We start from the raw sequence: 121896 nt of genomic DNA, 5'->3' as shown, positions 1-121896 counted from the left end.
CTCTGTAACATTTTAGTATCACCAGTACGCATTATTTATTTTGAAATCAACTTAGAAAGCATATTTATGGTTATTTTTACCTTGGTAACACTTTTAGACAGTAACTAGAAATAATAAATCAAATTTTACATGCTTTAAGTTCCGTGAAACTTTTCAACAAATAACAGCTGTTTGAAAATTCAACAGGAACCATTTTGGGTCGTTCCCTTAATTGCTGAAATTTTTTGTTGAATTTTCAGCAATTCAACAGTTTAGGGAATCCCCCTAACAATATTCATCGCCGAAATGCTATTTTAAGGCGTAATGCCGTTATCGTGGCGGCTATAGCCTTCAATGTGGTACAGGAGGAGTCAACTAGATCTTAGCGACGTAAGCATTGGGTTAATCCGTATTTGCGTTAAAGAGCAGAACGCGGAAGGTTTGCCAGAGATGTAAGTATCTTAAATGGTTCGTGTTAATTGTCCATTGATTCCTGTCATACTTAATAGTTTGAAAATATGGTACATATGGTATATGGTATACGCGGTCAGACGCAATACCACCAAAAGCTAAATTGGCTATTGTTCTTGAGTTAAATGTATTTTAACATAATTTAAAAGAGGTATAGCCAATTATTGCTTTATTAGATATCTTGCATCTGGGGATATTCAACGACATGTGGGATCAGTTTATCGGGTTAGCAAGTAGCGAATAGGTGTAATTATAGATAACGTGTGTTCTGCTCTTTGTGTGATGTTAAAAAACGAGGTCCCAAGATGGAGTAAGGACAATATGCAGAGCTATGCGGATAAATAGTTCGAAAAGTGGAATTTTCCAAATTGTGTTGGGGCCATTGATGGAAAGCATGTGGCAATAAAAGCACCTCACAACTGTGGTAGTGCTTTTTACAACTACAAAGTATGTGAAGTATTTAAAAGTGAAATGTTATTAATTTTTAATTTGTCCCTTTTAAATTTAGGGTTTTCATTCATTAGTTATAATGGCGGTTTGTTACGCAGACTATAAATGCATTTGGAATACTCAGTGCTAAATGGATGGCAGTTCAACGAACACTTCTTTGTCATCCGGAAAGAGCTCAAAAAATTGTTACGGCATGTTGCTTGCTTCAAAATTATATGCTTCGCGAGGATCCCAAGGAGTACTCTAACAGAATAGATGCGTACACATAAATATCTATAACATTTTTCCAATTTATTTATATATATATTTTTTTTAAAGTCCTCGGAAGCCATTTTTTGCAACAAATCGGTCATAGCAAATTTCGCAGCTTGCCTCTAAGGACTTGGTGTTCAAAATACTGTCCCAGTACTGAAATGCCCATTGTGGATTAATGTTGGCTACTCAATTAGTGTTAGCTGCGTCTTTAAAAATTCGTCAATGCTGTTGCTTAATTTTTCTGCTCCTTGGACTTGCCGTGGTTCTTTGGTAGTTTCTTCTTCTAAAATTGTAAGCTACATTCACTCTGGATTCCCTAAATATTTGACTTTCTTCTTTCTTTCTTCTTACAGAATCTTGAGCTGTAACCTGACCACTAGTTGATGGAAAATCGTCCACAAAAGAGTCATCACATTGTAATGGCGATAGGCTTTCTGAATTTGAGCACGGATGCTCATAAGGATTTTCTGCGAAATCCAAATCGCGATCTCCAACTTTAAATGAAGTTTTAAAAGTTCTTAGGTGCAAATATATATAAGAGTTATTAATATGGAAAAGAAATAAAAGTGTCTTACTTTCTTTGGGTTGAAAGGTCTGGCAAAAAGGACATGTCTTTCGCAAATTCCCAGCTTATTTCTGAGAAATCATTAAAGGAGGGACTTGGAATTGGTACACCTTCATCGCTTCCGCTCTTGAAATGCTTTGAAGAAGCTGTTTTCTTTTGATATCGGAAGCTATCGCGAAGAGAGGCCCAAGCCGTCTTGCAAGTAATCACTGCGTTATAGTAACCATTTCATAATGGTAATTTTATTATCAATAATTTAACGATAAGCTTACGTGGTTTATCCAAGCTGGTAGCAATAGAATTCCACGCATTCTTCACAGCATTCACATCTAAATGCTTCTTGTGCGAACCTGGCTGATTAGGCATATCTTTTCTTCGCGAGAAAAAGACTCCAGGCGCCTCTTTCTTTGAGGACCTTTATTTTGATTCATTTTTCAAAGTTTCGTTTCACAACTTCGCAGTCAAAATAAATGAATTTGTTTATTTCATCTTTCAAAAACATTCCTTCCACACGTTCCTCATATTTATACAAAGTGAAAAAAAGAGTAGTCTATGAAACATTCGATCTATCTTAAGAAGTGCTAGCCAATGAGAATAGTAATTAAAAATAGTCTAATAATTTATAAAATCGGATGTAAAATAGTTTCCGAAACTATACAATACCAAAAAAAATTTTATTATATAATTTAAACTAGAGAAAAAAAACAAGATCCACACGTTCCACAAATATTGACAGAAGGAAAAATTTCACACACTCCGTTGTAAAAATATTTGTGTCGTGAAATTTTTCAGCTGTCAATTTTGTATGGTAATTTTCGTTTCGTTGCCTTTTTGATTGAGGTGAGTACTAGGCTTTACGGCTTATAGATGCTTCGAAAAATGTTATTCGAACCCCTCAATCAATTCGATTTTGCAGGCCGTTAAAGCTAGAATTTGTAAAAGAGAGCAAGGAGTGCATCATAAAGGAAAACGAGTATGTTATAAATCACATATCCAATTTAATGCCTTGCAAAATTATCTTGGAAAGTGGGAAGTCCGTATACATCAACTTTAACTTATTTTTAACAGTTATAGATGGCAAAGTAGAGAGCCACACAATCCAATTTTCTGAATAACAGACATTTCAAGTGTGCCAAATTCCTTTTCATCGTCAGCCATTAAAAATTCGGATTGAGCCCTCTTCATGCCTGGATTCAAGTATTTGAACTCATTTTGCACGCAGGGTATAAAAGTTGTGTGAAGAAATGGAGAATATATGAGGCAAAAGACAAGGAAGAGGTACTTAAGAGAAAGAAGGAAATCCAAGGCAAATTTTGGGAACACCATTATTTGAAAGTCGATCAACCGAAAGTGGGAGGATTTGGAAGTACAAACAATGGAAACACTGCTCGGCGAGCATTCTGGCATCGACGAGCAGCTCATTTATATTTTTCACACAGTTTTGATATGCCTTTCATGCAAGCTGCCAATTGCGGTGCAAAAATTCCAAGCTTTTTCTTTTAGAACTGCCGAAATAATAGTAGAAGAATTCAGCGACAGAAAAGAATGTGTCTTCCATTAGAGGTTTTGGACCTATTAGATAACAGCACGGCGGGTGGGGATGAGGAGATTAATGCCTTGGACTTAAAATTTGGATACAATCTTGAGTTGGCAAACAAAGAGCAGGACTTTTTCTAAGAGGTTTGTAGGAAAAATATATGCCTAACTATACATTATTAACTTCCTTTCGTTATAGGGCCACCAAATGCTTTGGATGGGTTTTATATCACTTTCCGCCTTAATACCTTGTTAAAGGCGTGCCACGATTGACCAATAATTTAACCAGATTCCGAAAACAGAAGTCGAATATCATGATCCGTTCTTGAGTTATTAATTTTGGCCAAAAATGAGTGGTCAAATTCCCGATACTGGGATGGACGCTATGGGAAGAGGGTATAACTAGGAAATTTTCGGTATGGATGGTGGATGGATCTCAGTGGGAAGACCCTATAAGCTGTTTGGATTCCAAAGTTTCAAGTTCTTTGATGAAAGCCAGAGGGCGCTCTCAATTGGGAGTGTTTTTGATGGTTTAAAACAGCGGTCGGCAGCGTTCTATTAAGTGAGCATAGGGAATTGCTCTGTCCATCCGCTGCCTCTCATGTACACTGTAGAACAGCGGTCTACACACACACATTGATGAGCTGCCCAGTGCAAATTACTCACACAAATATAGAACAAAATGTCATCGTATGTGTGTGCCGACCGCTGGTTTAAGGCATTTTTCCACTATGCGGTTTTTTCGGTATTTTTGTGTATTTTCGATTGGCAACGCGATAGGCGGACGTGAGGTGTTTCCATTGGCAAACGCGTCTGACAGCTGTTGTGCTATTGTCATTTGCGAGCTGAAGTAAACAATGGATTTAAATAATTTGTTATTGATAATTGTAATCGCAGAACAGCATTTGAACAGCGTGGAAACATTGCTGCAATGATGAAAGCAACAACATCCCACGTTACGCTGCTTGAGCATTTATTACGGCAGAAAGCAAAAGGATCTGCTGCAGAAGGCGTTCATATATATAGATCTGAACAGTCATTTAATTAATTCTTTGACACGACCCGCGACAGCAGTAGCTTCTGCGGCGGCACGTCACTGAACAGAATCTGATACGGGGCAGAAATGCCTACAAGAACATTGTGCCCATTTCCAGCAGTCGCCTGTCAACGTGTGTCAATTGAATATAGAATGGCCATCTACGGTCTAACCAGGAGGTCGCCTTAATGGACGAATGGCGCACGCGAAGCAAACGTCAAGATCATGAAGACAGGGAAGCCCATGTGGCTGCGCTGCAACGACCAATATTTCGCTTCCGATCCTTTCTAGCCGAGCCATTCCATTGGATAAACGAACTGCTACTGCTCTTTATGCGCTTGGATCATCCTCGGAATTCTGAACTATTGCCAGATCATTTGGCATATATCATATATCAAATACCAATCTATACGAAATAAAGTTCATGTAAATATCAACAATAAATGGTTTTAATATTTCCCGCTTCTTATCAGCCTCTTATCAGTTTCGGGTCCAGAAAATTTCAATTCCCAGCCCTGTAACGCGACAAATTTTCACCCTCCCCTCCTCACCCCTCGCCTACAAGTTTTGTATGGGATTTGGGCGCGTTAAACGGTAAATGGATGCAAACGCGACGCGTCCATAATGAGCAGAGGGCATAAAAAGCTCAGTTCAGGGGTATTTTTACAGGCAGTCCGCGCGGTCACACTGCAATACGACATTTTATGGAAAACGTAAAATGGGTCACTCATTTGAACATCGCGAGCTAATCCACTACATCGTCAGCCTGGGAACTGTTCTCCTCTGTCTCCGATGGCCTAAGAGGCAGAGACAGTATCTCTTGGAGGGGAACAGCCTCCTGCTCTTCTGCAATTTGATCCACACTCATCGGAGCAGGAGCAGGGGATGATGTTGTTTTCCCTGTCCCAGAACTGGCTATGGCTTCCCGGAGCCACACTATGTCGTCAGTGGGGCAGCTTTGGTGGCGTTTTATACAGAAATTTAGGTGCGCCCCAATTGCCGACATAGAGTTGCTCAGGAAGCCACAGTAGCAGCCGAGCGAATATTGCTCTTTGTTGCACCCGGCTGCTAAGTGCTTGACTAGGCCATCCCTGGGGGTGGCCCGGCACTCCTCGCACTGGTTATATTTTTTGGGTCTCGTTACGAGGGTACCCCTCATCCGGAGATCTGCGAACGTCGCGAAACACGCTACTTGCTCCATAGCTCAACAATAAAACCTTATTAATTCGCGTGCTAACTAAATGAGGACTCTCCACAAAACTAAGGACCGGATTTAATTTATTAAAAACAAAATCGAGGAAGAAAATCTTTCGATTTTTTCGACAAAAATATGGTTTTCGGTAAACACCTAGCCCCCCCCCCAAAAACAAACAAATATTCAGACTCGGAAGAAGACTTTATTGTTTGAACTTTTCCGCGCATGATGGGAAGATACTTCCCGTACTTGCATCCAGCAACAGTCACTTAGCATGCCTTCATCCCAGAAACCTCCGTAACGCCTTTCAAACCATGCCATATCCTGATGAAATCGTTCACCCTGTTCATCACTTTCTGCTCCCAAGATCAATGGAAATAAGTAGATATGACTGTTAAGGAAGTGCATTTTAAGAGACATACGCGAACCTGTAATGAGGGCATAACAATGACTAAATAAAATATAATATTTTTTAAATGCTTATACCACTCATTAATGGTGTAAAAGGTTTTCATCATGGTCTGAATTAATTCATGGGAATTGTCTTTTCTTTTGTTTCCTAAAAATCCGTGAACTACTTCCTGAAACGCCTTCCAAGCTGCTTTTTCTGAAGGTCCTAATGATTTTGTGAAATTAGAACAAATATACCGGCTGTGATTGTTTCTGCGGAGAGCTTTCACAAAATTTTTCATAAGACCCAGTTTTATGTGCAGCGGGGGAAGAATTACGTTTTCTTTTAGTACTAGGTTTCTTTAGGGACATTTTCTTCGCCAATGACATGATCCTTACGAGGTGGCCAATCATGCTGGGAAAAATGTAAGTCATCTGCCCCACTATTCCAAAGGCACAAAATGCAGCTAAACTTTGTGTAACCACCTTGGAGACCAGTGAGTATTGCAACAACCTTTAGATCACAACAGATTTTCCAATTGTACACTCATAAAAATTAATTTCTAAATTTTGGAAATCTCGCCATTGAATCGGCCTACCTTTGAAAATAGAAAAAAAATTTCTTGTTATTAGAAAATTGGCCTTTGAATACAGAAAACCTTTCTTGATGGAAAAAATTCAAGAAAGAATTTTTCTTAAAAATAGAAAAATGAAAATCTCATATGTCTGTTTTGCCGTCGCAGCCAAAACATTTTTGTACGTATTTTAGGACAAAATCACCTTTGAATATATGAATGAAATGACCCTAGAATATAGGAAAGTAGCCATTGACTTCCTTCGGCTGCCGAATGTTAACGACAAGAAAAACGAAGTGGGACGAAGGGCCTACCCGGCTACCGACTTCTCTGATCACCCGAGCGTCAGTTGTGAAAAAAATTCGTGAGTGATGGACGTGATTTTCAAGCGGATAAGAGGTGAAGCCTTTTTCCGAATATTCAAAGGTATGTAAATATGTATATAATTTTTTGTATAGCGGGCGTACAATTGTATGTATGTAATTAAAGGATACATTTCAAATCTCTTTAACAAGCGTATACCAATTTAGGTGAATTGTTTTTTAGCTAAGAGCTACGTACATACATACATTTGTACATAAATTTGTGGGTGTACAGTTCTATAATAACTTTATCTTATTACTCGCATTTTATTTATTTTTCAGAGTGAAAATACCTGCAGTTGCAACAGCCAAATAATTTGTTTGTCGAAGCTGTAATTTTGTTTTAAAACCATCTAAGGTAAGAAAAATATGTTGTATTTGTTTGACATACTTATGTATGCATGTAAATATCTATGCATGTACGCGGCTCACCCGATCTGAAACCCGATTTTCAACCCTTTCATATTCTGCTCCTCTCTCTCGCTCGCTTGACCTACGCGTCGCGACGTTTCTCTCTACTCCTTCTTAAAATTGTCATGATCTGACCTGCTTACATTCGGTCTCCCTTCGCGCAAAGGACTGTATGTAAATATATATGTATGTATGTGGCTCTTTCTGAAATTAGATTTTCAACCCTTCCTTCTTCATTTTCTACCTGTCTTGCTCCTCTCTCGGTCGTCTGACCAACGTGTTTGTATTTTGGCTATTATTAACATTACATTATTATCTATTATCTAAAAACATCTATCTATTCTTATCTAAAAACAAATCATTGATATCCCAATAACTCTTTTTTTCCAGATGAGGAAAGCCGAAGAAAATAATTTTTTATGCCTGCAACTACATATTTGGTTATAATAATGTTTTCTTAAGTCAAAAATGTGTTATTTAAAATTGTTTAAATGTTCAGTGTTAAATGTTTTAAATTTAAATAAATAAAATATGCAAAAGAAAAAACCAAGTTACATTTTATTTTTAGGGTTTCAGTGTTAATATAAAACTTCCCTTCAAGAAATATTATTTCTTAAATCAAGAAATAAAATTTCTTGAAAGGAAATTTAAACAAGAAAGAATTTTTCTTGTTCAAAAGGTGCCTTTCTAAAAAACCCTTTCTTGTTTTAAGAAATTTAATTTCTTGAAACAAGAAACAAACCACCTTTGAAACAAGAATCGCCTTTCTTGTTTTAAGAAATATTTTTTCTTGTTTTTATGGTGGCTTTCTAAAAAACCCTTTCTTGTTTTAAGAAATTTAATTTCTTAAAACAAGAAATATTTTTTCTGGTTTTAATGGTGCCTTTCAAAAAAACCATTTCTTGAAACAAAGGTGAGGTCGCCTTTGGCAAAAATTCAAGAAAGAATTTTCTAGATTTTAAGGAAATTCTTCGATTTTTTTTTATGAGTGTATGATTTGTAATCTATTAGTTCCAGAAGCAGTTTCATGGTCTCATATGTTTCCTTCACGTTAGAGGAATGACCAATAGGCATGGGTGGTTTTTTGTTTCCCTTATGCAGTAAAACAGCATTCACGATATACTTGCTTCCGTCAATAAATAGACGCCAGTCAGCAGGATTGTGATGTTCTCCAAGTGCTGCAAATAACGCTGTGACGTTATTGCAAAAACAAAAATCTTTAGTTTTTGAGAATTTTTTTTTTTAATTTTTGCTTTGGTTTCTATAAAATGAAATTCGAGTTTCCGTTTTCAAAAAACCATGTCCTCTAAGGGGTTATATACAGTTGTGATAGATGAATAAATCGATTTTTTTATTGCATATTCTTTAAGTATATACTGTAGAGAGTACTCTAACAAAAATTCAAAACGATCGGAGCTTTAGAACCGAAGTTGTAGCTATTTATAGCGCACTACCTGCACATCGGCCGTTACAAACTTGAAACTTTAAACGCGATTATCTCAGAATCTCGTTTTTTCGAAATTACCTTTGCGGTGGACACGATTACTAAAAAACTATTAATCCGATCGACACCAAATTTTGACCACTTATTTATTATAACAATAACTAGTCCTTGAACGAAGGATTTTCAATTTTTTTTGAAAAATTCTTTTTTTAGAGCATAAAATCCAAAATTGTATACCTTGAAAAAGTACATTTTTTGTTAAAACCGTCGCCATTTTTTTTTTAATCAAAATTTTTACAAATCTTTCGTTCAGGGACTAGGCAATACAATATACTAACGAAATTTTTTTGAATTGGGGATTTGAGGTGAACCGTTTTTGGGATATGATGTTTACCGCAAGTCACCTTAACCCCTTAATCTGGAAGCAAGAATTTCTGACTTTTCTTTTGACTTTAAGTCTCGGCACAAGTCATTGAGATCTTTTTGACTCGTTAGCTTTATGAGGGAATTTTCAGATTCACTACACCGAGAAAAAAAACCGTTCTCAACGTTCTTGATTTCAGTATTTCCGTGCTCAAAAGTGAGCCAAGAACGGTTTTACTAAAATCAAGAACGAGTGTTCTTGATTTGAGACTACTTTTTTGAAAATAAGTATTCTTGATTTCAGTATGAGTCTTCTTGGATTCAAGAAGAAAAATTCTTGGATTCAAGAATAGGCGTTCTTGGTTCCAAGAGTAAATCGTTCTCGGGTTTAATAACTTCACTCTTACCAAGAAGAACGTATTCTTGGTTTCGAGAAGAAAAATTCTTGGATTCAAGCATAGGCGTTCTTGATTTCAAGAATAGGCGTTCTCGATTTCAAGAATGTTCCACTCTTGATGCAAAAAGGAATTTTTCAGAAAAATTAAAAATTTCATATATTCACTTTTTTTTATTTTATTAATTTTCTATTTATTATTTTAGATATAACATAGTTACAAATTACTTATAACTAAACATATTTAAGTCTAACAGCAATCTTATCATTATTAAGTAAGTACGAATAAATTTAAGTAACATACATAAAACGGACAATAAATATAAAGTTTTATAATTTTAAAATGTACCTTGCCAAGCGTGCTACCTCCTCTAGGTGGATCGATACCAATGAGCGATGTTTGTTTCTCGCTCTTTTCCTGATTACGTCCCACAAACTGCAAAATTAATATATAGTTTAAATAACAATAAATAATATTATATTATATAAATATTATTTATATATAAGACTAACAGGTTACTGTATCCTGTATATCTGCTAAAAAGGGACGTAAAGAAGTCGATTAGCGGAAAGTGGGAGCTGATACTTACATATGGGTATTTTTTCATTTAGTAAATGAGTACCAAAGCCGTACCGGTACCAGCAATTTTTATTTTGGTCTCGGTACCGCTTCTCTATTAGGAATCGCTTTATTTCGTTTATCGATTCTGGTTTTTTTCCCTGATAAAAATAATTATTTTTACTCAAAAAATATCGGGATAATGTGATATATTTTTCACATCCCGATCACCCATTTGAACATCGAGATAAACGTTTTTCTCCAAACACATTTAATGGCGGTTAAGTTAGCAAGGGTGCTTTGATGTGAATTTAAATGTTGAGACAAAATTCTCCAAAATGTAAGAAAACATTGTATCTTGACATTTCTGTTAAGTTGAGACAGAAACCGCATATTTTAATATCATGCGCCATCTATCGGCGTTAGCGGCGGGGCACTTTTATGTTAATTGAAATGTTAAGACAAAATCCTCCACAATGTAAGAATACGTATCTTAATATTTCTGTTCAATTGAACATAAACGTTTGAGAGCGCCATTGCGGCAGAAAAGGGAACCAGTGAGTACAGATAATATGACGATATAAATATTTATTTTTATTCAAACAAGAAAGGAAGCTACCTTCGGCCAGCCGAAGCTTATATACCCTTGCAGATAAAGTAAATACCTATAGTTTAATGCTCACTCGGTGCAGTTCCAGGAATTCCAGATTCAGCGGTTCTATTTAAATTTTGTTTTTAAGTTGCCAAGAATCAAAACGCCTACTTCCTCCAAAGTTACAATGAATTTTCTTATATTTGTTTGAATATTCCTATGGGAGCCTTAAGATAAAGTTGTCCGATCCGGCTCGCTCCGACATATGTACTACCTGCAATAGAAAGAAGACTTTCGGGAAAGTTTCATCGCGATAGCTTAAAAACTAAGAGACTAGTTCGCATAGAAACGGACAGACAGACAGACGGACAGACAGACAGACTGACAGACGGACATGGCTAGATAGACTCGGCTATTGGTGCTGATCAAGAATATATATACTTTATGTGGTCGGAAACGTCTTCTTCACTGCGTTGCAAACCTCTGACTGAAATTATAATACCCTCTGCAAGGGTATACAAATATCGATCTTTGTTGGAGGATTTAAAAAGAATGTTATGTCTATTCTTGTAGGTCGGTTCAATTGGATTTTCGAGAGAGAGTTTTCCGAAATTTAAACCTATCTGTAGCCTACTATTCTACCAGTTCCGCCATGAACCAGCACGACTCCGGAACCAGTTCTCCATCCCCAGGCCATCTCTAGTATCGGCATCTGCTGCTCCTCTCTAACCCAGGTACGCGGTCATCTGGGATGTTTTGAATTTATAAATGTTTATTTTCCTTATTTCGGCAGACCATAACAAGATAATGAAAAGAGTACGGCTCTAATATTTTCGCTGGATTCTTTAGGGGAAAAGGCAAAATCTTGATCTGGTAAATGACACTTACGTTATTACGCGATACGTATCGCAGAGTGACCATTTGTGAGTGTTTTTAGGGATTTTTAGGGAAATACCGACTGTTGATATTTTTTAGGGAACGCAACATTTTCACCTGGCAACACTAACAGTTTTCCTCCACACAAAAAAAAACTGTTCGCGGGTCCACACCAACCACCACCACAGCAAGCTGAAATCCGAAAAAGAAACATGTCGAGGGCGCGCGTCTCCGATCGCTGAGACTCCGATAAAAACAAAATCGCAACAAGTGCGGAGTTCGCTAGTGCCGAGTTCTTTGCGATCGCAGCCTGTGAAAAGGCGCTTTGTGATTCTTAATTTCGCCAACTTCGGGATTTCTCCGCAACATAATATTCGCATTCCCCTGCGCACTTGGCTCTCTTCGCGACGCGAAATGTGCAACAACAAGTTAGAGAGCAACTACATGCCAACACAACGACAAAGTTAACCAATATTTAATTGCCGTCTTAATTTAATTAGCGGCCCACAGTGCAGTGCAAAATACGTGAATACGACTCTGCTAGCCACCTGGATAACAAAGCTGGATAAATCGGATTACACCGGGCGACAAAGAACGAGGTATAGAAAACGAAGCCCCCAGATCTGATATTTATGAATTTCGCCACCCCCTCTGAATTACAAAAGCAACAATTGTCATGTCCGGCTTAGCAACAACAAAAATAACAACGGCATTCCAACGGCGTCTGCTTTGTTTTCCCGCACTCACACACACACTCAGTGGAACGAACGCCACCCGCTCCTCTTTAAGCTGCCTTTTTCCATCGGGCATCGGGGGAAGAGACGCTTCCAGCGGGATGTGGTTTTGCGCTTCTTCTCCATTCTCTTGTTCTCTGCAAGAAAAAGAAAAGGGTGCGTCGACGTCGACTCGACATTTCTATTGTTGTTGTTTTCCGTGACGGTATTTTTTATTTTGTTGCTCACCTTCGTACGTTATCAGAGTGTTCATTTTGATCGTTTGTTTCGCTGGCGAGAAGTCTCCACTGGAGTTTCGTGCTCCCTCACGCCAAACAGTTATACCTGTTTCCACAAGAGAGAGGGAGAGGAGACCTGCGGATAAAGCCGAGCAGCAGCAAAATCTCCACCGGAGAGAGCCACTGGAAGATCGGAATTTTTAGTGCTCAGCTCCGACTAACAGGTTTTAGTAGTAGTAGCTTACATGCTTATTTTCTACTACGTTTTTTTTTCGTTGCGGCTTACAATTCTGTTTTTCCACTCCCTCTCTCTCATTTTTTGCATGGCAAACTTTCGGTCATTGGACTGTTGTTGTCTTGCCCACCGCCAGAGAACAACAACAATTGGAGAAACACTGATAGCGAAGTACAGTGGAGCAGGCCAAGATAGAACCTAGAACGTTTCATTATTGGGCAATGGAACTGGACGAAAATCAGACCATATATAATAATTAAACATTTTAATGCATTTATTAGTCTCCACAATAAATAAATAAAGACCCAATTTTGGTAAATCTCTGAATGGAGTTAGTTCACTTCCAAGAGTTCACCGTAGCTCCATAAGCCCGTTTCTCTGTTTCTCATTCTCGCCCAGCTCCATTTTCGCCTCTTTCGCACACCTCACCTCACTGCATGCGACTGCAAATTTGTGCAGCCGAACTTTGTACTTCTCTTGTTTTCGCATGACTCATGAGTTTGCTTTATTTAGGATTGCTTTTTCGTTTCGGAGTTTCAATGAGTAAGATTTGGCGGGGTAAACAGAGTTACCTGCATTGTTATCAATGGGCTCGTTCCACATTCCAATTACCTTATCTGGGACTCTGTTGCCCCAAAAAGCACCGAAAGGAGATAAACCAAAATTACATTGCCCCACAAACAATGACACAATGCAATTGCATTGACATCCCTTGATAAGAAAGGCAAAGAAAGACACGAAAGAATATTACCACTTCCCAGAAAGTGCACTAAACCAATACGAAAAGCTGAATAAATAAGGTAAATAAATAATCGAAAACAAGTGCGGGGTGAAATCAAATGTAGGACGGCGATCCACAAACGCCCATGCTGCTTGAAAAAGAAAGAGAAACTGGCCCACGAGCACAGGTGGAAGATAATCTAATTACGCCACGGCACATTGGGTCTCAGTCCAAACAACGGACTGAGGCAAATCAAATATTGATAAAAGTATCTCTGAAATTGACGTAGATCAGGAGTCAAGACCAGCCGAATGCCCTATAAACCATGGTCGTTCATTTCTGTTCTCCGTTGCATTTTGAAATTAAGTAAGAAACCACCTGGAAAGAGCGAAATTGGTTGAATTAGGAGTTCAAGTAAAAGTAAATTATATTTGCGGTTCGATTCTTAGCGAATCTTCCATAGGTTTAACTTAAATTAAAAAGGTGTTATGTTTTTTTAAGAAAGAAAAGTGGTATAAAAACTTTGTTTTTTGGGGTTTTGAAGTACACAAGTTCAACTTTTTGTTTAATGACCCAAAAAAATCGGTGTTTTTGGCAAACTACCGGATTTCTATCGATTTGAAGTGTGTTAGGCAAAATGGATTATCGGAAACCAAAAATTTTAAAATAGTTTTTAACTGTCTTGTTGCTGAAAATAATTGCAGTAATTGCAGCTGTTTGAACAAAAAAAAAGAGAGTAAAAAATAGCACATTTGTCACTTAAATTAAACTATCTTAAAAAGTTCTTGAAAGGGCAAAGTAATACATTTTTTATAAGGAGCATAAATAACTAATAGTAGTTTTTATGCCTTAAATGCTTTTAGAACATTTGAGTTCAACATTTAGTTTAACTTTTATACAAAATAGGGACATTATTTCAGCCATTAAATCATCACACACATAATATACATTAATATTGAGAACAAACTTGATAAAGTGTATCAGTTATTAGTAAGGCACATAAAGTTGACCCATTAAAAGAAAAAAAGACGTTATCAGAATTACGGAATAGTTAAAAGCCAGAAGAGTAGATAAGCTTTCCGGCGATACGTTGGTGAACTAGTTGCCAATACGAATTATTTAGCCTTTAACTATTGCAACTTCAAACATTATCTTTTTCCTTTCGTTTATTAGGTTTGGACTACACAACTATCCAAATATTTAAGTTAGAACATCACAAATCTTTCATACATATTTTAGGTATGGTTAAGAGAAAACTATTAGTAAAAAAGGTTTTGAAAAGTTAGTGTGTGTGCACTGAGTAGTAAATTATTAATTATAATTAACAGCTTAAAAATCTTATTCGCTTTCAATCACCAGTTAAAATACACCACGCCAGAAAACAAAAGTACCTCAAAAGTGAACTTTTTTTTTGACAACTTTGAACATATTTTACCGGCGAACATACTTTATTTACAATAAAATGTTTGAACTAAATTTTAATGGTTAAGAGAAAACTATTAGTAAAAAAGGTTTTGAAAAGTTAGTGTGTGTGCACTGAGTAGTAAATTATTAATTATAATTAACAGCTTAAAAATCTTATTCGCTTTCAATCACCAGTTAAAATACACCACGCCAGAAAACAAAAGTACCTCAAAAGTGAACTTTTTTTTTGACAACTTTGAACATATTTTACCGGCGAACATACTTTATTTACAATAAAATGTTTGAACTAAATTTTGAAGTTTAAGATTTTTTTTCTGTGTGGTACGTGGGCAATCTATGCCCGTATTAGCCAGGTTGCTGTCATGGCTAATCTGCATTCTCAGTTTTCTGGCTCAACTGCAATTTAACGCCGCAACAGCTCCAAGATCCCCACAATACTCTTACTCATACTCCTCCAATCTTTTATTTGCGCCTATTTGGCAATTCCTCATTCGCAGCCTGGCGCGTAATTGGACTCTTTTGCGTTTCTTGGTTCTCAAATGCAAAATGTTTATTTTTGGCTTTGGCTTTTTGTTTGCACGATCCCCGCCCTCTTCTCCGCCTTTTTGTTTACTTTTGCTTTCAGCGCTCCAGCGATACTTTTGTGGTTCTGCCCGCCGGATTCGTTTTGCGCAAAGTTGTAGTCTCCTATATGATATATGTATGTCTGTTTTTTTGGGGGAGTTTTAGCTGGAAATCCGAGCTTTTCTCGGTGCAGCTGTTTCCGAGATATTTTCATTATTCGTTTTATAGTCGGATGGTATGCGTAAACAAAGCGCGTGTGGATTTGCTAATAATAATTCATAGGAAACCATAAATATTGGCCTTATAAACTGAAATGGCTAAAAGTTTGCGGTGTCAATAGGTTTTTTGCAGTGAAATATTATTAGTTTAGGAAACAATGAACTATGATAGTCATAATTATATTATTACCAACCAAATTATTATCTTTTTTTATATAATTAAGGCCTAAAACTCACTTTTATCGAAAAAGTGCACAAAACACAACATTCATGAAGATTTCGTTTACCTTTAACTCGTTAATGCTGAAAACTCTTCTCTTAAAATCTTAAAAATCTTAAAAAAGTCAGGACTAATTCAAATAAAACTGGGATTAGAAGGGGTTTCCCGCGGATCGGCTGAGTGCCACGCCCATTGGTTGAGCTGTGGGTCGATTTCCGCCCCTTTGAGCTTCAACGTGCGCAAACCCGTTTCGCAAATCGAATACTGCGCCAGTCACTCACTATCGCTATATAGTGGGCTATAGCTTACCCGCTCGATCGGCCAAGAAACTCGTTTTCTTCTGCTGCCTGACCGTGATTTTATTTTTGTTTTGTGTGCTTTTTGCTGCCGTTTCTGTAGTATGCTCTTTTTTCTGTTTGGTTTTTGTGTGTGTTTTTTGCGAGTGAGTTATTGTCGTAAGGCGATCAAACTTGACTGCTAATGTGTGTGTGTGCCAACGTGAATATTGTTCCACTTTGTTTGCATTTCATGTGCGCGTTTCATGTGAGAAAGTTTGTAGATCAGTTGGGAGTTTGCATATCCCGCTGACCAACGCCCCGGACAATTGCATGTAGAAATTTCCCATCAGTAGCTGCGGGTCTTGTTCCCGCACATTTTACACGCGGTTCAAATTACACAAGACAATCAAGTCTACTTAACCAACAAGAAAAAAACACTGCTGAAAGTTTACTGCACTTCTGGAGATGTGGGGAACAATATCTCTCCCATTCAGTCTGAAATATAATGGGACTATGCATACATCTTAGGACTAAACATTTTCCATTTCCAGGGGAAATGTATTAAATAGATTTATATACAGTGGCTGTAATTGTACGAATGTTAAAATAGAACATATCATCAAAATTTGATATCATTTTAAGATTTAAACCTCGCCGTGGGATTTTAAATTTCATAATAAAAGCCGTTCTAAGCAAGGGCTGAATGTATCGGGACATTCCGATGTCAATCACGATCTCCTAAATATTTCAATCATCCGGCGTTTCCCCATGGAGGAATCTTCACCTCAGACATCCCCTATTACATGTCAACTGACAGTTGGTCTAATGGAAACGTCTACGCCATGATAATCTGCATTTTCTGGACCGATCGCTAGAACTTGGGATCTCTGGGCGAAGTCAACCCAACAAACCGACAATTTAAGCATTCCGATCGCATAATAGCGCGACATGGGAACATGGGTGGAAAACAAAGGAGAAACATTTTGCCTACATCCCAAGACTCGTTGACTTTTCCTCTCCAGCCCAAGGAGTTTTATTCTCCTGCAGTTTTTTCTTCTCGCCGCTGATTGACAAGCGACCCTTGCAATTGATGGAATTGAAGTGCGACAAACAGAAGTAGGTACATAAAGGTGTAACAAAGGGACAGTCCTCCACGAGATGACTGTACTTTTTCCACCATTCCCTTGCGGCTTGAATGAACCTCGACCCTGGAGTTTGCCCTGGAATTGTCAATTGGGACAACTCGTAAGGGAAAAACTGTTTTTCCAACCACGTTCTGCGCCAGTGCACAACTCTCTCCCCTGGTGCATACACAGAGAAAAACAAAAAAGAATAAACTAATATAGTCAAAAAATCACAAATAAAAAACAACCCCATATTATAATACAAATTCATTTGATCAGTCGTTGGTTTTCCAAAAAATGTGCTTATACCATAATTTAAGACGGCTATATTGACGATCATCTTTTGTTAATATATTTTATCGAACTAAAATATTTAATTGGTTATAGAAATTTTTTACTGTGTACCATCCCGATCCTTTTTTATATACTTTATTTTGAGGCTTAATAATTCCAAACGTGTGCGTGTGTTGCCTTTAGCTAGCTACCTGCTTTGCATGATCTTGATTTTGTTACCTGGTCTGGACTGTTGGCCCCTTTGTCTCTATGGGAATGCTCTCAAAACCGCCGTGTGATGTATGTATGTGGAATGTTGATGCAATACGATTCCACCCCTGACGTAAACACACGAAGAAATACCATCAGAATGCGCTTGGCAACAAGTTTGGAAGAGACTGGGTTTCTTTAGGGGTATAAATGTTTGAGCGGATTAATCGGGAATAGATTTAAAAAGGTTTTCTACAACTTACTTCAAAAGAAGTTAAAAATAAATCTATACCTTTTAAGAAAATAAGTATTATTTAATAATGATATACAGATAATGATGAAAATAAAAGAAATTCGAACATTTTCTTTAAATTTTCCACAGTTTTATCACAGAAAATGTTTCTTCTGTGGTATTCTGAAGTCGAGACACACTCTATTAGTTGATTTTTTTTGTAGTCCGGAGATTATGCGGAATTCGGTAATGTTTCAGTTTTGTCAGCGCCTTTTGTTTGGTGGATTGTCGAATTCCTTTCAGCATTCGAGAAGGATAGACTTCTCAGGCACTCAGACTTCTCCGACTGTCTCATTGCGCACACAAATGAATGCATAATGGAGTCTTAATGTATCTCCGTCTGTCTGTCTATATGTCTTCCTGAATATTTTGGAGTTTGCCTGAAAATGCTTCATCTATCTTATTTTTTTTCAAGTACTGCCTCATTGAAGCTAATTATTTTGTCAGTCCTCGAGTCTCTGAGCCGCGACAGCTGATTGCCAGCTATTTGTTTTGGTTTTCACCTAGCGGCAGTCTGTTGGCCTTGTCTTTGCCCTGTTTTAACAGCTGCAAATTTAACGCCTTACTACCTTTGCTTCTGCCTTTTCAGTTGTATTTGCCCGTAATTACAAATATGTTAGATCTTGTCGAGGGATTTTATGGCACGTCATTAGCAGATGTTCAATTTATGCAGGTCGAGTTGAGAAATTGACTAGACTTGCATCACTTTGTGTAATAGTCGAAAGTTTACATGTATTTTGATGCTTTTTTGGGGCATTCCAGTGGAACATCGCAGTACTTAAATATCTCTATCTCAATCATGATCACTCCAATCATTATTATTTTTACGAAAAGCAAAAAAAAATATAAATAGAACAAATAATACAAATAATTTGACCAAAGTTTGTCCTAAATTTGAGTAAAAAAGAAGTTTTCATTATGATCGCTTATAAAAAGTGTGTTAGAAAAGCATGCCAAAATTGATTGGTCAAAAATGTTGACAAATAAAAATTAAGTTAAATTAATTAACTATACCTATTGTTTTGTGCAACTAATATTCTCTTCTGTTCGATCCCATAAAATAACACAAAAAAGGCGAAAGTTGATCATATATTTAAAATGAAAGTGAATGGTTACCATTTGTAACTTGCAAATGTAAATTGAATGTTAATTGTTGAGCAAGATAATTTCCATTTAACAAATCGAAGGTCAAAGTTGTCCGAAATTGGTAAATAAAAGTTAGAAAGGGGAGTGCCTGGAGAGAGAGAGAGAAACTCAAAGTGGCCAGTTGGTTTATTGCCCAAACTGAGATAAGTGAATTGCAATCGCTGGCAGTTGACAGCTGCGCCTGCGCAATGGACAAATGGACAACGCAGCACGATTAATGAATAAACATGCCAATCGAGCGAATCCATTCGCATTCCATTCGTCTAACCGGTTGTGATTAGGAATATCTTCCGCGTACCCCTTATTTCCCGATTTTCTTCCACAATATATCTGCATTTATGAGTGACATGACGCCGTGCGTCTACTGGTGATTTGCCAAGCGAATGGCAAACAAATTGTTTATGGCATTTAATTAAGATTCCCAAGCAACTCTGCTTGCAATTGTCGGATGGTTGGGAAATTCGGTATGTGGCTGCATTTAAACATTCATAACTGAAACTGCATCGATGGGAATTGTTTATGGGTGAAATAGGATACAGGAAAGGATTCACGATTGGAATTTATTGATAAATGCCAACTTTGATAAGTGTTAAGCATCAATTTTTTTAAATGTAATTAATTCGCTTTTTATAACTCAGCTTATAAAAAACCTCAGCTACAAATTTCTTTGTTTGTGTTTGCTGAAATCGGTGTTTTATTGTGCATAGCAAGAACATAGACTCATTGATTAATGAACATAGCACAGCATACAAGAAAGTTGGCGAAACATTGTAAAATAATTTCACATTCCCATTTATACGTTTTATTTCCCGATCACGACACTTGACGTTTTCCACGATAATTGGAATCATATTGCCAATTGTCAATTGTCGCCGTTGTCTGCGTCTTTATCGCCCCTTTTAATGGCTCGTCTTTCGTAGTTTGTGATTGTCTCCCCCGTATTGTGTTTATCTTTTATGGGCGTTGTTCGGCCGAGAGAAAGTTTCAAATTTCCAAGAAGTACGCCCTGAGAAATGTCTGTAAATTGTTAGAAACAGTTTTTGCCATTAGAAGAAAGTACAGGGCCATTTAGTAGCCGCAATTTCTGCTACTTAAGTTGCTTCTCAGATGCTGGCAATCAACAACTTCAAAGCGAGCAACCAGTTCCGCCCCAGCATAATTTTCCCACATTAAATATGCACCCAAAGCTGATTTATTTTATGTCAGAGAATGGGCCTGAACAGTGCGTTTCAAAATTTTCGAACTGAGCCATTTTTGGCGATATGTGCTATTAAGAGGAAAGATTTCAAAGTGTATTTTACAAAACAACAAAAAATTAAATAAAAATAGTTTTGTTTTTGCCTTTTTAATACTTTCTTGATGTAAAGCACCTGACCTACACTTTTGGAGCGCACTGTAAGTGCATCAGATGCAGTAAACAAAGCGCAGGCAGTCGCGTCTATTAACCGGTTAATTGCTTCCTGGCCTAATTAGGCACCGGCAGTCACAACAAACTCAGCAGCATGCAAAATGGCAACATCAGATATAGCAACACTCGAGGCAAGTTAACAGCCGAGTGCGTCATCTTAACTGTTTATGCTGGCTGTTGCAATTATATTTGGTTTTCTTATGGCCATTACATGAGCGGTTGCTAGCGGGCCAAACCGGATGGTTTCGGACCACACCTGACCAACGGGGCGGAAAACTTTTCTCCCATTCGGCAACATTTCACACTTTTTAATTACGCAGAGAGGAGATGATTTCTCTTTTGTTTTTGTTTTCACTTCACCAAACCTTTTTGAGTAATCATAAAATCTATATTACTTTAAGTTGCGTAAGCATTTTCCATTCGACTGATACAAAGCAGAGTAAATTTCTTTTTTTATTCAATGTTTTTGAGGCCTTCCTGTTCTACTTTGGATGCCAAATAATTACGAAGTGCAAATATAACCTTCGTACAAGGTAACTTCTCTGAAACTGCACTCCCTGCATAACCCATATCATAATTATGTATGCCAGATCATCTATAGCCTACCTGTGGTGCCGCACCCCACACGATGATCCATGCATACTTAATTAGTTAATTTCCCATAAATTTCTGTACAGGAGGGAGTGTCTGATTCGTCTGTGAAAATATGCAAGAGGCCACAAATGGGTACTCTGATCTATAGACTCGACTAGATGTTACCTAAAAAGAAAACAGTGTCCACTAGGGATGACAATTCCTTCTTGTAAAATTATAATTAATATTTTAGGTTTTGACGACTTTATTTATATTTTTATTATTACAAAATATTAATCCGCGATTTATATGGGACTTAAACAAGCGAAGTCTTAAAAAAAAGCAAAAAATTTTTGTTCATATCCATGACCTACATTTTGCCAAGCACAAAATACTTTCGTTACCCATGGGATGCATAAGTGCATATATAAACACAAATATTCATAAATATTAAACAATGAATAACTTAATTAAGCGCACATGCAAAAATGCGCAAATACGGAGGAGAACCGCCTTCCCCCTTCCTATTAATAAAATTGATATTTGCATGCATTACTCATTCGTTTTTCAAGTCTGAGTTGCGTGCTCGTTGTGCTAATTACGAGAAATAAATATTTGCAATATGTGTAAAGACAGAAAATGTGAGATGAAAAAATCACTAAAAATGGTGGAAAAGAAAACGCTTCACCATTAACGGAAACTATTAATCAACTTTCACTTGTTGTGGTTTATTTGTCGCTTCTTTTTCTTCACTATTAGGTTTGATAATGATGTCGCCGTTTTTTATCTTTTTCTTATAGCGTTTATTTGAGGCCTCCGCTCTGTTTGTGTGTTAATTAATGAAGTTTGCCCATATTGGGCCAAATATTTGTTTTGCTTTGACCCACGTTTTTCTTCTCTTTTTTGACTTCGTTTATCAGGCAACAGGTTATTGACTGATTAAATATATTGGCTTTATCTTGATCTGCCCTATCTGTGTGTTTATCTTGATTGGTACGGCCTTTCATTGAAGCTATTGTGATCAAAGGAGATCTTTTTAAATATTTATTTTTTGAGAATTTCAAAGCATGTGAAAACATCGCAAAAAATAATTTTAATAAATAATTTTAAATAAAAATCCCAAGGAGCCGCAATCAAGTTGATTGAGAGTTTCATGATATTAACAGTAATAATTATTTGTTAGTGGGTCAAAAAAATTCGTGTAGAAAAATAAATACATTTCGGTAAAATTGCATCGCTCTTAAACTGTTGTATTTGAGTTAATTTCGCAACTCACAAGAATTAGTCATGTCGTACAAAATTTCATTAGAAATTCTTCTTTGAATTTGATTTTAAGATTTATTTATTTACCTTCTGTTACACCTACGCTGACTCAGCCAGTCGATTTATCTCTTTTCGTGTAGCAACAATTCAGAGCTCATTAAAAATTGCGTTCAACCCAATTTTATCAACCAATTAAGCGTGGCCCAGCAGCGGAGAAAATTCAGCTACAACAATAACAAACCAACTTGACTCATATAGTTTCTATGGGTTTGCGTTTTTATGTACCTCACATATGTTTCAACTTCTTTGGGCTCATCACTCGCTTCCTGCTCAGTTCGGCGGTCAACAAGCCCAAAGCCCCGAACGCAAAAAAGCGTTAAGCAAATAATAACAATAACAGAAACAGCAACAAAAAGAAAAAAAGAGTCAATAACCACGTTGGTATGCCTTTTGAAGCCGTTTGCCGGTTTATTGTTTTCCTCTTCGCTCTTGGGGAAAATTGTTTTCATATTTATTTTTGGGCCACAGAGGAGGCAAGGTAAAGTCTTTGGCGAAAAATAAAAAATAAAGTGCCAGTAACAGTAGATGCGTTAATATGTAAGGAGCAATTTTATTTATTGAATTCCAAAGCGCTTTTCATAAGAAGCTTAATAGTAGCCAATGAACAATGAACTTTTAATTAACTTTCAATTAACGATTAAATTATAATTTACTACAATATTTTAGATTTTAAGTTTAAGTTCTACATATGTTAAAATGCTCGCCAATACCCTGAAATATATATATTTTTATATTTTGCGGACTTGTGTCTGGCAAATGTGTCGCAGTCTTAAAAGGCCAAACTAAGTCATAAACAGAAAAGAAGGAAGCCACACAAGTGCAGATCAAAGTGACCGGCGAAAAAGGGATAGTAAAAAGCAATCGAGCGAAAGAAAAACAAGACGAGAAAGACAAATATACAGTCGGACTTCCGACTTATAAAGTGACTCAAGTATTTATACCCCTTACACGTAGATTTAAGGGGTGTATTAAGTTCGTTGAAAAGTATGTATCAGGATCTTGAGTTGAGTATCAGGATCAGGAACTCGATCTAGACATTTCCGTTTATCCGTTCGTCTGTCTGACCACTTTTTGAGTTTTTCTCACATCCACTCTGATGTATAGCAAAAGTCCTATAGAAGTTCTTTACAAGGGTTTACAAGGGCCTTTGAACCTTTCTTTCCTGTTTTTTATGTTATTTGATTGGTTTTGTATTTATTTTTTTATTTTGGTGTCTAAAATCACATCTGCCAATTTATTTGAGTTATTGATTTTATTGTCGCTGTGGTACTTGACTTATTGACTGAGCTATTGACTTTAAATTAGACAGCGTTTCAGCACTGAAAAAAATGCTTAAGACAAGGTTTAACAGGTGGAATAGTTTTAAAAATTTAAGAGATATGAATCTTTAATGATTGATAGATCGTCTGAAAATAAAGTATTCAAAACTATTTTCATACTGTTTCACAAATTAACTTATTTTATTTATTCTATTTGCATGATAAATATCAATTCTGCGGTTGATTTTTTTTTTCTGTGCAGATTCCGGTTCAGGTGTTTCCTTTAGGGGAACTGCAGATTAGCAATTTCCCCTCCTCGTATGTATTTAAAATTTTTCCAGCCTCTTGCCGTTTCCGTTTGTTTTACAAACCCACTGACCCCGAAATTAATTGAAATAAAAAACACAGCCACACACATACGCCGAACAAAAACTGCAACCGGCAACAAGTTTTGCAAACATGAACTCTAGATGCAGAAAAGGGGCTGTCGAAGGGGAGGCGCAAGTCATGTGAGGTGGGTCTATTGCCGCGCTGCAGGTGCCAAAGCGACAGCTGCATAAAAAACGAAAAACAGCAAGAGAGGAAAAAAAACTTTTAGTTATGCCTAGGCCAGCAACAATTTTACATGTCCCAGACCCACTTCGTGAGGTTTGAAGCTTCTCAGAAACTTTGCATCTGTGTCCAAAAACTCACAGATGCGCCTGAACTAATGGCACCATCAAATAAGTTCTAAACCAATAAGCTAAAAACCCCTATAGGATAAATTTAAATGTCTTTTTAAATGAATTACCAATTTAATTTTAGCTCATAGTTTATCTGGGAATTTTCTACTAATGTAGTTCGCAAGAAAAACAAAATATAATTTTTTTTTTTTTTAGAAATAATGCTAGTATTTTCACTTCAACTGTTTCTGCGTCTGTAAATGTAAATGTATCTGGCTGTTGTCTTCGTAGTACGAAGTTCGTACATTCACCTCGTCTTCAGTCGTTGGGCTTTGTTTTGTTTTTTCGCCTTGTATTGTTGCGGTACTTCTCTTTTAGTCTTCTCTATGTTTGTCTCCCTTTTAGTCATCTAGCGACATTTTTATTTTTCTGCGGTTTTCCGACTCGATTTTAATTCGTTATATTATCTGTCCTCTCGTGATCTTTTTGGAGGTATTTTTCTTCCGAAATCAGAAGAAACCAGCTACATCAAATGTCACCTTTATGGCTTTTTAATAATGTTGTTCAGCAATTACAGAGTTGGTCTCTTTTTCCGTATCTCACAAATTTTTGTTGCATTAATTTAAATATTTTTGTTTGCTTCTCAGTTGTATTGTTCGTTCCTTACGTCCATCATTTCGTATAACTTGTTAAGAACTTTGACATGGGAAAGAAATTCCTGTGACAAGATAATACATTTATTATTTAAATTGTTCAACGATAAGGAATTCAGATAAGGTTTTTCATGTGGGAGCACATACAAAATATTAAAGCTTAAATTGTGTATATATAAGTTAATATTATTAGAGATATCAATAAAATTCCCTTGAATATCTAAGTATTTCCACAAACAGTTCCAAAGAATTTTCAATACATCCCATGACTTAAAATTCCTTTGTCAATGCATCCCCTCCCCTTATTGCCTGATCAACCCTAAACAAAAAATACGCCTTGGCAACCATTGAAATGCTATTTTGGAAACGGAAAACGAAAAATATCCAAGCACTTTAACCCTTTTGCTGGTCATGGCTGAATGCAGCGAGGACTTTTCTACTTCCACACCTTCGATGAAAATTCTAGAGGCTAGGAACATTTCGAAATGCAATTTCGACAGACGACGCACGCCCTCGCGGAAATTGTGGAAATAGCTATACTTAAACGGCCATACCATTCCATATCCCCTCCACCAAAAAACCTTCCTTATAGAGAGAGTGGTCTGTAAATCGACAAGTTTCAGTGCACAAACGACGCGTTCCCCCAAGCGGAACCTCTGACGGTTATTAAACTGCCTATATAAGACGAAACAAAAACATAGAACAAGCAACAGAACTCGAGGGAAAATAATGCCAGCAGAAAGCAGCGAAAAAGTTTAAAGAACTGAATGAGGAAAGGAGGGTTGCAATAGTTCAGTTCAGGCATAGTTCCGCTCTTTGACATCACATCTCTTCGAAATAACTTTGCTGAACTCTAAAGGTTTCCTTCTACCGGTAACAAACCAACTAAAAACAAGAGAGAACGCTATAGTCGGGTGCCCCGACTATCAGATACCCGTTACTCAGCTAAAGGAAGTGCGAAGGAGGGGATAAAAACTTTGATCCGCCGTAACTTTTTAACGAATGGCCCGATTTAAAAAATTTCTTCTACATTTCGATAGGTATTGATAAACACCACAAAACTGCATTTTTACTTTTCCGAAATATTGAAATTTTTAAAATCGTATATTAGCGATTGTGGGCGTTAGAGGGGGCGTGGCACCCTTTTGAAACAAACTTGCGCTGCGTAGGAACTCCTAGAATCTGCATGCAAAATGTCAATCTTCTAGCTTTTATAGTTTTCGAGATCTCAGCGTTCATACAGACAGACAGACGGACAGACAGACGGACAGACGGACAGACGGACATGGCTAGATCGACTCGGCTAGTGATCCTGATCAAGAATATATATAGTTTATAGGGTCGGAAACGCTTCCTTCTACCTGTTACATACTTTTGCACGAATCTAGTATACCCTTTTACTCTACGAGTAACGGGTATAAACACGCCCTAAATAACGTCTTGAGGTTATTTGTACAAATGCCCTGAAATTTTCTGCTTTGATGAAGTTATTTGTTTAGGGTCGCTGGGCGCAGAAAGTTGGTGTGGGAAATTCTGGTTAGATATGATCATGTAATGGAACTTTTAATTGGCTTGTAGAGAAACCGGGTGATTGTCATATACTTATGTGGTAGATGACATGTGCCAGGGAACTCTTCTCTCCCCACTCTCCGGAAATGTTAACCCAACCGATCATAAATCAAAACGGTCTCTTTCATTCATTACCTCTGAAAGTTGGTTCAAGGAATGAGATAGCAAAGGTGTATTTATTATGAGAGCTTCTTAAATATTTGCATATTTATTTTACAGCAAGTATAAAATTGTCTTTCACATCTTGTATCTGTTATATTATGTTGCAAACAAATTTTTTTACAGTTTTTTTTTATGTTCATGATTAATATTTTCCTGGCTGGAATTGATTAAAATTAGTTTATATATTTATAAAATTGAAAAATTTAAATTAGCCCCACTTGAATATAATTTTAGCGTCTGACATATTTTCTTACTCTACGAGTAACGGGTATACAAATATTTTGTAAGAACTGAGATGGAATATTTTTCATTCATTCACGACGTGTTTTATTTCTATTTCCTCATCACATTTGTAGGTGAACAAACGTATTTATATTTACATTTTCACCCCGTTGTTTCTCTGCTTCCCTTGATAAAATTTAATGTTTGCAACATCTGCGCAAAGTTTTTACTTTTCGCTTCTGATTCCGCCTTCGTTTACGATGCTTTTCATGGAAGTTGTAAACCCAGAATCTAATTTTATCAAAAATGTATGCTTTATTGTTTACAGATAGTCGAAGCCCAACAAAACGAAACATAAACTACGTCACACTGGAGTCACAACACGATCAAGTTTCCCAGAACTGAGACGAGACTTTCCCCCACCCCGAATACAACCTGTACAGTATGTCACATGATAAGAAGATGTTGGATCGCGAGGCAGTTCGTTCAGTGATACAGCAATGGAATGCCAATCGATTGGATCTGTTTGCGCTCTCCGAGCCAGACGAGGTGAGTGTGCTCCTCAATAAATGCAAAATTCATAAAATTATAATTATTTTGACCGCAGAACCTGCTCTTCCATGGCGTTATGCGCTTCTACTTCCAAGATGCTGGTCAGAAAGTGGCCACCAAATGCATTCGCGTAGCTTCTGATGCCACCGTCACAGATGTCATAGGTAAGAACATGATTCAGATTAAAGTAGCTTTATTACGTTATTATTAGGCATATTTATCGTTTTATTAAAGATTATAAAAATAAATTAAATTTCAATTTTTATTGATTTCCATTTTTTTAAAAGCTTGTTTGCAAAACATAATATCATATCATATGCTATTTTAAAATACGAAGTGTGGCTGTACAGAAAACTAATTGCATTTTCCAATTCTCCCTTAGACACACTGATTGAGAAATTCCGTCCCGATATGCGGATGCTATCCGTGCCCAACTACGCCCTGTACGAAGTGCACGCAAATGGCGAGGAGCGTAGGCTGAATGCCGACGAGAAGCCACTCCTTGTGCAGCTCAATTGGCACATCGACGATCGCGAGGGTCGCTTCCTGCTCAAGAACATAGACCAGAAGACCACTGTGAGTACTTACATATTCATTACACTCTCGTCTATTCAATACTAACTCTATGACTTCTGTGCCTAGCCCATCGAGCAGACGGATCTAAACTTCAAGAGAAAACTCTCGAAGCGTGAGAAAAAGGAACAAAAGAAAAAGGACAAGATGGCGAAGCTGAGCTCCGATCCGCCCACCTCCAATGGCAGTCATTTGGGCCTGGGCAATGGGATTGGCGGATCCTCGGGATCAGCCCATATGAATGGCAACGCCGGAGGAGGCGGAGGCGATGGCAGCGATGCCGTAGCTGGAAAACTGTACACGGAACTGCCAGAAACCTCGTTCACACGATCGATCTCAAACCCGGAGGCCGTGATGCGGCGACGGCGACAGCAGAAGCTCGAGAAGAAGCTGCAGCAGTTCCGCTCCAGGGATGGTGGTCCGGATACCGGTGGCACCTTAAAGATATATGGCGAGAGCCTGTGCCAGGACGTGCCCTACAAGACACTGCTGCTTTCCATACGGGACTGTGCGCAGGCCGTCGTTCGGGAAATGCTCACAAAATACGGACTGGAGAAGGCAGATCCACTGCACTATTGCCTGGTTCAGGTGGGACAAGTGTAATCAGTTAAAGGGAATAAAATGGAGCAATAGCATAAATAATTTACGTTTTTTAAAAGAAAACTTCGCTTACTTTCTTTGTTAAAAGATTCAATTAAATACTTTTATTTAATGAACATTATTATCGTTTAACGTTATGATGCCACAATATCCAAAATTTCAATAAGTAAGATGATAAAACGTAATTGATAAAGTTTTTACGAGTGCATCTAAACGGCTCCACATAATTATCCTGCATTGAGGCATTGTATGAATGCATTATAATATTTGTCTTTATTAAATGCAGGTCAACAGCGATGGAACAGAATATATACTCGATGATGACGAATGCCCGCTATCGATACTCATGAACCATCCAACGTCGCGAGGTAAGTGCTTTTTTTCCCCTTATTGCCTGATTTTCAACCATTTAAAATCAATTTTCTTTTGTGGGGGGATTGCCACTTCATTCATAAATATTCACGCAATGCTCTTGGCATAGTATAGCCCTTGTTTTATCAATAACTATGCTCCCCCACTTACTCATATAACAGACTGGTTGACAGCAACAAGAAAAACAACAAAAGCAATAAATAGTTGACTGTTGCTATTTAGTTATTTCATATTTTCGCTTCAATGTGGCTCAGTGTCGATTGGCATTTCTTATCGTCGCGACGGAATTTCTTTGGCTTGCGGAATTTTTCGAATATGAAATACATTTTTTTTTAATTACTAAAATCTACCAAAAATTCACTATTAGTAGCTAATTTTTTTAAACTGAATACTTTTGAAACTAAAGTAAATTTGTACATTTGCGGAAATAAAAGTTGGTCTGAAGTGAAAACAAAAAACAAGTTAAAATGAAAGACGATTTGTGTGAAAAGCTACGTAAGTTAAAATTTTCAAAAAAATGGTTTTTTTATGTTATTCATTGAGTGAATTAAGGGTTTACAAATATACAAATCCCTGAATTTGTTGATGCTTTTGACCGAATCCTTGCAGTCTTAGACCTGAACCCTTAGCGTATTCATCAACCATATTAGCGAGGACATTGATCTGATGACAAGGGAGTGGATTGTGTTCCTAACAACATTTTTACCTTTGATAATAGCTTTTAAGTAGGTTCCACAAAGAAGACAAATCATTAATTTTGTATAGGTTTCTTTTGATTTTGTACACAGATCGACATATTTTAGTGTGTACTTCTAGGATTAAAATGGATCGAGATGGTCCATTATCCTAGCGACGTCAGTCTACTGTCGCAGTAGCAGGTTTCACAGTTTTGTAACTACATTTCAAAAACACTTGTATAGTAATTAATTAACAAGTTAACTGACAAAATCATAATAATTTCCTAAGAAGGTAAATCGCAACATCAATAATAAACTTAAGCGAAGATCAGGAAGGGCTTAGCGCAAAAGAAAAGTGCACATACAAATTTGAATGTGTGTTTGGGCAAATGTAAATACAACTTGGTGCGGAAATGTGGCCGCAATCATCCAACATGACACACCACACACAGGTTGTCAAAAGGGAAGCGTCGTTGAGTTGGAAATTCTACACAGAGGAAAAAATAGTAGTTTCCTATTCATATTTCCAAACCTTATGTAATCTAACAATGATGTGTTTTGAGAGCGAATGCTTAAATTGCAAAACCATTATCACGTAAATCAGAAATAGTAATAAATTTACCAAAATTAAATTTCAAAATTTATAAAGTTAATGTTGGTTTACTTTTTTTGTCAGCGTATCTCGGACCCACCATATTTACCGACCCCTAACCGCTCATAATAATGACATTGGCAGGGGTCCTCTTTGGGAGTCCCTGTTGTTTGGCATTAGTTTTTGGATGCGAAACTCACGAGCACTTGGCTGCCATATGCACCTCTCGCTCTATCTACTCGTTCACTCTCTGACTGCTGTTTATCTCCCTATCTCTCTTCAACCATCCCTGGGCCATTCGAAAGGTGTAAAATGTAAATTGCGACCGCACTTCACTCACATTGTTGTCGGCTGACGACGCCGCTGGCTTTGCTAATTGTTGGTCGTTTTTCCTTGTTGCCTACTTTTGTGTGACAGTGTTACTAACCGAGGGCTGAGTTAAAACAAGAAAGGAAGCTACCTTCGGCCAGCCGAAGCTTATATACCCTTGTAGATAAAAGAATACTCACTCGGTGCAGTTCCAGGGATTCCAGGTTCAGCGTTTCGATTTATTTCAATTTTGGTTTTAAGTAGTCAAGAATCAAAACGCCTACTTCCTACAAAGTTACAATGAATTTTCTTATATTTGTTTGGGAGCCTTAAGATATAGTGGTCCGATCCGGCTGGCTCCGACATATGTACTACCTGCAATAGAAAGAAGACCTTCGGGAAAGTTTCATCGCGAAAGCTTTAAAACTGAGAGACTAGTTCGCATAGAAACGGACAGACGGACAGACGGACAGACGGACAGACGGACATGGCTAGATAGACTCGGCTATTGGTGCTGATCAAGAATATATATACTTTATGTGGTCGGAAACGTCTCCTTCACTGCGTTGCAAACATCTGACTGAAATTATAATACCCTCTACAAGGGTATAAAAACAGGTGAATTGTTCACCGTTGTTTTATTAGGACGTTTTCAGGACTATCCATTTGGGTCAACATATTCAGCGGGTAAAAAGCCAAATGGGGCAAAATCTAACATTTTTTTTATTTCTTTCCCTTTACCTTTTTTTGATTCCTAATGCACTTTTTTGGTTATACGTTGTATTTTTAGATAAACAAAACATGAACTACTGATTGCTAAATATTTCGTTCCTGGTCATGCATATTTTGACTTATATTATCAGCTACCTTGAAACGTGTTCGGTGATGTGATGCTGGCTAAATTTACGCTCCTCCTCGAGCTATGCTTTTCTCTTAAGTTATTTGCAATAATTATTGCCAAGAGAGCAGTTTTAGGTCTTTCTCTTTTCCCTCTCGCATCCTTTGTGCTTCGGCTTTGTCGGTTTGGGTTTCGCTTTCGATTTAATTTCCTTTTTGTTTGTCTGGATCTATTGCACAGTGGGTGATAAATATCATTCCAGAAAAAAATTGATTTTATTACTGGGCACTAAATATTTTCTTTTTTAAATAGATATGTTTTATATGTATTTGTAGAAAACTGTTAGTGCGTGAAATCATGATACATTTTTATTAATTATCATTTAAAAAGACTAATCATTTAACTTTATACTTACTCGAACAAACAAAGTTTTCAGTATATAAGGAACTGCTAATATTGAAAACTTTACTTTTTTTCATTTTTGAATCACCCTAATATATTATTTTTATTTATTTAATAATTAATCAACCAGAGGCTTAAACATTTTTGCGAGTGCTCTATCTCATAAAGGGATAGTTGTTTTTATCAAATTTTATTGCTCACTTTGAGGTTGTAGGATATAAACTTCAAACTGTTTCGTTGCGTGTCTGATGGGAGTTCCCCGCAGAGTGACTTAACCCATTCCACCCATTTCGATTTGTTTTGGTGTCTCTGGCGTGCGTCAATTTCTCTTCCGTGCGTTCGTCCTGTCAAGGATAATGGGCATACCTTTGCGGCCGCATCGTCGGCACTTCCAGCAACCACCAGGTGGGTCAGCAACAGGAATAACGACCCGTCCACCTCGTATCCCACACTCTTGGTCGCTTGGACGTTTACCAATAAGAAGAGCGAATGTTCTTTCTTTATACATTTTATGTACAGTAAAACATCGATAATCGTAATTTTCAAATTATTTTTAATATTCCCTAAAACATATTTTCTGTTTAATGCCTGGCTTTTCTAAAACAACTCCGTATTACTGCAGTTCAGTTGTCCAAAAAAAAAAAATTAAAAAAAAAACAAGAACTATTAAATAAAATCAAAATTTGTATTTAAATATTATGTTAAAAATCAGAACAACAATTTTAATTGACAAATTTGAAGATAAATTCTTATTACTTAACTTTAAAGGTAAATATTTTTGAAACTGCGAGTGATCAAATAAAAAGCCAGAAATCAAATAGTTTATATGCAGATTAGTTTTACTGTTGACGGTTGCGGTTCGCTTCGGTTGTTGATTCATGTTATTGTTGTTTCTCCGAGCTTTGTCAGCGTCCTTAGCAATGTCGATGTACCGCCGGCTCAAGAGATAAAGGTGGTGAGTCAGGGGAGGAAGGTGGGGCGTAATGGGGATTCCCCACCAACACATATCACATTGTCCATTATCTACGCCGTGCACTTCACAGTCACACTTCTCCCTAGAACTCACACACATGCACATACACTGAACAAAATGCAAGAAAAAAATAGCAAAAAAGGATTTTCTAAAATTCAATTCAAGTTGCTTTAGATTAACCATTTGAGTGACAAGAGCCTTGTTTCTTGAGTGGAATATAATAATAATTTAATAATCATTTTGCATTTTGGATTATATTTTGCTATGATACTGATAAAAAAGATTAGGTTTATAGGTTTCAAGTATTTTTCTCTCTGGACACACTCAAACTGTGTTGCCGATGCCGATGGCCGACAGAGTTTTCCGACGAGGAGCCGAATTCTGTATTTTCCGCATTGTGTTTGGGGCAACGGCGGAGGCATTAGGTTCACATTCAGTGTCAGGTTCAGTCATGAAGTAATGCTGTCCGGGAAAGCACGACGCGGCGCTTTCGGGAAACCCGCGACACATCGCAGTTGTATTTGAGGCGAGAAAAGTTCACCGGCAAACAGCGACGGCGGCAACAGTTTTTCCTGAAGATAAAACGATGGAAGGATGATGGCTGGGCGCCCATCGTGGGGTGCTGTCGTGCCTCCCTCTCCACCGCCCTCCATGCATACAGAAAATTGTCAAAATTAGATGCCGTTCAATTGAATGTGCTGTGTACTAGCAAAGTGATTTCGCCCCAATAACTTTCGACTATAGTGGAGGTGCGGAGGAGTCTATGTGGTCCAATTAATAGTATAATCGTCTGCTAAGAGAACGCCGTGGGAACTCTGCAAAATGATGGATTGGGGCATAAGACGTAAGTTACTTTACCAGGGGGATAAACCTATTTATTTATGTTTTTACCCCACCGTTAATGAGCGGTAAGCCAGTCAAGTAGCCCAGAGTGCCCTGAAAAGTATGCTACGGAATCCGTCACCGAAAGTTTCTCCTTCAACTTTTTTTGGCAGCATTTTCCAAATACTTTTGTCACAACTTTTTCGATTTTCGTGTTTGGTCATTGTGAGTTATTAAGCGGTTGCGGTCTCTGGATTTTTTTGTGTAAATTGAGCTGGCAATTTTCCGGCTCTCAGGAAGCATTCAACTTGATTGTCAGATTGATTGTGTTTCGCATTAAAAGCTTGAGAGCGACAACATTGATGTTTTTAATGGAGTGAGTGTCAATTGAAGTGTTTTATGAACCCTTAAAGAGAAAGGCGATGAACAGCTTGTATGGCTTAGATTTTAGAGTACTTTTAATGTTTTTGTGCTGAAATTAGGCAATTAAACTCTGTCAGTTTATAAATAAATGTTACGTAATATCCTCAAATCAAACATAGTACGATCTTATCATAAATTTAATAAATTCTTTGTGGAATAGGAAAATCATCACTACATTTATGTAATTACTGATATTTACTTAGTAAACTAAATCCACAAACAGATATCAGATATTTTACCTTGATATTTGGTCTAATTTCTACACACGACTTTAATTGGATTTAATCACACCGCAAATAAAATAATTTGACCCCCAAGCTAAAAAAGAATACGTTCACCATCTAAAAAACTCCCTAGACCCTAGAAGCAAATATTTAACTGTGATTACGATTCCAGAAAACTATTTCGATACAAAATCACTCTTTTGTTTTATGAGTACCTATGATATAAATAAAAAATGCTTTATAAATAAAGTGAAGAAATTCACAATTTTGTAGCAAATTCAAGAGTTTTTCTTAAATAAAAGTTTTGTCCTAGTTATGCTCACATAAATAAATTTATAGTTAACAAATTGTTATCTATAGCATAGAAAAAGGCAAGAAAAGTCGTAGAATATATTTTATAATTTGGCAGAGTTTTACATGGATGTTAAATAACCACAAATGTTATATGGTCGAAATCATAAACGGAAACTACCAGGCTAAGTGCGTTCTCTTAATGACATGTTCGAGATACCCTCCAACCGATTATTAATTTTGGGAATATCTAATGGCCCGATTACAGGCAAATGGGTCGAAATTTTCGTGCGAATACATTTATTATTCATGGAAACAGAGCAGGACATTGACCATACCCTGATGATTGCCTTGATGACATTTCCTTTTCATGCGGCACAAAATTAACGCTACATTTGTTTTTCCAATAAAAAAAGAGGAGGAAAATGTCGACAGCAACAATAATCATTTGGGAAAGGACGCAGTAAAGCAATCTCGGTTAGAAAAGGTCAAACCTAATGAAGCTCAAAAGGCTTCTTCGTAGACTTTGGTCCATGGCTGCTCATAAATAATTGTGCCCCGCCTGCTGACGCGACCACCCACTATATTTCCCTCCTCTATTTCCCATCCCTCTCTGAAGCTGCCTCATAAAGTTTGCAAAATGCAGAGCATAATTTGCTGCCTGAATCTTTCTAGGAACTTGGGAACTGTCGACTTTATTTCACGCCACGCTCTCTACGGTTTCGACCGAAGCCCGAGAAGTGCAGTTTATTTTTGAGGCAAACGGCGCCGCCAGAAACTGGAAGCCTGAAGGTCATCCCTGGTCCTGGTTGTTGTCCTTTCCCTCCCACATGAGTGGGTGGACTGAAATGCGCTTAGACATTGGGGAAACGTCACTCGAAATTGGGTTAACAATTTGTTCACTTTTTGTTTTATTGCTGTCCCTTTCCTGAGCATTTTAAAGTGGAAACTCAATTTCATTAGGTAATTCGATTATGGCTGAATCGGCGAAATACTTTAACAGGCCTTTAAGTGTATTAAATTTAATTTAAACTTCCGAAGACATGTGATCTTAGAACACATAAGTCGCTCATAAACGACTAGAGCCCATACCTTTGGTTATATACCATTGAATTTCTCACCAAAGAGAGACCTTAATCAGATTTTAGAACTGCATGAATGTGTTTAAGCCAGTGTAGAAAAAGTATTCTATGCTAAGCAAATGTGCAATTCAAATTTTGTCCCGAATAATAAAATCTTTATAGGCTTTTGTCCCTTCCATCAGAAATAATCTCATATTTCTGTTGACATTTTCCATTTAGCTCATAGTTCGAGCACAGCCGAACAGAATCAATCACCAACAGGCATCCACAGCCCGGAGAAGTAATCATCATCATTTACATGATGCCGCCTCTCAATTGCCTCGCCAGACTTTTCACTTTCCTCCTGCCATTTTCCTCACAAGTTGGCAGTCAGTCAGCCAGTCAGTTCCAAAGATGACTAAACGAAATTGTCACAATGCAGACCGAAAATACTAGTGAGCTCTCGGGGCTCTCAAATAGCAGAGACAAAGGCAGCAGTCAGGACCAGAGACACATGTCACAGCACTTAAACAGAGGAACGCTGGCTCCTTGCCAGGATAAATATGTATTCCGTATTCCCTTCTCCAATTGAATTATTCAGTCTCGTGATTTTACTTTAGCCCCCCTCTCCAGCGGCCCTGAGGTTTCTCACTAAAGGGAAATTGCCTATTTATTTATGAGTCGAAGCGGATTAGGGTCCCAGAACGATGCCAGAACGGAAATTAATGATATTAATTTGAGTGTGCCTGGCTACGGTGCTTAATAGTCGCCAGCCAAGCGTCATAGCTGAATGAGAAGCATGTGAATTCCTTAACTAATCGCTGTCATAAATCTGCCAGAGATAAGGGTTGCACATCATTTTAATATCTGCGAAAAACAGGAAAGCTCAGGAAACCCGTTATTGGGCGGTACAACCCTTGCAACTCGTTTTCGCGATCGTTAGATCATGGCAATGCTGATTTTGCGCACTTGGTGCGCCTATAATTCCCAACTAGTACTAGCCATTTTTGTATGAGGGGTGCTTACATTCCGTCACTCGGCCTTCCTTGTCTTGGGGAGCAGAAATGTTCAATGAACGTATAGTGAGGACATTGCTGCTGACACCAATGATATTACCCCCGCTCGCCGATCGCTCGCGATTGGAGTTCGGAATTTTTGGACCAGGCTCCCTTACTTTATAGGGAGCCGCCTCTTAAATGAATGTAAAAACGAGATGTTTCAAGATGAAGATGACATGGAAACTTGGGAAAGTTCGGTAAATGTTATAGTAAAGTTTGGTGATAAAATACTGGTAATTTTAAAAACGTTATGCTAGTAAATCTCAGACATTCGAAAAAGCGAAGTTTGATGGATACACGTAAACTCTGAAGAATTTTGGAAATATTGCAGGCTTAAAGTTGCGTTTCGGTTTTACGGCTCCACAGTTGGAGTACTTCCCGACCAAGCATCCATTTAAAACCAAACCTACCCCAGAGAATCTCAAGCCAGGGAAAATGGAGGCAAAGAAATCGCAAGTTGGGCAACAATAAAGACGTTGACTGTGCGATGCTCGTTAGCCGAAAAGTAGCTTCAAGTATATCTCATGTTTTTATGTGCTCACAGGCACACATATATCCTTTGTCTTATACTTGTGTTTTTTCTCGTTCCCGGTGTGAGTCGGTTGGGCATATTGATTGCCTCAATAAGAGAAAAGCGGAGAGAGAGAGATGATGTCTGGGGCCCGATTGATGGAGTGGATTTGTGTGGTAATGCGTATGGAAATAAAAGTGGAAATGGGAGGGAAATGATTGACAGGCGTTTGTGGTTTACTCGCTAAAAGCCCATTATTTCTGTTTTGCTTTCGTAATTCGATAGGTATTTTGTAAAACGTAACTCCGTTGACTAGTTGGGGATTTCAATATGGTTTTATTAAGAGGTTATATCTTAAAAAGTTATATGTTAAAATATAGCTGCTACAAATTGTTTTTCCGGTTTAAAAAACAAAATTCCATACAGTAGCCATGCGCGATGCCTGTGGTTAGCTGAGTCCTTTTAAATTGTAATTAAATTTAAATACATTTTCGATGACTCAGTGCATCCGCACAAAGCTCTTGAGCTTCGCCATTCAAATCAGCTTATCGCACCCAACTGAATCGGACCGCGAACCACGACCTTGTCCGGTTTTTCAGAGCATCCATTTGGTTGGGCTGGCCGCATCTCGCTGCTGGATGGGAATCCAAAGGATGTGTGTGCCAGTTCAGTTCCTTCCTCATTCTGTATCCTGTATGCCAAAGTTGCTACTGCCACTACGGGCACTGCTGGCGCTTTGGTGTTGGTATGTCATGCAAAGGACCAAAGAGCAAACGCACTTAGAGACACCAACACCAGCACCAGCAGCCAGCTCAAACACTCGCACACCCATTCACAAGTGCACACACACAGCACACACCCGTTGAAAACATTGTAAACTAAATGTTGTTTTATACACCACTCACTCACCCACACAGCCATAATTTACTCTGCTTGCTTTATGGGCGCTTTAGGGTGTGTGTTTGTAGTTATACCTCACAGGAAAAGGATATATTAGACTCAAAAGAACTACCATATAGTTTTGAAAAATGTTGAGCATAAAAAAAAAACCTCTGATCTCATCAAATTGGTCTCCACTAAAGCACTTTAGGTTTAATATTTAATATTTTGTTTCTTTTAAATTAAAAAATCAAATATTATAGCACGATATCATATATTACGCGATCCAATATAAATTTTAATAAAGTCCAGGGTATCTTATAGTCCAAAAACTTAAGCTCAGCGTTCTTACTGAATTTTTTCGTGTCTTATTCATTCATTCACGCACCCAGTCCGACAGTGAGCTAGTCAGCGAAGGACTTGCCTTTGCGGCATTGCTCATACGCTCAGTGTGCTCTCAGTTATCCTTGCGCGCTGTCAACGCATTGTTGTGGGCGCCCGGCGCCTGGCAGCTGCCGCCCAATCCTTACTACCGCCGTGCCCATACGGTTAGTTTGTTAAAAAAATATTATTGGGAAAAATTAATTTAATCTGTGCCTTTTTTTCGGACGATTTTCCATCGCGCGACTCGTTTGCGGTTAATCCGAAGTGTCGTGTTGTGTGTGCGAGTGTGTGAGCTCTGTCCTTTCAATTTGATGGCAATTCATTTAATTTCGTTTTTTACGCAGTCTGCCGCACTTTGATTTCAATTTATACTTTGTTGCCGCATTACCAAGCGCGCAAATTGAATTTTCACACGTAGCTGGCTTTTCCGTTTATTTTTTGCCCTTTTTTAAGGGCTGAGAAGGATTCAGCCAGGCCATTAATTCACCAGCCATGAAAAATGTAATTTTTTAGAAAACCTTCACATCAGTACCAAATGTATGCATTTCTAAAGGAAAAATGTCGGGCTCGCTGGTGGTTGCTCAGTTCCCGAGGACCCGGCCAAAACAAACAGACAAAAATCAATAAATTTCAGGAGTTATTTACAAAAGCTAAACGCTCTTTCCCCGTGGCCCGATGTGTGTGTGTGTTGGTAAGGGTGTGTGTTGTCCATTGTGGGCCTTAATTTCAATGGTCAGGACAAGGACGCGGCTGCACGGCACAAAAGGACACAATGTCCTGGCTTGTCTGTCGTCATCAATGGCTGCACACGACATTCAATATATCGAAACGTATAAATCCGAAGAATCAGTTAAAGCCAAAAGAACGAAGTTCAAGTCGATTTTTACCCTTGAGTAAAATCAATGGTTTTTGAATGGGTGGTCATAAAGAAACACATAGCAATTTTTTTTTTACTCTTAAGGCGATCTCAATCAAACAGTTCCTAAAATATTCAACATCTAAATATTTTACATTTCTGAAATTATTATGTAACCCTCTAGAACACTTTTTAGGATAAAAATTATAAATTTTAATAAATAAAAAATAATAAAATTTAAACCTTCTAAAATATTTGACAAACGGTCAACAGTTGTGCGTCCTTTTCAATGAATACCATTTACAATACGTAAAGGGACAACTCACTCGCAGTCACGGACAGTCTGCAAAATCCAATCAAGCTATCAACTCCTCTCACTTTCCACCTCCATTTCCATCTCCCAACTTTTCACAGACCCCACTCCCCCGCCCACTGACCGATGAGATTTCATTCTCTTACTTCTCCCCCTCGCATTTTATTCTCTCGCTTAGAGTCTGGTAAAAGGAAAGACCCCGCGCTTCAGCTTGAGTGTGGCAATTATATTTTTATTGTTTCTGTTGCCAAATTGTCTAGCAAAAATGTTGGTAACCGCCGTTCTGGGCAACACTTGACTTGAATAGAGGCTGCCGTCCGACGCCAAAGGCGATTGGCTGATGGGAATGGGTGGTTAAATGTGAGGGGGGAGAAGCCACTGGATGATTTGATTTTGTGCATCGATTACGATTACTTCTTCTCTTGGATGCTTGAAAAATAAATAACTTGTTTGGATTACTGACTGGGTTTCAAAACGTGGGGAAACCTCTGTCAAAGACCTAGTGGTATATTGAGAATAAATGCTCAAAATGCCCATGTTTGTTCCAGTCTTAACTCTTTCAATAAATTTTTTTTTCTTTCCATTTCAAAAATTTTTAATTTGGCAAGCTTTTAAATATATATTAATTTCAAATATTTAATCAATTTCCACCACAATAAAAGCCATTAACGTAAATCAACATCCTTTATTAGCCGTTGCTAATATTAATCGCAAAATGGCCGTTAGCTGAGGGAAGTTTATATGATGTTTGTTGGGGCTTACAAGAGGATTAAACTATGCTGTCGTGTCGCCTGCCCAGTGGAGGTGTCCGACTTTGGTCAAAGGAGGAAAAACTTCCTGCATGAGGGGAAAACTTGGCTCATTAAATTTTCATTGTTTTAATTTGCACAACGTGAAAAGCTTCCACCCCTTACCCCTTCGTGGGAAGGGGAAGGGGAGAGGGTGTGGTTGGGTGTGTGGTTCGGTGGCTGGAGTTTTCTATGAGGACGTGCCTGGGCGGGGACGTGGCTCCTTTGGTTTCTTCGGTTTGCAGAGTCAAAGCCGCCACGTTTTACGACTAATTTGGCTAATTTGAGAGCTCAGGCTGCTGCTGCTGGTAAAATCAATCTCAGTCAATTAGGCCAAGCAAAGGGCGCTTTTCTCCCTCGGCATCTCTCCTCTGCATGTTCAGAAAAGCATTGAAAAGTTTATTTTTCTAAAATATATATTTTTTCCCCATATTACACTTTTAATTAAATTCTTTGGGGGTGTTCTGCTCGCTTTCTGGCATCCTCTGCTGCCAAGTTTGAAGCGAAAGTTTCATTTTCTGCCGTTTGTTCGACTAATTAAAAACAGCACAATGAAATGGTCGGGCTGCACATTGAATACTCTACAAAAGAAACCACGGGGCTTAAAACTTCATCAAACTCTAAACTTTCCCATAAAGATCTATATTTTTGTCCAATCTATTTTACCTTTTTTTTATTCTTTAAAACATTTTATTTGGTTTAATCTGTTAAACACTTTGAGTAGGTTAATCTACATTTTTTGTCCAATCTATTTTACCTTTTTTTTTTATTCTTTAAAACATTTTATTTGGTTTAATCTGTTAAACATTTTGAGTAGGTTGTCCCCAATTTTAGGGTATAATTCAAGACCAGTGGGGACCTTCCTTCTGATTTATGCCTGCAAAATTCCTTTCTAACCAACTCGAATGGGGCACTCGCGCAGCCCACTTTCCTCTTTTCTAATCGCTTTGGCCATTAGAGCACAAGCTGCGCTAATAAAAATTAATGCGCCCAACGCTTGGTGGCCCCAGTTTCCGCTTTTCCTGGCACACAGGGAATCCACAGTTTTGTGGATTACCTTACGGGCAGGCGATGGGTGGTGATACCTATCCTGGTGCGGACTCTGCCCCAGTCACTCAACTCGTTATGCAATTTCCCTGCATTGTTTTTCGCTCTGTAAAATGCGCTCCCCTCACTTTCTGTCCTTTGTGCTCTGTTGCCAATTTATTCGCACTTATGCACGTGCATACAGCCTCACACACAAGGACAGTTGGAGGCTTCACACATGATCCTGGCACGTTGTTGGCCGAATCAATTTCATGGCTCGTTCGTCTACGCCCGAGCCCCCTAACCACCCATTCACCCATCCACCCACCGACCAGTCCCTCGCCCCCTCACTTTGATGGCTTTTGCAATTTGCTCGTTTTCTTGTGTCAACAATGGTGGCTCGGTGAGTGGTGAGTGGCGAGTGGCGAGTGGGTGCTACTACCTTTGCTCCGGCCAAGCTGTTGACCAAGTAGGAACAATTAAAATGATTTTTCTGGCATCCGTTTGGCACTGCACTTTATCAATGTGCCCCTCGTTTCTGCTTTCCAAATGTCAACTGCCAAGGACGAAATGTTGTTTGCCTTCGTTCGCTTGCTGGAAGTGCACTTACAAAAATTGTTGTATGTAAAGTATCCTCAAAAAATATTTGTAATATGTTTTTTAAATTTCTTTATTGATAATGATATGATTATGATATAATAAATATGCAATTATTAAAATGTAACAGTCTATATGTTTTAAGTTTTGAAATAAATTCAATGTATGAGCCTTGACCTTTTTGTATGTGTAGTGAAAGGAGCTGAAGTCCTGTTTCTATATGCATGCCAAATGAGGGGCACTACTTCAATTGCCAGTCGAGCAACCTGTCTAACTTGTCCATTTACTGATTGATTTACAATTGTACATATGCCGTGCATGGTTTGGTCATAAATTACCTGGTCTGGTGAACACTATTATTGGGAGCTGTCAATGGCAGTTAGCAAAAGAAAGTTGTTACAGAGATTGGGGTTAAAGAAATCGAAAATTTCTTTAAATAAAAAAGAAGAAATTTGTAGCTTAAATATTAAATATTTTAATAATTTTAAAAGAAATTTATCTTCAAAAAATAAATATAACTTTATCTATTTATAACTTTCATAACAAAATTTGGCTTAAAGGCCAATTTATAAGACGAAATTCCAGCTACAGTTTATAGTAGTCAACCCCTTCATAATCTCCGATCAACTTCATCGCCTGAGTTGCTTTCAACTATCCTTCGGCTCAACTCTAAACAAGTTGCAATCCAAACAAGGAGATTATTCAGTCATCCCATTCAAGGCTCTCTCGACATCAAGTATATGAAGCGTGTTCATGTTTCTGGCTTCGTTTCCTTAAGCTTTGGCTGCCTTTTTGTTTGCTTTCTGTTTGGTGGCACCCCACATTTTTGAGTTGATTATTTTGTGAGCGCCCAGAAAGTTGTCGGAAAAGTTTTACTCAACGGCACCAAAACAAGGCGAAACCCAAGTCCGGACCTTTAAGCCATGTGAGAGCCGAGCCATATATTAATAATAATTCTGTCCCAGCAACGCCGACAAATACACAGAAACACAGATGTGGTTCTTTTGGTTTCGCAAAGAAGGTATTATACAATAGAAATATTTAGAAATTCATTTGGTTTTACGTTGTTCTTTTGCCAATTGTCGTTCTTGTAACCGTTTCTGTTTTTGCTGTTTTTGCTGTTGCTTATTGTTAAAGTTTTCAATTTGAAAGCATGGCTAGATTTCCCTGGAGTTTCCGCCCTATTGCCATATTCCCTGCGCCGCTCCCTTCTTGCCTAATAAGTTGCACATGCCACGCCCATGTCATGCCTTATTTAGCCTGCATTGCCCAAATGCCGTTGGCACATGCCACGTCTGGTCTTGCATCTTGCCATCATCTGCTGCAATTTGCCCCAAAACCGTGGGGGCATCAGTGGGGGAGGTGGCAATCGAGGAAGGATGGTGCTGCTGTAACTGCCATCACATTTTGCATGCTTCGTTAAGCATTCTGTACAATAAACAGCAGCTGAAACAGCAAAGATGGGTATGCTGGGGGACCTGGAATGTATATGCAGAATGCCAATCGATTTAAGGCAGGCCTCGATTCCAAAATTATATTATATTTAAATCAATTATTGCCACCATTATGGCTAACATAATTTCCAAAAATAAATTACCATTTAAATGATCAGATACTACAGATAAACAGGTGACAGAATAGCATTAGTCAATTATGGTTTTTTTTAATGAAAAGTTTGATTTTCCGCTTTTGTTATTTTCCTGGGTAACTCAATAGACGAACTCAAGCTCACAAAAATATTGGCCTACATGCTTGTGCTATATTATATTCTGAAATCCAAATTTGATGTGTGTGAATCTACGTCGCCGATTTGTTGTTGCAGTTGTCGTCTGTGAAAAGCTACGGAATGTTGTATATAAATTTCCATATCAAAGAACCAGCCAGCGAAAACTTGCCACTGAACTGTCTGCCAGTCAGTCGCTCAGTTATTCAGTTAGCCAGTCAGTCAGTCAGTTGGTTCAGTCTGGCCTCTGGCAAAGTCTCTGGAGTCTTGATTGTTTTTCGCTGGCTCGCAAAATGAACATCTAATATCGAGACTGAAATTGATGATGCAGCCCGAATTGGATTTCGTTTTCGGAATTTCTATTTTGCCTTTGTTACATCCGACGTGAACTGATGCGATGAGATTGCAGAGAGTGTTCGGCGGGTTTAACACTAATGGGTACTATATTGGGATGCCATGGGATAGTTAGAAACTTTACCATTATATAGAACCCTACTCTTTGAAGTAAACAAAAAAATAACCCTTTTTATTAACATTTGCATATAATCCAATTAAATTATATTTTTAATTTTTAAGAAGAAGAAAAACATGTTAAATGTTAATAAAACATTTTTGGACATTTAAGTTTAAAATTATTTTTTAATCACTTGAAAGTATCTCAATATATATTGCCACGACTGTCATGCCAATCATCATGCATTTGAGTGGCAGAGATTTAAAATTTTGCAGCACTCAGCCCAAACTGCACTTCCCGACGAGACACTAAAGACAAAAGGCAGCTAAAAAAGCTGCTGATGCATATTGTTTTGTATTTTATAGTCGCGCAAATATTTAATTTAAATTTTTAACATGAACATAGCAAGTAATTTTACCTATGACTAAATTATTACCGTCACTGATGTATGGATTTCTTTTTTTTACAGGCTCCATCATGTTCCATGTGCGGAGACGTCCAGCGGACTCCCAGCCCCGGAGACGAAAGAAAAAACCCCTGGGAGCGGCCAACGGGGCTAACCACATATCCGGCGATCGTGAGGGTCCTGTATTAGTGGAAGTGACGCACAGCGGCGATGGCGGTCGACGGATCAAGTTGGGCAGCGATCCCGTGGAGGTGGGATCGGCGAACACAAATTGCCTGCAGCTCTTCGGGCCTTCGATCCAGCCAAGGCACTGCCTCATTTCGTTGCTGGAGGGAGTTTGTACGGTGACCCCGCTGCACACCGATGCCCTGACCTTCGTCAACGGGCATCACATCAGTCAGCCGACTATTCTCCATGTAAGTTCAGTTTCAATTATCAAAGAAAGTCGAACCAATAAATTTAAATTTATTTGGTACAAATATTCCCTTGTTTAAGTTAAATCTTAGCCATTGTATCATTAAAAATGCGATATAAATGGCATTTAGTTTAGTTGGGCATTCATCGTAATTTTTTGTTGTAGAAATAAAATATTTTACATTATTTCAAGGTTTATAACTTTAAAAATTAAATTTTGAAAATGCATTAGAGCCTAATCCACGACAGTACATTCGTAACTTATGTGCGGTTAGGGGTGACCTTTTGTCTATCCCTCCATTAACTAATTGCGAATAATTCGTTTTAATTAGTTAAATTTTCGTGCTCGTCACCCGAGGCGTATGCTTAATTTGACAGCAGCAGGCAATGCTGCGAGGAAAAGTTTCGCCATCGACCTTGACCCGGTTGAAGTTTAAAGGCTTTAAAAGCTGCCAAGTTCCATTCGGCTGTTATTTGCCTTCTTACATTTGTGGGACTCTCGTGGATCCGACTGTCTGAGAAGGTCCAAGCCAATAATCGTCCTGGCTTAGTCAAGCGTTTATGGGGACAACTTTCGAATGGAATCAACTGGAAGATAAATGAGCATTGGAATTGATTTACGCTTTAAAGTTAAACTAAGTCGCAAGTAATTGAAAGCAAAAAGGGTAGAAGTCTTAAACAGTTTAATTTATTAGTTAAAGTTTCAAATAGTCGTAAACTCGAGCTCTGATTAAATGGAAAATATTATAGTAAAGTTAAGGGACTCATTTTTAAAGTTCTATTTAAAAAATAAACTATATAAATCCATTGAAATATTTAAAAAAATTTAGGAAAATTAATTAGATTCGATTGTTATGTCTTAGAAGAATTTACATTTTCTGAGTTTAAATTTAGTAACATGACTGTCACAACTCAGAAGCACACATTGCCAAACTGAAGCCGCATTGAGTTGGACCTTTCAATTCCCATTCATTTGCACTTCAAGTTCATTATCAGCTTTGAGTTTGAGTTTGGAAGGCAATAAAACCGCAGATAGCAATGTGCCAGGAGGAAACACATCCCACAAGCTTTGAGTCGCCGCTGATTTATCTTTTGTTTTGACAACTTTTCGACATACAACGGAAACACAAACAAAACGTCAGTGACAACTACAACAACTGGGGAAATTAATCAAATTGGCTTTCGGCGTTCTCACGCATTAGCGGAAAAGTCAAAGGGAATGCCTAAAAAACCAGCAAACTTGGCCGCGCAGTGTATTCTTTTTTCTGTTGTTTTTGCCTTTCCGCTTGATAAATTTGAAACCGAATAAACAGAGAAAAGTTCTGCCTTTCCCCTATCTTCTGTAAAAGACTGAAGCAGAGATAAGCTCCCAGCTCGGCGATAACCTCAAACTGTCTTTGGGGAATTATCCTGAAAAACACAGAGAGGAGCAAGTATTTTTTTTAACTTAACGAAAAACATTTTTCTTTTTTATTTTCTGTCATTGGCTTTGTTAGCTCCTTTTTGTTATGGTATGGAATTAATTTTTTTTCCAATTGGCAAATTGGGGTTGGCTGCGGTTCGATGAACCTGAACAAAAAATAATGCAAATCGAATTCTCTCTTTGGGTTGTGTGTGTCAAAGATTTGTTCACCAAGCTAATCAGCATTAGAGGGAAACACAAACAAACGGAAAAAGAGATAGCCAGCAACAAAAACGTAAAAAATTAACACAAGTCTCCATTCGAATTTCCCCCCAGAGAGGGGCGTCTCTGTTTGCCAGTTTTGATTTCAAAACGCCCCGAAAATTTTCCAATCGCAGACTCAGTGCCCCAGAATCTGTCAGCCAGTGTGCTTCACTCTTCCTTCGCAGTGTAAATATTTGAGCAATAGCCGCACTTAATTACAATTATTAAATCACTTAAATGGGTTTTAACACATTAACCCTCGTCACACCGGTCTGCAAATATAATTAATTCATATGTGCTTCGCATCTGCCATCCACAGAACGGATCGGTCGTAATGTTCGGACGGGTGGCCTCGTACCGCTTCCTGGATTCTCCCACGGACGGGCGCTATAATCTGGCTCTATCGCAATCCCAACTGGACTCGGCATGTCTCTACGAAAGGTGAGTAATCCGGTAGATTAAAGTATGTCCTGAATTTAGTGAGAGTATTTATGTTACGCTTGCGCTTAATTTGCCAAATGCTTTGTCAGCAACTGTTTTGTGATTGTTTTATTTTGTATTTCTTTCCAATCAATACGGATTAGGGTTTACAAATCAGAGTGCATTAATTTAATTGGATTGAACAGGATTCTTTGCTGAGAAATTAGTTTGTTCTCATATGTTAAGCATTTTAAATCCAAAGCTATGCTATACAAATTCATAAAAAAAACTAAAAATGAACAAATTTTTTCATGAATATTTTGGACAAATTAAATAATATTTTAATAACATCGCTTCTGACTTGTTTTAAAAAGAAGCTGTATTAGACTCAGCATAAATTAGGCCAATTAAGAAGTCATCTTTCCGGGAATATTCCAAAAATTACCTTCTTTCCATTTGGCATTCCGAATAACTCACGCATTCTTTTTATGAATATCCTATTCTATATGCGACTTTAGAATTTTCCCACTCAGCTGCCAGAATGTGCAAATTTAAAACAATTTAATTCACTTTTAGGTGAGACATTTAAAAATGTTAGAAATTTATTCGAGGGAGGTTTCTTTTCGTATGCTGCGCATTTATTTATATTCATGTATTTTTGTTTTATTTACACGCCTTATTGTACTGTTCGTTTATGTTTCGTTACGTGTTGTTTGTTTTTATTGTTTGTGTAAAACATTAATCTCATGCACTCACCAAACCGAAAAAATTACCCAACAAATATGCAAAACAATTTGCACACACCCACACACTCACCTGAAAAACCACCAACCATCTACCCAACGATGCGAATACCTCATGGACAATGGCAGCCGGTCCCCCACGTCCCCCGGATCCTGGAATGACGAGGATGGAGCGTTGAGTTCGGTGGGTATTTTCTTGTAATTTTCCCTAAAATTTTTAAAAAATTTTAAAATCACCCCTTAGACTCACAAAAGCGACTACGAACACCACCAGCAATCGAATCAATCCAGTGCCTATCACAATAATAACAACAACTCCAGTGATCATCCTCTCAGCAGCACGCTAAGGGATGTGGTGGACAGCAAGGTTGGGCAGGATCAGGTGACCAACTCTGCGAACTACGATGGTCAAAGCCTTGAGGGGAATCTGGAAAACGAGACCAAGTCAATTTCCAGCATGAAGTCAGGTGGTTCCAACAGCCAAGATCGGTAAGATTCGAGTTCGATCCGGGTACTTACTCTAAAATTATTCAAAATTCTATCTTCCGAATAAGCAGGAAAGCCAACACAAGTTCCATACACATAAACATAAAGCAATAATTGTATTCATTCACTGTCTGATTAATTTATAATTTTGTTCAATATTTTGTGTGCGCTTTAACCTTACGCAAATGTATACTTTCCCGTTTGCAATGTCTCTACTGCTTTTCATATTATTCAATTTATTTCTGTATTTCTGTTGTACTGTGTACTAATCGATTAACCCTCTTCGATATGTAGGTCACCCAAAATGGCCGGCTCTGGTATGTTGACCGGAGGTGGCAGTGGTTCCGGCGATGCCCAGGGACAGGAACCCATTCTGCCGGCTGTCCTCGAGTTCCCCGAAACTCATCAGGAACTCTTTCTGCGTCACATTATCAGTGAGCTGGACGTGAACGTTCCGCACTTTAAGCTGGCACCCGTCTACTCGCTTTACCTGTGTGCCAGGTGGGTAATTCATTAAGGGGGACCATTGTAATGGGGAAGAGCATGATGAAAGCTGTGACTGCGCTTGTTCGGCTTTAATTGTTGTTTTGAATGTATCGGTGTACTTATTTAATTGAAATAATACAATTTGGAAAGCTTTCAGAATTTAATAGGTGGTGTAGTAAAAGAAAGAAAGTCAATCATAATATCCCAATTTCAATGATAAGCTGAAAGAAAATGTTTACTATTTCTTTCAAAGTATTTTCAGGGATAAGAATAACAGGAAAATCGCTAAAAACAATTAGTGTAATTGAATTAATTTATCTTGTTACCTATCTCTCAAGTTGAGTGACTACTTCAATTTATGTTCATATACTTAATCATCTGCCAATCGAGAGATAGATGTGGCAGATAACCTGACTTACTCGACCCCGCTTCCCATAGGTTTACTGTCCTTCGATGAATCCATTTATATTTCAATTCCAAAATCAGAGCTTCATTTAACAAGACCCCATAGACATGGACAAATTACAGATGGACCGAGACCAGCTAATACCAGCTGACAAATGTCCACACATAAAGTGGATCTACATGTTCCAGAGGGCAGTTGTTCAACAACCCCCCTCGAACAGAAGCAGCAGCCAGTATCAACAATTCATTATCAATTATGATGATTTATCTTGGCTGCTGACCCAATTTGTGAGCTATTAATATTAATGTGTTCTGACAGCAGGATGCGTTGGGAAAGGGAAATGGCCGGGCTGAAACAGCAGGAGCAGGAAACCATCCAGCCATTTGGGGGAACAGGGAACTTTGACATTTGACGGGCGTGAAAATCAATAGATACGAGTTTAATGCAGACTGATTAAAAGAAAATTAACTTTTCCGCAGGTATCGAGCCTCCACACACTATCGCCCGGAGCTGCAGCCCACGGAGCGTGCCCACAAGCTGACCATGTTCCTGCACCATGTGGCCAATCTGGTCTACAGCGTTGTCCAGGAGCAGTACACGGATCCCCGAATCCTGGCCTTTTGGATGGCCAACAGCTCGGAGTTCCTGCACTTCCTTAAGTCGGATCGTCACATCAGCGCCTTCAGCGTTCAGGCTCAGGAGGTTTTGGCCGAGGCCGTACAGACCGCTTTCCGCAACCTGGTCAACTGCTTCCGACTGGAGCTCTCCCAGACCCTCAACCAGTTTCTCTCCGAGAACATCGATCACGATTCCGCGGCGGGTCTCGTGCTGACAGTCCTGGGATCGGCGATGGCTCTTCTTCGGCGGTGTCGCGTAAATGCAGCCTTGACCATTCAGCTGTTCTCGCAGTTATTCCACTACATCAATGTCATATGTTTCAATACGGTGAGCGGCCTACAAATGGCCAGGTTTTCTACTCCCAGTGATGTCAAAAGGGATCTAAAAATTCTCAAAGTCTAGTAGTTGGCATCACTGGTTCTCCAACTTCTCTTCCACAACCACTAATTTGTTTTTCCCCTCCTTTCCCAGATTGTGGCAAACTCTCACATGTGCACAGCGGATTGGGGAAAAGTGATGACAGAGCGACTACAGTTGCTGGAACTGTGGGCAGAACGGCAGGGACTGGAACTGGCGGCGGACTGTCATCTGGCCAAGATTAACCAGTGCGCGCAGTTCTTGCAAGCACCCAAATCCTCCGTAGAGGAGATCCAACAGTTGGCCTGTTCCTGCTTCCGCTTGAATTCCCTGCAGATGGCTGCGTTGCTGCAGCAGGAGAAGCTGCCCAGGAACCTGGTGGACACGGCCATTCGGATGGCGGAGTCCGTGGCTGACGAGCTGACCCGTGCCGATGGACGAGAGGTGCGGTTGGAGGAGTCCCCTGAGCTGCACTTGGCGCTACTGCTTCCCGACGACGGATTCAGCTGCGATGTTGTGCGCGGCATTCCCACAGGCCTCGTCGACTTCCTCAATCCGCTCCAGCAGCAGGGCATGTGTCGCCTGGCGGCCCAGCCCACCTCGATAGGCCTTTGGACGGTCTACATGCACCAATTTAACGTGAGTCTTGTGGGTCCTTGGTGTTTATACCCGTTACTCGTAGAGTAAAAGGGTATATTATATTCGTGCAAAAGTATGTAACAGCTAGAAGGAAGCGCTTCCGACCCCATAAAGTATATATATTCTTGATCAGGGGCACTAGCCGAGTCGATCTAGCCATGTCCGTCTCTCCGTCTGTTCGTCTGTCTGTCTGTATGAACGCTGAGATCTCAGAAACTACAAAAGCTAGAAGGTTGAGATGTACAGTGTTCGCACTCCCTTTAGCTGAGTGAAGGGTATTAGATAGTCGGGACACCAACCCGACTATAGCGATCTCTTTTGTTTTAATCCTCGTTAACGCTCATTTTTATCCATTGCAGGCCCGCAGCTCGAGCGCCATGTCGAACAAGCTGCCCCAGCCGGAGCTGCAGCTGATCAAGCTGCACAAGAACAGCAACGGCATGGGCCTGTCCATCGTGGCAGCCAAGGGAGCTGGCCAGGAGAAGCTGGGCATCTACATAAAGAGCGTGGTTCCTGGCGGAGCGGCGGACGCGGATGGGCGCCTGCAAGCTGGCGATCAGCTGCTGCGCGTAGATGGTCAGAGCCTGATTGGGATCACCCAAGAGAGGTACGGATATTAATTCTATTTCCTTGAAGATCTCTGGTTATTTCCGAGCTTCTCTTTCTAGGGCTGCGGACTACCTGGTGCGGACGGGCCCGGTGGTCAGCTTGGAGGTGGCCAAGCAGGGAGCAATCTACCACGGACTGGCTACCCTGCTGCAGCAGCCCAGCCCGGTCATCCAGCGTGGTGAGTAGCTCCCAACGGAGTGCACATACATATCAGTACAAAACACACACATTAGAGCGACTCCAGGTGCTGGGTAGGACGCTAAGAACACTCAACTCACTCAATCATCCAAGATACTACTCACCCACTACTCTACTCTACCGTACTCACGTTGTGTAAGCTAACCAAGTAACCAAGTAACCCATTCCCCATGCTGCTCCACTCGAATCGCTAGAAGCTTCTCCCAGCAACTTTCTCCAGCATCCGAATCCCGGCCAGCAGCGTCGTCACTCCTCGTTTCAGCAGCAAGCTCGTTACTACAGCAACTCCATCTCGGACGACAGTCTCAATAGGAGTCGTCGCGAATCCTTTGCCTGCATGCGGGCCTCCTCGCCGCCAGTGAGACGCCTGAGTGCCTCGTGTCTGCAGGAGGAGCTGTGTGCGCTGGGCCACCAGTTGCACATCGATCCGAGGTACCGGGACACGAGACCCATTGCGCGATCTGCCAGCAGTTTGTACTTGGGCAACGACCAGGGTGGCTACTATCACCCACCGCCGATGGCTCCCTCTGTTACCCACTTTAGTCCCATGCGACCGCTGAGGAGAACTCCCCCGCCTTCCATCTACATCGAGGAGTATCAGGATGAGCCGGCCAAGGACTCGCAGGAATCGTTCGGGAACTTTGCCGCCTACAGTGACGCCCATCAGCCGCTGAATGAAGAGGGTATTGCATCCATGGCTCATTCAGATGAGATTCCTTTTATAGACGACGAAGAGGAGGAGAAGCAGCAGCAGAATCGACCCTGCATGTCTGGTTGCTCGTCCACTGTCAAAAGAAATCCTTCGGCTGGATATCGAAAGACAGTTAGCTTTGATCTGGAGCAAACGGAAGAAGCTACTGAGCCCGGAGCCACGGGCATCGACAGAAAGTACCATACCCACGATGCCATCAGCCACTTTGCAGCCAGTGCCTCCTCCACGGAGTCGCTGATGGCAGAGCAATCGGAAAGGATTCCCTTGATACAAAAGATACGCAGGGAGTTAAATAGCAAGAGAGCAACGAATTGCTCCGCGGATGGTTTTAGTTCCGGGTCCAATAGCCAGCGCTCGTCTAGCGAATCCATCGAGCGCATGCCGCTGCTCCGGCAGAACCAGTCACCCTGCCAACGGCAACTTAACACCCAGCGCTCGCACAAAAGGTCAGGAGTCGCTCCGGCTGCCCCAATTGTCAGCATCCAAGTTCCTAGTGTGTGTGAAATCGAAAGTTCCTCCACCTGTTCTCCTACTGTAAATACAAGCAATCGATATTGTGCCAGCACCACCTTAAAGTCCAACACCAAAACCATTCCCAGCACCACCATGCAGGCAAACAGCCGAAGGGCCAGTAGCCAGGTGAACCTCAGTCCCCGCTTTTTGTTGCCCCTGGGTCAGGGAAAAGTCCGCGAGATGGCAGACTACTTCGAAGCCCACAAGAACTTCCCGCCCAGCATTAACAAGTCCCGATCCACGTCGGCACTGGACGATCCCGGCAGCAAACCGTGTGCCAAACTTTCTCAGGCCGAGCAGGGCCACATCCTCAAGCAGCTGAAGGAGTGGAGTCTGCATGGCAGTGCGGGCAAGGATTACGACGATGCGGCGGAAAAGTCAGGAGTAAGCTGTGATTGCCCCTGCTGCAGTCATTGTCGTGGCAAGACCCCCGAGCAAGAAGAGCAACACCAAGGCAAACAGGTAGTTGCCACCTTCAAATGCTACGACAGTTGCCAGGACGATGAGGCGGAGAAGCCGGAATTATCCCGATATGACAGCTGCCGGCGAAGTGTCATGTGCAGCAATCGCCAGGCCCACAGTGTGCGGCAACTGAAGCGCAACAAACAGCAGAAGCATGTGCAACACAAGGCTAAGCCAAGCACACATCCTCGCCATCGCCATCATCATCACCATCACTGTCACAAGCAGACACGCCCACGGGCGCCCGCCTCCCCGCCCTCCACGGCCAAATTGCTGCTGTCTCTGGCCACTAGTAGCAGCAACACCCAGCGAGGCAGCAGCAGCAGCAGCAATGTGCGGAATTCAAAGAGCTGTCCGAATTGCGGAGATGCCACTGATGATTGCTACTCCTGCAGCTGCAGCGAAGTCGAGTCCTGCTCCTCGGCTGGTGAATCCTCCTCCAGCTGTTGTGCTGCTCACTGCGAAGTGCTCGAAATTCGTGGCCGCTCCTTTGGGGGCGATAATGATGACGATGAGGGTGCACAGGGGCACTGTGTCAAAATGCCATTGCCCAGCTCAACGAGAACACCTTCAACAACAACAGTGTGTCCGACACACAGATGACAACCCAACCAAGCTGCACCGAGGTTCTTGTTGTTCCCCTAGTTGTTCTACTTATTAGCCCTTGGTTTTGCCTGCTATTATAAACAGATTTGTTGTGCTTATTTCTTTGAATTTTATGTTGAGCTGTAGGTTGATCTTGTATTATTTCTTGGCATTAGGATCGATTTTAGAGATTTTCCGGTATTTGTTAGATAGTTTTCACTTTATCAAACGCATATTATTGTGAAATGTCAAAGCAAAAGAAAAGCTTTTGTTACATTTCAACACCTATTTTTAATCAACTTTAAAAGATTATCGTATAGTGTTGTATTTTCATTTTCAGGTGTTTCTGCATCCACTTATGTGCTTCATATTTAATTTGTTTGCAGCGGCGTTGACCTTTTTAATTGATGAACTTTTCGCTTTTCCTTTTTGAATTAAATATTTATATGTAAAATAGGCGACTGCTGATGAATATTTTTTATTGACTTTTGCTTTTATTAATGTGTGTAAATACATTTTCATAGTTTGCTGTAGTTGTGTAATTCGATTTTGTATGCATATATTAATATTATACTAAACACATTCTGCATTGCCACACTGAAAGGAAATTACTAAAATGTCAAACTGTCTATCGTCTATTTTTCTCCCCCTCCATGCGCACCAATCTACCTTAATTCCACCACCAACTCTTGAATCCCAAACCATGCACTCAAATCGCTGACGTTGATGATGATGATGACGATGTTGCTGGGAACGTGAAAACCGCAGGTAATCGACGTATGTCCGAACGCGATCTGACGCGGATGGGCGGCGCCGAGTCGACCAAATCCCTGGGTCCACTGATAGCCAACAGTCATCCGAATCATAGTCTCAGTCTTAGCCAAAATCTGAACAACAGCCACAACAACACCATAGGCAATAGCAACAGTAGTAGCATCATCAATCCCTTAGCTGCACACCTGCCCAACAGCAAATCGGTGCCGGCTCTGCATCACCACTCGGGATCGGGTACCATATGTAAGTGAACTGCACACCCTTAGCCCTTCCTCCAATCCCCGTAATCGGAGCACAATCCAATCGACTTGTAAGCCAGAGACTAATTCATTTTTCTCTTCCCCCCATGCATCTCGTTTTCAACATAGCCCTGGCCAATTCCAAGTCACGCAGCACGCACAGTTTGCATAACAATTCATCGGGCATGGGCGGAGGAGTCGGAGGGGCCGGAATGCTGGGTCAGCCAAATGGCAGCCACAACAATGCAAATGGAAATGGAAATGGCAACGGCAACGAGCAGGGATTCTATCAAAATCTCAGCGTGTATCGGGCACAAAATCAAAGCCAACCGATTCTGAACGAGAGGTAATATTTGGGTCTCGGGAATTTTTAGTTTTAAGCAAGCATAAAAATGGGGAATGAATCAAGCAAGTTTTTAGCATAATTTAGAAATGTTAAAACTAAAGATAATTAACTTAAATTTTGTGCAAAACTTTTGAATAGTTGTATGCTAGTGTCTTTACCGCTGCTGTTATTTATTTTGCACATATATCCACTTAAAAATTTCATTTGAAATTCAGTAGTGTTCAGCTGACCACTAAAATCGTTCTCGCTGGAATTGTTTGGTTTGCTTTGGTTATGGGTGTGTTTTTGATGGGTTTGTTCTGCACACAATAGAGCCGGAAAATCTGTGATTACATAAAACGCAATATAAAACAACCGAAATTAGAAAAGATTTTAGGTGAAAAGATGGAAAATGTACTTACAAATAACAGTCAAATTAGTAGAAATTACGGTAGTTTTTGAAGCAGACTTCATTAAAATTGACTGCTATTTCTTAATAATGATTCGGATCATATCCATGTTTCCCTTGTTATTACTGATAACTTAAAGATAAGCACAAACGACTTAACGCTCAAGTTCATACAGTTTGCCCTCGAAAATCCTGACCATCAGGTATTCACACTTCAGAAATGAAACCAAACCAGAGAATTGAATTAATAATTTACAACGAATCCAAAGGTGTTTTTGGGTGTGTTGCTCGAGGCCAGGTGAAGTGTGTGGGTGTGACCGCTGAAACGTGTGTGTTAGCTTACATTTTTACTAACTCTCGTGTGTGTAATTCTAGGGTGACATTGCGTTTAAAGAAATTACTTTATGGCTTTATACCCATTAAGAAAGAATATGAACTTGTAGAAATGTCCCAAGTACGTGAGTAATTAGCTGCTGTCGTTCCTTTTAAAATGTTGCTGCTGTACAGAGGCACGCACCTTTGCAATAAACACACGCCACTTGTTCAGAGGGAGAAGGGAGGGTAAACAAATGTTTTCGAAGCACTCGACACGTTTTAGTTAATTGGTGTAAATGATTAAGTTCTTGTCACACACCCAAAGCAACCAACGAAACACCCTTGATTCCTTGGCTCCTATTAATATTAATTGCTTTTATTTTAGACCGCCGATGGCCGCACATGCCGCCATGAGCGCCTACAATGGCAATTCCCCGCTTGCGCCGCAGCAACAACCACAGCAGCAACAGCAACAACCATCTCCCTACCAGCAGCAGCAGCAACACCTGCAGGCCAATGCTAATCTGCCGCCCACTCGACCCGTCTCCGCGTACTACCACAGCCAACAGTCGGCGCAGCAGCAACTCCAGCAGCAGCAGCAGCAACAACAGCAACAGCACTCCTTGCAGCAACAACAGTTTGCCCTCAGCAGCAGCAATCTCAATGGCCAGCAGCAGCAGCAGCACCAACTCACCTTGAACAATCGCACCAAGAGCCAGCAGAATTTCCAGCACACTCTGCGCATGCAGCAGATGATGGCTCCATCAATGCCCAACATCAGCAACATGTACCAACACCAGCAGCAACAACAACAGCATCAGCTGCCCCTGCAACAGCAGCAGCAACAGCAGCAACCTCTCATGAGCAGCAGTCAGAGCATGCAGAATGTCAACGATTTCACGGGTGGCTTCCAGAATGGCAGTCTGGAGTACAGGCGTCAGCTCCATGACCCAGCCACGCTCTACGAACTCCAGCAGCAGCAGCAGCTGCAACAGCAACAACAACAACAGCAGCAGCAGCAACCGTCGCCCAACTTTATAGCCCTGCCACCGAAACCGTTGGGCAGCTTACAGTCTCCCAACAAACCAAATGCTCCGCCGAGTACAGCACCCAAGCCGCAGCAGCAACATCAGCGATATCTTCTGGCGGAGGACAAGCCTCCACTGCCGCCCACCGCTACACATCCGTTATTCAAGGCCACGCAGCAGATCGCTCCGGGGATGAATTACGTAGCCAGCACTTTGGATCCACCAAAGGGCAGCTATGTGGCGTCAAACCAGGCGAGCAACCGCACTCTTCACAGCGGAAGCAATCCCTGGGAAAGGGAGGAGCGTGAAAAGGACTTGGAAATGCGACGCGAACACATTCGCCAATGGCGGGAGCAACAGATCTCGGAGCTCTCCCAGATCATCTCCCGATCGCCCATGCAAGAGGAGCAACTGAAGACCTTGATTCTGGAGCGGGACTTCGAGCGAAGAGCGCAGGAGCTGCAGGAGCAAGAGGAACAGGACCAGGAGCAGCAGTACGACAAGGAGAACGTGCAGGAGCTGTTCCGACTGGCAGGCGGCAGTCAGGTCAGTGCCATACAAACACCCATCACGAGCTACCGACAGACGGAGATCAAGCTGGCGGAGATTACGGACAGCAGCAGTCCGGTGGACTCGGTGCCAGCACCACAGCCACCAGCGCCGACTGCCCCCCAAACCCTGAGCAGCAATACGCAGCAGCCGAAGAGCATACTCAAGCACAATCGGTACTCCGAGGGAGGAGTGGGTCCCAGTGGAGCACCCTCGTCGCCCTCGAAATCACAGAAATCCGCCAGTTTCGCGGATGAGCGGCATCTGCACACGGAGCATCCCATATCGAACTTGGCAAAGGAGCTCAATCAGCTCACGATGCTCGATAAGGATAATAACAACGAGACCTTGGATGCCGTGGTGCCGCCACCTCCACCACCGGAGAGGAACAGTTCTTACCTGATCATGTCACAGCAAAAACTGCGGGGCAGCACCGGAAACACCACCTCTTCCATGGGCCTACTCAAAACGGCGACTAGTAATCAGGCAGCAGCTGCCGTGGAGATTAAAAAGGCTTCTCTGCTGAACACCACGACCAATAATAACAACAATCTAAGTGGCAGCTTAAACAACAACACGATGCAAGGATCTCCGCTCAGCGCCATGGAACTAAATGCAGCCTACGTTTCGGCCACGGGCAGTGGAATGGTTGGAGGATTGGGCACACCGCCTCCCCCGCCGCCATTGATGCAGAGGGATAACAAGCGGGTGAGCTTCCATGATGAGGAGAATAACTTTGTAGGCGGAAATAGCCAGCAGCAACAGCTTCAACAGCAGTATATCATGGACAACTACGGTGTGGAGCATCAGGATTTGGACACCATCAGAGAGGATACGAGTGTAAGTTTCCTTTATTTTTTAACTGGCCGTGAGAGAAGTTAAATTCTATTAACCAAATATATATATCTTTCAACGCCTTAAAATTGGCTAGTAAGATTAGTAGTAATTAATTCTGTCTTGTTAATTCTTTAGTATCTGCAACACAATCTGGATGCCTCCATGCTGCCATCGATGCCAGCCACTCCCGATGCTGCCCTCTGGAATACCTCAGTGCAATCCACTCCAGGCGTTATTGGAGCGCAAGAGGTCTACAGGTATGATGACCCAGACACCTGGCATATTGCAAATGTCTTACTTATTTAATCCGTGTACACAGAGATCCTCGCACACGTCGTTTGGCGGAGAAGCAGCAGCAGCAACAGCAACAACGCGCTGGAGATGCGGTGCCCGAAAAGCTGTCATTCAAGGAGAAGATGAAAATGTTTGCCCTGGAGTCGGGGGAGGATAACACGCCCAAGGACAAGCTGAAGATATCGCGAGCCCAGCGAGATATAGATGCGGTGCACTAGGAAGGAGAGATCTTTGCTTAACGCTATGTACATACACACCCGAACCCACAAAGCTTACACTTCAATATATTGGGGCCAAGTTGTTACGTTAGCTCTATAGATCACGTTACATTTACCAGATTGCGATAGAAACAAACAAACCTAACGAATTTGCTAAGCAAGGCAATAACAATCCATAGTTATCGCGTTTCAGAGTTAATTACACAAAGTGGTAACTGAATTCAATTAGTGAGAATTGTCAGTGTATATCATTATAGTCTATATATACTTTTGTTCATATATACAAAACTATAACGAGCCTAGGACAGGGCAACGAAAGCAAGGCGAGCCACATTTGTAAAGCGTTTTAAAGATTTAAAATTTAACTTAACCCTACGTTTAACAATTTGTTACATCAGATTACAACATACAATTTATGGTTAAACAACAGTGTAAATGAGAAGAGTAGTTTAGATATACAGACATATATTTACCTGGGAACCGTGCGGAACAAGAAACGTTTATAAATATACTATATCCATTAGAGAACTCTAAGCCACAACAACGTTAAAACAAATGGTCCAATTATTCAATTATTAAAGATATATTTACAAACCACGAACGAACGAGTAATGAAATATTTATAGCTTCACATATATATTTTTAATTAATGCAACCTTTTTAAACACATTTTGAATGCAACAAAGGCGAAACCAAGAGCATATAAAATTTGTTATTCGAATATGTATTCAGAAAGTACCAATTTAAATCAAATAGGATTTCAATACACGAAAAACTAACGGCTTTAAAATAAAAACAAAAATGAAAGGAAAGTTCGGCAAGCCGAAGTTAATATATCCTTGCAGTTAACACCGTGTCGGAACTATTAAAATGGTCCGATTCTGCGAAATTTAATTACTGAAACCGTGTAATCCTTGTACAAGTCCTGCTTGTAGACTTCCAATATAAATTATAATACCGTCTGCAAGGGTATAACAAACATGCACAGCCATTTACTGGATGTCATGTATAGAAACTCCTTATTATACATAGCATACAATTTATTCGAAAAACCGACCACATAGGTGACAAATTATTTTTGTGCATTCCAAGTATTTAAAATCGAGCCTAAATTCTAATTTATAAGACGCGATTTATTTTTAATAAGCGAAAATATTTTTTAAATAAATATTGAAAAATAAAATATGCAATCGATGTACGAATAACTTCTGTAAAAAGAGATGCGAAAATTGTCGTTTAGTTTCAGTTTAAGCGCGTATAGGTTTACATATTAAAATTATATATATTATATCAAAATGCAAACAAATTCAGCAACGCAATTGTGCATATTTATGAAAAATAAAAAGTTAATTATATGAAAATCCTAAATGAAAATTATATTTCTTTGACGAATTGCTTCCTAATGGTTGTATCTCATATTTGGGTAAAAAAAGTTTCCTCATTCTCATCTTTTTTGGCGAGCACAAGGTTGTATTTATAAATATAATTTTTAAAAGCTTGCAACAAACCAGATTTCCGTTGGAAACAGCTTTAAATTTCGCGCCCAGGGAAATTTGAAATGACAGGGAACAGTCTTGCGCACGAGTACCTTGCTCAGAAACTGTTCCCGGGAATCAACAGGTTCGGGAATTGACCTACCTAAATACATCTTTCATGAGGCTGGCAAAAGGCAAGTCAAGCGTCTGACAAGTTATTGGCCGCTGCCATTGCCAGGGCGGGCGGCTTAAAAATTTAAATCAAAGTTTGCGAAGTACAAATAATTGCGGAAAAAGTTGAAGAATGCCTTTGGTAATTTATGCTCACACTGAAACAAATCGAGTAGGTTTGGGCCAGCCTCGAGCAAAACTTTTGCTTTGATTGCTTAAATATTTGGGCCAATTATATGCCAATTTAGTCAGCACCCCGGGAGAAATTGTTACACTACCTCCATTGTTGCTTTGACAAGAATAACCCAACAATTGTCAAGTCTGCCACATGATCCGCAACTCCTTAAAACTGCGCTGACTCTGCACTTACAAAAAAGCAGCCCAAAATATGTGAACGATTTGAATAAAAAAAGGGATTTGAAAAATGTAAAATATTTATGTAACTTTTTTTGCGTACGGCGTTTTAAAATAAAAGTATTAATCCGAACATTGTTTTTCCTAAATATTTGAAAAAATACGATCAAATTAATCAAAACTATTCTTTTTTAATCGATAGCTCCAGTTAAGTAATGAAAATAACACAAATTTGCTTTGAAATCCAAATTTCTTTTAAGATTGAAAAAAAGTAAAAAAAGAAAAAAAAGAAAAAAAAAGTAAAATATTATGAATAAAAAATATAATATATTAATTAACAAAATAAAACTTCTTAAAAAAAAAAAATTAATTAATTTAAACCTCGTTTTTTTTCGTTTGGGGCTAACGGATATAGAACTTCCTTGATTTGTGTGCACATATTTGATATCGATTTGTTAGGTTTGAAATCAATACCTTTTAATCTGCTCTTGAAGTTTTAATGCATGACAAAACTCTAGCCAATATTAAAATAATTCCATAATAAGCTTTTTTGGGATTTATTTAACCTTGAAATATAATTTAGTTGATATTAAAAATAATTTAGCGGTTCTTAAAATGTAATATAATTTGCATAGCTCCCAATTTAAATGGGTTTACGTAAGAACTTCGTTTGAACTCGGACATTACCGATTTTTGAGTCCTCGCCGATAAATTGCTACACACAAAAAGATCGATTGGTAAATCTAACCAATATAATAGTAAAACTGTCCCAATGCACAGAATTTTACCAATTAAAAAGTTACCCTCACAAAAACAGAATGAACACAAATAGCGATTACACCACCCAAAGCAAAAACAAACTACACGTAATTATTTTTATATCCTTGCAGAGGGTATTATAATTTCAGTAAAAAGTTTGCAACGCATTGAAGGAGACGTTTCCGTCCGCATAAAGAATATATATTCTTGATCAGCACCAATAGAAGAGTCCATCTAGCCATGTCCGTCTGTCAGTCTCTCAATTTTGACGCTATCCCGATGAAACTTTCCCAAAAGTCTTCTTTCTATTGCAGGTGGTACATATGTCGCAACGAGACGGATCAGGCCACTAAATCTTATGGCTCCCATTGGAGTAATCAACATTGTAACTTTCTAGGAAGCATTCGTTTTGATCTTTGACATTTAAAAAAAAAACAACATTTTAAGTACCTGCAGGGTTATATAAACTTCGGCTGGCCGAAGTTAACTTCCTTTCTTGTTAATAGTAAGTAGTAGAAGGTAAATTTTACCCATAACATTTTTTGGTGTTTAGTCTGCGTCATCATTGGTTAGAAGCAGTTTTTCCAGTGATGGACCAAGTTTTTGGGCCTAAGACCACACCCGCATTTTGCGCATTTTCCTTAGGGTTGTCGAGGCCGGCGGGTTGCAGGCCAAGTTTTCGTGCCTCCCCCAACTGCGGCCGCCCACAATATAATTTAAAAGTCAAACGGCAAACTTTAACCACTTGCTGCAAACAGGAATCACCGAAGCCTGGACCAAAATCAGGAGCCTTAGGCTGCCGGCAAGGTGAACTGCCGATATAAAGGCGTGGGTGTTCTTAAAGCGCCTCCGAGGGAAATGTCTTTCGGCGTCGCGTGCGCGGTCGAAATTTATTTTTCAACAGTTTGCCATGTGAATTATTAAAATGCGCCAATCTCTTTGATAAAGCTACAACTGCCGGGGGATTGGGCCATAATCAGTTGGCTGAGCGGAATGAACTTTAAGAAATTGTTGACAGTTGCCTGCGAGGCATTCGGATTGCCGGCCGCGGAATTTTTCAATATTCGCGAAAGCTAATCCCCCCAGATTCCCGATCTGCTGCTGTCAATATCCTCCAGCTGGCGGTCGCCACACCGCAAAAGCAACAGGGAAAACTGCAGGAAAACTGCGGGACAGCCGCAGAGCGAAAAGAAAAATATGAACTGTGGGCAAAAGTTTCCGGATGCGGCGGCTATGGCGTATAAATCAAAAAGTGATTAGCCCAGTCTCCGCAGCCCTTCCTTTTCCCAGCCCCTCAGGTCCCTCCTTTCTCACGCCATCTGTCCAGTTGTAAATTGTCTGTTGAGTGGCCGATGGAGCAGGGCAAGGATCTCGAGACCAAGCCGAAGGTGTGCGAAGATGGAAATGTGGGCCAACTTTCGGCGGGGGAAACTCAAACTTGGCCATAAAACTTTCGCCACATCTTGGCCACGGTTGCTAAGGCGCTCTTCTCTGGTCAGTGGCGGTTTGATAAATGAGCAGCGTAAAGTGCGCGGGCAATCAGAAAAATCGCACAAAATTATAGTTGGCCAGGCCATAAAACAATGGCCACGGCGAAACAATGGCCAAGACAATGGTAGTTTTTCTCGATTCCTCTTTTTTCTTTGGTTTTTTATTTGCGAGCCGGCTTAGTGGCTGCTTTTCTCCTCCCCCACCTTTTCATGAGTTATGACAGGTTCTTGTATTTGCATTTTAAAATATACAGATAATTTTCCGGCAAGAAATTAAGAGAGGGGTAGCTTTGTGAGGGGTGAATCCCATTTAAATAAGTGAGGATTGGGGTTAAGATGCTAAGCTTGGACTACGGAAGGGGTAAGAGCATTAGGAAGGAACTTAAAGGCGCTACTTATAATTCCGTATCTGGACATTAGCAGGGCCATATAAAATGTAAATCAAAGTGCAACGCCGGGCAATAAATGATAATGGTGTTGTTAATGATGATGGAAAGGTGAACCACTTAAATAGCAGTACGGATTCAATCTTATCTTTAAACAAAATACGAATTCAATAGTATTAGAGAATTTAAAGAAAAAACGTAAAAAATAATGTAACAGGTAAAAAGAACTTTGTTAAGTATGTTAATTCTTGATCATGATCACTGTCCGTTTGTCAGTCTGTCCGTATAATAGAACATTGGGATTATAGAAAAGCAATTTAACAATAAAAACTCACCATAATTATTTTAAAATACACTCACATATATAAACAATCAGTTTAGTCATATCTTACATAAGACGCCTCAGGCTTTATTTACTCAAATAACAAATAAATGTTCGTTACTCGGAATTAGATGCTTAGTGTAATTCTTAGTGAACTAGACCTAAATACTAGAGTAAAGGAAAACATTGTTAGTCTAGAACTTGTATAAAAATGTGGTTTATATTCGGAAAGTTGAGCTTAGACTTTAAGAAGTGTCAGCAGAATAAACCATATCATCGTTTGAGTGTAAGTGCAATTTACCTAGAAATTAAACTAATGTCTTAGACGAACCACACCGATCGGTTAATAATTCCAGCGCTCTCCATGGTAGGATTGCCTTCAGAACCACTCATGTTTTGTTCAGGGCCACCAGAAGAAAAATCAGCCACTGGTGGAGACTGCTGTATCCGTGACCCAGTCTATGGAGGCCGGCAGCTGTAGACTTTATGGCAGAGGCGGAGTATTCCCCTGAAATAAAAAATTCGTCAATAACTATATGTTGAAATAATTAATATTTTCTCAATCTAACAAAGTTTTAAATGTTGTTTGGTTGTTCCAAATAATACTATTCATATTTTATTAGAAGAATAATTTTTCCCAGATTCTTTATAAACCCAAGGGAAAATATAAGATGTAACAGATTTGCGTCACCTACCGCTCAGGACGTGCAATTGCATGGATACTGCCGCACTGTTTTCCGGCTCGCATGTGTAGTTGCCGGAGTGAATCTTGCGCACTAGCGGGATGACCAGTGAACCAATCTGTAAAATCGATATTCGTGAGAAATCCTCTTAAGAATTCTAGTGTTGCCCAAATCCGCTCACCGTGTTCCGATTATGCTCGGTGCTGCCGAAGATATTCCTGTCGATTTGCGTGTACCATCCACTCTGGGCACCGCTGGCCTCGTTGTCGGCAGTTACTTGTTGGTCGCCACGGTACCAGAATATATATTTGGGGGCCTCCAGGGTGCCACGTACGATGCAGTGCAGCTCCACCTTGCTGCCGGCCTTCACAAAGCGCTGCCGATCACCGATAAGCTCGGTTCGGGGTGCTGTTGGTGTGGATAAAGGGTTAGTACTCAACGGTTGTGAAATCATGTCCCTTTAAAACGTTGTTTGGTGGTGTTTCAGGAATCTCTGCTTGACACACCGCATATTTGGACTCTTTAAGAAGCTCTATTTCATGGAAAAAGAACTTGACACTTGATTAAAGTGCTTTGTAACTGTACTAAATGGACCACAATAAGCATTATCATAATTAACATTTAAATTATTGATCAATAATATTTAAAAGAATCAAAATAATTCAATACTGTTATGGGATGAGAATTTAGCCATTTATGACTCTTCGCCCTAGCTTTTGTAAACTATATTATTATATTAACACAATACGAAGTATTGTTGGAAAAATAATAAATTGAATATAATTCACCCATAACACTTTCTTTCGGTGTGGGCCAATTTGTCTGCTAGCAGTCGTTTCACTTACTTATCACAAACAGCTGCACCTTGGCGCTCATTTTGGGCTCCGTTGCCAGCTGGCATTCGTACCAGCCGGCGTCCTCCAGCTTCACATATTTGATTTGCAGCGTCCAGCTGAGGCTGCTGCCGTTGTTGCCCCTCTCCTGACCACCCGCTCCCCCATTGGCAGACCCGTTTCCCGGGGCAACCGAGGGCGTCACCGAGGATGAAAGCGCTGCCCCTGATACAATTGTCGTCGAGGTGGACGACTGGAGCAGCGAGGCGAACCGGGCATCGTTGATGAAGGTTGTGTGATCCACCGCAATGATATGTTCATCCCGTAAACGAACCCAGGAGAGTGGTTTACCGGAGTGCTGGTTGAGCTACAGGAGGAAAAAGTATGGGTAGCCTTTAGTGCTCTATCTTAAAATAAAAAGTAAGGTACATTTTTAATATCATGTATTTTTTGAACGGTAATTTTTCTGGGTGAACTAGTCCCACACATTATAATATTAAAATAATTATAAAATAAATTGTTGATTTATTTAGATTAGATCTAGTTTTTGTCCTTATTTGCAAACCAATAAAATCAGTATTTTGTGCAGTACAACGAGAAATATAGAATGTCATACCACGTTGGCATTGAAACCTAAGAACTTTAATTTTGAACCATTAAATAAAAATGGTAAAAAAACAAAATCTACATAAAAAATATTTTTTTAAATATACCCGTGATGCATCTTTAGATTAGACAAAACAAATATTTCTATTTTGTAGCAATGTTCTCGGAATACGAAGGACTGCTTCTCAATGTGGCCTGCTCACTCGCCGCTTTCAATTACGCCACTCAACTGGATGGCTCCCCATTGTCCCCATTTGGCCTATCATCCTATCAACCCATCAGACCCCTTAGTTACTCACCTTGCAGGGCAGATAGGCGTGCTGGCCAGCTTGGACGGTGGCATTCAGCGGGGGCAGGCTGAGCTGACGACGTGGCAGGAGCTCCCGCTCCTTGGCCAGCTCCTTTTCGCGCCGCAGCTGCTGGGCCTTTTGTTCGCTGTCGTATGCGTGCAGACGGGATTGCTCGTTAGGTGGCATCGCACTGCCGGATGGCCTGTTGTCTGCAGGAGGCGCAGCTCGAGAGGAGCCATTCCGCTGCAGGTGCGGCAAATCGGCGGGGATGAAGTCCGGAAAGGGCGGCAAATACGTGGGAATCGAGAAGCCCTTTGTCAGCGTAGCAGTGTCGGGCCTGTCGCTCCAAGAATCCACCACCGTGGTGTCCTCCTCCTCGTGCTGGCCATCGCCTAGCATCAGGACAGGAGATCCCGTCGAGCCCGGTCCCGCGTCCACTGCCATTGTGTTTGTCCCCGTCGCCGGCGAAGCAATTAGGGATGCGTTCTCCATCGGGGTGGCCGTGGCTGCCAGCGCTGCAAAATAGGTCAAGAATGATGAGCAGCACATCAGTTGGCGGACCTTATCGAAGTTTTACTGCACAAATAATTATTTCAGGCTTCGGCCAAACTGACAAACAAACGAGGCGCAGCTGTCAGTTGATGGTTGGGGAAAGTTTTTGACAAAATGCGGCGAATGAAATACCCTATTTGCTACGCATTTAAAAGAATTACTTGCCTACTGAAGTTATTTGGTTTTATATTATACATTTACAAATAAAAAATTTATTTCAAATCTATTACAATTAGAATAAGTTATAAAAATTTTAGTTATTTTACTTTAAGATAATGTGCTATTTTGTGCTATTCAGAAAACAAGTGAAAACACTTTTTAAAATTATTTATCTACGAAAAACCAAAAGTTAAATAATGAAAAAATCCTAATCTGAAACAGAGCATGCCAAAAATTGTCATAGGGTATCATATTTATACCCTTGTAGAGGGTATTATAATTTCAGTCAGATGTTTGCAACGCAGTGAAGGAGACGTTTCCGACCACATAAAGTATATATATTCTTGATCAGCACCAATAGCCGAGTCTATCTAGCCATGTCCGTCTGTCCGTCTGTCCGTCTGTCCGTTTCTATGCGAACTAGTCTCTCAGTTTTAAAGCTATCGCGATGAAACTTTCCCGAAGGTCTTCTTTCTATTGCAGGTAGTACATATGTCGGAGCCAGCCGGATCGGACCACTATATCTTAAGGCTCCCAAACAAATATAAGAAAATTCATTGTAACTTTGTAGGAAGTAGGCGTTTTGATTCTTGACTACTTAAAAACAAAATTGAAATAAATCGAAACGCTGAATCTGGAATCCCTGGAACTGCACCGAGTGAGTATTCTTTTATCTACAAGGGTATATAAGCTTCGGCTGGCCGAAGGTAGCTTCCTTTCTTGTTTTCATATAAGCTATCGAAAAAACTGTTTGTTTATCTCCTACCATAAAATTAAGAGCATTAGTTAAAGCTTTTTGCGTTATAATTGACAAATTGCAAAATATTTTAGAAAATATATGCATTTGCAGCAGCATATTGCAATTCATCATGGAAAATGCAAATTTATTTGCTTAGGGCATTTGGTTCGATTGCGTTTCAGGTCAAGTGTTTAAGGGGTTTTTGGACGTTGTATTGTTTTTTCCGTGCGCATAATCTCCCAATTGATGTGGGGTAATTTTGTGTGAATTTATATTTTGTCACACCAGCTGCAGTTCTTTGTGCACTGGGGAATGGTGCTCAAGCGGTAATTATGAAAGGGAAACTTACAAAAAACTGAATTCAATTTATAAAATAATTTGTTGATGGTATTTGAAGAATATATGGATAGATGATGAACAAAATGAATTATTAGATTAACTTGACTCGATATTTTCGATTCGTACATGTGAGATAAACATCTAATACTTATTTTTAAACAGTGGCGGATCAAGGATTTTGTTGTGGGGGTGATATCAGAACAATTTTTTTGTTGCATACTTTTTTAATTCCTTTCATTTTTCACCTAAGTGGAGGGTGATATATATCCCATATCCCCCCGTGGATCCGCGCGTGTTTCAAAATGTTTACCTATAGGTATTTATAATTTCATAGACTAAATTAACAACAGCTCTACTTTTATAAGCTGATTTTCATGGAACCCTAGACAATATTGTGCAATCCTGAGTTTCTTGCATGGGCAATCAGAAGTTGTTGTTATTTCATATTAAATTTTTTATTAAGATAAAACAATTTATTTTTCACTTTAAAAAAGTCTTAGAAATAATGTCAATAATAATTTTTATAAAAATGACAAAATATTTATGTATGTTAAAAAGGGAAGTATACATAATATGAAATTCCCAAGACGGCAGCTGTGCCCGGAAGAGGACGCCCCGTAACAGAGCAATCTTTTCAAGATGTGCCACAGACTACAGACAGACCGTAACGATTACTCAGCCTGGCATTGGCCGTTTGTTATCACTGCCACGACTGTCAGCCTGGGACGCCGAGAGAAATCACTTTGCTTGTAAGTGGAGTTTGCGGCTTGGAGCAGGAATCTCAGGACATGCTGGTGACCCAGACGGAGACCCGCTGGATGCGTAGGGCGGAGGATCTGGGGGAGGAGGTCACCCGGCGTTGCCGTCCCGTTTTGCCCTCGGTGGCCCGCATCTGCCTGGTTGCCACCTTCTTCGAGGACGGACTGCGCATGTGGTTCCAGTGGGTAGAGCAACTGGCTTTCCTCCAAGACCGCCACCAGTGCTCCGCAGCAATAGCAGTGGCGATAATCCTGCTGAATTTAGTGGGCCAGCTGGTGGGTTCTGCTTTGGTCATCCTGCATCTGTTTACTAATTTTGCGGTCACCCTGCTGACCGGCCTAGTGTTGCTCCAGGTAAAGGTCCTTCGCTTCCCCAAAAATGTAGAATTTTTTAAGCTTTAATAAACTTTGCCTATTTCACATTTAAGATTCAGAAAAATTACAGAAGTTTGCACATAATCCATTTCAAACCATTTCTTCAAGAGACATTTTCTATTAAAGCTACTTTTACTTTGCCCAAGGTTCACATATATGAAGTACCCCTTCAACTGAAGCTGCTGCTCCGGAATTTCTCGCTACTTGGGGGCTTACTGCTTCTGCATGTGGAAAACAAGGAGGAGGTGGCCAGTCGGATCTACGGAGCCGGAGCTGGACTACCTTTTGTTGTGAGCCGCCGATCCCAGCACCTGATGCAGCTCACCGGAAGGATCCTGCTGGCCCTTATGTATCTGACCCTATTCCAGCAGTACTTCACCATTGCCGCCATGGTCCTGAACTGTTTTGGCCTGATCCTGATGACGTTCATCGTTATGGGCTATCGAACCCGACTGGCTGCCTTGTGTCTTTCGCTAGTTCTGACCGCTTGGAATGTGACCACAAACGCCTGGTGGGTCGCCGATGGAGATTCAAGGGATTTGCTCAAGTACAATTGCTTCCACACCTTATCGGTGGTTGGAGGTCTACTCATGGTTGTCGTTCTGGGCCCTGGAGAAGTATCCCTCGAGCAGTATAAAAAACAATGGTAGTTTAGGTCGACCCTTATTTTTTACAGCAATCGAATGAAGATGTTAGTCAAAATTTTACCTAAGCGATTAAAAAATTAAAAACACTTTTTGCGATATCTTGCTTAAATATATCCACAAAATATAATGCATTTGGTAATAGTTCAAGCGATAAACAGCAGCTATATTTCCTTTTGGTAATGTTATTTCCGTTGGTCTTGAGTGAGTTCTAGTATTTACTGTACTTGGCCTTTAGCTGGCGTACTGGTCACTGTTTCAGTCCTTATTTTGATCCAATCAAGCTTTAAGCTCGCGGCCACATTGCAATTTTATTAGAGCATAAAATCCCGCAGATGGGCCTGGAATTACCGAGTCATGCCGCCCACATTATACATTCAGTGCCCCACAGCACCACCCCCATTCAGAACACCCCCGCCCAGCCAACATCGCTGGATTGCCTAGTTTCGGGCGTCGCCTTCCCGTTCCGCTGTCTCGCCTCGGGCGGCAAATTTACGCGCAGCACAACAAATAACAACTAAGTATTTATTATGTAAATAATATTATGCCAAATGCTCACACAGAGCGAACATAAAGTGAGCTAGTCTGTGAGGCGGAGGACTACAGTGGAGTTTCCGCTCAAGTTTACATTTTTATTAAATGCTCCGCTCCGGAACAATTCGCAGAAATAGTTTTCCACTTTCCACTCTCGAGTTGCACAGCTGCAGGCAGTTGCTTCGCCTAAGTAGCCGATGTTGTCGGCTTTAAAAAACTTAATTTTTCTGCAAAGTTTCCAACCATGGACCACTGCATAAATAAGATTCGACGTAAGTTTCAACTCGATTATGGGAAGTTAGAGTAAGGCTTACAATACTAGTAACTAATATTCGGTAAACTTAACCTTTGGTACTTATTATATAAAAATTTAAAAATTCCACCCAGATTCTTCACATCCCAGATTCTACGAAGTTACAAATTTAGTAAAACACATGTGAGACTCACACGCAGAAAGTAAACCACATTAGATGGCTTGCCAAATGCTGACCGCAATACATTTTGGCACTATGTTCTGACTGAGCTAATTGCACTTAACTACACTTCTTGACTCCAATTGTTCACCTATTAACAGCAGATTTAAATGGTCTGAAAGCAAGAGCGTCACAGCACTGCAACTGATTTAAACCTGAATTTCCAAAAAGTTGCGTTAACAAAATGATGGATATATGGGACCAAATATTTACTTTTTATATTAAGTCAAAAATAATACTTATTATGTCAAGAAATAATTTATTCTATTTGTATTTTATTACAAAAGGATGGCCATTTTAAGTCCCAAAGATATTTGTTAATAGGTTTTTGTTTGGAATTGTAACATACATCTAACGACATGGTTAAGACTTATGATTTACAAAATCCGAAGTAATACCTCACTCGGTATCAGGAGTTCCACAACTGACTTAGTAATGGGAATCCAACAGCTTTAAACTTTATTCCCTCGTTAGATTTTCAATTGTTTTTCTTGCTGCCAGCATATCTACGTAATTAAAAACTATTTGCCCGCAAAAGTTTATAAAAACAGAATCCGACAACAACTGAAAGTACAACAAGTGCAAGAACAACACCGATAAATGAGAGCTACAACAGTTTTGTTGTGCGGTAATTAGTGTAACTGTTCAGTAAACCACATAAACTGATTTCGGTTTTTGGGTTTTTGCCATGGCATTGCCGGCCCATCCTTTCCGGCGCTCGTCACACATTTTGGGCAAATAATTGAAATCATTTAAAGGGACTTGAATTATTACTTTGTTAATGTTATTGTTTGCTGTCGCATTGTTAGAGCAATAAATTTAAAATTTCTACTCAAATGGTTGAGCAATGATTGGTGCAAACTTTTCGGGTTCGGGCTCGGGACACAGAACACGGAATACAGAACGCCCCCAACCCAGAGCAGCAGCCATAACATAATAATTCAAGTGGGGGACCTTCGGCGTGGGGCTACTGGTGGAAACTTTATCTTTGTCGTGGGTTCTGTCAGGGAATTTCGCGTGAATTTCGTATTCATTCGAGTGCAAAGTTGAAAAAGGCCAAACCCAGTCAGAGGGGCTCGTGTCTAATCGGACTGCCGCCATGAGATGATGCATGGATTATATCGTTTGGAAACTGAACAACCATTGCGACACTGCAGGAATTAAAACCAAATGTTGCGGAGCTTAACATTTCAGGGATTAAGACAGACGCTTAACACGATTTCGCCAAACTTTGTTTTAAATTCAGCCAACAATCAGCTAAATGTAGAGCTCTTTTCAAATTTGAACTATAAATATCAAATTTGTTGTGCATGTTTATTAATCATTTAAATTTTCAATAATATTTATATAATAATACTATGATATATGTATCATGTTTTATTGTTTAATTAATCTTTGTCTTTCTTTTAGAGTGTTTAAATTTTTAAAGTTTAACTAATAACGAAGCTTAAAAAACCTAAAATAATTAGAGAGCACAAAAACATTTGAGACATTGCACAATGGGATGAATAGCTTTAAAGATCAAAATTTTGTTGTCAAATTTTCAGATTTTTTTTAAAAGCCGTTAAAGAAGTCAACTGTTTTAAAAGTATTTTTGTAACCTTTCCTGACTCTTTGGCAGCCCTCTAAAGACTGAAGTTCGAGCTACGTTGTGTGTGCCTTAATTTTTCTGGAAAGCATATCAAAAGTTTAACTGACTATTCTATAGCAAATATCGCGCATTACTTTCGGTTAAATTAAGTAACAAAATTATTCGTCAAGGTATGTATAATGTTGCCTAGAAGTTACTATACGAATAATGGGTATACAAATTTGAAAACAGTATTTTTAAAATTAAAGTGTATGCATAAAAAAAGGCGACTCATCCCAGTGTGCAGTGTACTATAGTATTACACTATTTAGGCTAACCAAATTTCAGGAAATGATTGGCTAACTTAAGAGTATAAAGTATACCCTTACAAGGACTGAGCGAGATTCGACCCACCGACCGAGCTCTGTTAATACCATTTACGATCTTTGCTTTGTGCCATCACCTGACCTCCTGCCAACCTGTCCAGTCCCCCTCACTTCGCCCAGGTAACACCAAATTACAACTGGTTAACATTGCTTCTGGGATTGGTTAACCCGATTAGCTGGTGCACTGCTGCTCGGACGCCATTAAGTTGGCTCAAACATAAAGTTCGGGAAAATGGGCGGGTAGAGGGTTTGGGGTATGTGTGCACGGGGAGGTTGGTCTAATTAAGCGCCGTTCTGGACAGGCTAACAAGCAAGTTAAACACACACAGAACCATTTAATTCGTTTGCGCGATTTCTTTTATTATTAATTACATGCGGTACACATAAATTTCACTTTACTCCTTGTTTTTGGCAACTTTTTCGTTATTTATGTGCTCTCTGATAAACAAAACTCAGCCAACTGGAAAAATGGCGATCCTAAAGCAAATATGGGGCTCACATGGCGAAAGCCTTTCGAGGTTAGATTTGATATGGTTTATATGGTGGGTGCCACTTGAAGTGAATGGGTGCATCTGTCGACTGGAGGTATTTTACGTGGGATTTGTATTCATTAAATTGTGGGAGTGTGCAAATGCGTTTTTGAAGCGTTGGGGGTCTTTAAGTGCTTTCCGCAAGAATTCAAATTAAATTTTAAAATTCCATCATGAAAAATGAAGCGTACGTACGTTTATCCCCTTCTTGATTTAAATTATTATTTTACATTTAATTGGGTTACTAAAAGTTTATTTGTATTATCTCACAAAATCGAATGTCTTCTTAGAAATTATTTTCCGTTTTTGTGCATAAATTTTTGTAAAGTGCAATAAGAATTTTGATTACTAATCTCGACACGACACTTTTTATAAGTATAATTTTGTTTGAATTTAGTTAGGTGTCACTAAACTGACGTCGTGTATAACTTGTACAGATGTTAATCGCCTTTGATTTATTATAAAATTTAAAGGTTTCTCTTCGTGCCCCGAAGCCAGTGTGCGTTAAAGATAAAATGTCACGATTTCTTTCATAAAATTAAATCTCAAAAAAATAATGGAACCTCTGGCTTTTTACGCTCGCCTGACCTAATGTCATTTTAATTTCCATGTATGTATTCACGCCCGAGGCGCCACCAGATAACCCCTTTTGCATCGTCTTCAAGCGGGGGAGTAAAGTGTCACTGGCTTTGCGGTAGTCTGACAGTTGAAAAATGGAACGCCGGACCGGCCATGATGTGGCCACAAAAACTGGCTCCACATGAGCCCCTCCCTCCTTGGCGATGGCGCCTCCTCCTCCGCCGGGGTGTGGACCATTGGTATTTATGTGCCGAAATTAAGCCGAAAGCAGAGGGGTTGGCGGGCCTGGTCAAGACCCTGAAGAGACGCCCATTAGACCAGGCGAAATCATTCGGCCAGAAGCCGCACACGCTTGTCGCATGCTGAAGCGCATTAATTAGAGGGCATAACTTGTCATTTATTGGTTCGCAGCATTCAGCAAATATTAGCAACTTCCTACCCCGAGTCCCCTCTTGCCGCCCCAAGCTCAAAACATGCATAATCGAACTGTTCGAATATTTGTCACAAACACTCAGGGAAAAGGTACACAGCGAATAAATAGGTACAGTTAGTTATAGAGATACAAAAAGGTGTAGAAATTTTTTAATATTATTTTTTGGGCAAAATATTAAACATACTTTAAAAGTCACTATTTTTATATTTTTGGATTTTTTTTTTAGTTTACACCTTTTTATTTCATAATTTTCTTTTTAATTTATTTTTGTTAAAAAATTATTCAATTCACATTGATTTACTTTTTCAAAGTATTATGTATTTAAAATCAAGGCTTTAGTCCTTGTTATGTTTAATTTTTAAGTACTTACTTTACTTTAGCCAAGCCTAACAATAAATTCTGTATTATTAATTATTCATAAAAACATACTGAAACATAATTATTCTTATATACTGAAAGGCGACCACCTGATTTTGATCCATGTAGGGACTTTTAGCATGGGCGTTGGCAGTGGGATACCAGGGGGTTAGGCCAATGACGCCGGCCAGGGGTTCCGTGCACGGTGAGGCATTTCAAATTGTTGCGAGAGAAATTCACAAGCCACAACCATTTGCATCCCTCACACAGCTCTCCCCGCTCGCATTCCCCAAAGAAAATCTTCACATGGCCGGAGGCTGTTTGCGAGAACGAGCAGAGAAGTAAAAATGGAATCATAAATTCCAGCTCCTGCATTCCCCATACCATCTCCCATCTTCAATTCCATCTCCATCCCAGTGCCCCCCGTCCGGATCCGACCTACATCAGCAGCCGTCGCACATTTTATCAATGGTTGCACGTTTTGTTGTGGTTACCCTTTAACTCCGACTGGTCACATGGACTCCGCTGAGATCTTGGCCAGGAACTTCCGATAACAGCCGATTTCTGACGAGGGTAAGGGCGTATGATGGATTGATGACCGCGTTCTGATTGGGTAAGTGTTTCAGCCTCATCGGTACTCCTAATGTTCTTATGGTCTTATTTTAAACGGCAAACATATAAAATTAATTTACAAAGAAATCGAAATTTATTTTCTATAATTTTTTTATGGTATATAATAATATAATGACCATGATATAATGACAATATTAAGGAAATTCCTAATTTTGCCTTTTCCAGCTACAATATTTTTTGGCTCGACGAACGTTTATTTTAATTAAATTATTTGTCACTTTTTCGTTTAATTTATTTAAAGGCTTTAAACTGCTATTTTAGCCAAATAAAGGGACTTTTTTGTTTGGTTCATTAAACTAAATTAAAATACTTCACATAAATAAACAGCTGTTAAATGAAACTTAATCCCTTATTTTGTAAACACTCAATGAATTCACTCCTCAGGGAATTTAATTGTCGCATATCGATCTATTTGTTTGAAATACCACAGGCGCACTTCTTGCTTTTTTGTTTAAGCCAAATGGCGACGCGTCGTATCGCTCACTTTGACGACAGAGGGCCGACTTCGACTTTTTGCGGTATTCTGCTCTCACACACAGCAATTACACAGCTTAAGTGCAAGAGCGTGGGGGAGTGGCTGATGGGCGGTGGGCGGTGGGCGTGGCAGGGGGACACGCCCATTTAGCACTCGACTGGCTTCGATTGCTTTAAAGCGCTTCCTCTGCCCCGGTTTTTCACAGCCTTTTGCTTTCGTGTCTCCTAATTGACGACTGTTGTCTTTCGCATTGATGTGACTGCCGTTGTTATTGCTCATAATTTGCACACATGAATAAACAAATACATAACAACATTCACCGCGGGGCGGTTATGTTAGGCTTAATATTGATGTCGGGAGCTCATTACGGACCTGATGCGAAAACGTGGCCCAAATATCCTCGTGTGTGTCCATTAAGGGACAAATATATATAGTAGTTGGTTACACCACTTGTCCAAAGCCCAATTTATTGTCTCAGTAAATATGCGAGTTAAGTGGGGAGTGTGAAAAGGTATTATACTATCAAAACGAGCAGGAAAAGATCTTATTAGACTATTGTAATAGAGTAATGATTCAAGAAATAATTATATTACAACTTGACCTTGTTAGAAGAATATAACTAGCTGCTTTTAAGACTTAAAGATTTCTTAGGAATATTAGTAATGCATATTAAACTTTATATAAAGAATAGTATATCATTCAAAATGAGTTAAAATCTTTCTTTCTTCTTACAAAAATAAATTAAATTAATGGTTTCGAAATAAAAAGTCATTACTTTAAAGACAAAAGTTTTAACTTTCCTATTGTGTTTCACATACTGTTAGATTATTTATAACCCATGTTAAGTAAGCAGTATATGTCAGCAAGGGAAACTTTTACGCAAAAACATATTGCTTGCATATGAAAACTTAGACAGAAAGACAATCCTGAGTTAATTAATTATCGCCGCCAGCTATTTATTAGTCTGAAGTATCGTCTTGCCTCCCAATTGAGTAAGCTGGAATTTATTCCAGGGAGTACAGACTTCGGGAATTATTTTGTGATTCCTGAGTTGGTGCCTGAAATTTATGGGCTCTCAACGAATTCGGCTAATGGCTGTATTAGCGACGCCAACTCTTTGGCTCCACTTAGCGCAGTTATTTAATTAAAGCTCGGTCCTTCTGCCCTCGGGCCACGCCCATCGTCGGGGTCCCTATTCTTTTCCCTGCCCCACTCCAACGGTTATGTGTTTTGGCCATAAATAAATTAAACGTGACATTTGACCGCCATTTGTCTTGGGAGCCTTTCTATGGTAAATACTTGTATCTCTTATATAAAACATAGTTGAATTCGCCCGGCTGCTGTTTTGTATGCGGTCCATGGTCGTGGCATAATTAACAGAGATGGACATGGGCGTGGCGCTGCTTCTGACCTTGGCTAGTGCGCTGATTGATGGCTTAAGTGTTATTTGAGTGTCTACTTATTCCTGTTCTCGCTTTGTCCCATTGTTTTTCTGTCTGTAATCTGTGGTCTGTGGTCCTGCGCGTTTTTGCTGCTGCCCAATTTAATTATATCACATATGAGTGCGGAAACGGAAACGGAAAAGGAGACGGGGACGGGGTCATGTGTTGTTAATGATATTGCCTTGGCACTGCCAGCAGTTCAGCTGAGATTGATTAGATATGGCAGCAGCAGGGAGATAAGCGCAAAAACAAGATGATAAATATTATTTGGCAATTATTCAGCCGCAAGAACTTTGAGCGCCTTTAAAAGAAGCCCCAGGCCAAAGTTGTGTCGGCAAATATTTGGCCAAAATACTGTCGGCACAGTGCGTAAATAAATAAGCGTGCCCAGAACATTAAAGGCTTACCACAGAAGTGAAATCAATTTAAGGCAAGAGTTCACTCATGTTGAAACGAAAGCTCTCATAATTTATTCAAACCCAACTCTCAGAAAATTGCACAGAAATTAGGGGAAAAACCTGCAATTATACCGAACTATGAATTAGACAATTTGATGAAAGCAATATGCACTGACAGCTCGGACCGGTGGTAATTTCACAGGGGGAGGACAATCACATCACGCATCCGACCTGTTGAACAGACATCCCACCCACCCGAACTCACACACCCTCTGCACGCACAAAATTTAATCAACTCGAGATTCAGAAACAGAGACGGCTAACAGGGCCTGTTCCAATTAGGCTGGGCTAGAAAATATGCCAGGCATTTTCATAAACTACTCGAAAAACGAAGGCAAATATCAAGCCGGTGCGGAGTCAAAATCTTCACACGCTGCGTATGCGTAATGAGTTTCTGGCACCGAAAAGGGAGATTTCCTTTCGGGTGACAGGTGTCTGACAATCATACGAGCGCGTGTGTGCGCTCGACTAAATGAAAATTTGCACTGCACGATTAAATTAACTCGACAAGCTTATAAAAATCGTGCCAACGAGTTGCCAACGACAATGCAGCCAAGCAAATCTCATCATGTAAATTAAATTTGGCAAACGCTTCACTCGACACTTGCACAAAAATGTGCGAAATTGAATTAACTATGCATGCAAAAACAAAAGCTTAGCACCAAACAGAACAGCAGGGCACATGAAACATGGAACTCAACTCAACAGAACAAAACAGTACGGCAAGGAGCGGAGCACGTAGCCAAAAGTTGGACAGGGGTGCAGGGATTCGGTACTGGGGATATGGGACAGACTCGCATGGTAAACACAGGGTCTCTGGGGCGTTCCTGGAAGCGATTTTCCTGGACTCGTATGCCAAGGGGATCAAGAGATTGCTGGCAGTTGGTTACGCGATTCGGCGGCTTACGGTGGGTAGTCAGAGTTCAAACATCGATTCGGATTGTTGGAGTGTTAAGGGGGCTCATAAAGTTCAGATCGATTTGAAAATTTCAAATGGGATATATTGTACTTTTACATATGTATAAACTAAAATTACATAAAATTATTTAAAAAAAAAAATGTTTAATTACCTTAAGCCTTAATCTAATTTTGAAATTTGAAGAACAATTTACCTTTAATCAAAGTTTGCTCGGAATCGTATACGCTTATGGATATAATCCGATGTCTTATTATAATTATAAATATTATTAGAATTAGAACATGAAGTTAGCTGAATTTATAAGTTAACTAAATAATTCAAATTTATATTTAATGCAGTATTGGACTTTTTGAAGAATTCCTTATTATAATAGGCTTTATACCCAAGATGATCTATCGGGTATAAAAAATATATTGACGTAAGAGTGAATTACTAACTAATTATTTTAAAATCAATTTCGCCCACTAAACTGGCGAAAAGGCGGTGAAATCCGTGCGCAGAAGTGTTCGCCGGATTCTCGTATCACCCAAGTAAAAGAAGTTTACACTTACGCGCTCGCATGCCACGAAAGCTGACAGCTGCCAGAAACGCCAACAGTATGCTGGCAGTTCCCGGATTTCGCCCGGCCAGGATGGTGGCCCCTCGTCCTGCGCAGCACTCCTTTTCCCGCCAGGACATTTTATTGGGCGAGGGCATCTGTCGGTTGTCGCACCTGGGCGGAACTTGGATTGGTTTGGGATTTGCTCTCGGATTTCGTATTTCGTATTTATTTCCTCGCAGCTAGTTAATCCAAGTTTCGCCAGCTCAAGTAGCATGTCATTCTGCTCCTGGTTCGTGCTGTTTGCTCCCGCAATGTTATTTAATTATTTGCACTGCTTTTATGAAGTCTTCTCGGCTGAATTTGCATACCGCATTTCCCCCACCGGAGGGGTTGTAGTAGTACGGACGTGACTGTCTTTTTCCGCCTCTGGCCCAGGGTTTTTGTTTTTATTTCACCGAGTCAGACCGCAGAGAACGTATGTTTTAACTTATTTCTTGCTTTATTTGGCAAAGCCAACCGCAGCAGCCAGGCTAGAAAGGCGAAAATATAAGTTCGGTCCGAGGAAAACGGAAAACAGAAAACCACCAAGGATTCACTGCTGTTAGCATTCTATTTATGTGATAAATGGATATTTATCCGGCTCTGCCTCTGGGCATAAGTTTTGGCCTGGCTTGATTATAAGTCAATAAATTAATGAATTGCATGGCCCCCATTTCTCCTCCTCGTCCTCCTCTTCCACTCTCCATTAGTTCTACTTCCTCCACTTCTGCTGAGTTTGGCAAATTTTTAATGGCTTGCTCGTTATTTTTTGTTGGCCAAATAGTCGTTTTGCCCCGAAACTGTGTCGGCTCCTCCAAATGAATGCCAGAACCCCATTTATCCGGCTCAGGGCTCCCAGAGCCGGCAAATCGAAGTCCCCAAATAGCAAAAAATGGGAAGTCCTAATGCATTATTGCACTCCATAATATGAGGCGATTAGAAAGATGTCTGTCGATGCGGACCAACGTGTAATTAGGGTAGCTAAGCAACAAATTGATATTTATTTTCCGGGCGAGGAATCCGGTCCATTAGCTTCCGAGATTATCCTAATTCACTCATAGACAGTCGGAGTTTGCTGTGAAAGGCGAGTAACAAGTGCCCAAATAGAAATTATCTCCCCTTGAACCTTTTTTAACCGAATTATTGCTGTATATTCTGCATATAAAGTTCATATTTCTAATTTGCGTTGTTTATTTAATAAATATTATGCTACAAGTTTGTCTTATACTGCGACACCATTCTCGAAAGGTAACATTTTGTTTTTCTACCTGTTCAATGGTAATAGGGTCGCTTGAAAATAAAATCATAAAACATAAAGAATGATTTTTAGCGCATAATCTCTTGTAAGAATCAGGCGATTTAAGGGTTTGCTAATAATTGTCAAAAATGAATAAAAAGTAATAGGACGTAAAATTATGCAGTTATGCAGTTTTTAGTCACGTGACTAGCACATTAATATATAAGTTTAACTTGTAGTGCTAGGAATTTAAATTAAAATAAATAAAAAAAAAAAAATATTCATATTTAAAAATAATATGTTTACCTCCCAATCCACTAAAATAACTGAGGACTTTTTCCATGACTAGCCCATCTATTTCCCTGTTCCTTTTTAATGTGGACAAAAACTGTCTTATCTCCTAGCAAGCTCAGCGTACTCTTTGTTGCACACCCGGTAACTGAATTCCTAGAGAAATACTTGATAGTTGTTGATACATACTTCACTTTTGTCGAATTCCCCCTCAATTAATAAACGCAACCCACTGTCTGGATATGTGATACTTTTGTTGAATTGCTTTGCGTTGCCAAGCAGAAAATCCTTTTCGTTTTCTTTGTATTCTTGAGTTTTTTTTAGAACTGCTATCCAATATCTTGGCCAAGTCTGGCACCTGTTTCAACACCTTTATTGATTTGCCAGCTTGGCACTGCTTGTTTTTCGCCTTATGCCTTCTAACGATACCAAGGACCTGGGGGATTGGCGTCTTTGCACATTAATGAGTTTTAAAGTCTATGGGAGAGCACGATTTGCGAGTGCATGGATAAGTCTGCCTCTAATCAGATTACATTTCCATATATTACATCATATGCTCATCAATATAATCAAATTGAAATAGATGGGGGCCAAACAATAGCACGTGCCATCGTCAAGGGGGAGGGGGAGGAGGCGGGATTCCGGCCAGGTCACATCTTCTACTCCATTCACATCAGTCAAATCCTTCACGTTCGCCTTCGTTCTTTTTCATTTTTCACGTTTCGTGGATAGACGACGACGCAATCAACGTTTGACGGTGTTTGACTTTCGATCTTGCCTGGCTGCCTCCTTGTGGCCCTGCCTTTGTATCTGTATCCGTTCTAATGCGCAGCAATTTAAAATGTGATTTTCCTTGATTTATAAAAGACACATTGCACTCACAGTCGTAGCTCACTGGATTTCACAGCACACTTTCGAAAAACGGGGGGCATTCTTGCGCTCCACTCTTCGGCACTTCACTTTATCGGGCGGCGGGGGCGGACACGCCCACATCCTGGTTGGCACACATTCGCGCAAACAAAGACCGGTCGCCGATGAATCAGAATCCGAACATGAATCAGAAACTGACTCTGAATATGAATCTGGAGCTGCCAAGTGCATTCACTTTCGAAGCATCCAAAGAAGCGCCCGCGAAATAATTCAAACTTATGATGCCTTCTTTTTCAGGTTTTCGAATAACGCGCTTTTTTTCCGCTCGACGTCCGCCACTGTGCCATGCAAATTTCAAACTGAATGCGGAGCATTTCGCGATTCGCATTGTGCCTATGCCAAGTGGTCCATTTCAATTCACATGATTATACCCCTTCTGTTTCACGACGTTTCGTCCTTTGCGTTCTGTTCGTTTCATTCCTCGGGGCTGTGATTCCTTGTGTTTCCACTTTCCCCTACGAATCCGTGCCAAACTGTCCCCTGTAGTCTTTCCGATTCGTTTCAGTTCGCCAGAACATCCCTTCGTGTTCCACATTTCGTTCCGTTCCTTTTCCCCGTTTTCAGACGGGGGAGGGTCACGAAGGATAATGTGAAAATTGGAACAGGGGTCTCGCTTCGCTGTTCTCAGTCTGTTGGTAAAGGACTCTGTTAACCGTTTCGATTCAACAGGCAGTTAAAACCAGTATTTACTGGATTATTATCATTGGCTAGTCTGTGCAAAATATAAGCAAGGAATAAAAATATTAAAAAACACTGAAAAAACAATAATAAAATAAAAATAAATATCTATATCTATTCCCAGATTCGTATTACATATTTGAACTAAATACAATAACGAAACTTGAACTGCTGAATATGATATGAAAATTTGTAAATCAATAGTTAAAATATTAGATACGATTTTAGTCATATTTACTTTAAAAATTTTATTTCATAAGATATGTAATTTTCTTTTTTTTCTAAAGGCTACGTTATTGAATTTAACTTAATAATGTAGTAAGAAATTTTCAATTCAAAGTAGGTAATTCAGTTTTCAAAGTAAAGTAAAAAAAAATTTTTTTATTTTTTGTAAAGTAATAACTAAAAGAACGTCCCAAATAAGCTTAAATGAAAGCGATTGACTTATAAAGGCAATCAACACTCAATATTCCTCAATATGGGTTGGTTGAATGGTATACACAACTAAAACTAATCTGTGACCTTTCCAAATTAGATTATCTTCTTCCTAAGTTTGCAAAAAGGATTTTAATAAAATGAAACACATTTTTTTAATTGCTGTTATTTTTAATTCCTATCATAATATAATAAGCATTAACCACTTTAATTAACGACTATTATTGAATTTGTTCATAAATTCTACTATATTTCAAGTAATTGTTGTTACCTGTTCACTTAAAGGATTCCTGCCTGAAAAATTATGATCCAAGAATTTAGTTAAGAAACAAAGCTTTTAAATAAGTTTAGGCATTTACATCGATACAAATGTATTGCGTTTTTCTTTATCATTTTCGGCATTTGAGGCCTTTTACCAGGGGTAGATGTATTGTGTTTTGATAATAACCCAAAAAGATAAATAAATTCTTGACCAGCAGCAATAGACGATTGTTCTTTTGATTTGCACAAAAATAAGATTTTAAAGAAATAATACGGAGAGATAAATGCATCCCAGGTATTACAAACATATGTTCGATTTTTCAAACAAAATCTATGTTGTTTTGAAATAACCTAACACTTTGCTTATTCATTCCGCAATCGTATTGCCGAGTAATCTTCAACTGATATCCTTTGAGCAATCTTGGGACTGTCTGCATTCGATTCCTTTGCATATTAAATTCGCATTTATTTCCGTCATTCCGCAACTCAATTGTATTGCCGGCCCGAACAAACAAAGCCTTCTCCGCTCATTCCTCAGTTGCAGCAGTTATTATGTTTCGTAGTGTCGGTAGGCAAAAGGTAATAAGAAACAAGTAACGACCAAATAATTGAGTGCACGCTGCACAAAGGATCCTCGCGTTGCGATGGGAAGGATGTTTTTGTGATACGAATGCCTGCCCCTCGGTTTCCACCTTTCGCCATTGTTTGCCAACGGTCGGGCTGAAAGTGAAATGCATGTTTTATTGGCATCACAAAACAAAGGCAAAATGGCAGACGGAGAAACTTAAGCCAACAAAGAGATTTTGCATACCCTTACAGAGGATATCGCCAATCAAGTAAGTTTGTCTATGGGTCTTGGAAACACAACAAAATACTTTTATGAATATAGGTATCTTATATGTTTGCTTGGCTAAGAAATATTCATTATATTTATCAACTTTAATGAGAACTGATTTATTTATAGGATATTACAGTATTCATGAGGTCCTGTTTTGTCCTGACATGAATATCTTTAATAATGTGTAAGAATAATCCAGGCCAAAAATATCTCAATGTAATGATTATGTTTTAAATTCTCTAATTTAAACAACTCTGTATATAACAACTCTGCTACAATGGAATTTTATTTTTATCCCCAAACCGATCTGCACAGCAGAAGCTCCTTAAAAACGGAAATGGCATCAAGTGCGAGTCGCAATCAAGAAGTTTTGCCAAAGCGATTTTCATATTACAAGGTAGATACAATGACTCAATGGATGCTTAACCAAGGCACTAGCAGAAGCCATTAAAAAATAAAGCCCCCAAGAGGCAGTAAATCGCGAGGAGCAACTGTTCAGCTGCAATTGCAACGCCACCCGTCTGCCACTACCGGGAGATATATGCACTATATGTCTGGATCATGTTCTGTTTGATTGTCGGCTGCTTACCCTCAGCCAGTGACTCACTTCTCAACGACCTGTGCCGTCATTAAAAGCAGTTTAAATAGGACGCGTTGCACGCTGCGTATACGCAATGTTCTGAGCCATTGCCTTTTATGATGAGCCATATGAGCGAGTCGATTCCCCCACCCAATTGCGTCTGTCGCACCTGGACAGTTAAGCCGGCCAAATGGCAGTACATTCCCATTTAATTTAAACAATTGGAGCCGTGCAATTGCCATAACTTTTGATGAGACTGCTGCAAAAATGTTGTATGCAAATTTAATTAAAACTCCTGACTTTGCTCGTAGTTTATCATCAGCAGCAAGGCCGAAGCTCACAGAAAGTTTCGTAAATTCCATATTTACTTGAAAGTGCGTATCGATGATTGCTTGACACAACAAAGGATGCGCATTCCGATTGCTGTTCTTGACCCCAAAGGATTGTTGGCAAAACAAAAATACGAAATACATTTCTGGCGAAACGGCCCGCAAATACCTCTTGAAAAGGGCAGAACCTGTGCCGCCGGCCAGCCCAAAGTTCGGGTTAATTGGGAATTTCTTATTCTTTGATCAGTGCGGGCCCAAAATATAGGATATTCTGACTGTTGCATTTATTCCGATTTTGTGGCTGGCCTTCAGCTTGCAAACAAATCTCGAGTGTCGGAAAGTATTTCTCTTCGTTCCACTCTGATTCTTCTCGTCGCCAGCAGTTGATAAAAACTTTTTGGTCTATGATTTGGTTTTGTTTTTCTATTCGTTGCTGTTTTTATGTGCATTTTATTTGATTTACTCGCAAAGCACGAGCTCTGATTGAACTTTGTTTTCATTTTTGGCCTGGCAGACGCGTCGCAATATATGTGAATGCTGGTGACAGTGCGTGTCAAAATGTTATTGAAAGCAATCCTAAAAAAATATTTGTCCCTTTTTACAAACCGAGATGTACCTATTTAATGAACCGTAAACTTAAATTACAAAGCCAAATTACGATTGGCGGTAATTCCTGCGTATTTTGGTGTATTTTTAAATAAAGTTACTTAAATAGTTTCGAATTTCATATCAACAATTTGAACACATTAAATTTATTTGTAAAATTTCCACAAAAAAGGTGGGCATCCCTTTTCGATAACTATGGAGTTGCCATTTATTTTTACCAAGTTTCCATTAACTTAAACCCATTTTGTAACGCTCCTTATGTGAAGCAGACGCCGTTAAATGTTTGCTTCAAGCAACGCCTTTGCATTTCAAATTTTCATGGCATTTTGCTTTATTTAGGGTTGGCTGGCTGGTTGCAGTGCAAAATGCCGATGCCGCGGCGCTTGCTGAAATGTTGTGCAAACACAATCAAGTGGTAAAATGAGTAGACAATGGCTGGCGAAAGACGGCAGAAGGAGCTGCCAGGAGCAGGGAAGGAAGGGTCCCCGAACGGCTCGGGACTACTTTGGAGCTGTCGATACAGCCGGGGCTCTCGAAACTGTATCCCGAATCCAGCATCCTCTCTTGGTGCTCGAGCTTGTGCTGCGGGCATATAAATTGAATTGTGTGAAAATTTATATTTGTTTTGGCATTTTATGACACACTCCAGAGTGTTGCGGGTGGCCAGATTTCCGATACCCGTTACCCGTTCCCTTTTTGGCCGGTCTCCTGTGTCGGTTTCTGCTGCCGACTGTATCTGATTTCGAGTGTGCTTTGCTTTGAGCAGCCTCTTAGAATGGGCCCCGAAATTGATTAAAGGTGCGATTCTCTATGCGGAATTTAAAATAGCATACCCCTCCGACCTCTCCTTTGTTACTTACCGCACTCAAAACAAAAATAGTAAACCACTTAAAAGTTATTTTAGCTATCATTGCACACAATATTTAATTTGTGTGAAATACGAGCGTTTGTTGAGGCTTGGAAAACTTTATAAATGTTAGATCTTTCCAGACTTTTCTTTAAAACTATACAAGTTTTTTTTATTCCCTGGTCTAATTAACTTGCTGGTCTTTTTAAATACTGTAGATTTATATACCCGTTTTTGTCAATGCGCACGCATTTTTAAAGATTTTGTAAAAGTGTAAACGGGGGTTTGTTTCGTTGGTCATTAACGTCAATACTGATCCACAAATTTTAAAATCAATCCATTCATTGTTATGCGCAATCAAAGTTCTATAACTCTATATCCTTCGCACTCCCTTTAGATGACTATAGCGTTCTCCTTTGTTTTATATAAGCTAAATGCACACCAAGTTAGTACAAGAAATCTCCTCTATTAAAAATTCACCTATATTTATTTTAATACATTTTGTGGTTTAAAGTATAAAGTTTTATACCGAGTTTTTCTGTGAGTGCAAATGCCAATCAAATGTTGCGGAAATTGTGGCGAACTCTTAAAGTCTGCTGATTGGGTTGGTCTGTGTCAGGTTTGTTTCAACACAAAAGCCCTTCGAGCCTTGGCTTGAGCTGACTTTGGGATGGGGCCGCAATAAATTCGCTTGAGCCACCTCTGGCAACCCATCCCCATCTGCTCCTGCCTGGTGATGCTTGAATATTATGGCCATTTGTGGCAGGGCCAGGCACTAAGTGAGTTGTGGCCAAGTGGCGAGTGTCGAGCTGCTAAATCATACATACCGCAGATGAACGAACAGTCAGTTACATGTAACATGTGTGGCAAGTAGGTGAAACCATAACGTATATAATATGTATTAGGCCGTGTTGTTTGGGCTGTGTTTAAAGCTTTGGTTTGGCCCCAGTTTACAGGGGCTTTAATATTAATGAGCTGATTATCTATGGCAACCCCCACTCCCGCCAGAGCCTCGATTGCCGAGGACTCCCGGCGTTGGCATGCGTATGAAATCCCCAAATTCATGGAAATCTGCTCGAACGCTCCACAGGGAATCGGCCATTCAAAGGGCTTTCAATGCGCCTGTTTGCATGTCCCACTCGAATAGTTCGTACTAATTATATCCACGCCATTGGAGTCTGCGGAGGAATCCCTGCCTTGTCAAAGCAAAATGTTTAATTGCCCAGCTTGGGGCTCAAAGCTGCAATTAGAGAGCGAGTGAAGCCCCGAAAATGGCATTTTAATGCCGGAGTTCGCGCACGTGTAAATTAATATTAATATATTCTTTATTTGTTCCGCTGGAATATACGTGGATTAAATAAATAAATTACAAATCGGGTCAATTGCAATTAATTATATTTGAAAATTGCTTTAGTTTTGATTTCGCTGGCAATAACTATTTACACAGCGCCACCCCCAGGCCCTCCTCCTCGGCTCTTCAGCTGCACTGCGGTGGCTTGTCCAGCTGAAAATTTGCATAAATAAATTATAAACAACAACATGAGAATTGTCCATTATAAATAACGCGAATTGTCCAAGCGAGTGCGCAGAGGGCCAAAGGCGAGCCATGACAATTTGCATATATGTTTTTATAAACACAGGGGCTACATGTGTATGTTAAATATGTTTACCTACTTTGGATCCAATGGGTTCGTGGCACCCGATGCCCGATGCTCTCCGCTATTTGCCCGGCGCATAAATAGCGAGCAAATTTGTCGTTATGTCAGTGTCTTTTTTTCGGCAGCTCCCCAAATGATATATTGGCGTAAAGGACAAATAGGCAGCACAAACAGCAGCAGCGCATTTAAAATAAAATATTACACTGCTCAGCATAAGTACATAAAGAGCGAAAATAAAACTATTAGGGAAACTACTTCTGTTTGAATTGCCACTTTGTGGCCGCAGATCTGAAATAAAGTGTTGGTACTCTCTTTGTTTTTATTTAAATGGATACCGAAAGTATCTTTCTTTTCAGAAAATATTTCTTTGCGAGGCGTTCTAAAGTTTTCAATGAAATTCCACCTTATTTAAATGTAAATCGGGTTTCCCGTACCGAACCCTGTTTTCAGGTGTTGATGTGTTTGCTTTTCGTATATTTTTTAAAGCTACTACTGGCTGCATATTGCGGATATCGAACATTTTGGCAGGATAATTTAAATAAGCAGCAAAAAAGGAATATCCTTTTCTATTAATTTTAATTGCTGTGTTAAATTTGTTTATGCAAATACTTTGACAAATTATAAAGTTTTATGCTAAATTTTTTTGTTAAATAATTTTCACAATAAGTGATTATTATTCTTGAAGATTTAAATAGTTAAATTATAAAGTTTTTAAAATGCTTTAACAGGTTCAAAGCCCTAATAAAATAAGTCCATCACTCCATGGGAAATCTTTTACATTTGCCTGGAAGTCAGTTGGCCTGCCCACCTGTCTGCCTTTTAAGCGAGACGGCGACTGAGGGTCGAAACCTTTCAACTTCGTGTACAATTAGCAGTTTACTTAATTACTGAAAATGCCCCTGGGTTAATAAGGGGTGTCCACTTTACCTGATAAGTCGTTCGGCGAATCGCCCTATTATCTTTTATTTTTTATGGAAAGTGAGTCCTGAAACACATTTGCATTACGCGCAATTTTCCCTCTGTACCGCTTCGATATCCGTGATTTTGGGTCAACAAGGGGCACGATAAAAACGAGAGGGATGTGCTGAAATTAAAAGAAAATTAAACAATTAAATAAAGGAGGCGGAGAAATCATTATAATTGCATACCGAATGGTTGAGTTCGCTGAAAAATACTGATTAAATATTGTATGGAAAAAGGATTAAAACTGCGCGAGTGCGACACAGAGCATGCAAGGAGCTGCAATAAGTGCTGCGATATGGCATTAATATGAATCATAATTTATTGATTGCGTAATGAAAGTATCGCATTAATGAGACTCCGGCGAGACGCCAAAAAGCAAGCAGCTGACAAGAGAGAATAAAAAACTCCGCGGAGGGGCGGTTAATTAAAATCACATTGGATGTGTTAAAAATATATTAATGCTGTTTATCTTAAATGACGCACAAATGTTGGAGAAAAAAGAGGGACTTAATAGCGTCCTCTTCCCCGCACTTACTCCCTAAGTGGGTTTAACGAGAATTTAAACTTAAACCCTGCTTTTTATTTCGTACGAGAAAAAGATCCTTTACGATTTAGATTTATTAGATCTAAAATCATTTTTACGTTGATGTTTCTAGGCGCAAGTCTTGTAATACATTTAATTATAATAACTCCAAGAGTTATTCGGGATTTGCATTCAATTTTTTTTTGTGCAAATATTTTGAAGTAAAAGAATATACAAATCCAAGGTAATTTCTGGAAAACTGAATTTCTTTTTTAAACTAATGCCAACAAATTTTTATTTTTTCTCTTTAATATTACATAATTATTTTCTGTTGTCCCTAATAAAGGTTCTTAATAAAATTTAAAGTACTTCCGTCTGCGTTGCATATTGAATAGGATTTAACAATTTTGTAATAGAATATTTGGTGTGTATGGCAAACCTACGCCCACGTTGCTTTCCTTCCTCCCACTTTCCGGTGGTCCGTACTCAGCGAACTCATTATCATTCTCTCCGGTCGCAGGAATCTCATTGTTTATGCCCAACCAATTTTCTTCGCCCATTAAGAATTTTCCCATTACTCATACGCATCGTGCGCACATCGCCCGTTTCTGGTTGCTGTATTCTTCTGCGTGCCGCAGCTCTTCCGGCGGGGGAAAATCAATGGGACTCGTTAGTGCAGCAGCTCTGCGCTTGCAGTTTTCCGCTCTCCACGGCTGCCTGACAGCCGCATGTCATCGCCGTCAGCCGTCAACGAGCTCGCGAATTGCAAAAATGTTTTAATGCGCTTATTGACAGCCGCTGATAATGGCGAACAATTTTAAGCACTTCAGTTTGAAGTCGCCGCCGAAGACGCGTCCTTGGCGAGGCCGCGTCTCCGTGAAGAGGCGATGTCTCTGTCCTCGGAGTTCAATCAGTCGTCCCCGGCACTTTGCACCTGTCCTCACCTTGCTCAGTGGCCCTCGAGAAGAAGGGGCCCTCGTCGGTGTTTGCTCTCACCTGGTTTGTTGGTCTGCTCGGTTTGTCCGGTTTGTACGGGCCTCAAGCGGACGTGACGACAGTTACTTAAGGGCGATGATGATGTTTGACCTGCCGGAAACCGAAGGGATTAATCATTTAAGAGGAACTCGATTTAAGTAACTACGCGTTTAATGGATGCCTCGGGGGACAGCCCTTGACCGTGGTAAGTTATGCCGGCATAAGGGTTACATATGGACGGTAGAGTAGTATGGAGTTCTTATACGGGTACTTAACCAATATCGGGAAGTATTATCGTAAAATCCCCATCCTTAAAAATACTAAAGCAAGACTTCCTTAAATATTTAGCTAAATTTACGCTGAAGATAACTCATTATTTAATTGACCATAATGACATGTTATTTATGGGGTTATTTGACAACCTTTTTTTGTTGGCAAAGCAAACCACAACTATGCACTTCAAAGTCTGCGAAAAGCCACAACTACACAAATAACACAAATAACATCACATGTTACAACCGCACAGAAAAATCACTTGCTTTTGTGACCGGCTTTTCACCGAAACATAACGAGGTGAAAGAATGACAACCCGGGGAATTATTTCTATTGAAGAAGCAGTGTCTTCTCAGCGAATTTAACCTTTGAAGAAGTCATTTCTGCAACCGGTATAATGGGGAATGAAATAAGTAATTTGATGTGCTCTATAGAGAAGTACTGTGCACTATTAATGAAATTGATTGGCATGGAATTAAGTTAAGTGGGCACTTATGTGAAAGCTCTATTAAAATGTATGGTGCCATGACTGTTAACAAAAGGTTGTAAGTCTTAGCTTTAATTTCTGTACAATTCCTAACACATCTGATTTTTCAATGAGAAGTGCAATGTTATTTGAGCACAGATGACCTGGGTACCTATAGTTTGCCCCTTTTTAAGCCGATTTATATTAGAGAGTATTTTTAGGTCGGGGCTCTTGACTTATTTGAAGTGCTCCGGATTGTGCTAGTCGGCAAGTCGCACCACACTTGACATAACCAACGTCTGACTCCATGTTGACAGTGGTTTTCATGTCGTGTATCTTTATGTCTATTTACTTGTACTTGTCCCCCGCGTCCAAGTATCTTTGTGTCTCCTCGTGCGGGCTGCTACATTACGGCTACGGTTCACAGTTTACTGCCGCTTCTGCTGCTTGACCCACTAAGGCCAGATTACGTGATTTGTCCCCTGCACGCCGGAAGCAGATCCGTGGAAGCGGACTCCGAGGCGGAGATCCAGATGGGGCAGAGATGGCAGCCTCCACGCGGCGATAAGCGGGGCGGCGAAAATTTCAAAGGGCATACAAATTTAAATCACGTCACTTAGGGCGAGCGATAGGAAGAGGCAAACGATGCCGGCGAGAACACAAAAGACGCAGCTACAAGTCCGGACATAATGGGTGCCATGTAAATAGTTGGCCCAGACGGAGGCGCACGGTTTTTGGGTCCCGGTCCGCTACCATGTCCGGACTCGGATTCGAGGCACGGACGCTGCACTGAGGAATAATCTTCACATGAGTTGTACAATCATCCATTTATTAAAAAAGTGATGCAGAAAAATACAACCCTAGTCAAAAGTATTTTCTCAAATTTGAATGTTAACTGTACTCATATTTTGAACTTATAATATAAACATTTTGGCACCTATGAAAAGAGCACTTCAATTCCGTTTAAATGACAAAAAAATGTTCTTAACCCATTAAGCACCCTTTGAAAAGTAAGCAAATTAGACAATTTTTTTTGAAAATAAAATTTTCAACTTTTTCCCTGGGGCTTAAAACAAAAGTTGTTCCCCAATCAAAATTAATAATAACTGCAAAAAACAAAATTTCAAAATATTTTTCCTTGTATTTTTTATGATTTTTTGAAAATAGAATTTAAAATTTAGCCACTTTTTCTTCCTTTTCATACAAAATTTTACTGAGATGTCTCCATTCAAAAAATCATAAAAAATACAAGGAAAAATATTTTGAAATCTTTTTTTTTTTGCAGTTATTAATAATTTTGATTGGGGAACAACTTTGCATCAAAGCATTTTTGTTTTAAGACCCAGGAAAAAAGTTGAAAATTTGACTTTCGCAAAATTTGCTCACTTTTCAAAGGGGTCTTAATGGGTTAAGAACATTTTTGTGTCATTTAAACGGAATTGAAGTGCTCTTTCTATAGGTGCCAAAAGTTTATATTATTAGTTCAAAATATAAGTACAGTTAACATTTACATTTGTGAAAATACTTTTGACCACCCCTGTATATAAATATAATTTTGAAACAATCTAGGTTGCCACACAAAAAGCGCAGCGTCAAATGGAGCTGGGTTTCTTATGTGCATCAATATAAATTTAATGCCACTTTAGCGCCGCGCGATTTCCGTGGCTCTCCCGAATATGTAATCATGCTTATTATAACTTCAAGTATTTAAGATAGACAATAAGGTTCGCTTTTTAACCTTTTGTATTCGGATTTCTACGCTTTAAATAATTTGGACATAAAAAAGGTCATGGTCCCCTAAAAATGTGGAATAAAACAATGAGATACGCAAAATTACTAAAACCTTTAAGGAATAACGTTCATTTAAACTTTTAAATATTTTATCTCAGAGACTCACTCTTGATCTTACTTCCACTTTGTTGGAAAACGAATAAATAAAATTATTTTTAACTTGGTTATATTTTTTGAACTAAAATTAATAAAACTCAGAATTATCCTTGCAAGCACTCACTGGTCATATTAATGTAGGAACTTCAAATTGATAAACACGTTCATTATTCAATTAATTTTTATTAATAATAAATAGAATAGCACATTATAAGGATTATTTAACTTACTTTTTTTTTTAAATCTTCCATTAATTTGTACAGATGCAATGCAGTATTGATAAAGTACAAATATCGACAAATGTAAAGGATCGAGGAATAAGAATTTCTACAACTTAAAGCGAAATGAGCTTCTAGGACTGCAGTTCCTCCTCCGAGTGTATGCTGTTTTGTGGCTACATGTGGGTCCGTGTGTGTTTGTTAAGCCGCTTTTGAGGCAGGCACTCAGGCACAGGCCCGACCACACACACAGGAGCTTCCCGTAGTCCCATAGTCCATGGGCCATAGTCGCAGGACGAATTCACGTGTGCGTTTGTCTCCGCTCCTTTGTGAGTGTGTGAGCCAGGACGACGGCCGTGTTGCTGAGGCGCGGCCAAATGCTTGTTACGCTTTTGAGCCACCGCCTGCGGTTGACAGAGCACGTTGAACCACCCATCCCGTTCGGGTTCGAGCCGTACACTTAGCCACCCAACCGCCCATCCGCCCACCGAGGAACATCCAAACAGGCAGCCGCTCTGCGGCCTGATGCACATTAAAACGCAATTAAAGTTGCAGGCGTTAATTGTGCCGCCTCAGTTGCCTTTTTTGCACTTTTTCTTGCTCCCTTCGCCGTTTTTAGTTAGCTGCCGAAAATTAATTACTTTTGCCCTGTCAAAGTTGCCAAAGTCATTGGAAAAGAGCGAGCGCAGATATTGCTCGAGGAAAATGAAACACTCGACAAATACAATCAGGTGTGTTCTGAAAATTGGTTCCTACAAATTAGAGAATGTATTTACTTTTTTGCAAATAGTTAAGACTAGACCGCGCTTGAAATTCATGTACGATTTTATTTTTTTTAAATAATAATTATAGCCTCCTAACGTATTTTTTTCTCTTGGGTACAATTCTGATGCTTTTCTGTATGCCTTAATGAAATAAAGTAAATGAAAAAAAACTATAATTATAACTCGACCTGAAACAATGCGTTTTCAAAAGTATTCTTTCGAAACTGGCAACATATTTCAAAGGGGAGCTGCGCTGCGAGTAAATGGGAATGCTCGCATGTGAATGTCTACTAATGAATCAGGTCCATGAATAAAGCCGCAAGTGAGACTCTTTTTTCGACTTTTGGCGGGGCATAGTATAGCGCCATGCGAGGAGGCGGAAAGTAAGTGGGCGTGGCAGGAGTCGGCTGGTGCTAATGGGGTCACACACACAGATATGGAGTCGTCGCTCGGTTTTTCTCGAACTGTTTCTTTCGCCAGTTGTGCAGTTAAATCCTTTTGCTAGGCAACTTTATCTTTCAGCACAGATTCTCAATAGCAGCTGTTGTTCACTTTTTTGCCCCCACTGACGTTGCACGCTGCAAGCGTTGTTTATATCGCAGCTTTTCTTATTCCTTCTCTATTTTTCTATTTTTCCGTCTGTTTTACGCTTCTGCAGCTGTCGGCAGGCTTGGCTTAAGCGCCAGTCGCTGGCGACGTGCCGTTGAAATAATTAAGTTGCCAATTCCGGCTAGCAGAATATCAACAGCGATCCAGAGACAGCCAGCGATAGAGATAGAAATGGAAATGGCAATGGGAGGGCTTACACTTAGTGGCATAGTTTTTCAATTAGCCTGTCAGGATGCGCAGCAGGCGCTGTTTTTACAGTACTCCACTGCTTTTCGTTTTAACTTGCTCGGAAACTCCGTTTTCTTCCATCTCAGAAGTCAAAGATTAGAGGTAAGCACTAAGCAAAAACTCGAATCCACTTTGTTTCCAGCAATCATCATCAGAGCAATCCCCGCTAAGCTGGGCCGACTTAAAAATTGGGCTTTTCTTTCGCCGCGGCAACATGTCGTTTGCGTAATATCCAGGAATAGCCCCAAGTGCCAGTGCCACAAATAGAAAACAAACACTGAAGCCCACACACGCACACACACACACACTACCCAGCAAATAGACAGCTTGTCGAACATTTCGGTTAGATGGAAATGAGAGACATTTCTCGAATATTACGCATACGCACGGCTGGCAGCCACAACACCGCAACTGAGGCGTTCTCTGTGCATTAGATGTCGCCTCCGTTGGCCTGCTTTGCAGTCTGGTGAGCCGAGCTAAAGGAAAAGTGAAAACTGCTGCAATTTCCACCAGAATGCCCGCCCAGTTGACATTCTTTTGACAAAAGCCTTTGGCCTTGTCTCGAGATGAGATGGCTCGATCATTAGCATCGCAGTCATGGCGGAGTTGCAGCAAATTGCTTTGCCATGCAGAGGACACTGTGCCAAATCGTCGATATTTAAATTTTTCATTACTGAACCGCGTTTTGCTTTGTAATTCTAAATTGTAAGGCGGATCTTTAGTATTTAAATATTTTACTTAAATTTTTATCACCCGATTTCAAAGGGTCAAAGGGTTTCCCTTTTCTAACAGGCAAACTTGTAGTCTGTTTCCCGAAACTCCCTCAATTTTCCCTGTGTGCTGTGTGCTTTCAATTCACGAATCAGACAGAGCTGCGTTTGTTCCAAAAAAGAACCCAAAATGCAACTGGGTCGACCGGGTGCAGCGCAATTTGGACAAAGGAAACAGAGGCACTAAGTTGCGGCGACATGTAGCGTTTAAAGTTGTGGCAAGCGAGCGAAACCCAATGAATACCAAATCAATCGATAGTGCGAAATCGAACAGCGAACTCTCTGGCAGCGTCAGCAGGGCAGACATTTTTCTGCTTCGCTGACCCAGAGAGCGGAAAAGCAATTTCGGTCTGGGCCACCTCAAGTAGCTGGAGCATCACCCCCTTTTCCCACATTTCCCGCTTTTCCACTAGGCCAACCGATTTGCAAATTTTACCAACGCATCACTGAGTATTGCTCACAACCAATCGAGGGCATTAGCTGGGGAAAAAAATATAGAACGTCTTAACCAAATACGGAGAAAATGTTCAATTTTTTAGTCAATCAACTAGAAAAAAGTTGCACTCACTAGCCGCGCAAATCCTTTGCGTATGGGTTTCCAACATGAAATGTTGGATACTGGGCCCAAAGTTTTTACAGCACGGAATTAAGCGATTAGATGGAAGTTTGCCACCCAGTTGGCACGCATAAATTATTCCAAGTTTCCGCTTCTGTCGCCAGCAGATCGGCACACTGGAAAATAAGAGATTAGAATAAAAGGAAGTTACTTCATTCTCCAATTTTTTAGAACTTAAAATTTGAACAGTTTAATTAATATTTTCATCTGGAAGGCCACAATATTTATATTTATCTTGTTCTGAGTTATGGTTAGTTCCAGACATTCATAATAATTATTGTAGTTATAGTTTATAGCAATGTGCAATAAAATTAATGCTTTTTAAGTTTACCTCGATGGATGCAATATTGTTAAATTCGTTCCGAATTACCAAGTTTTCCTACGTTTTCCGAAAAATTTCCCGACGCAATGATTCTTAGCACAAGAACCTTAAAGTTCGAAAAATGCTGAAATTGGCCAAATTTCCAGAAATATCTCAGGCAAACGGATTCATGGTTTGTTTTGATGTTAAAGTTTTTTAAAAGATACACTCTTTATCTTTTAAACCCCATACTTAGAATAGTTTTAGGAGTTTTTTAAACATTAACATTTATAAAAAAAACAATGCAAACAAAAAGTTTTTGCTCTTGGGTCATAAATAAAAATATCAATATGGTTAGAAATCACTTTTTAACATTTATATATACTATCTTTGATGATTATTTCATTAAATCTGATAGTCGAAGTTTTCGACTATAGCGTTCTTTCTTGTTTTCGTTATTACTTTTTCAAGCCAATAGTTTTCAAATTCATTTATATGAGAATGCACTTACTTAGTTAATTCCCTGTTTATTTTTCCTGTGTACCAGCTTAACTGGCAGCCGTTGCACAATGAATGCGCATTCAACAGCCGTTGCCATCATAGATATGGAACTGGATTTCGACGAGGATGAGGATGGGCACGGAGACGTCGATTCGGCGGAGGTGGGTCGGAGTGGGGATGTTCGGGCGATGGTGCGGCGCCTACAGACGGATCACGTGAGGATTCGGCAGCAGCTGACGCTCCTTCAGCGCCGCCTGGTGACTCTGCAGTTGGACAGGCAGAGACGCCTCTACGAGTGCAGGGAGCGGGTGCAGCGACTACTGCTAGATTTGCAGGCGAGATACGGACGCAATTGGGGCCTGTAGCTGGGAATTCGGGCACCAACACCTCAATATACGGAGTTGATGTGACGAACGGCCCCAAATACAAACGTCGTGTCAGGGTGGTGACGGAATTGCTTACTCAATTTGTGCATGTTGTGAGAAGTTAAATATACAAAGCTGATGAATTGAATTTTTCATGATGTTCTGAAATTCGGTTGGGTTAACCTGACGCATCCTGAATTGCGCTGAATAATTTATCGATGAATATTTGTACGACGTGAATGTAATTGAATTTTTAAAATGTGGCATTAAGAAATTTAAGCGGTATGAAGTGTCGGCTTTTTCCTTCAACGCATATTTTTGTTTATTTCCCGTTCAAGAAGATTGCATCTGTACACTCATAAAAATAATTTTCTACATTTTAGAAAATCGCCCTAAAAAATTTTTCGCCTTTGAACTGAGAAAAATTTTCTATTTTTACGACAAATTTGCCATAAATTTAAGGCAGGTGACCATACAAAAATATTTTTAGGGTTAATTTTTCTATTTTTCTAATATTTAGGGCGATTTTTTTCGATTTGCTTCGTTTTGACCTTTTCTAAATCCAACGGCGAATTGCCCTAATATTTTTTCTAAAATTTTTCTAAATACAAGGGCGATTTGCCTTAAAAATCACTCCAAAAGTGTGAAATTCGGTAGCCCAGCGGTCTAATCACTTTCGCTTTCAACTTTGCTATATGAGGACTAAGGTCGTGGGGTTGTGGGTTCGAACCCTGTGGGATTCAACTTGATTTTTATGTTTTTTTTTTTTTTTTTGTAAACATTATAATACTGAGGACATTTTTTCGTCCGAATTTTAAATTAAAGTAGTCTTTAAACCTTAAAAACGTATGGGAGTTCTGAGTTAAAAGCATACTTTGTGTTTGCGGGCAAGAAAACGGGACTAATTGTCACAGTCGTCAGGAAAAAAAAATACGGTTTAGTTGCCTTTAGTCATATTATAACGTAGACCTCAAGAAAATAAGATGTGTGCAAAGTTTGTTCGTCGTCTTGCGCGATGGGTCTGTGGTGCAGCGGTAGGACGTTAGACTCTAAACCGAGAGGTCGTGGGTTCGATTCTCGCAATGACCAAAAAAAGTAAGTTGTTTTTTCTCCTCATATTTATTTCCCTAATTCATTTACAAACATGATTTTTCAGTTCTAACGGCTGTGCTGTATAGATCGGGCCCCCCTCTTAACGCGGCTCCCATATAAGCTACACACCAATACAATAATATGAAACGGTGTCCTCCGCCGGTGTTGTTTAATTAAAGCAGTCCCAGTTCCCAGAATATAGACGATTAAAAAAAAAACATGCTTTCCAAATTCAGTTAAGCATGCTCAAACACGATTTTTTTTAATTTGTCTAATTTTTTAGGGCATTCGCCTATAAAAGCAGAAAATTCGCCCTTAATTTTAGAAAAATACACCTTAAAATTAGGGCAAATCACCCTAAAAACAGGAAAATATTTCTTATTTCAAGAAAAATTACCCTAAATTAAACCAAATTTTCATCGGGATTTTTTAGAAAATTTTTCTAAATACACGGGCGAATCGCCAGCGGATACGATTTATGGGCGATTTTCTAAATCCACGGGCGAAAAGTCAGTTTTTTAGGGCGATTTAGGGTAAAAATTTCTATGAGTGTAGAAAACCACAAACTTGACATTGAATGCTCCTCAGGTTAACTTGTTAAGTTATCGCATCAGTTAGACGGGGTGAATTGTACACGACTTAAGCACCAAGGTATTCCTGATTATTCGTATCTTACTGTAGGCGAATCAATTAATCTAGCCAGCTTAATATCACTACCAGTCAATCCTTCGTGGACAGTGTTCAAGAAGAACACTTTTTATAATAAATCTAATATTTTACGAGTTCAGTACATGTCAATATGTAAATTGATGTAGAGCCGTAAATAACGATCTGTAACTCAAACCCTACAAGGGTGCAGTGCTAACACTTGTAATCTTAAGTACAGGCCACTTGAGCCTGACCATAAATATAGTTCTCACACTGTACAAAGGGTCGCCTTGCGGGAGGCCGTTGATAAGGTTCCCGCTCAGGCAAACAGATGTGGTCTCTGCGTAGACCATAGATAAGTATATCATAAGATTTTCATGTTAGTTACGTAAGCGAAGACTTAGAAAAATAAAATCAGTTTTTATACAGAACTCAAACGTGAAGGTTGTTTCCTTATTACAGGAATCCCTTTCAGACAGATTAGTGGCCATAATTGTTAAATAGACTTGTGCATCATCGATGTTAACCAAATGCCCATTAGACATGCAAGGAATGCCTAAGTGCGTCCATAAGTCATGCGCTTAATTCACACCGCATGGCACACATCATAGGCCACAGACCCCCACAATCGACCCCAAATAAACCGAAGCCTCTGGTCCCTCGAAGTTCGCCTTGAACAGTTATGCGCTATGCGTAACTCAATTAATCAGACACCAGTTGAGGTCGAGTGCATCACTTAACTCGAGATTAACCCTTGACTGGCACTGTCCTCCCCCTTGCCATTGCCATTGCCATTGCCATCCCATCATTGTGCGGCGCCTGGGGATGAGGATGCAGCCTTTGGGGCACACTCTCATCAGCCACTTACACGGGCCCATTGCTGTTTAGCAACTATTTATGGAGACAAGTAGTTGCCGCTGGCCACAGCCACCTACAACCTTAAAAGTGCACAGGGAAAAACTTGGCTCTTGAGAAGGATATCCTGCATAGCCCCTTAACATTCTCAGCTGCTCTGCTTTAGCTGGTCACCACTGCATTAAAGAGATTTAGGTGATTAATAATAGCAGGGGATCTCGAAATATTTAGCTATTAAAACCGACTTTTTGCGGCTTTTTCTCCCCATGTAGCCGTAGCCATGCACTACTGAACTGCACACGCCGGCATTGTAATGATAGGCCTTCCGGGCTGCGTCGACTGCTGTTTCTGTTCTGTTCAGTTATGTCCTGGCTTCAAGAGCACTTGCCTGCGGATGACACCTAGCGTGTTATCATTAAACACTTGGAAAGTGAACCGCGGGGGCAGATCGAAAGGGGGGATCCGGCCAACTGACATCACTTGAGTGGACCATAAACGGCAACAAATGCAAATGCAAATGAAATTATTGCCGCCGCAGCTCCATTTCTCTGAATGACCAACGACCCCGACTCCTCGCTGGAAAACTGTTTGCATATGCAGGGACACTCCCACAGATAGGCCACGCCCACCGCCCCCCGTCCACCGGGACCGCCCATCGAACCGGCGAGCTGCGACCCATAAAGCCATTGGCGACCGACTGCATTTCAGCGATATAAATATTTATATAAGTTAATCGGTTTATGGTGCACGAGTAATTGAATTTCGCGACGGCGCCAGGTGAATGCAACCAGGTAGCATGTAACATGTACTCCCGATTTCCCTCCGTATTTGGATGTCACGCGGTCAGAGCGATGTTGCAAAACGGGAGCGGGACGCTTTAAACTTGATTTCTTACTCTGTGCATCCGTTTCCGCCTAGGCCCAGGCCGATTGGGGTATTTCTGGTCTCGGGTATACGGGAATACTGGGATCTCCTGCTCTTTGATTAAGGTATTTTAAAGTATATATTTTAGATCTCGACTGTATTTGTTAATCGCAGTATATAGAAGTTATTATTAAATTATTATTATTATTTTTTATAACTTTCCTTTATATATGAAATTGGTTTTTTATTTTCTTTAATTTCCGATAGTATTGATAGTTTGCATAGTGACCCCCATCGATAGCCAAAAACATCGATATTGTCCACTATCGATTGCATTACATTTGCCTTATGAATGACGAGTTCTCAGTCAATTAAGTAGCTTCGTTAACCCTTTTGAGCGCTGAGTAAGTCAGAGTGCTGAATGCTGATGATCATGGTTAGCTTTCAGATAAAGTTATTTTTCTTTTCCCCTAGAAATCTTTAGCCAAAGGCAGTCTTCTCTTTCAAATATGTACAATAGATCGAGCTTGGAGAAATATAAAAAAGCATTTAATACACACGTGCTGAAAAACCCACACTGAACTTTTGCGGGCAAACCCAATTAGTTTAATCCCTGGGGCTAAAACGAGTAGAGCATTCTAGCTTACATTTTTGAGCTACCGCGAATATCGGGTTTACCCACTCTGCACCCTTAGCCCCCTAAGCCCCCTTAGCCCCTTCCCTGTTCGACGGGAGCATGCTCCAACATGGCGCCAACCGGAAGTGCCAGCCCGTTCAGCAATGGACGCGTTGCCCCGTTTCTATGGCACTTCCGCTTTACTGCACATTAATTGCAATTAAATTTGGCATTACTTCCCTGCTTAAAACCCCTTTGCATTTCGTTTTTTTCTCACTATTTTCCCCGCAGCCTGCGCAAATTTAATGATGGCTGCAATTTTTGTACGCTGCATTTTCCTATTCTTTGCATAATTTAAAGTTGTTTGCTTTGGCTGCCGTTGTTGCATTATGGCAAGGGGGAGGGGGAATAGAAGAAGTGGGGGGAAGTGGGCATTTGATGTTGCCGCTGCTTCTGCTGCACTGCCTCTGATATTGTTGTTTTCAATTAACTGCGCGTCTAGCTAAATGGCAAGTAAATTAATGTTTATAGTGCATAAATATGCAATTTATACAAGCCCCGCCCTTCTGCCTTCTGGGTGGGCGTGTGTGGTGACGTCATTGCTTTCAGACTTTGATGGCGCCATGTATTGGTTGAATTGAGCGTAAATTTTAATAAGTTATTTGAGTTAGGACCGCAACCCATAATGTTTATTGAAGTTTCGAATAATTTAGGGTGCTTCCTTTCCAGAGCCTTGTGTTGTAAATTAATCAAATTTAACTGCGGATCCGCTATCGCCAGATCTTGGTATATTTTCAGGCTAACATTTATGGCCGGAGCTGCGTCAACCGGCGGAACAGAAGCCAAGGATCTAAAAGTCACCATCCTGCGGTGGCATTTTACCATCTACTCGACACAGGACAAAATTGAATTAATTTTTTTTAATACTAAAAACTTAAGAACATTTTATAATATTTTTTTTTTGAACATGAAAAGTTGTATTTGTAATAAAATAGTAAATATTTATTCTAATAGATAAATATTCGAATACCTTGATAAGCAGATGTTCTAAAATGTCGTGCTAAAGTAACACAAAATACATAAATATTTGGAACACAAAATATTATTCATCACCTAATTCTGTAAAATCTACTTATAATCGAAAAACAAAAATAATTTGGTCTGTGCACAGTTTGTTTTTCTGTTGTGTCGGTGCCAAAACTTTAATTGCCTTTCGGGCCGAAAACTTTAGCAGAATCTGTGCTGCTATGCATTTTGTTAACATTTCCGGTGACTTTTCGCTGGTGACGTCCTGGTTCGACCCCCTCACTTCACCCTCATTCACCGCCTTCCACCCAGCGACTGTTGTTGTCCCCGGTTTGTATGCCCTTTTAATTGCCCATTGAAAGTTGTTCACTTGTTAAAGCGAACTTTCGCCTGCCAAGTTGTTCGGCTGTGAAGTGAAGTGTAAGCAAGAAGCGTGAAACTATGTGTTATGCAATTAAAAGTGCAGGCGGAGGCGTCTAAACCCAATCGATGCGGGTATTCAATTGGCCGACGGCAAGCCAATTTTCCGCAACTTATTTAAGGATCAAGTGCTCGGCCGGGAAGCACTGGTGGGAAAATTGGATGGAAAACTCGGGTGACCGCAGCTGCAGCTGCTCGTAATGAGTTTTCCATGCATGCGGGACTGCCGAGACAGATCCTTCAAGTTAACATTATGTGACAGCTGCAGACAGAAATCATTCCGTGCGCCTCTTATATGTATAGTATCCCATCCTTTCCAATGAGGAGAGCCGCCAGAACGAAAGTTATTATCATGCATATGGTTATGGGTTGGCCAGGGACCCGAAGTCTACACTAAAACAACAATATAACCGCGTTTCCACGAATTAGGATATAACATTGCGCCTACAAAAACATTGTCCCTGCAGTATATTAATAATCATATTTTTATAAAAGCAGTATTCTATTTTATATTTCTTTTTTCCGATTTCTTACCGTCTTTTTAGTATTTGTGGCGTTCTTCTCCTCACATTGGGCTGCTTTGTTTTCCCTACTGCGATGTCTACTGCTCCCGACTGCCGAGGCAGTCACAATATATTTTTCTGATTTTCCACTTGCATTATCACGTCTAAAAACTGTCTACCATTGAAACATGTGTATTGTGTGCATTGTCTGGACTAAAGGTTTCAGTTTGCCTAGTCGGAGGAGCGACGGGGAAAAGTGCAGGAAATTCAGGCAATATATAAGCATAATTTAAGAGCGAAACCAGGAGAGGAAAACACCACTAGTTGCCATGGAAAGGCATATAAATTATGAGCGCTGGGTCGCCTCACATGACATGCCCGAAGATATGTGGCAAGTTTGCCAAATCTAGTTACGCAGGGCAAAGAATGAAATTTCGTAAACAAATACAAATTTCGAGTCAATTTCTGTTGGCCGAGAACGTGTTATTAGGAGCGCCGGAGCCTGAAATACCCTGGTAGATGCACAAGTAATATATGTAGCAAGTGCTGCTAAGTGCCTGATTTTGATTTACTATCTGTGACCTCAAAATTGCAATTTTTGGGCAGAACTAAAGGGATTTCGTGCTCTCATCAATAAAGTATTTATATTTTGCCAAAAAACCAGCATTTAGATCGAAATCACCTTCTGTTGTTGTCGGTTTATTTAAAGCGTAATATTTGTGTGTGTGCTTAAAATGTTCCTGCGAAAGTTATTTTCCCAAAGAACAAAAGGAATTTGTCGGGGCTACGTAAATATAATTGGAAGAAATGCATTTCCCTTTCTCGACAACTTAGTCGGATAAAGAACACATTTACAAGAAACAAAGTTGTTATTTACAGTTCAGCAATATCCTCATTTTTAAAAACAGCCATAAGAAACCCAAATAAAAATCAATGACAATTTATTTTATTAAAACCGCTATAATTGGGACAAAATTGAAAACGGTTAAAATATGTTAAATTAGATTTTTCTCGTTGTGAAGTTTTAACATGTTGAGCAACCACATTTCAGGGGGGAAATATGTACATTAGTGAGGTCCACATTTGTATGGAAATTTTTAAGGTCCTACTCTCAGCCGCGCATTTAGAAACTTAAGGTAAACCAAAAAAACCTATAAAAAGAAAACGTTTTAGGATCTGCGAATTAGTTTCAAAGTTTGCCTTCGATCAAAAAGTTTATTTCAAACAAAATTCATAGTTTCACAGGACTAGAAACGGGAGAACGATTTTTTCGACCAAATTCGGTCTGTTGTACGAGTCGTATGAGTAATTTTTTAGCAAACTTCGAGAATGTTTCCCAAGGTCTAAGTTCCGAAAGTTAGTTTTCCCATTTCATATTTTGGACCGCCCTAATGTACTTATAGAACAGCAGAAAGTTGTTCGATTTTTTTACTAAAATCAATATTATTTGTAACCAATAAGGGATTGTGCTAGGATGACTTAGAAACTTTTATGACACATTTAGAGTTATTCTTCTAATTTATGAAGAAAACAAAAAAAATATAATTTTTTATATTTTTATATCCCCTCTAAAGGTGTTTAATAATCCAAAAAATAAGTAGTAAGTAATTCCCAGTAATCAACCGCAACCCATAAATTAGGACAGCCACAAGATTTCATCTTGACGTGCATCTATCTGCTCGCTCCTCTTCCGCCGCCTTGTTTCCTGACCTTTCTCATTGACTTGTCCCATTAATTAAGTTTGCGTCCCTGTGCGTTCAGATAAGATGCAGTTGCAGCTGCCGCCCCCTCCCACGTGCCACTCCCCCTGCGCCCCTGGTCCTGGCTCGTGCAATTGACTTAATAATTGGCCCCAAACATTTTAATGAGCGGCATCTTGTCAGCGTCACGTTTTCCGGAACGGAGCCGGAGAGTCAACGCAAAATATTTGCAAGAAACGGCATTGGCATAATTAAGATTATGTTGGCACAGGGGCTGCAGCCAGGGGGTAAAGCATCGGATGTGGTGTCGGCTGAGTGAAGCGGAAATTTGAATGCCAAGGCGCTGCTAATGTTAATATGATATGCAGCAGGATATATCCACCCGACTGGCCTCCATTAAATTCCCATGCACAAACATTGCGCATACGACATGTGTGTCGGTGTGGCCTGCCAAGTGACAGGTGCACCCGCGCCCCTCCCTCACCGCCCGAGGTGTGCAAGCGTGTATTAACACCCAAATGGGAATGACATCTCCCAAAAGCTCCGCTTCAGGCACGTCTGGCGGCCTTTCACACGCCTGTCAAACGCTCCTCCGTCTTGGATGTCCTTAAGCCCCCAACTCAGCCCCATCCTGCTGTTCGATGCACCTAACAAAAATATCACCTTAAAATTATAAATTGTCTTCTGATCTTGAAACGACCACGCTTAATATTTGATTAGTATTTGTATAATGCGATTGAACGACGTTTTCAAGAATTAAGAAATGGTACATTTGTTGTCTTAGATCCGTCGTCAGAATAAAAATGTTGGTTTTATATTTATTATTTATTTATATTCCCAGTCAGATTACCAAGTTTAAAAGTTTAATATTTGTATTTCTGATGTAAAAAATCTACAATGTTTTCAGGGAATAAATGCAATTGATCATGGGTGATTTAAAAAGTGGCTCCCAATTAAATTTAGATTGCGTGAAATAAATCTTTTTAAACCTTCTCAGATAAATTTCTTTCTTGTTTTAGACCATACAATTTTATTGACTTTGAAATGCAAGCTTAATTTTGTCTTTCAAATTAACAATTTCCCAATTCCCGAAACATTTTCTTTTAGTGAGTTGCTTTTGTGCAGCTGCGGCACGTAATGACATGCGGCTGCCAATGTTGTGGACGCGCATTGAGCGCCTCGCCTCGCCATCCCAGCGCAGAGCATCTCCATCTCGAGGGCCTTGCATAATTTATATAACCACGAGAGCCGCCAAAAAACCGCAAATCTCGCAGCGCCTCGTTGCACACACAAGGCGACATCGGTGGCAGCAGCAGCAGCAGCAATGTCAAAGAATGCCTCAGCAATGTGGCAGCTTCGGGGACCGCTTAAAGTAGCCGGTGGTTGCATGTCGACGTATTGATGGTTTTCCCATTTATAACCCGAAACATTTGATAATGGATGGCTGCGGGTTGTCAGCAATTTTGGTCGACTGCCTCGCTTTCAAGCAAGGCAGGGAAAATGTATGTGCCGTTTGGTAAAAAGCTTTTTGAAATTATATTATGTTGTATATTTTGCTCAATCTCATATTCATGTTTGCAGAAGGACTCTTAACTTAAATGTTTATGAGAACAAGCAAACCATAATTTGTAACTTAAAGAAGTGAAGAAATTGAAGTTACATTTTAAATTCAAGCCTAAAAACCTAAAAAACACTAAAAACTTAAGAGTAACTCAGTTGTATGTTCGATATTATACTCTTTTTTTATTCATAAAGCGTACTTTACAATATGTATATACAAAACGTAACGGTTACGGAAAAGAATATATTTATAAATAGGAATACTTGCTATATTGAATTAATGGATTGGCTATATCCTTTTAAATTGTTGTAAAAAGGTTCAGTAAGCACCGCAAGGAAATTAGTTTACCCATTGAAACCCGGTTCTAAAGAATCGTAATTTCTGAATCTTTACGAATCTTGTTTCCTCTTTAAGTCACCAAAGGTTTTAGGCACTGAATCCCCCAATTTCTCCCTGAGATTGGTGGGCAATTTCAACTCATCGGCAATGACAAGGTATTGTCCATAAGGCAGCGAAGCCAGCACCACGTCCTCACTCAATGTAAAGTTACTGGGAAATCCCGGAGCTTGTGGCCACTTTGCCAGCTCAGACTCCAAGGACCACCTAGCGGCCAGGTCCTTGTAATATCCCTCCCTCAAGGCATCCACCTTCTCCAGCTTGACCAAGTGAGCCAAACTCTTTTCGTGATTGCCTGAAACATCGATGGCGCGCATTAGGAGGGCACTTGTTAGCAGAGTCCACTTGCTGTCTGGTTCAAATTCCAGAAGATCTAGGCAGGATTGAAGCTGCGTTTGCAGCTCCGCCAAGAGTTCCTTGCTGCAACTGGCGTCGGCATGAGGTGGCTCAAAGTAAAAGGCTCCGTCTTCTGTGCCGGGTAGAGGCAGAAGATTCACCTCCTGTTCGGAAAGTTTAAGGGAGTACGTTGAGTTTCTTTGGTAATCGAAGGTCTGTAGGCACTTCCAACTGGTTCCACAACTGTCCATCGGCAGCCAAGATTGCAACGTTACGGTCTGCCCTCCGCCGAGCAACTCGGTCTTCAGTTGATTAAGATCTGGGTAGGGCTTATCTAGGGCGAGCACTGCACCATGGGGCTCCAGTCGAAAGGCAGCTATCCTGGGAGCCCGATCCAGATGGGCACCACTACCGAGCAGCCAGCGCTGGTAGAACCAGGCACTGCTGTCGTTGGGATCCGTAAAGGCGGCCGTCAGCACCATCTCCAGTTCCAGCTGCAGCTTCTCCTCGCTCATGGGCCGATCCCGCCGCTCGTTGGGGTAGAGTTCCGGCAGCAGCAGGCTGCGATGGTGCCAGCTGGAGTAGTTGGAGAAGTTCACCTTTATCTTCTCGGTGCAAAAGTCCAGTTCCTGGGCGGCGGGCACCGCGGCCTTGGCAGTCACATAGCGCCTGTAGTCCCAGGTGTGGAAGTTGCGCTCGTCGAACTTGAGGTACTTGTTGCACAGCTGCAGCTCCCTCTGCCAGTCCGCCCGGGGATCCTGCTCCAGGGTCCAGCAGCGGTGGTGCCAGGCGTTGTAGGACTTCGGGTTGACCATCAGGCACTGCTCGGTGAGGTCCAGTTCGCAGGAGAATATGGATTGGTCCTTGTGCTTCTCTTCTTGAGGACGCTCCTCCTCCTCCGCCTTCAGCTTGGACAGCTTATCCAGGACGCACTCGCGGCGAATGTTCCACAGGGTGCTCACATCCGGATTTCGCTGCAGGATCTGAACCGTCAGCGTGAGCATTTCGTTGTCCAGCTCCCCGGCCTCCCGTTTCTTTTGAATCCTCCCCATGGCGGCCCTATAGGCCCGCACTTTCAGAGCCTGCTCCTTCTTCTTCCGCTCGCGCTCCTCCTCCGTGGTCCTCACCTTCACACGTCCGTGCATGGCCTTAAAATTTAATTAAACTTTGTTTAGATGTTTAGATAAACGAAATTATTAGTCAGCGGTGTGACCGCGGAATGGGCGATTTATTATACCGTCGGGCTCTCAAAAATATACTTTTCATTTGGTATTTTGATACCAATTATATTCGTCGAACGGTCATGCAAAATACATGAGTTGATGTATTCGCTATACAAGGAGCGTGTATCGGCTATGACAGGGTGGTGTATTGGCTATGTCAAAACATTGCGTACACTGACAAAAAAATGTTATTTTGGGTGTGCCCAAAATGGTTGTAAAAATCGATCGGTGCAGCTCCAGGGATTCCAGATATATTATTGCCTTTTAAGTTGTCAAAAATCAAAACGCCTACATTTTACAAAGTTTCTTATATTTGTTTGATTATTCCTATGGAAGCCTTAAGATATAGTGGTCCGTTCCGGCATATGTACGACCTGCAATAGAAACAAGACTTTCGGGAAAGTTTCATCGCGATAGCTTTAAAACTGAGAGACTAGTTCGCATAGAAACGGACAGACGGACAGACAGACAGACGGACAGACGGACAGACGGACAGACGGACATGGCTAGATAGACTCGGCTATTGGTGCTGATCAAGAATATATATACTTTATGTGGTCGGAAACGTCTCCTTCACTGCGTTGCAAACATCTGACTAAAATAATAATACCCTCTGCAAGGGTATAACAATTGTCGGGTTCCCTAAAATCTAAATTTGATGCTTTTAAATGATTTGATGCTTTACATTTGGTTCAGTTTGTGAGTTTGAAAATATCTGCACCCAAAAAAAAATAGTCATCAATATGCCCCTATTTAGGTGTCAATGTGACACTATTGAGTGGAAAAAAATCTTTGATCCGAACGTCATTAAATTGACCCTATTCTGGTGTCACTTTAATACTTTCGAAAATATTAATTTGACCCTTTTTGGTGTCAAAGAGCCACTAGCCGGTGTCATTTTCTTAGGATTAAATAAAATTTGACATTTGCTTGAAAGCTCCTGTAACCATTCTGCCATGGCAAAAATTAATATGGGCATGGCTCAGGGGCCAAGGCGCTAGGTTCTGATATTATTTTGTGCTCGGGGGAACGAGGTTCGAATCCCGCTCGAAACACCATTATTATTTTTTTTTTTATCAGTAATCTAACACAACTTAACATTTTTGTTCTTAAAATGATATATATGCATTTTAAAAACTTTTTAACTACTCCGACTTAACTGGGTTTCGAACCGGGGACCTCGCGCACCAGAGGCAGACGCCTTACCAACTGGGCCATCGAACCATTTTGCGCGCGAGCGAACTCTTGACAAGTATAAACGAAATCGATACTAGAGTAAAACATCGCCGAACTTCGAACTTCGAAAACCAAAAATGATAATTATTGGGATCGATGTGAACCTAGTTTTATCAAAATGACACTATTTAGTATCAAATACGATTTTTCTGAAAACGTGGTATACTTTTGACACTCATTTGGGGGCAAATTGACCCCAAAAATTTGATCCTAGGGGCAGTGTCATTTTAAACCACAGTTATTAAATTGACACTCAGGATTTTTTTTTTGGGTGTGCATCATTTTGATAAATGTCCAAGGCTTCGTTAACCTTTTTTTCGAATTAATGTTGAAGAAGATGGCTCAGCGGCTTTATTTAAAATGCTGATCAAAAGAAAAACAAATGTATCGAATGAAACTGAGTAGCCCTTATGTTGTTTTTCATACAAGAGTGTGTCAAAAAACAAACTTAAACATCTATTTTTTCGGGGACACCGACATTTCAAGCGGTTGTTTTTAGCAACTCAAATCCTGCCACGGGTATAATAGCCTTAAATGATGAAAGTAAACCGTAGCCGCCTAAGAGATAGATCTAATCCGCTTTGAACCTCTGATGAAGCGTGAGTATATTGCTTATATTTGTGGTACATAAATACATACTTGTCATTTTACAGTTTTCGTTACAACACCGCATTGACAAAAATGCATTCGTCTTTATTTTTAACTTGATTGGATATTCTCAAAAATTCCATTCCGCCAATATTGCAACTAGCTACTGTCGGCTCATTTCAAAAAGTCATTGGAAAGGACTTTGATATTTCTATTTCAAGACAAGTCGTTTGCAAAACTTTGTGGAAAATAATTCCAATTCTAGAAAGTCATCTGTGTCCTCTATCGAATTTCATCTTCAAAATTGCATTTTTTTTTACGAAGTTTGGAATTCCCGGAACTATTGGCTGCATTGATGGGACTCATGTTAAAATAATTAAGCCAAGTCAACACGAAAACCAGTATCTAAACCGTAAAGGATATTTTAGTATAACTGTTATGATAGTAAGTTAAAAGCCTCAAGATTTAAATTTGTGTACATACTTATTAGATTTGCGATTACGAAATGCGGATTTTATATGTCGACTCGTCCAAAACTGGGACATCGCACGATTCTTTTCAATCTAGAATTCGCGATGGAAGTGCGAAAACCCTATCAATCTACTTTTTAATAAATAATAGACATAACTGTTAAATCGCTTTTATCATTTAATGCATTTTTTTTAGCAAGTTATCAGCAAATGTATTACATTTTTTTTTCCACCAGTTCCTTCATAAGTTTACCCATTTTAACGACTGCTTCAGCAAGGCGCTCATGTTGAGCACTGATGACCCGAAGCTCCGATGCTATTTATCCAAATATCTCATTTTGCTCCTTCAAAAGATGCTGATCATTTGATGAGCGGCTGTGTTTGCATTTTGGCTAAACATACCTGGGTGCTTCTCCATGAATGGGACCAGAACTCTTCATGTTCTGGAGTTCTGTGCTTTCCCCTAAAAAGTTGGTATAATGCCCTCTGCTCATTATGGACGCGTCGCGTTTGCATCCATTTACCGTTTAACGCGCCCAAATCCCATACAAAACTTGTAGGCAAGGGGTGAAGAGGGGAGGGTGGAAATTTGTCGCGTTACAGGGCTGGAAAGTGAAATTTGTGGTATATTTAAGCAGTATTAACCAGGCATGAACATTTTTCTGGACCCGAAACTGATAAGAGGCTGATAAGAAGCGGGAAATATTAAAACCATTTATTGTTGATATTTACATGAACTTTATTTCGTATAGATTGGTATTTGATTTATGATATACGCCAAATGATCTGGCAATAGTTCAGAATTCCGAGGATGATCCAAGCGCATAAAGAGCAGTAGCAGTTCGTTTATCCAATGGAATGGCTCGGCTAGAAAGGATCGGAAGCGAAATATTGGTCGTTGCAGCGCAGCCACATGGGCTTCCCTGTCTTCATGATCTTGACGTTTGCTTCGCGTGCGCCATTCGTCCATTAAGGCGACCTCCTGGTTAGACCGTAGATGGCCATTCCATATTCAAATGACACACGTTGACAGGCGACTGCTGGAAAAGGGCACATCTCCCTCTTTCTTGCGCACAATGTTCTTGTAGGATTTCTGCCCCGTATCAGATTCTGCCGCCGCAGAAGCTACTGCTGTCGCGGGTCGTGTCAAAGAATTAATTAAATGACTGTTCAGATCTATATATATGAACGCCTTCTGCAGCAGATCCTTTTGCTTTCTGCCGTAATTAATGCTCAAGCAGCGTAACGTGGGATGTTGTTGCTTTCATCATTGCAGCAATGTTTCCACGCTGTTCAAATGCTGTTCTGCGATTACAATTATCAATAACAAATTATTTAAATCCATTGTTTACTTCAGCTCGCAAATAACAATAGCACAACAGCTGTTTTCAGACGCGTTTGCCAATGGAAACACCTCACGTCCGCCTATCGCGTTGCCAATCGAAAATACACAAAAATACCGAAAAAACCGCATAGTGGAAAAATGCCTTAATGCACATATACTATGTTTATACGATAGTAATCGCGATTTCTTGAAAGCGCGAAATACGACAGCCGAGAATTCATGCTTTTATTCACTCTCAGCTGATAGGGATGCCGGACCGGTAAAAATATCTAATTTTTAATACCACTGATTAGAGAAATGGCATATAAAAGGCCTTCAATTTCTAGCGATCTGGCAACGTCAGTCATTTTTTACAGAGTTACCATACTGCATATCACCAAATCACGCTTTTGGGCTGAAATCATAGTCAACTTTCGTGTGTTGCCGAATTCACGAAATGGCGTTTATACAAGCACGAATCGGCCGAAAGCGTGAAATGATAGCGTGTATTCGGCATCGTATAAACACAGTAATAGATTGCTAGAAAATAACTTACTTACATGTTGTCCAAAGGAATTGACGAATTTATTCAGTTAAACATAAGTTTGACACTCTAAGAGCCGCCGCAATTCCTACAGGCAGTTTTCATTTGCTTTTTGGCTTTTCCTACCATTTATAATTTCTTATTGGCACACCGCTTCTTCACAAACACAGCAAACAATTAAATTTTTTATTCTTTGGGCCGCGGCTAAAGGCGTTCATCGGAATTCATCCGCTAAATCTAGTATTTTTTTGGTATTTCCTTACCATTTCCTTAGCTGAACTGAGTACCGCGGTGAAAAAAGTCCCCGGCTAAAGGCTTTAGCTACCTATTTGCCTCTCGCTTACTCCTATGCTTAGCTAGCAGTTTTCGTCGTACTGAGTACTAGGCTTTAGAGCAGCCGTCGGCAGCGTCCTATTAAGTGAGCATAGGAAATTGTTCTGCTCATCCGCTGCCTCTCACGTATACTGTAGAACAGCGGTCTGCGCACACACACTGTTAAGCTGCCCCGTACAATTCACTCACACAAATATAAAACAAAACGTCAACGTATGTGTGTGCCGACCGCTGCTCTACGTTATACATGTGCGAGCAGCGCGTCGGCAGAACAAAACCCTATGCTCACTTAATAGGGCGCTGCCGACCGCTGCTTTAGAGCATTCATTAGACGCTTAGAAAGGGACAAATATATATTGTATTTTTGGGATTTGTTTGGATAAGATGGCCGTAATAGAATATAGACGTTAAATTTAAACTTTATATTTCAAATAACTTTAAATGGTTAAATCACTAAAATTGAATGTTGTAAAATTAATAGTGTGTATTGCCACAATATCAGACATTTTTACGTTTTAAAAATGTTTTGGGCTGTTCAAAGTACATATGTAATTGTTTTTAAATTTATCATATCCGGCATTAATTTTTAGAAAGGCAATTTTATATAAATTTATAGACGCAGTTTTGTCTTTATTTAGACATTTGATAGTTATTTTTAGTTAGCAACGGAGTAATTAGGCTTCTAAAATATGTTTTGTATTGTTCTTATTTGTTTATAGCACCTAATTAGTCGCAAAAGGTTTGACAATTCAACCAAAAAGCATCCAATCAATTTTGATTATTGATCCCATTTCACAGTATCTTTATGAAGGAGCAAAATTGTACTTTTAATGCCCTTTCCTTACCAGAGCTGAATGTAGCATTTTGACATTTTTTGGTATACGTTACATTTTTCCCATATATTTTCAAGTGGTTCTAGAGGTGGGAAAAAAGAGCATTCGTCAATAAATGCTACTACATTTCGATATTCTCGTGCCTAAAATACCAAATATCAGAGTAGTTTTCGACTATCGACAAAATGCCCATCGCAATATTTAAAAAATATTCAAGGCAAACCGTTACTAAAATGTCATCAGGTAAGCACATACACTACTGGTCAAAAGAATAAGTACACACGTTACACCCTCACTTGCTAAGAGATATCTCTATAGTTATTGAGGCCAGACCTCCCAAACCTTTTTATTTGGAAAGGTTATTCTGTTCTGCAATATTTAAATAAACAATGGATACAGTTAAACCTGTCTAATCCATGTTAGCCCTACATTTGTGCGATAGGTCGGTTTTTCAATTTTAAAAAAAATAGTTAAATTTTAAATTCTTAATTTTTTTATTTTTATTTTGATAGTAGATAAAACGACTAAAAAAATGAGATATGTTTCATAAAGATCGGTCAACAAATTATTAAATGGCTGTTGACGATGTGCACGATAACAAAACTGCTATATCGTTAAAAACGAATTTCATACAAACTTGTATGGACGGGCAATTTGTATTTATGTATAGATATCTAGCGTTGTGCGATTTATGTAGTACGGTTTAAGTTGTTTACCGATCTTAACGAAACATATCTCATTTTTTTAGTCGTTTTATCTACTATCAAAATAAAAAAAAAAATTAAGAATTTAAAATTTAACTATTTTTTTTTAAATTGAAACCGCATGTAACTTTGGTTTTTTCTTATTTATTTCCCCTTTTTTCTTATTTTTTTCGGTGTAAGTACTTATTTTTTTCCAAATCGATTTTATTTATTCAGAGTAGTACTTTTAAGGAAATTTTAGGGAATCACAAGCCATACTTAAGTGTTAAGTGTTCCTTTTAAGCTGCAAATCAGATTTTAGCATGGATGATGACTTTGAAATAACCAAATCCAGGCTTGGAAACTTTTTGGATCGTCCAATTGGCCCAGACTTCTTATAAACATGATCCTAACTTAAGATAAAATACTAACCGTAGCCCCATTCTATATTTAATATTTTAAAATTTATAAGTAACACAAGTGTACTTATTATTTTGACCACACCAAAACCGACCTATCGCACAAATGTAGGGCTAACATGAATTAGACAGGTTTTACTGTATCCATTGTTTATTTAAATATTGCAGAACAGAATAACCTTTCCAAATAAAAAGGTTTGGGAGGTCTGGCCTCAATAACTATAGAGATATCTCTTAGCAAGTGAGGGTGTAACGTGTGTACTTATTCTTTTGACCAGTAGTGTATATTTAATGTATTTTAATAAAATAATAAATAATATAAAAAATCATAGCGCAAAACGAAGGCCAGAGGTGCAAATGGACTGAGGAGGCGACGAACCATCTCATAGAGCTCTGGTTTGATAACCTGGATGGATTGCGCGGAGCTCGAAAGAACTCCCACATACACCGGGAAATGGCCGCCAAGCTATCCCAATTCGGTGCAACTGGCAAGGACGTAAAAGTAAAGATGGATAACCTTACGCGTAAATATAAGCAAGTATCCTAAAAATGCAAGGTGTCGAATATTTATTTATTATTTTGAATAGACAAGAACGCGAAAAAATCGCGATGGAAGTGCGAAAACCCTATCAATCTACTTTTTAATAAATAATAGACATAACTGTTAAATCGCTTTTATCATTTAATGCATTTTTTTTAGCAAGTTATCAGCAAATGTATTACATTTTTTTTTCCACCAGTTCCTTCATAAGTTTACCCATTTTAACGACTGCTTCAGCAAGGCGCTCATGTTGAGCACTGATGACCCGAAGCTCCGATGCTATTTATCCAAATATCTCATTTTGCTCCTTCAAAAGATGCTGATCATTTGATGAGCGGCTGTGTTTGCATTTTGGCTAAACATACCTGGGTGCTTCTCCATGAATGGGACCAGAACTCTTCATGTTCTGGAGTTCTGTGCTTTCCCCTAAAAAGTTGGTATAATGCCCTCTGCTCATTATGGACGCGTCGCGTTTGCATCCATTTACCGTTTAACGCGCCCAAATCCCATACAAAACTTGTAGGCAAGGGGTGAAGAGGGGAGGGTGGAAATTTGTCGCGTTACAGGGCTGGAAAGTGAAATTTGTGGTATATTTAAGCAGTATTAACCAGGCATGAACATTTTTCTGGACCCGAAACTGATAAGAGGCTGATAAGAAGCGGGAAATATTAAAACCATTTATTGTTGATATTTACATGAACTTTATTTCGTATAGATTGGTATTTGATTTATGATATACGCCAAATGATCTGGCAATAGTTCAGAATTCCGAGGATGATCCAAGCGCATAAAGAGCAGTAGCAGTTCGTTTATCCAATGGAATGGCTCGGCTAGAAAGGATCGGAAGCGAAATATTGGTCGTTGCAGCGCAGCCACATGGGCTTCCCTGTCTTCATGATCTTGACGTTTGCTTCGCGTGCGCCATTCGTCCATTAAGGCGACCTCCTGGTTAGACCGTAGATGGCCATTCCATATTCAAATGACACACGTTGACAGGCGACTGCTGGAAAAGGGCACATCTCCCTCTTTCTTGCGCACAATGTTCTTGTAGGATTTCTGCCCCGTATCAGATTCTGCCGCCGCAGAAGCTACTGCTGTCGCGGGTCGTGTCAAAGAATTAATTAAATGACTGTTCAGATCTATATATATGAACGCCTTCTGCAGCAGATCCTTTTGCTTTCTGCCGTAATTAATGCTCAAGCAGCGTAACGTGGGATGTTGTTGCTTTCATCATTGCAGCAATGTTTCCACGCTGTTCAAATGCTGTTCTGCGATTACAATTATCAATAACAAATTATTTAAATCCATTGTTTACTTCAGCTCGCAAATAACAATAGCACAACAGCTGTTTTCAGACGCGTTTGCCAATGGAAACACCTCACGTCCGCCTATCGCGTTGCCAATCGAAAATACACAAAAATACCGAAAAAACCGCATAGTGGAAAAATGCCTTAATGCACATATACTATGTTTATACGATAGTAATCGCGATTTCTTGAAAGCGCGAAATACGACAGCCGAGAATTCATGCTTTTATTCACTCTCAGCTGATAGGGATGCCGGACCGGTAAAAATATCTAATTTTTAATACCACTGATTAGAGAAATGGCATATAAAAGGCCTTCAATTTCTAGCGATCTGGCAACGTCAGTCATTTTTTACAGAGTTACCATACTGCATATCACCAAATCACGCTTTTGGGCTGAAATCATAGTCAACTTTCGTGTGTTGCCGAATTCACGAAATGGCGTTTATACAAGCACGAATCGGCCGAAAGCGTGAAATGATAGCGTGTATTCGGCATCGTATAAACACAGTAATAGATTGCTAGAAAATAACTTACTTACATGTTGTCCAAAGGAATTGACGAATTTATTCAGTTAAACATAAGTTTGACACTCTAAGAGCCGCCGCAATTCCTACAGGCAGTTTTCATTTGCTTTTTGGCTTTTCCTACCATTTATAATTTCTTATTGGCACACCGCTTCTTCACAAACACAGCAAACAATTAAATTTTTTATTCTTTGGGCCGCGGCTAAAGGCGTTCATCGGAATTCATCCGCTAAATCTAGTATTTTTTTGGTATTTCCTTACCATTTCCTTAGCTGAACTGAGTACCGCGGTGAAAAAAGTCCCCGGCTAAAGGCTTTAGCTACCTATTTGCCTCTCGCTTACTCCTATGCTTAGCTAGCAGTTTTCGTCGTACTGAGTACTAGGCTTTAGAGCAGCCGTCGGCAGCGTCCTATTAAGTGAGCATAGGAAATTGTTCTGCTCATCCGCTGCCTCTCACGTATACTGTAGAACAGCGGTCTGCGCACACACACTGTTAAGCTGCCCCGTACAATTCACTCACACAAATATAAAACAAAACGTCAACGTATGTGTGTGCCGACCGCTGCTCTACGTTATACATGTGCGAGCAGCGCGTCGGCAGAACAAAACCCTATGCTCACTTAATAGGGCGCTGCCGACCGCTGCTTTAGAGCATTCATTAGACGCTTAGAAAGGGACAAATATATATTGTATTTTTGGGATTTGTTTGGATAAGATGGCCGTAATAGAATATAGACGTTAAATTTAAACTTTATATTTCAAATAACTTTAAATGGTTAAATCACTAAAATTGAATGTTGTAAAATTAATAGTGTGTATTGCCACAATATCAGACATTTTTACGTTTTAAAAATGTTTTGGGCTGTTCAAAGTACATATGTAATTGTTTTTAAATTTATCATATCCGGCATTAATTTTTAGAAAGGCAATTTTATATAAATTTATAGACGCAGTTTTGTCTTTATTTAGACATTTGATAGTTATTTTTAGTTAGCAACGGAGTAATTAGGCTTCTAAAATATGTTTTGTATTGTTCTTATTTGTTTATAGCACCTAATTAGTCGCAAAAGGTTTGACAATTCAACCAAAAAGCATCCAATCAATTTTGATTATTGATCCCATTTCACAGTATCTTTATGAAGGAGCAAAATTGTACTTTTAATGCCCTTTCCTTACCAGAGCTGAATGTAGCATTTTGACATTTTTTGGTATACGTTACATTTTTCCCATATATTTTCAAGTGGTTCTAGAGGTGGGAAAAAAGAGCATTCGTCAATAAATGCTACTACATTTCGATATTCTCGTGCCTAAAATACCAAATATCAGAGTAGTTTTCGACTATCGACAAAATGCCCATCGCAATATTTAAAAAATATTCAAGGCAAACCGTTACTAAAATGTCATCAGGTAAGCACATACACTACTGGTCAAAAGAATAAGTACACACGTTACACCCTCACTTGCTAAGAGATATCTCTATAGTTATTGAGGCCAGACCTCCCAAACCTTTTTATTTGGAAAGGTTATTCTGTTCTGCAATATTTAAATAAACAATGGATACAGTTAAACCTGTCTAATCCATGTTAGCCCTACATTTGTGCGATAGGTCGGTTTTTCAATTTTAAAAAAAATAGTTAAATTTTAAATTCTTAATTTTTTTATTTTTATTTTGATAGTAGATAAAACGACTAAAAAAATGAGATATGTTTCATAAAGATCGGTCAACAAATTATTAAATGGCTGTTGACGATGTGCACGATAACAAAACTGCTATATCGTTAAAAACGAATTTCATACAAACTTGTATGGACGGGCAATTTGTATTTATGTATAGATATCTAGCGTTGTGCGATTTATGTAGTACGGTTTAAGTTGTTTACCGATCTTAACGAAACATATCTCATTTTTTTAGTCGTTTTATCTACTATCAAAATAAAAAAAAAAATTAAGAATTTAAAATTTAACTATTTTTTTTTAAATTGAAACCGCATGTAACTTTGGTTTTTTCTTATTTATTTCCCCTTTTTTCTTATTTTTTTCGGTGTAAGTACTTATTTTTTTCCAAATCGATTTTATTTATTCAGAGTAGTACTTTTAAGGAAATTTTAGGGAATCACAAGCCATACTTAAGTGTTAAGTGTTCCTTTTAAGCTGCAAATCAGATTTTAGCATGGATGATGACTTTGAAATAACCAAATCCAGGCTTGGAAACTTTTTGGATCGTCCAATTGGCCCAGACTTCTTATAAACATGATCCTAACTTAAGATAAAATACTAACCGTAGCCCCATTCTATATTTAATATTTTAAAATTTATAAGTAACACAAGTGTACTTATTATTTTGACCACACCAAAACCGACCTATCGCACAAATGTAGGGCTAACATGAATTAGACAGGTTTTACTGTATCCATTGTTTATTTAAATATTGCAGAACAGAATAACCTTTCCAAATAAAAAGGTTTGGGAGGTCTGGCCTCAATAACTATAGAGATATCTCTTAGCAAGTGAGGGTGTAACGTGTGTACTTATTCTTTTGACCAGTAGTGTATATTTAATGTATTTTAATAAAATAATAAATAATATAAAAAATCATAGCGCAAAACGAAGGCCAGAGGTGCAAATGGACTGAGGAGGCGACGAACCATCTCATAGAGCTCTGGTTTGATAACCTGGATGGATTGCGCGGAGCTCGAAAGAACTCCCACATACACCGGGAAATGGCCGCCAAGCTATCCCAATTCGGTGCAACTGGCAAGGACGTAAAAGTAAAGATGGATAACCTTACGCGTAAATATAAGCAAGTATCCTAAAAATGCAAGGTGTCGAATATTTATTTATTATTTTGAATAGACAAGAACGCGAAAAAATCGCGATGGAAGTGCGAAAACCCTATCAATCTACTTTTTAATAAATAATAGACATAACTGTTAAATCGCTTTTATCATTTAATGCATTTTTTTTAGCAAGTTATCAGCAAATGTATTACATTTTTTTTTCCACCAGTTCCTTCATAAGTTTACCCATTTTAACGACTGCTTCAGCAAGGCGCTCATGTTGAGCACTGATGACCCGAAGCTCCGATGCTATTTATCCAAATATCTCATTTTGCTCCTTCAAAAGATGCTGATCATTTGATGAGCGGCTGTGTTTGCATTTTGGCTAAACATACCTGGGTGCTTCTCCATGAATGGGACCAGAACTCTTCATGTTCTGGAGTTCTGTGCTTTCCCCTAAAAAGTTGGTATAATGCCCTCTGCTCATTATGGACGCGTCGCGTTTGCATCCATTTACCGTTTAACGCGCCCAAATCCCATACAAAACTTGTAGGCAAGGGGTGAAGAGGGGAGGGTGGAAATTTGTCGCGTTACAGGGCTGGAAAGTGAAATTTGTGGTATATTTAAGCAGTATTAACCAGGCATGAACATTTTTCTGGACCCGAAACTGATAAGAGGCTGATAAGAAGCGGGAAATATTAAAACCATTTATTGTTGATATTTACATGAACTTTATTTCGTATAGATTGGTATTTGATTTATGATATACGCCAAATGATCTGGCAATAGTTCAGAATTCCGAGGATGATCCAAGCGCATAAAGAGCAGTAGCAGTTCGTTTATCCAATGGAATGGCTCGGCTAGAAAGGATCGGAAGCGAAATATTGGTCGTTGCAGCGCAGCCACATGGGCTTCCCTGTCTTCATGATCTTGACGTTTGCTTCGCGTGCGCCATTCGTCCATTAAGGCGACCTCCTGGTTAGACCGTAGATGGCCATTCCATATTCAAATGACACACGTTGACAGGCGACTGCTGGAAAAGGGCACATCTCCCTCTTTCTTGCGCACAATGTTCTTGTAGGATTTCTGCCCCGTATCAGATTCTGCCGCCGCAGAAGCTACTGCTGTCGCGGGTCGTGTCAAAGAATTAATTAAATGACTGTTCAGATCTATATATATGAACGCCTTCTGCAGCAGATCCTTTTGCTTTCTGCCGTAATTAATGCTCAAGCAGCGTAACGTGGGATGTTGTTGCTTTCATCATTGCAGCAATGTTTCCACGCTGTTCAAATGCTGTTCTGCGATTACAATTATCAATAACAAATTATTTAAATCCATTGTTTACTTCAGCTCGCAAATAACAATAGCACAACAGCTGTTTTCAGACGCGTTTGCCAATGGAAACACCTCACGTCCGCCTATCGCGTTGCCAATCGAAAATACACAAAAATACCGAAAAAACCGCATAGTGGAAAAATGCCTTAATGCACATATACTATGTTTATACGATAGTAATCGCGATTTCTTGAAAGCGCGAAATACGACAGCCGAGAATTCATGCTTTTATTCACTCTCAGCTGATAGGGATGCCGGACCGGTAAAAATATCTAATTTTTAATACCACTGATTAGAGAAATGGCATATAAAAGGCCTTCAATTTCTAGCGATCTGGCA

General features: G+C 39.7%; 5 protein-coding genes, 3 long non-coding RNA genes and 1 other non-coding gene across 16 annotated transcripts; 6 read left to right on the top strand and 3 right to left on the bottom strand.

Moving 5' to 3' along the window:
* The first annotated feature begins 6428 nt into the window (after positions 1 to 6428).
* On the top strand, positions 6429 to 7771 carry LOC138913414 (uncharacterized). 2 transcript variants are annotated; one of them, XR_011419150.1, is made up of 3 exons: positions 6429 to 6633; positions 6694 to 6878; positions 7097 to 7771. It is a non-coding gene; the product is annotated as an uncharacterized lncRNA (long non-coding RNA). The 2 variants fall into 2 exon arrangements; XR_011419149.1 differs by having other exon boundaries at positions 6429 to 6878.
* Positions 7772 to 11587: 3816 nt separating this feature from the next.
* cno (adherens junction formation factor afadin) lies at positions 11588 to 60322 on the top strand. Of its 5 annotated transcripts, XM_017154457.3 has the most exons (20): positions 11588 to 12052; positions 27271 to 27491; positions 27550 to 27658; positions 27877 to 28070; positions 28137 to 28655; positions 28954 to 29035; positions 44710 to 45062; positions 47046 to 47167; positions 48019 to 48073; positions 48134 to 48378; positions 48670 to 48876; positions 49747 to 50212; positions 50357 to 50881; positions 51241 to 51488; positions 51550 to 51668; positions 54729 to 54977; positions 55103 to 55319; positions 56408 to 58439; positions 58572 to 58693; positions 58756 to 60322. In XM_017154457.3, the coding sequence occupies exons 2-20, from the start codon at positions 27387 to 27389 to the stop codon at positions 58946 to 58948; spliced, it is 6162 nt and encodes a 2053-aa protein (XP_017009946.2). In that variant the 5' UTR covers positions 11588 to 12052; positions 27271 to 27386; the 3' UTR covers positions 58949 to 60322. The 5 variants fall into 5 exon arrangements, with proteins under 5 accessions (XP_017009946.2, XP_017009947.2, XP_070073965.1 ...); XM_017154458.3 differs by lacking the exons at positions 48019 to 48073; positions 48134 to 48378; XM_070217864.1 differs by lacking the exons at positions 55103 to 55319; positions 56408 to 58439; positions 58572 to 58693; positions 58756 to 60322 and adding an exon at positions 51883 to 54001 and having other exon boundaries at positions 54729 to 54863.
* On the bottom strand, positions 11869 to 12505 carry LOC138913669 (uncharacterized). The gene is made up of 2 exons (XR_011419479.1): positions 12416 to 12505; positions 11869 to 12324 (listed from the first exon to the last, which is right to left on the bottom strand). It is a non-coding gene; the product is annotated as an uncharacterized lncRNA (long non-coding RNA).
* LOC123003166 (U4atac minor spliceosomal RNA) lies at positions 36691 to 36814 on the top strand. Its single transcript, XR_006412454.1, has one exon. It is a non-coding gene; the product is annotated as a U4atac minor spliceosomal RNA (small nuclear RNA).
* Positions 60323 to 63983: 3661 nt separating the features above from the next.
* Positions 63984 to 79612, bottom strand: dpr16 (defective proboscis extension response 16). Of its 2 annotated transcripts, none has more exons than XM_017154540.3 (6): positions 79224 to 79612; positions 66327 to 66832; positions 65434 to 65788; positions 64770 to 64996; positions 64601 to 64706; positions 63984 to 64413 (listed from the first exon to the last, which is right to left on the bottom strand). In XM_017154540.3, exons 1-6 carry the CDS (start codon positions 79366 to 79368, stop codon positions 64295 to 64297), a joined length of 1458 nt encoding a protein of 485 aa, XP_017010029.2. In that variant the 5' UTR covers positions 79369 to 79612; the 3' UTR covers positions 63984 to 64294. The 2 variants fall into 2 exon arrangements, with proteins under 2 accessions (XP_017010029.2, XP_070073570.1); XM_070217469.1 differs by lacking the exon at positions 79224 to 79612 and adding an exon at positions 66895 to 66975 and having other exon boundaries at positions 63987 to 64413.
* Positions 68698 to 69972, top strand: LOC108066152 (surfeit locus protein 4 homolog). Its single transcript, XM_017154541.3, has 2 exons — positions 68698 to 69218; positions 69386 to 69972. The coding sequence occupies exons 1-2, from the start codon at positions 68895 to 68897 to the stop codon at positions 69887 to 69889; spliced, it is 828 nt and encodes a 275-aa protein (XP_017010030.2). The 5' UTR covers positions 68698 to 68894; the 3' UTR covers positions 69890 to 69972.
* Positions 79613 to 94804: 15192 nt separating the features above from the next.
* On the top strand, positions 94805 to 97686 carry LOC108066089 (uncharacterized). Of its 2 annotated transcripts, none has more exons than XM_017154452.3 (2): positions 94805 to 94950; positions 97083 to 97686. In XM_017154452.3, exon 2 carries the CDS (start codon positions 97105 to 97107, stop codon positions 97399 to 97401), a length of 297 nt encoding a protein of 98 aa, XP_017009941.2. In that variant the 5' UTR covers positions 94805 to 94950; positions 97083 to 97104; the 3' UTR covers positions 97402 to 97686. The 2 variants fall into 2 exon arrangements, with proteins under 2 accessions (XP_017009941.2, XP_070073080.1); XM_070216979.1 differs by lacking the exon at positions 94805 to 94950 and adding an exon at positions 95000 to 95314.
* Positions 97687 to 106837: 9151 nt separating this feature from the next.
* RabGGTa (Rab geranylgeranyltransferase subunit alpha) lies at positions 106838 to 108651 on the bottom strand. Its single transcript, XM_017154538.3, has one exon. The coding sequence runs from the start codon at positions 108561 to 108563 to the stop codon at positions 107076 to 107078; it is 1488 nt and encodes a 495-aa protein (XP_017010027.2). The 5' UTR covers positions 108564 to 108651; the 3' UTR covers positions 106838 to 107075.
* A 1657-nt stretch (positions 108652 to 110308) lies between these two features.
* On the top strand, positions 110309 to 111054 carry LOC138913550 (uncharacterized). Its single transcript, XR_011419319.1, has 3 exons — positions 110309 to 110476; positions 110531 to 110892; positions 110956 to 111054. It is a non-coding gene; the product is annotated as an uncharacterized lncRNA (long non-coding RNA).
* The last annotated feature ends 10842 nt before the right edge of the window (positions 111055 to 121896 follow it).

Source organism: Drosophila takahashii, chromosome 3R, assembly GCF_030179915.1.
Source record: "Drosophila takahashii strain IR98-3 E-12201 chromosome 3R, DtakHiC1v2, whole genome shotgun sequence".
In the NCBI taxonomy this organism is placed as follows: domain Eukaryota; kingdom Metazoa; phylum Arthropoda; class Insecta; order Diptera; family Drosophilidae; genus Drosophila; species Drosophila takahashii.
This window is presented reverse-complemented; position numbering and strand designations above follow the sequence as displayed.

Bases quoted from the DNA above. Each gene is read 5' to 3' on its own strand.
- LOC108066152 (XM_017154541.3), top strand. From the start codon at position 68,895: ATGCTGGTGACCCAGACGGAGACCCGCTGGATGCGTAGGGCGGAGGAT. The intron at 69,219-69,385 runs GTAAAGGTCCTT...ACTTTGCCCAAG, and splicing joins CCGGCCTAGTGTTGCTCCAG to GTTCACATATATGAAGTACC.
- LOC108066089 (XM_070216979.1), top strand. From the start codon at position 95,283: ATGTCGCCTCCGTTGGCCTGCTTTGCAGTCTG. The intron at 95,315-97,082 runs GTGAGCCGAGCT...CCTGTGTACCAG, and splicing joins TTGGCCTGCTTTGCAGTCTG to CTTAACTGGCAGCCGTTGCA.
- dpr16 (XM_017154540.3), bottom strand. From the start codon at position 79,368: ATGCCCTCGCCCAATAAAATGTCCTGGCGGGAAAAGGAGTGCTGCGCA. The intron at 64,707-64,769 runs GTGAGCGGATTT...TCGATTTTACAG, and splicing joins CCGAGCATAATCGGAACACG to ATTGGTTCACTGGTCATCCC. The intron at 64,414-64,600 runs GTAGGTGACGCA...TTTTTATTTCAG, and splicing joins GCAATTGCACGTCCTGAGCG to GGGAATACTCCGCCTCTGCC.
- RabGGTa (XM_017154538.3), bottom strand. From the start codon at position 108,563: ATGCACGGACGTGTGAAGGTGAGGACCACGGAGGAGGAGCGCGAGCGG.
- cno (XM_017154457.3), top strand. From the start codon at position 27,387: ATGTCACATGATAAGAAGATGTTGGATCGCGAGGCAGTTCGTTCAGTG. The intron at 27,492-27,549 runs GTGAGTGTGCTC...TTTTGACCGCAG, and splicing joins CGCTCTCCGAGCCAGACGAG to AACCTGCTCTTCCATGGCGT. The intron at 50,213-50,356 runs GTGAGCGGCCTA...CTCCTTTCCCAG, and splicing joins ATGTCATATGTTTCAATACG to ATTGTGGCAAACTCTCACAT.